The sequence below is a fragment of the Mirounga leonina genome, unplaced genomic scaffold, assembly GCF_011800145.1.
Source record: "Mirounga leonina isolate KUSES-001 unplaced genomic scaffold, KU_Mleo_1.0 Mir_173, whole genome shotgun sequence".
NCBI lineage: Eukaryota > Metazoa > Chordata > Mammalia > Carnivora > Phocidae > Mirounga > Mirounga leonina.
Window position 1 is genome coordinate 43591266 of NW_023270447.1, and position 127317 is coordinate 43718582.

Consider the following 127317-nt stretch of genomic DNA (forward strand, 5'->3'; position numbering starts at 1 on the left):
TCCAAGCTAAAAAGCAAAAAGAATTTTAAAAAAGGAAGATAGTTTAAGGGACCTCTAGAAAAACACCAACCATACTAACTAACATGCATGTTATAGGGGTCCCAAAAGGAGAACAGAGAGTGAAAGGGGAAGAAAACTTATTTGATGAATTAATAGCTGAAAAGTTCCCTAACCTGGGAAAGGAAACAGACATCCAGGTCCAAGAAGTACAGAGAGCTCCAAACAATATGAATGAAAGAAGTCCACACCAGGACACATAATAATTAAAATGTCAAAAATTAAAGAATCTTGGGACGCCTAGGTGGCTCAGTCAGTTAAGCATCTGCCTTCGGCTCAGGTCATGATCCCAGGGTTCTGGGATCGAGTCCCACATCAGGCTCCCTGCTTAGCCTGCCTCTCTCTCCCTGCTTAGCAGGGAGCCTGGTTCTCCCTCTGCCTGCTGCTCCCCCTGCTTGTGCACTCTCTCTCTCTGAAAATAAATAAAATCTTTTTAAAAAAATTAAAGAATCTTAAAAGCAGCAAGAGAAAAGCAACTAGTTATGCAAGGGAATACTCGTAAGACTATGGGCTGATTTTTCTTGGCTGATTTTTCAGCAGAAAATTTGCAGGCCAGAAAAAAGTGGCATGATATATTCAAAGTATTGAAAGAAAAAAACTTACAGCCAAGAATATTCTACCTGGCATGATTATCATTCAGAATTGAAGGAGAAGTAAAGAGTTTCCCAGGCAAACAAAAGTTAAAGGAGTTCATCACTCTAAACCAGATTTATAAGAAATGTGAAAAAGGCCATTAATAGAAGTAAGAAAATTATGAAAGAAGAAAATCTCACTGGTAAAAGCAAACATATAGTAAATGCAGTGGATCAACCACTTGTAAAGTTAATATGAAGATTAGAAAACAAGAGTAGCACCTTTCTACTTGCTAGATGGGATGCTGCCCAATTCATGGATCATCAAATAAAGCCAATTAGATCTTCAAAAAAAAAAAAAAAGACAAAAGTAGTCAAATCAATTACATTTACAATAATTAGTTAAGGGATACAATAAAAAGATATAAAATATGACATACAGAAAACGTAGAAGGGGGTGTGAAAATGTAGTGCTTTTAGAATGTGTTTGACAGTATGGCAGATCCACAAATAGTTAAAAATATAACTACCCTACAGTCCAGCAATTGCACTACTAGGTACTTACTCAAAGGATAGAAAAATATGCATTCTGCCCCTCCCCCCACTCATGCATGCATTCTTGCCTTCTGTCTCTCTAAAACAAGTAAATCTTTAAAAAAAAAAAAAAAAGATGTATCATTAAAAAAATATTCGAAGGAGGGCGCCTGGGTGGCTCAGTTGGTTAAGCGACTGCCTTCGGCTCAGGTCATGATCCTGGAGTCCCTGGATCGAGTCCCGCATCAGGCTCCCTGCTCGACAGGGAGTCTGCTTCTCCCTCTGACCCTCCCGACCTCCCCCCTCTCATGCTCTCTCTCTGTCTCTCTCTCAAATAAATAAATAAAATCTTAAAAAAAAAAATATTCGAAGGGATACATGCCCCCCAATGTTTATAGCAGCATATCAATAATAGCCAAATTATAGAAAGAGTCCAAATGTCCATCAACTGACGAATGGATAAAGATGTGGTGTGTGTGTGTGTATATATATATATATATATATATATACACACACACACACATATACACAATGGAATATTACTCAGCCATAAAAAAGAATGAAATCTTATATTTGCAATGAAGTAGATGGGGCTAAAGAGTGTTATGCTAAGTGAAATAAGTCAGAGAGAGACAAATACCATGTGATTTCACTCATATGTGGAATTTGAGAAACAAAACAGATGAACATGGGGTGGACAGGGAGAGGCAGGCAAACCATAAAACAGACTCTTAACTATAGAGAACAAACTGAAGGTTGCTGGATGGGATGTGGGCAGGGAGATGGGTTGTGTGGGTGATGGGTATTAAGCAGGGCACTTGTGATGAGCACTTGGTGTTGTATGTAAGTGATAAATCACTAAATTCTATACCTGAAACTAATATTACACTATATGTTAAATGACTGGAATTTAAATAAAAACTTGGAGAAAAAAGGAAAAAAACTTGTATTTTAGATATTTATTCTATAATTTTTTAATTCAGTATTTACTCAATACAATTCTGAGATTTTTATATTAAAAAATAGAATGTGTTCAAACTTATATGACCATCAACTTAAAATAGACTGTTGTATACAGTGGATATTATATATGAATCTCATGGTAACCATAAACCAAGACCTATAATAGATCCACAAAAATAAAAAAAAAAGGAATCCAAGCATAACACTAAAGAAAGTCATAAATTATAAGGGAAGAGATCAAGAAAAAAGGAACAGAGAAGAACTACAAAAACAACCAGAAAACAATGAATAAAATAAGTACATACCTATCAATAATTACTTAAATGTAAATGGATAAAATGCTCCAATGAAAAGACACAGGGTGACTAAATGGGTAAAAAAAACAAGACCTATCTATATGCTACCTACAAGTCACTTCAGACCTAAAGACACATACAGACTGAAAATAAAAAGATGGCAAAAGATATTCTATGCAAATGAATAAATTTAAAAAGCTGGAGTAGCACTACTTCTTTCAGACAAAACAGACCTTAAAACAAAGACTGTAACAAGAGAGGGCGCCTGGGTGGCTCAGTCGGTTAAGTGCCCACCTTCAGCTCGGGTCATGATCCCAGGGTCCTGGGATCGAGTCCCGCATCGGGCTCCCTGCTCAGCAGAGAGCCTGCTTCTCCCTCTCTCTCTGCCTGCCTCTCTGCCTACTTGTGCTCTCTATCTCTCTGTCAAATAAATAAAGAAAATCTTTAAAAAAAAAAGACTGTAACAAGAGACAAAGGTATTACATAATGATAAAGGGATCAATCCAATAAGAGGATATAACAATTGTAAATACCAACTTAGGAGCACCTAAATATATAAAGCAAATATTAATAGGCAAAAAAGGAGAAACAGAGTAATATAATAATGGTAGGTGACTTTAAGACCCCATTTGCATCACTGATACTGGCAGAAAATCCATAAGGAAACAGTGACTCTGACACATTAGACAAGATGGGCTTCCCAAATACAGAATATTCCATCCAAAAACAGCAGAATACACATTCTTTTCAAGTGCCCATGGAACATGCTCCAGGATAGATCATGTTGGGCCACAAAACAGTCTCAGTAAATTTAAGATTGAAATCATATCAAGCATCTTTTCCAACCACAATGGTATTAAACTAGAAATTAATTACAAGGAAAAAAACTGGAAAAAATATAAACATATGGAGGCTAAACAACATGCTATTAAACAACCAATAAGTCAACAAAGAAAGCTATGAGGAAATCAAAAATATTTGGAGACAAATGAACATGGAAACACAATGTTCCAAAATTTATGGGTCATGGCAAAAGCAGTTCTAAAAAGGAAGTTTATAGTGATACAGGCCTACCTCAAGAAACAAGAAAAATCTGAAATAAACAATCTAACCGTACAACTAAAGGAACAAGAAAAGAAGAAAAAAAAAAAAAGCCCAAAGTTAGCAGAGGGAAGGAAATAATAAAGATTAGAGTGGAAATAGAGATGGAAGAAGGAAGGAAGGAAAGAGGGAGGGAGGGAAGGAAGGCAGGAAGGAAAGAGGGTAGGAAGGAAAGAGAGAAGGAAAAGAAAAAGAAAATCAACTAAACTAAGAGCTAGTTTTGAAAAGATAAATAAAATTGATAAACCTTAGCCAGATTCATCAGGAGAAAAAAAGGGAGAGGACTTAAAATCAGAAACAAAAAAGTTACAAATGACACCACAGAAATACAAAGGATTATAAGGAACTATTACAAACAACTATATGGCAAGAAACTGGACAACCTACAAGAAATGGATAATGGATAAATTCCTTGAAACATACAATCTTCCAATATTAAATTAGGAAGAAATAGAAAATCTGAACAGACCAATTTACTGGTAATGAAATTGATTTAGTAATCAGCAAACTCCCAGCAAACTGAAGTCCAGGACCAGATGGCCTCAAAGGTGAATTCTACCAAACATTTTTTTAAAGATTTTATTTATTTATTTATTTTATTTATTTATATTTAAGAGAGAGAGAAAGTGAGGAAGGAGGGGCAGAAGGAGAGAATCTCATGCCTACTCCACACTCAGTGTGGAGTCTGACACATGGCTCAATCCACGACCCCAAGATCATGACCTGAGCTGAAATCAAGTCAGATGCTTAACCAACTGAGCCACCCAGGTGCCCCTCTACCAAACATTTAAAGAAGAATTAATACCTATCCTTCTCCAACTATTCAAAAAAAAATTGAAGAGCAAGGAACACTTCCAAATTCATTCTGCAAGATGAGCATTACCCTGATACTAAAGCCAAAGACACACACACACACACATACATACATACATACATACATACATACATATGTACATACATACATTCCAGGCCAACATCCTTCACGAATATAGATGCAAAAATCCTCAACAAAATATTAGCAAACCAAATTCAACAATACTTTATTTTTTTTAAGATTTTTTATTTTTCAGAGAGAGAGAAATAGAAGGAGAGAGAGAGAGCACAAGCAGGAGGAGGGAGCAGCAGGCAGAGGGAGAAGCAGGCTCCCTGCTGAGCAAGGAGCCCAATGTGGGACTCATCCCAAGACCCTGGGATCATGACCTGAGCTAAAGGCAGACACTTAACTGACTGAGCCACCCAGGTGTCCCTCAATAATACTTTAAAAGTATCATACACCATGATTAAGTGAGATTATTCCAGGAATACAAGGATGGTTTAATATCTGCAAATCAATCAATGTGATGCACCACATTAACAAAATGAAGGATAAAAATCATATGATCATCTCAATAGATGCATAAAAAGCATTTGACAAAATCCAACATCCATTTATGATAAAAACTCTCAACAAAGTTGGTAGAGAGGGAACATACCTCAATATAAATAAAGGCTATATGTGACAAACCCACAGCTAACATCATACTCAATGGTGAAAAGCTGAAAGCTTTTCCTAAGATCAGGAACTAGACAAGACTGCCCATTCTTGCCACTTTCATTCAACATAGTACTGGGAGTCTCGGACACAGCATTCAGACAGGAAAAAGAAATAAAAGGCATCCAAGTGGTAAGGAAAAAGTAAAACTGTCACTATTTGCAGATGACATGATACTGTATATGGAAAACCCTAAAGACTTCACCAAAAATACTACTGGAACTAATAAATGAATTCAGCAAAGTTGCAGGATACAAAACTAATATGCAGAAATTTGTTATGTTTCTATACACTAACAACAAACTATCATAAAGAGAAATTAAGAAAACAATCCTATTTATAACTGCATCAAAAAGAATAAAATACCGGGCTCCTGGGTGGCTCAGTCATTAAGCATCTGCCTTTGGCTCAGGTCATGATCCCAGGGTCTTGGGATCGAGCCCCGCATCGGGCTCCCTGCTCAGCGGGAAGCCTGCTTCTCCTGCTCCCACTCCCCCTGCTGTGTTCCCTCTCTCGCTGTGTCTCTCTCTGTCAAATAAATAAATAAAATCTTTAAAAAAAAAAAAAGAATAAAATAACCTAGGAATAAATCTAACCACAGAGGTGAAAGACCTGTACTCTGAAAACTATAAGACATTGATTAAAGAAACAGAAGATCACACAAATAAATGGAAACACATACCATACTCACAGACTGGGAGAATTAACACTGTCCATACTACCCAAAGCAATCTACAGATTCAATGCAATCCCTATCAGTAGCATTTTTCACAGAACTAGAACAAATAATCCTAAAACTTGTATGAAACCACAGAATACCACCCCCATAGCCAAAGCAATCGAGAAAAAACAAAGCAGGAAGTATCACTCTCTCAGATTTCAAACTATACTACAAAGCTATAGTAATCAAAACTGTATGGTACTGGAACAAAACCAGACACAGAACAATGGAACAGAATAGAGAGCCCAGAAATAAACCCACACTTACATGGTCAGTTAATCTATGATAAAGGAGACAAGTATATACAATGGGGAAAAGACGGTCTCTTCAATAAATGGTGCTGGGAAAACCAAACAGCTACATGCAAAAGAATGAAACCAGACCAGTTTTTTTACACCATATACAAAAATAAACTCAAAATGGGTTAAAGACCTAAATGTATGAACTGAAGTCATAAAACTCCTAAAAGAAAACATAGACAATAAGCTCTTGAACATTGGTCCTAGAAATATTTATTTTGGCTCTGTCTCCTCAGGCAATGAGAACAAATGCAAAAATAAATAATTGGGACTACATCAAATTAAAAAGCTTTTGACAATGAAGGAAACAAAATAAATAGGGAACCTACTGAAGAGATGGAAATATTTGCAAATAATAGATCTGATAAAGGGTTAATATCCAAAATTTATAAAGAATTCATATAACTCAACACCAAAAATACAAACAATCCAATTAAAAAATGGGCAGGGGACCTGAACAGACATTTTCCAAGACATATAGGCGGCCAACAGGCATATGAAAAGGTGCCAATATCACTAATCATCAGGGCAATGCAAATAAAAGACACAATGAGATTATTACTTCACACCTGCCAGAATGGCTAGTATCAAAAAGACAAGAAATAACAAGTGTTGGAGAAGACATGGAGAAAAGGGAACCCTCCTACACTGTAAAGTGGTGCAGCCACTATGAAAATTCTTCAAAAAATTAAAAAATAGAAATACCATACCACTTAGCAATTCCACTTCTGGGTATTTATCCAAAGAAAACAAAAACACTAATCCAAAAAGAATAGCAAAATACAGAAGTGTCCATCAATAGATGAATGGATAAAGATGTGATAAATACATATGTGTGTATATATGTCAGAGAAAGACAAATAACATATGGTCTCACTTACATGTGGAATCTAAAAAACAAAATAAATGAATAAAACAGAAACATATTCATAAATACAGAGAACAAACAGGTGGTTGCTGGAGCAAAGGGGGGATGCGGCAAGTGGCAAAATAGGTGAAGAGGATTAAGAGGTACAAACTTCCAGTTGTAACACAAGTCATGTGAATGTGAAGTACAACATAGGGCATGTAGTCAACAATATTGTAATAACTTTGATGACAGATGGTAACTACACTTTTATCATGGTGACCATTTCATAATGTATATAAATGTTGAATCACTATGTTTTGCACCTGAAACTAATATAATATTGTATGTCAACTATACTTCAATATATAAATAAATAAGGGAAGATTGAGTTTCTAAATTTCTGGAGGAATTGGTTACAGAGTAGCATAGTAATTTTCCTGCCTAATAACATACATGTATTCTTCACTTTTAATATATTTTTCTTATTATGAGAGAATAAGTGAAATTTTATAACTAGTTGTGAATGTTTTGGGCCATTGCTTGCCACCAATAATGTTGAGGAGGACTATAAAAATGAAAGAGAAGAAAATGCTAATTCAAAAATGTGTCTGCAGTACTGACTGTAAATATTTTTCAAAGCTTATAGGCAAGGAGAAAGTCTTTATATAACCATGAAAACCACACAAAAATGCTTAAGATTTCTAAACTGAGTTAAGATTCAAACTATAAAATGATATAAAATTTATATTTTGGAAGAGGATGAGATGTTTCTAATTTTTTCTGGTCTAATGTTTCACTTTTTCAAAAATTCAGTATCTCAAAATATTCAGTCTAAATGCTCAACTGAATATAATACACTAAATTGTGGTGATTGGCAGTATTGAGGCTATAATAAATAATGCACAATATTTATTCTCCTAAAATTTTTTAAGGAAATTTACTCTTCTTTTTATAGAAAATAGTAATCCCTTAATCCTTTTCAAGAAATTGCCTCTATCAATATATTTTGGATATTTTAACTAAAAATTCTAGTTTCCTCCTTATGTCTATTTCAGTGGAAATTCATATAGCTATTTAATATTTTCAAAGTGTTTTCTCATTATCTGTTCTTTCTCTTATTTCCTATTTCTGGAAAATTCTTAGAGTGTGCTTTTTTTGGTTATATTTGAATATATAGTCAAAAAAACTTAGGTATACAATGCAAGCCATTGACGGTGATCTGTGATAAAGCATGAAAATAAAACTTTCCCAGTTCCAAAATAATTAGCAGAGAAAAAGGGGGGGGGGGACCTAGATTATATGATTTGACCAGAAATACAGTGCTTTCCAGCCTGCAATGATAGAAAGTAACTAGAGATCTCTAAAAAATTAAGATTTCTGACCTAACACTGGATATATTATATAGATAAATCATTTTTGCTCTTTTATTCCTTTAATTCTTCTAAAAACAAGATGGAATTAACATATATACTTTCAGATATGCTTGCCCTTGGACAATGCTAAGGTTAACAGAACACAAAAGTGACCTAAATTTTTAATCCTATAAAGTTGTCTTCTCAATAATACAGATTTAATGGGGTTAGTTTAATATAAAAACAGAAAAATGAGTACCTCGGGGAAATCCTTTTGGATATACTTGTACTGTAAAGGATCTTTTCATTCACTCATCCAGCAAATGACTCTCAACATTGCCTGCTGGTGGTTAATATATTGACAAAAGGGGATTCAAAGTGTCAAATCTTATGAGGAAGAGAGAAAAGAAACCTTCACCATCAAAAAGTCACATTAAGAATTTTAAAAATTCATTTCTGAAATGTTAATGGTAAAACTAGTATCTTAATATTGATGTCCAAATGCAAGATCCTCCTATAATAATTCTAACAGAACACCCATCTTAGTACCTTGTCTTTTTTTTTTTTTACTTTCCTTTATTCCAGGCTGAAAGAGGTCATCCATAAGCTTTATTGACCAAGTTTACTGGCTGTCAGAACTTGAAATGAAATCTGTGTTCAAAACAAAGTCTGAAACCAGAATATATAGTACCTCTATTCTAAATCTAATGATGTAGTTTTGTTGCTGCCTTTCCAATAAAAGATTAGCACAACTTTTGGCTGGTCCTCAGCTGAAGTTGAATAAACAGGCAAGATAAATCAATCAGCCTATCTCGATTTTCATAAATGCATACATTCATTCATACACAATATTGAATACTTTTTATGTGCATATTATACTGATCATTTCCGATCCTACACATTTATTCTCAGTCATGGGGATAACTGTATTCAAGATTGGTTTGTTTTGTCTGTACAGTATTCTGAGTATTTTCAATGTAATTCAATGTAAAGGAAGTTTCTGCCTCCTCTCACCTCAACTTTGGCCAGATCTAATTATAACCTACTTAAAATGATCCCCAAAGATGGTGAGAAAATAACAGAATGCAATAGTATAAGTCTAAACTTTTATATAGTTCTTATAAGAGAATACTTACAATCAGTTCTGATTCATTTGAAGGTATGGGTACTTTCATTGGATGTGTTTGTTGTAAAATCCTGTGAATATTGCAGGTGTATATAAAGAACAAACTGCAATAATTTAGACGAGACAACTGCAGTGCATAAAATCGGGCATACTACTGGTTTCTTATTCCTATAATGCTTTGACATTCTAGGAAAATTAGTACTGGACTTAATTTGTCTAGATTTTATCTGGAGTAAAGGAAAATTTTAGATTTCAGGCCATTTATATCAATTCAATAAACTGTCCTCATAGGGAAATGCCAAACCTGATTTCTCTCATCAGGCATACTAAAGCAATCTGCCCCCTCTGCTTCAGTTTTGCATGCAACTCTAAACCTAACAAATAGGCTTTCTGATGGAAGAGATCAGTGACTTTAAATGATACACAATTTTATGTCTTTATAAGTCACCTTTCCACACTGAAACATGAAAGCTCCATAAAAGAAGTTAATATTTTGCTTTCAAAGAAACAGTATTACTTGCCTTCATTATAAATAAATAGACTTCATATGAGACAATGATTTTTTTCAAATTAAAGAACTAAAATAATCCTATTAAAACCAAACAAAGGTATTTTATGTTCTCACATCTTTATTAAAGTACAAAATCCTGGCTGAATAATAACTCTTATATTTTTATATCACAAATTTGCCTTTCAGTAACACATAATACACTTAAGGCAGATTTACCTTATAAATAGACTCAACTTCTAAACACCACTACACTGATTTATACAAATAGCAAAAATCACATAGAGGAGCATCTACTGATATCCTTCTTAGTACTTATCTTTAGGTTTAAAAACTCCATAGTAAGCAGAATTCCCATAAAATTCCATTTTTGAGACAGGAAACAAACAACTGCTACTATCTCAAAATTGCCTTTATCTGATTTGATTGGATGAAGTTAATATTAATAACATAACCTTTAAATTTCTGGAGAAAACCAATACTTTATATTCACTCCTCAGAGAAGGCTTGATAGCAAGCAAAATGAGGAGCCATTATAAAATCATATTGCTAAGTATTACATTAACTCACAATTCTACTTATATAATTGTATGCATATCACAGCTAACAATTGCTATTTAATATATCCAGATACATCCATAAGTATCCTTTGGCTGCATTAATAACAGGAGGCTATGCAGCACTCAAGATGCATTCTCTGGTCTTCTGGTTGTTAGTATAAATAGAAGCTTTTGAACCTATTTGGTGATCCCAATTTTGGGGCCTATATCAAAAACCTTCAGGAGACTAGTGGCCTCAGGTGGAAGAATTTGAAGACTGGAAGGCTTATAGTTAAGTTAGAGTTATCGTTAGCAGATCTTAGGGAAATAGGAATGCAGCCAGAATCACTTGATATTTATTAGAAATAAAGATTCATTAAATCATTTCTCCTTCAGAAAAATATCTTTAAAACTTGTATATTTTCAAATGTTCTTTTTTTGAAGAACATATAAAATTAAGATACTTGTGAAAATAAGCCGGTTTCAAGTAAACTTGTTTCTCTTCATTGTTCCCCCTGCAGAAGAGTTCTTCTCAACAAGCACAAATGTACTAATCTTTAGAGCAAGACAAATTCTTCTGTGCTAAATCTTTTTAATCTTTTCTTTTCATCCTCTGAGAAAAGGTCTTCTTCATTGGTTGTAGTAGATGTAAAATCATAGTCTCTGGAATGACCATTTACAAAAGTAAATAAGGGATATCTCTCTTTAGAAGAAATTTTCAGCATCTGTAACAGAAAGTACAGAAAAATCCCTTACTGGATGCAAGAGTGCACAGCAGGACCACATGATGAAGTCTAATGTTTTAGCCCTGAATCTCTCTTGTTAGTTTCTCTCATTTACATTTATCCAGTACCACTGTTACACTGTTCTGGCTAAAAGACAAAAAGTTCATCAGCATTGTAGAGTTTACTTATAGCTAAATACTTGCTTCTCCATTAAGAGTAGACCATCAAAAATTAAGTACATTATCATTCCCATCCTACCCCCCTCAAAGTAAGTCTTCTAATCACCTTCTGACTTAAAGGTTTACTAAAGAACCAAGATTTGTCTTCTTTTGGTAGTAATAGACAATAAAACAAAATGGTATCACTGACTATAGTAAAATATTGTGAAAGACTGGGACCATTACACAGAAGAAAAACCATTAAACTGAGTCAGATGGTTCATTCTAATCTCAATTCTACAACTTACCTTGATGAGACCTTGGACAAAATTACTCTACCTGACTATCAACTACAAAATGCAGCAAAAGATACCCAATCTCCTTACCTCAGAGGATTGTTAAATTGACCAAAAGCAGTAATAAAAATTTATTTTTAAAAATTGAGTCTTTTCAGAGTCACATATTTGAAAAAATATTTCTGCAGTAATTTGGTAAACATGAAAAATAGTGTTCTTATACATAGTAATAATCCATACCTTACATATTACCTTCTTAAAGCTACATAATTCAGAAGTGAAAAAAGTAGTACCTGGAATTTTGTGGGGAGACCAACAACCTTTATAACCTCTATCAATTTCGGATTCGTTAACAATCCAACAACCCATTCTAAACCACCTTAAATCTTTCTGTTAAATAAATTCTATTAAAAAATTAAAAGAATTTTCATTAAAAATGAATAAAATTTTTGAATGACATTTTGATAGAAACAAACTTTTCTATAGATAACAAGGACCTATAAGGATTCTGAAAAGTTTATGTGAATTACAGAGAATGCTGAAAAAATATCAACAGTATTTACACATCATTAATCATGATCAATTAATTATAATTTGTTTCTAAAGGATAATTTCAGGGGTAAAAACTAAATTCTCCCAAATGTCAATATTCAACTGAAGGATCATCAAATTCTTATATATTACATTTATAGATTCTCTTAAAATGTGGCTAAAATAAATATGTAGCCCTAGCATACAGATACAGTGTTAAACTTAAAATATTTCAATGAGACAGTTAATATGAAATACATTTTTTAAATTGAATGAGAATGAACCATTTAAAAACAATCAAGTACTTAGAAAAATTAAATGTAATGAAAATCATAACCGATAATTCATATTGCTCTCCTAAAGTATACATTGCTCAAATTTATTTTATTTACACTCTACAAAATAAAAAAGGGAAGAAAGAAGGAAAAGTGCAGAAAATAAAAATAATGTGATCAAGCCTCTTTCACCTCCAGCCAATGGCTGGAATACAGTTGAAAATTGTTGTCATTTTATGTTCATTTAATGTCACTTGTTAAAGTCCAGTATCTAATGGGCACTGTATCATTTTCAAATCAGCACAATAAAGCTAATATTATCATCTCTTCATCCTTTCTTTCAAGATCAATAAAGAAGTCATTTAGGTTTATTAGTGGGTCATCAACTAAGATTCAAATCTGTGACCCGGGGCAAAATGTCAGAAAGGGGCCCTCTGTCCTTTAATTACAAAATGTACCTACTTTTTGCAAACTCACTCATAGTGTAAGGCCCCCTTATGTGTATTTATTGATTTAGGCTTTGAGAATTACAGTTTTTCTAACTTTTCTTGATTTATTTAAAATATTTTAAAGATTATCAAATGAAAAATATATTAAAGGTTTACTCAAATGAACTGAAACTTATGTCCACACAAAAACTTGCTTTATTCAAAATGGCCAAAACTTGGAAGCAACAAAGATGTCCTTCAGTAGGTGAATGTATAAATAAATTGGTACATCCAGACAATGAAATATTACTCAGCATTAAAAAGAAATGAGCTATCAAGCCATAAAAAACATGGAGGAACCTTAAGTGCCTATCACTAAGTGAAAGAAGACAATTTGAAAAGTCTACAAACTGTAAGATTCCAACAATATGATGTTTGGGAAAAGACAAAATTATGGAGGTAGTAAAAAGACCAGTGGTTACCAGGGGTTAATAGGAAGGGAGAGATAAATAGGTGGAATACAAAAAATTTTTAGGGCAGGAAAACTGTTCTGTATGATATCATAATGGTGTCTACATATCATTATACATCTTTCCAAAATCACAGAATATATAATACCAAGAGTGAACCGTAAGGTAAACTATAGACTTTGGGTGATAATAATGATGTGTCCAATGTAGGTTCATCAGTCATAATACATACTGGGGGGATGTCTAGTGGGGGATGCTGATGGGGAAGGTAATATATGGAAACTTTCTATATTTTTCACTCAATTTTGCTATGAAACTATAACTGCTCTAAAAAATAAAGCCTATTTAAAATATATATATTAAAGGACAAGTGAGTTGGGCAGTAAGGTAAGTAATAACCTATCAGTACATAAATATGATATGGCAGGGAAGAAATAATTTTAGAACAAAGAAATATGGAATGCCAAAGGAAACTTTAGAAATTATTGAGCTTACTCACATTTTATAAATGGGAAAATTGAGCCCCAAAGGATTTAAATTACTTTCCCAAGATGACTTAACAGCAGCAGCAACAATAAAAAGAGAAACTAATAAGGAATTATTTGGGTTATTAGGCCTCAATCACTTATCAACATGCTTTTTAAACACTTTTCCTAGCTCATAAGCACCCTATCAAGAATTTTTGCAGACTTTTTTTTTTAAGAATAACCATTGATTTGAAAATTTGATTCTAAAAACTTTTGTCAAAAGTGAAAACTTTAGTTTTCCTTTCTTATATTACAAGTCAAAACTAAGCTTAAAGTCCCTCCATGATGGATAACATAAAATCTACATGAAAAAAAAAATTCTAAACTAGGTTATCTATATGACATAGGGTATTATCGATTGAAATACTATACAAAATAAAAGATAACAAAAGTTATTTAATAACTTGGGAAATCTATTATATAATGTTAAAAGAAAAAAACAGGATATAAAGCTATATCTAAAATTTAATCTCAATTATGTTCAAATCATTTTAAGTAAGTATTTTCAAAAGACTAGAAAGATATACAATAAAATATCAAGTTATCTATGAATGAAAGACTTAGTGGTGATTTTTTTGTAACACTTCTAATTTCCAAACTTTCTAACATGTATATCTTGGATAGTTAGGAGAAAACCATTTTTAAAAAAATTTAAGATGGGCGCCTGGGTGGCTCAGTTGGTTGGGCGACTGCCTTCGGCTCAGGTCATGATCCTGGAGTCCCTGGATCGAGTCCCGCATTGGGCTCCCTGCTCGGCAGGGAGTCTGCTTCTCCCTCTGACCCTCCTCCCTCTCATGCTCTCTGTCTCTCATTCTCTCTCTCTCAAATAAATAAATAAATACATACATAAATAAATAAAAATTTAAGAAAACTGAGTTTACTATTTCATAGTCGCTTTTCAAAAGGTGATTCAGTGGTTTGCTCAACAATAATTTTAGAATAGGCAAGTCCTCTGTTGTATTTTAATAACATGATAATCAAAGATACACTAAAGCAGCTTTATTATCTAAAAGGCAAATCATTTTTCAGGAGGTCAAATAATTTATCACATTTTTCCTATGTGCTACGTTGACAGGTTTCAAAAATCTACAAAGGAAAAAGCTGGAGGACAGAAGTTAAGCAATTTCTTCCTTCATAATGCTCGAAGGTGTAAGGAAGAACAGAAATAGAACCAGGAGATGACCTCTTCTCCCCAGGTCAAAACCTTTATTTACCTCTAGCCTCTGCCTCCACACATGTAAAATTATACCCAGTACAGAGCAGTCTAGATCTATGTGGTCTATATTCAACATTATGTTCACAGTGGAGCTACTTTTTATGTAGTGGTTAGGTTCTAAAGTCAGCCCATAATGTGAAAATCAAATACAGTCAAAATCAACATAGTCAGAATTATTTTCAAAAGGCCTTTAAATTGTTTAAAGGGTGTTATGTATAGTCTTGTGTGTATAACCCTATTCCGTAACATGTATAAATGTACAACACACTACAGTCTATATTAGAGTATGTAATAAAGAGCACACATGGTTAAATACATGTTTTATTGCAAGAGTTCATGTAGCTGAACTGAAGTAAGTTAAATGTACATGTGATACTCATTCCTGTCTTCTCTCTGCTCAATTACTGTAACCCAACTTTTACCCCTCACTATACTGAAAATACTCTCTTCTGGTCCTGAAATAAAAAAGGCTTTTATTAGTTCCTATTCTCTTGATACTTTTCCAGCAACCAATACTTCCAAGCATTACTTTCTTAAAATATTCACTTCCTTTGATTTCTGTAATTTTGCTTTCCTGTTTCTCCTATTTTCTGAACTATTTCTTCTCTATCTCCTTCATTGACTCCACTTATTCCTACATCCCAAAATGCAGGTATTAATCAATTATTGATCCTTTATCTTCTTTATATATTCTATATTCTCAAAAATATTATCTGGGGCGCCTGTTAAGCATCTGCCTTCGGCTCAGCTCATGATCCCAGGATCCTGGGATCGAGCCCCGCATCGGGCTCCCTGCTCAGCAGAGCCTGCCGCTCCCACTGCCGTGTGCTCTCTCTCTCAAATAAATAAATAAAATCTTTTAATATTATCTACTCTCAGTTTCAGCCATCTCTCTGTTAGGCTTTGTTATTATACATAATTTACAGTTGAGGGGTTAGGTGACTTGTGCAAGTTCACACAGCTAGTAACTCACAGAGCCAGGATTTAAACTTAAGCAGTCTGGTTCTGTTACAACCACTATACTATACCGCTTCCTACAGTAAGTAGAGGCATGCTGCAGTATCTACTCAAACTGATGATCATTTCTGCCTCCCAAAATTAGCTCCCTTCCAGACTTCAGGTTTCTATCATTGATAACATCATCTTTATTAATTAGGAATGGTTTTTGTGCCAACTGACAAAAAGTAAGCTAAAATACAACAATGGCTTTAGGTACCAGGAATTGTTATCACATAACAAAAAGTCTGACATTGCTGGCTTTGGTTAATAGATGTCAAACAGTTCCTACAATTCTCTTGGCCTTTCCCTCATGATCACAAAGTACCACTGAAACCCCTGGTGTTGAGTTCACATTCAAGGCAGGGGCAGGCAGATATAAGGGGACTGACAGAACCACATCTAAATCTACCATTTTATCAGAAGAGCAAAATTTTTCCCAGATACTTCCAGCACACATCCACTTATCTTTCACTGGCCAAGTTGTGCTTAAATACAAAGGAGACCAAGAAAAATGAATATTTGGGTACACTGTCCCCCCAAACAAAAGCAGAATTCTCTTAGCAAAATAACCACAAAAAAGAGGTGGATATAGAACAGGTAACTAATGGTGCTTGCACACCATTCAGAGAGGAGAACCATGATAAAAATAAAACAGGGTAATGTGGTAAGGAAGGACGGGAAGGCTGCTGTAGGTTCTGTGGTCAGAAAAGGCCAAGCTGAGACCCAAATGACAATAAGCAACCACACATTAGAGTTCTAGGAGAAGAGCACTCCAGGTAGGAAAATCAGCTAGTACGAAGGCCTAGGATGCCAGTACACTCAGCATGTTCAAAGAACAGAAAAAAGGCTAGTGTGGCTCAAGGGTAGAAGAAAAAAGGAAGATGGTTGGTACACAAGAGCCAGATCATCCAGGCCCTTGTTAGCCACATTAAACATTCTACTTCATAACATTCAACCATAAACAGTCCATAACATTCTACTGTAATGTTTCTGCTCATGATGTTCCTATCATCTAGCTGCCCTTCATACTTCCTTTCTGATCATACAAACTCAGTCAGTCCTCAAAGCTCCAGCCCACTGCCAAGTACCTCATTCTGAAGTGCTTATAGCTTTCTCCAAAGTCATACAGATCGTCTAGTGTAGCATAAGGATTACAAACATGGACTATGGAACTTAGTCTCTGCTCCGAACCTGGCTAATACCTACAAACTATAGGACCCTGGGCAAGTTACTTAACTAGACTGACTCATTTGCCTTAGGCTGTAAAATGTCAGTATTGATAACATCTATGCCACAAAGTGGTGAGGATTAAATCAATTAATATATGTAAAGTACTCAGAAGATTTCCTGGCCTCTAATATGTTGGCTATTATTGCTGCCATTATTATCACAATGTTAGTATTTACTAAATATATTTTTACAGTCATTTTACTTTAATATCCATTTCATGTCTTCCCAAGTAAACAATAAGTCCCTGAAGACTTTAAAAGAATCAGAGTTCTTATCATTAAATTCCAGAAGTAAAGAAGACCTATGAAAGAAAAATATCCCTCAGATTTCACTTGGAGAATACAGAACTAGGAGGGGAAATATAATCATGAACATAAACCTGACACACTAAGGTGTTTACAAAAAGACATTTACCAAAATAGCAATGGGTATGAGAAATTGCATACCATTGGAGAAAATGGGAATGTTTGTTCTAGAAGAAGTAAACTTATTCTCCTGCTTTGTGCGATGAAGGAGTAAAAGTTACATAGAGAATGATTCCAACTCAATATAAGAAATGCTTTTTTAACAATAAGGGTCTGTCCAAAAATTGAAGACTTCCAAGGAAAATACTTAGCTCACCACTACCTGAACTGAAGACTAGATAGTCAACTGTCTGGACCATGTGGATTGATGGATAAATAGGAGACTGTAGAGAATAGTGCTTACGAGCACATACTCTCAAAGTTAAACTGTCTGAGTTTTGAATCTCAGCACTATCATTTATTAGTTGTGACCTTTATGAAGGTTACTGAACCTCTGTAAGTACAAGATTCCACATGTGTACAAGGGGATAGCAGTACCTACCTCAGAAGGTTTGTGTAGATTAAATGAAATAATGTATATCAAGTGTGTAGCACAATATCAAACATATGGTAAGGACTCCACAAATGTTAGCTTTGGATTGAGTAACCTCTAAGATCTCTTAGATACTAGGATTCAATGGCTGTAATATAAATTTTGTTCTATAGCTAGAGGACAGCTGGCTACTTGTAAATATTTTTTCCTGTGTGGACATCCATAATCAAACAATTTCCTAATACTCACATTTTTATTTGAGATTTTCTGGTCTCAAACATCAGTACTATTAGGCAGTTAAGTTTATCATTAAAAAATAGTATTTTATCTTACAATTATCTTCAGGCTGAGAACAAGTGAAAAAAAAGGAGGAATAGAGGATGTGAGATAAGATAACAATAACCTACATCAGGCCTTTTTCCAAGACAGCAGAGCAGAGGAGATATATATAATCTAAGTTCAGGGATTGGGAAAGAGATGTGTTGGCAGGATACTTATGAAAAGTGAGCAAGTTCACCCTGCAGAACTTGGAGACGAAGAGTATATAAAAGCACAAAAACAGAGGTGAGACACAAAACTGAAAACAAAGAAACTCATTGAAAGCCTAACATACAGACTCAATTCCCAGGTCCCTCCTCACAACCAATACCCTTCTTTGCTCCACACTAGACATCCTACAGACAGAAAAATAAAGATGTATTCTTTGGAAAAACTGAATAAAGATACGGCCTTTAGTACACCAGGCACAGTGATGACTACAAAAGCTAAAGATTTAAGTGAGACTCTAAAAATATTAAACTGGAGGGCCCTTCAGTATCCTTCACTTCTTGGTCCTAAAGCACCAGCAAGCAACTTACATTTCACAGGGAGATGGCAGAACTCCTCCATGAAAAAAAATGGGACAACTCCAGAGAAAAGATTATCACTTACGAACACTTGGAGGTCACCCAATGAAAAGGCATACTCATCACCTGATCATCCTAATATTGAAAATCACCAGCTAAAAAGCCATGCTCAAACACACATAACTTCTACTCACCTCTTTAGTGCCTCATTCTTAAGTATAAACAGACACAGAAGATCACCAGTTATTTGAGGGAAAGCATCCAAGGGAGAACTGGAAGATGAAAGCAAAAACAAAAAAGGATCCAGAAGGAAACAGAAACAGCAAAAAAAAGCAGAAGAAAATTTCAAAATTACTATAATTAATTTCCTTGGGGAGAAGAAATAATATAGCCATTAAAAAAGAAGAAAATACAACAGAAGAAATAGGTGAAAACATACTAGATTTGCTATAATTCAATTACTGAGCTCCTTGCTAATTTATAAGACAAACTTATTACAAAATCTCTTTCATTCCTTCATTCAACAAATATTTATGGATTCCTCCAATGTGACAGGCAGTTCTAGGCACTGGGGAAACAATAATATACAAAACCAACAAATACCCCTTATTGAAATTACATTCCAGTAGAGTAGAAAACTGGTAAATAAATTCAATATACGTAATGTGTTTATATATGATATAACAGAATGTGTGTTTGTGTGTGTACTTAAATGAATATGCTAAGGAGAAAACTAACACAAGGAAAGAATGAAATAACGAATACATAAAGGGTGGCCAGGAAAAGACTAAGAAGGTGACAGGTGAGTAAAGACCTGAAAAAAGTGAAGGAGAGAATCATGAGAATATCTGCAGGAAGAGAATTTCAGGCACAGGAAAACAAGCAGAATCCTTGAAAGAGAAGGGCACCTAGCATTTTCAAGGAAGCTAAGTGTGGCTGGACTTGAGAGAGGAAGGGGATAAGGTCAGGTGGGGGGTGGATAGAGGGAGATTCCATTTATAGAAAGCCTTATAGGTAACTGGAAGAGTAGTGGGCTTTTACTCGGAGTTAAAAAATTACTGTAGAGTTTTGAATTAAAAAGTAACATGATGTTAGTTAACATTTTAACAAGATCATTCAGGCTGCTATACTTAGAAGATATCCTATAGACAGAACAAGGGAGATCAGTTAAGAAGCTACTACAATAATCCCAAGGAAGATATAATGGTGTACCAGGGTAATAATGGTCATGGTGAGAAGTCACCAAATTCTAAATATATTCTAAAGGAGAGATGGTAGACTTTGCTGATGAATTTTGGGCATGGGTTGTGAGATAGAGCAAGGGATCCAGGATGATTCCCAGACTTTTATCTGGACCTTAAGGAAAATGCAACGGATAAATCTTATAAAATTTGTACTCCCCAAATTAAATTATATGTTTCCTATTTTTCTTGTCCATAACACTATATTTTTAAGGAATTTTAAATTTTTGTTATCCACTTGTGGATTTAACGTTCATCTTGTCCACTTAGACATATGTTCATGAAGCTAGGAGTCATAACTTTCTTGCTCACCAGTGCATACCCAGCTCCAGACAGTCATCATTCAACACAGTGAGTACTTACTATGGGCCAGGCACTGTTTTAGATGCTTTGGGATACATCAATGGCCTAAAACAGGCAAAACATTCCTGCCCTTGTGAAGTTTATATTCCACTGGGGAAGACAGATAATAAATATAATAGATAAGTAAATTATATAGTGTATTAGGAAGTAGTAAGTGCTAAGAAAAAAATAAAATGACAAGGTAAGAGGGAATGGTGGGGAACACTGCATCTTTAAATAAGGTGCTCAGATTATGCCTCACTGAGGAGACATCTGAGCCAAGACTTAATTAAAGGAAGCAAGGGAATCCGTCCCACAGATATCTGAGGAAAAAAGCATTCCAGTCCATCGCCATTAGGTTAGACATCTGCAAGGAGGCCAACATGACTCAAGCAGAGTGAAAGAGGGTAGAGTAAGAAGATGAGGGTTTGAGGTGAGGGAATGGGGCATGGAGATACACATCATCTGGGGCCTTGGAGGATATGGTAAGAGTTTTTTTAATTTATAAGTGAACTGAAAAGTCAATGCAGGTTTCTGAGGAAAGGAAGATCAGCGAGGCTGCTAAATCAAGAATAGGTTTGGGGGATGGGGGTTTAGAACCAAATTAGGACATTGCAGACCATAATAGTATCAGTAGAGGTATGAAAAGTGGTCTGATTCTAGATATATATTGAACATCTAATTGGTTATAGGATTTGAGAGAGAGAAAGGAGGTAAGGATAACTCCAAGCTTTTGGCCTTAGCAGATAAATTTGCCCTTAAATGAGATGAGGAAAATTATGAGCAGAAACAGGCTTGAAAAGAAAGATCAGAATTTGATTTTGGAAATGTGCATCAGACATACAAAGGATGCTGAATGGCATTTGGAGATATATAATCTGTAATTGGAAAAAGAGGTTTGAGTTAAAGACATGATCTTGGTTTTAGTTGACTTATAATTGATATTTAAAGCCATAGGACTAGATGAAATCACCAAGATAAAAAAGATGTGAGAACTGAAGACTAAGCCATGGGGTGCTCCAACATTAAAGAGACTGGGGAGAAGAGCAGACAAAGGAGAATTGAGAAGGAAAAACTAGTGAAGAATGGGAAAAACCAAGAGAGTGGTTGTAGAAGCCAAATGAAGAAGATGTATGAAGGTGTAGTGGATGTTCAGCTATGGCAAATATTAAGGTTAGGATAGGTGGGATGAAGACTAAGATATGACCAATGGACTTAGCAATGTGGGGGGCATTAGTGACCCTGAGAGGAGCTTTGGCAGAATGGTAGGGGTGAGAGCACTCAAATCTTGTTGATTACCTGAACTGTCATATTAATGAACTATTAATTTTTTTCTCCTAGACACTCAGATAGATGTACAGCAGACTGTTTTGGGGCTCTCCCTTTCACTTGCCCTCAAGTCCCAGAAACTGCTTGGTCTTATAGATTCTACTTTCACTAACTCTCAAAACAGTTCCTTCCTCTCCCATCCCACAGCTCTGTCCTCATCCAAGTCTTTGAAGAAGGCATTACAAATCAATGAAGAAAGGTTAGGCTTTTTAATAAATAACGCTAGAACAACCAGTTATCCATGTTTCCCCCAAAAAGATGCAGATCTTAAGACATATACAAGTTTTAAATGTGAAACATAAAACTTTTGGAAGAAATGTAGGGAATTTGTTTGTGACTTTGGTTATTACAGATTTCTTTGATAAAAAATTCAAAGACCATAAAGAAAAAGATTTACGAATTTGACTAAAATTAAAGACACCATTAACAAGTGAAAATAGTAGCCTGGGAGAATATGTTTACAACACATTGAGCCAACAAGTGGTAGTATCCAGAATTATAAATTTGATTTGATTTCCTTCAACTCAAATAACCTTACAGAGAATTAGCGAAAGGAAATAAATAAACTCACAAAAGGGGAACCAAAGGACCAATAAACTTTGATAAGATGCTCAATTTCACTATTAATCAGAGAAATATAAATTAAAACTACAAAGAGATACTATGTAGTTATATATATTTATATCCATGAGATTTATATCTATGAGACTGGTTAAAAGTATAAAAGTCTTACAATATCAAGTGTTAATAAGAATGTGAATCATTGGAAATTTTCATATACTGCTTGGTATGACCACTTTGGAGAGCATTTAACAATATCCAGCAAATCTAAAAATATGCATACCCTGTGACCCAGCAATTCCACTCTAGTGTGTATCTAGGGTATCTACTGTAATAATCCCAGTTAATGTAGTACACGTAAATGAAGAGATATAAACAAGAATATTCTTAAAAACATTATTTGTAATTGAAAAACAAGCTAGATGACCATCAACAAAAGACAGTTTAAATAAAAAGTAGTATATTGCAAAATGTACTACTATTCAGTTATGAATAAGCTAGACCAATACGTATAGATCTAATTTCTAAGTCACTATTAAATGAAAAAGCAAATTGCAGGATATATACATTTTCATATAAACATACCATTTATGATAAATTTAATAACATGCAAAGTAATATATGTTGTTTATGATATAATATAAAATATGAGTTTTATATACTAACTTAGGATAATAGTTACCACTGGGAAGGAAGGAAAAGAATAAGATTGGGAAAGGTTAAGATGCTTCAATTATATACGTATTTTTTTTCCTTATGCTCAATGGTAGCACATGGGTATTTATTATGTTATTCTCTATATTTCTGTATGCTTGAAATTAAAAAATAATTTAATAAAATCAACATATTGCTAAATTACAGACCTCTTCAGCTTGGCATTCAAGATTCTCCACAATATTATCCAACTTCCTTTTCTAGCCTCATCCTTTGCTGTTTCCTACAGCAGTGTTTCCCAAGCCTTGGACACATACATGCTTCCTTCATTATTTTTTTATGTACGCCATCTCTGTTACGATTAATGATTATTTTTCTTTCCATAGTTTTTAACTTAAATAGCCTTGTACAAATCACTAACAGGAAATCACATGTTTAATATGCCAGTTATATTTTTCTAATATGAATATAAATAAATATATATAGATTAAAATATGTATGCTGGTGCTACCTAAAAACATCAAGTATCACACTTTGGGTTGCAATCTTCCACCAGTAGTTCTCAAATTTGTTGTACAAGACTACTTGGGAGGCTTGTTAGAACTGCAGACTCCCAAGTCATAGAGGATCCTAATTTAGGCAGTCAGAAGACAGAAATCCTACTCTACATGTACCCTTGGCACCTAACAAATTGGACTAATCGCCATTCTCTAGACATGCTCTACATTTTCCTTTTCCAATACCTTTCCTCTTGTTACTTCCTCTGCTTGAAGTAACCTTCCTTCTCCTTAAGCCTACACTTTAAGGACCAAATTAAATATCACCATCACAATAAAGAACTTTGACTTGGATGTGACATTGCTCTCATTTCAGCATCCTTCCTTCTTCTGTCAATTTTTTTCTATTTCTGTATGGGTGCTTATCATATTCAATGTAATGTATATGTACTTGTCTTATTCCCTCTCCTGGCCTATAAATGCTACTTGAGGGCAGAAGCCTTATAACTGTTCAAAAGTAGGGATTATGGCTTGGTCATTTTATACTTTCAACATGGTAGTTACTCAGATACTTGCTGGGCTGAGTTCTGCTAAACACTAAATTAATTTCACAATTTTTATTAATATTTTAAAAATCATATAGTATAAGGCATTAGAATACTCATCCATATAGCATTACAAATTAAACATGAGAATCTAGGCTACCTAGCTTTATTTTCAAAATGAGACAACTGAAATTATATCCTGTATTGAAACAAGTAATTTAAATTGTTTTAATTTTTAAAGAGAAAAAAGTAAGTTTAACATAAACCTGCCAAGTTCAGTTTTTAAGATGAAAAGGAAAACTATTTAACTTACAACCTTCCAAGCAAAAGTAAATGATCAAGTTATTAATCAACAAAGAGAGTTTTTGATACTGCTATGAAAAGCTATTAACTTAAGAACAACACTATTATTAAATAAAGTTAATTGACTCTGGCAAAATTCTCAGTACTTCCAAATGGTATTTCAATATGGTTTCCCTTTGTTTAAATATTGCATATTACTCTGATGCATCATGAGCAATAATTTCTAAGTATTTTTACCATGTAAAAACCATAATATATATAAATACACACACTTATAAATATATAGGCAATATATTATATATATATACATATATATATAACCCACAAAAACTGTAAGTTTTAATCAGAAAACATCAACATGCAACTCATTTGTTCATCTTGATTCTTCAATTTGGTAATAATTTGATTTGTTTCTATTCCAGGAATAGACTACTTTACTGTTTTAAACACACTTATTTTCACCTAGAGAGAAAATAAACTAGCATAAACAGCAACAGGACTTCAAATGGGAAATGGTCATCAACATCACTCTATATTATAATATCAGCTGGATTTGTGTATTTTAGCACATATTTGACATGATACTTTATAAAGACAGAGTTGCCAAAGAAAAATTAAACAAATGTATATAATAACGTCAAGTAATTGAAAGAGGGGGGGAAACGGAGAAGACACATTTTGTTCAGTTCACTTGGCCCTCTGGGTTAAAAAGGAGAATGAAAAGACGGCAACTATGAGAAATGTAGAATAAGGAAAGGTTCTCACATATCTCATTTTCTCCTCTCATTCATTTTTCTGTCATCTTCCTGTTAAATTTCCTCTTTTGCAGGGCAGGTCAAGTAAACTAAGCTTATATGAAACTTTTTTATTTAACTTTTTCATTCTATTCTTACATTGTAAAAATCAAATTTCAACCCATCAGGTCCATTTTCCAGAAGAAAAATAACTGGAAATTAAAGCAGTAATGAGTACTGTTACACCTGAGCTCAAGTTAAAAATTCCAAAAAATGAGTCTAGTATTGGTTTTACTTACCATAAAATGATAGCCTATAATTATTGATACTAATAAAGACAGCCATCCAGTTATGCTTACTTCCTAAATAAGTAATCCTTTTTATTTTCTAAAGTATTAAATACAGACAGACCTTAAGGTTCTATAAATGTTTTAGCAGTACTCAAGGACCAAAAAAATGCTGAGGTTTAAAGGTAATGAGAGGGAGTTAAATAAACCTATTTCAAAGATCCTATAAGTAGAACAGATCAGATTAGACAAGCTTATTGGAAGGTAACAACACAGCTCATTTTATAAAGCAGTTCTGAGAAATCCAAAAATACCATTTCTCTTTAAAAAAAAATCAAAGAAGCACTTGGACTAACAAGAAATAATGCACAATTTGGCTTGATCAAATACTTCATTAATTTTTTTCTACCCCCTAAGGTATTGCCCTTTTAAAATCCTCTTCAAATAAAATATAACCTAATTGCTTGCACAAGGCTAGTTTGCAAAGGGATTTTTATTTCAACAGTGCCACCTAGTGGAGCAATGGATACTTTCAGCTGGTCACTAGTTGATTTCATTAGTCTCAAAGGCTAGGAGTCCCCAAATAGTTTTATTTTCTGGTTCACAAAATTCCTAATAATATTAACATTCAAGGGGAAATTTTACAAAAGAATAATTTACAGATTTTTGTCCTCTGATAGGTTATCTCTAATAAAATTTAGGTCATTTACAAATATTATAATATTTTAAATAAAATTACCTTAGTGATTTCTTCAGAAGCTCGTTTAAAGTCCTGAACATTTCGACAGTAAAATCCTATTGTACAGCTAGGATCCATTTTTCGAAATGACATCTTTTTGGGAGAAGGACAGTGGAATGTCTGCAATTTTAAAAGTTCTTTAGGATTAATTTAGTTTTATTTGATGGACTTGAATATATACAAGATATTACTTAATTTAAAATTTGCCATCTAGCTTTTCTCATAAATAGGCTTTCAAACAGCGTTTTAGTCTGTCCTATGTAAATGGTCCTTTCCACTCTCCAAAGCTGTAAAACATGACAGCCAACATTGTTTACATTCGATTCACATCTCCACCTTCTGTGGCATTACTGCCATTCTGTAAAAGAAAACACGTGTGTCAAAGTGGTGTCCATTTCGAACACTTGCAGAAGGGAGGGAAAATGTGCCACTGGAAAAGACATACATAAGCTAGTACAAGGTTTAGAATCAAGTTAGTGATTTCTATGAAAATTCAATTAAGCCTGGGGTTTTGGTGGGGTTTTTTGAGATTTTTTTTTAAAGATTTTATTTATTTGAGAGAGAGAGAGAGAGAGAGCAAACACAAGCAGGGTTGGGGGGAGGGCAGAGGGAGAAGCAGATTCCCCGTTGAGCAGGGAGCTCGATCCCAGGACCCTGAGATCATGACCTGAGCCGAAGGCAGACATTTAACCGACTGAGCCGCCCAGGCGCCCCCTTTTTTTTTTTTTTAAGATTTTATTTATTTATTTGAGACAGAGAGAATGAGAGAGAGAGAGAGAGAGCACATGAGAGGGGGGAAGGTCAGAGGGAGAAGCAGACTCCCTGCCGAGCAGGGAGCCCGATGCGGGACTCGATCCAGGGACTCCAGGATCATGACCTGAGCCGAAGGCAGTCGCTTAACCAACTGAGCCACCCAGGCGCCCCTGGGCGCCCCTTTTTTGAGATTTTTTTTTAATGTTTAAAAATCCTTTAATAAGGATACCAAGACTTTATAAACAAATACCCAGATTTATGTAAATGTTCCATTATGATATGAAAAGAGGTCAACTTCAGAGTTTTAGCAGTTGACACAATCAGTACATAATTGCATGTTCTCCCAACCCCCTCTTCTTTTTTTTTTTGGATTTTTTTTTTTTAAGATTTTTTTATTTATTTGCGAGAGAGAGAATGAGAGACAGAGAGCATGAGAGGGAAGAGGGTCAGAGGGAGAAGCAGACTCCCTGCTGAGCAGGGAGCCCGATGTGGGACTCGATCCTGGGACTCCAGGATCATGACCTGAGCCGAAGGCAGACGCTTAACCAACTGAGCCACCCAGGCGCCCCCAACCCCCTCTTCTATGCTTTACTTTAAATTCTTGTTTATTCCCATATGGGACACAGTTCAAAACTGTTCTCTTATGGTCCTTGCTCTCCTCCTTACCAGTCCTGTCCCTTTTAGTTCACTTTTCTCATGTGGTCACAGTGCCACAGATATAAATTGGCTGGGAAAGCTGCGCTAGCCTCTCTGCTCTTGCTAATGGGATATAGTTAACTGGTGGAGTCTGGGATCTTTAGAAAATACAAAAGAGGGACGCCTGGGTGGCTCAGTTGGTTAAGCGTCTGCCTTCAGCTCAGGTCATGATCCCAGGGTCCTGGGATAGAGTCCCGCATCGGGCTCCCTGCTCCGCGGGGAGCCTGCTTCTCCCTCTGCCTCTGTCTCTCTGTCTCTCATGAATAAATAAATAAAATCTTTAAAAAAAAAAGAAAAGGGAAGAATATAAAGCTAATCACTCCAGTCTTTTTTCCTTCACCACCACATTCTGGTGCTTTGCCTAAAAGATTTTTTTTTAACTGCTTGAATGCTCAGATATCTTGTCCTTAAAAATCACTGAGGCTACCAAAGTCTGTTTTTCTGTGTATAAAAAAATGTTTACATGTAAAAAAGGAGGGCCATAAAGATATATATATATATTCATATTTGTTTATGTTTATATAAATGAACTGTAAGGATATACCAAAATTAACAAGTCTAGGGGACAGAGAGAAAACTGGGCAGATGGTAGACAGGTGTGAGAGATTCTTTGTTGTATATTCTGTATTTTTTAATTAAAGAATAAGCTCAATTAAGAAATGATCTGGGGGCACCTGGGTGGCTCAGTCGGTTAAGCAGCCGACTCTTGATTTTGGCTCAGGTAATGATCCCAGGGTTGTGAGATGGAACCCCCATCTGAGTTACGCTGGGGATGGAGCCTGCTTAAGATTCTCCCTCCCCATCCCTCTCCCTCTGCCTCTCCCCTACTTGCTTGTGCACATGTGTTCTCTCTCTCAAAAGAAAAGAAAAGAAAAATGATCTAGGCTGAATTTGAACCCATAAAATTAAAATTTCCCTACATTTAATACCTAAAACTAAGGGATTTTAACTTGAAACTATCTATTAAAATACATAGGCTTTCATAGGCTTTCATATTTATGTTCATGGTAAATCAGTCAAAATCACTCTTTTCTCTCCCCCTATATCCATCCCGGTGATCCAATTAGTGTCCCATGTTATCACAAAAGGATATGCAAAATGCATATATTCAAGCTGCTTTTTTCCCTTGTAGATAGTTCAATCATATATTAGATTCAAATCCACTATCATTGCAGTAAATATAGCCAAACAAATGTGTTTTCAAAACTATGACTTCTATAAAATGCTTAGCCAATACTTACTTTATATAGTGAGATCCAACCTAACTAAACTCGAGTCTCCAAAGTAGGAGTCAACACAAGTATCGTATTAGTTGGACTTTTTTCAACACTGTTTCACCTGCTTTATTTATCTGTTTTATTGAAAACAAATCTAAAAAGGCACAGAAGAGCTACACAAACTTGTTAACAATATACAAGAGTATATTAGTGTATAAGGCACAAAGGCTCTAGGTCATATTTAAAAAATTATTCTAGGGGCGCCTGGGTGGCTCAGTCGGTTAAGCGTCTACCTTCGGCTCAGGTCATGAACCCAGGACCTGGGATGGAGTCCTGTGTCAGGCTCAGCAGGGGATCAGCTTCTACCCCCTCTCCCCCTGCCCCTCCTCCCCACTTGTATTCTCTCTCTTTCTCTCTCTCTCTCTCTCTCTCTCAAATGAATAAATCTTTTTTTAAAAAGTTATTCTACATACATATAAGCTATCTAAAAATAATCACCCTACTCTTTCCAAAGCCAATAATAAGGAATGCTTAGTTTTTACTACTTGGGGATAAGAAAGAAGGGGCAAAGGTTTTTACAGGGTCCAAGAAAGTATTTTTTAAACTCATCTACAAGGATGTCCTACATTATGCCAAATTATGTTTTCATGTAAAAACCAGTAAGACTAAACCAAATAGGCTTAGTGTTGTTTCACTGTTTGCCTCAATGATCACAGATAGTGATGACAAACACTACAGTGTTATTCCTGGTTGTTTTGGTATCTATAAAGATCTTCTTAAATTATTCACAAAAACACAGATATAAATCTCTGATAAATGAAAACTGAAATTACTATTGGGTGTAACTTTATGAGTACTAGGACTCATATTACAAAGAGGCATTTTATACTTTAAAACTAAAAATTATATTTTTTCACTCACCCAAGAAGATTCTGAAGTCAAGCCAACATTAATTGATAATTCAGAATCATTTCTGTTTATTGCAGAACAAGTTAGACTTTAAAATATTTTCCCAAAGGGTGTTACACAGCTATATTTACTTTGTGCTAATGCTTTGAGCTATGTACTTACAATTGCTTTTTTAATTTTTAAAATTCTGAAGATTGGTAAGAGTAGCACCCTCTATAAACACATTTTAGGGAGTATTTACTAGATACACTTCTGTGACAATGAAATATGTTTGTGAAAAAATTAGTCAAGATGAGTTAATTCCCATTTATTTCACTTTTCAATACATTATTTATTCACTGCCTCAACAAATAGTTACTAGGTGCCTACTAAATACCAAGTACTGTCTAGGCTTATTTTTTTGGAATAGTGGATCCTATTACCTAAACATACAAATAATACTAAAACAAATACTTTTAGGTGTAGCTATGCTATTTTGGTGATTTAGATGGAGCTTCCTAAGATAGTTAGAGGATACCCTTACTATAAAGCACCTCCTACTAACTGCAGTTCACATGTGTAATTCATAAAGCGTACATCTTTCACTGATGAATTCACTCATCTAACTATCTAATCACATCACATCATTCTTAAGCTTTAATGTCACTATTCTTTGATTTTACTAGGGCAGATTAAAATAATCACCACTGTGTGGACATCCTAAAATCTGAAACTTGAAACTGGGGGCCCAGGAATCACAACAGACTAACATGTCTATTAATAAGACTTTTCTTGCATTATTAGTAGAATATTAGTATTTAGTAAATCAAATATTGTCTTAATAATAGAAGAGAATTTGGGGGATGGGGGGATGGGTTAGCCCAGTGATGGGTATTAAGGAGGGCACGTACTGAATGGAGCACTGGGTGTTATACACAAACAATGAATCACGGAACACTACATCAAAAACTAATGATGTACTGTATGGTGACTAACATAACAATAAAAAAAATGCAAAAACATAATAGAACACAATTTGTTATTTATAAGAGTTAAAACCGGTCATTCTGAAAGTGTATCATAAATAACATGAAGCAATATTCTCTGGTTTGAGAAATCTTATTAAATACACACATTTCTCCCTCATCCTCTGCCCCTCCCCCAACTTGTGCCCACTGTGTGTCTCTCTCTCAAATAAATAATAAAATCTTTTAAAAAAATAAAGAATACTTGGTCTGATTTGGTTTCAAAATTTTAAAAGTTCAACTCTAAATATGTAGGAATTCACTACCATAAGAACAACAAAAGATGTAATCTGCTAAATCTCCTCTTTAATCTCAAATATTCAGATATCATACTTTCTTAAATTTTCATAATTCTATTAGACTCAAAGCACTCACTAAGTGATTTCTTACATGGAATTGAATAAAAGAGCTAAGATTTTAATTTCTCCATCTATTGACCAAAAACAAGTATTGATCAAAAAAAGTTTCTTTCAAAAATAATTTTGGGTGCCTGGGTGGTTCAGTTGGTTAAGCATCCAACTCTTGATTTCAGCTCAGGTCATGATCTCAGGGTCATGAGATCGAGCCTCATGTCAGGCTCCATGATCAGTATGGAGTCTGCTTGGGATTCTTTCTCTCTCCCTCTCCCCCTCCCCCCCAAATAATTGAATCTTTAAAAAATAATTTTAATCATTGAGGTATAAGTGTGGTTTTAGAATGCTCATATAATTATGCCAATCAATTGCAAATTTTCAATAGCATAAATACACAGAACCTATATAACAAGCCAAGGATGGCTAATAATATAGGGTAGTTAAAATACCTCCAGTTGGAGCATTTTAAGCTTAAAATATGATCAAAAGCAAAAAGTAAAATTTTATTTCTGTAGAAAAGCAACTTGCTATAGTTTTCATATTACACTCTCATAGAAAAATAAATGATACTATTCACTAAATAGCCTAAGATAAATCCCTGAACTAAGAAAAATGAAAAACTGTCCAGAGGAATTACCCAGATAGGTGGAGATACTCTACCAGCATCTCAAAAATATAAATCTAAACCCACTTTCTCAGTGTCCTACTGTATAAGAAATAAATGCTTCTGTGCATTTCAGGAGTTACATAACTTCACCAAACTTTGCAAAGTCTCTTAAAATCATTTCCTCTTTTCCATTCTCATTACCAACACCCAACTGCAAGCTTGTATTGATGCACCTGCCTCCCAATAGTGAGCTACAGCCTTTCTAATATTGCTAGTGCAGACATAACCAGGATAGTCACTCACCTGGTTCCTTTGTAGAATCTTTCAAAATATCAGAAGAATAGTCCTTCTCTACTGGTTAAAACAGTCAACAGTAATAATCTTTTAATTTGCCTATTTTAGATAATATTAGAATGCTATGAATAATTTTCCATCTGAGTTTCAAATATCTACTTTTTTAAGGAGTTAATATGGCACAGTGGAAATGTAATTTAGACACAGGAATCAATGCCACAAGACCACCACGCAGCTGAAAGAAAATTACAACGTGGTTCACATAGCAAAATTCTGTCACGCCTCCCACAGTATCAGTCAACTAGAAATATTTATTAAGGTCTACATGTAAGAAACTATGAAGGAAGAAAACAGAAAGCAAACCTTATCTCTGGCCTTAACATACTTATACTTTTAGTTCAGGTAATAGTTTACAAAGAATGCTAGGATGTTTTATAATGTATCTTTCAGAACCAGATTTTTTTTTTAAGATTGATTTTATTTATTTATTTATTTGTTTGTTTGTTTGACAGAGACAGAGCACAAGAAGGTGGAGCACAGAGGGAGAGGGAGAAGCAGACTCCCCGCTGAGCAGGGAGCCCGATGCGGGGCTCGATCCCAGGACCCTGGGATCATGACCTGAGCCGAAGGCAGACGCTTAACTGAGCCACCCAGGCGCCCCTCAGAACCAGATTTTAATCTTACAGTTTATTTTCATAATCTATCCTTTAAATACTACTAGATATTAATATTAGCTAGGAAGCTATTACCAAGATAAATATTAAACCATACTTCCTTGAGAATTAGTGATCCATGCCACTCAAGTGATTATGATTATTTTAAAAGTCTGTAAAAGCAACAACTGGGAAAACAAGAACCAAAACCATGTAATAATTACATGTCTCACTTACGCACTCTCAAAATTTTCTGAATTAAAATACTGGGTCACTGGGATGCCTGGCTGGCTCAGTCGGTAGAATGTACAACTCTTGATCTCAGGGTTGTGAGTTCAAACCCCACAGTGGGCATAGAGATTACTAAATAAATAAATATTTTTTAAAGTAATATTAGGGGCGCCTGGGTGGCTCACTCGTTAAGCGTCTGCCTTTAGCTCGGGTCATGATCCCAGGGTTCTGGGATCGAGCCCCACATCAGGCTCCCTGCTCCACGGGAAGCCTGCTTCTCCCTCTCCCACTCCCCCTGCTTGTGTTCCCTCTCTCACTGTGTCTGTCTCTGTCAAATAAATAAATAAAATCTTTAAAAAAATAAATAAATAATAAAATTTAAAAATAAAATACTGGATCACAAATGACCCAACATAAAGGAAAACAATATGTTAAGAAATCAGACCTAAAACGGGCACGTGGGCGGCTCAGTCAGCTAGTCTGCCTTCGGCTTGGTTACAATCTCAGAGTCCTGGGATTGAGCCCCACATCCAGCTCCCTTCTCAGCGGGAGTCTGCTTCTCCCTCTCCTTCTGTCCCCAACTTCGTGCTCTCTCTCTCTCTCTCAAATAAATAAATAAAATCTTAAAAAAAAATCAAAGCTGGGGCTCCTGGGTGGCTCAGTTGGTTAAGCATCTGCCTTCGGCTCAGGTCATGATCTCAGGGTCCTGGGATCAAGCCCCACATTGGGCTCCCTGCTTGCAGGGAACCTGCTTCTCCCTCTCCTCCCTGCTTGTGCTCTCTCTCTCTCTCTCTCTCTCTCTCAAATAAAAATCTTAAAAAAAAAAATCAGAGCTAAAACAAATATTAGAAACCCAACTTAGCTCTTGAAAAACTTAACTAGGGGCTAAGACTCAACTATTATACTTAAAATAATTTAGCAGGGGGGCTCCTGGGTGGCTCAGTTGGTTAAGCATCTGCCTTCGGCTCAGGTCATGATCTCAGGGTCCTGGGATCGAGCCCCACATCGGGCTCCTGGCTCAGCCGGGAGTCTGCTTCTCCCTCTCCCTCTGCCTCTCCCACTGCTCATGCTCTCTCTCTCTCTGTATCTCTGTGTCTCAAATGAATAAATTTTAAAAATCTTTAAAAAAATAAAATAAAATAATTCAGCAGGTAGTCTCAAGTCACTTTGTCATTCTAACCCAACTCCATCATCTTTTTCTTCCCCCCCTTTTTCTTTTTATTAAACATGCCTAACATTTTAAATTCTTCAGTAATATTTAGCTGTTTATCTACAAAATAACTTGGAGGCTTGATCATTTATTTTGGTAGGGCTAGGATATCTAACCAGTTAGAGACAAAGATAAATGAAGAAGAAAGTGTGTCATAAATTAAAATTCAGCAACAAATTATTTAACCTTTGACCACTGTGTGGAGTATGGTTTTATAAATCAGTAAAATATTATTAACTTGTAATACCATAAAAGCATAGCTGTCTAGCACATCTCTACATACTTAGAGTTTGCTTCATATGGTAAGAAAACAGTACCAGCTCTTTATCCATAGTACCTCAAGAGGGAAATCCTTTATGCTGACATCTACAAAAGATTGGCAGTAATGAGGATCCATGTAAATCAAACTGTCATCTACAAGGACAAAACAGAAGACAAGTAATTCAAAAAACACCTTATTATTACACTGCTTATAATCCAATTTCTATGTAGAATAGCTGAAAAAAACCTGGGAGTAACAGCTTGCCAGACTGATATTCATTGACTGAAACATAAGTTTGCACAGGACAGATTAACTTTTGCATAATCAAATATGCTTGTATAAGCAGAATTTTTATAAAGTGATGAGACTGTCATTTAATTTTTGGTGATAAAATTACTTTCACAAACACACAATTATATTCTACAGTTTACATATGAAAAATGTATTGCACTACTTTATCCTGACAGGAAGAACATATTGCTTGTCATTTTATCATCAACTAGCACCACTAAAACTGGTAAAAAGTAAATATGTAAATAGTAACTGCCAGAATGTGGCAGCAATGTCTTCTGAAGTTTAGTGAAACCAATAAATTATGCCTGTTTATGCAATAACAGAAATTAAACATACATTTTACAGAATCCAATTATGTTGTGGACCAAATGACAAATGAGTGGCTATGGTAGGACTGATGAATTTATAAGGTACTCATTTTGCTCTGTTAATCATCCTGTTTCCAAATGATCCCAAATTAACTTTCTGACTTATAAAAGAAAACAATAAAGAAATATATTTTACTAAATCACTGACCTTGAAATCCAGCAAAGTAGTATGACTGTTTAGGTTTGCCACCAATAATACCCACACAATATTCAAGGCTTAAAATACCCTACCAAAAGAAATTAAGTCAGAGTTAGAGTCAAGAGGCAAATGGTAATTATTCAAAACAACCAAATCTGTATTAGCAGTAGTAGTATGTATAGTAGTTCCCAAATTTTTCACTGCCAGTTTTACTGTTATTACATACGCCCAAATATTTCAAAATCCTTTTATCTACCACACTATTTTCCATTTTCTTTAAATAACTCAATATTAACATGACTAAATCATCTATTCTGATCAGCATGTCACTCAACAACATTAACAATTACTGTGTGCCAGATACAGAAATAAATAAGGTCACCATATAAAGGCAATAAAACTCCTGCCAGAGCCAAAACACTTGGCCTTTCGGTTAGCTGGTGCAGCCTTATCATAACATAGTATTTTCATCAGGCTTTCTGAAATACTAGAAATAGTCCTTAGACCTTATTACTGTTTTCACTGAATCTTGAGTCTTAGAATCCTAAGCTACAAACCATTTTCTAATCAACAGCATTCACTTGACACATTTTTATGCGATTTCATACATTTATTGGAATAAATATAAAGACGAATGAAAACAATTTAATCCAAGGCAATTAATAATTGTTATTGCACTTAAAGTCAACTTAATTTACTCATCATAAAATATCAGGGATACCTCAATAAATTATTTAGTGTGCCCCTCAGCATCTATTCTAAGCAGAATTCTATTTAAGCGGGCAAATAACTCTAAACCTTTTTTTAAAGATTGTCTTTTTGGGGGCGCCTGGGTGGCTCAGTCATTAAGAGTCTGCCTTCAGCTCAGGTCATGATCCCAGGGTCCTGGGATCGAGCCCTGCATCGGGCTCCCTGCTCAGCGGGAGGCCTGCTTCTCCCTCTCCCTCTCGCCCTGCTTGCATTCCCTCTCTCTCTATGTCTCTCTCTGTCAAATAAATAAATAAATAAATAAAATCTTTAAAGATTGTCTTTTTGTATTGTATTATTTATGTATTTATTTTAGAGGGGAGCAAAGGGGGTAGGGATAGGGAGAGAGAGAATCTGGAGCAGACTCCAAGCTGAGCATGGCGCCAGACGTGGGACTTGATCTCACAACCCCGAGATCATGACCTGAGCTGAAACCAAGAGCCCTACACTTAACCGACTGAGCCACCCAGGTGCCCCAATAATTCTATACCTTTTAAAAAACATGTCCAGTGGAATCATGTAAACTCTTGTCAATAGTTTAGCTTATATTATGCATATATATATATAGCATATGTTATAAAGTTAGAAAACACTTTATAACATCCAATAATGATAAAACCCCAGAAGTATTAAATAATAGTTAAACTTTCCTTCTCTTAAATGACAGAATGTTTTGAAATCTAGAACATATAAAAATAACGAGTACATGGGGTGCCTGGGTGGCTCAGCCGGTTAAGCATCCAACTCTTAGTTTTGGCTCAGGTCGTGATCTCAGGGTTGTGAGATGGGACCCCGCATTGGGCTCCACACTCAGCAGTCAGTATGCTCTAGATTCTCTCTTTCCCTCTCCCTCTGCCCCTCCCACTGCTTTCTCTCTCTTTCAAAATAAATAAATCTTTAAAATAAATTAATAAAAATATAAAGTATATGAACTAATACTTTTTCCCCTTTAACAAGTAATCAAACCATGGAATTTTTTTTTTTTAATTATTTTCTTAAAAATAATATGTGGTTGGGGCGCCTCGGTGGTGCAGTCAGTTGAACGCCTGACTCTTGGTTTCCACTGAGGTCGTGATCTCAGGGTTGTGAAATGGGGCTCCACATAGGGCTTCACACTCAGCATGGAGTCGGCTTGAGATTCTCTCTCCCTCTCCCTCTGCCCCTCCCTGCCACACTCTCTCTCTAAAATCAATCAATCAATCAATCAATCAATCAATCTTTAAAAAATAATAATACCTGGTTGTTATTTTAAAAACACCCATAGGGGCGCCTGGGTGGCTCAGTCGGTTAAGCGACTGCCTTCAGCTCAGGTCATGATCCCAGGGTCCTGGGATCGAGTCCCACATCAGGCTCCCTGCTCTGCGGGGAGCCTGCTTCTCCCTCTCCCACTCCCCCTGCTTGTGTTCTCTCTCTCGCTGTATCTCTCTCTGTCAAATAAATAAATAAAATCTTAAAAAAATAAAAATAAAAATAAATAAATAAATAAAAACACCCATAGAGTATATATTAAAAAGTAAAAATTGGGGGGGCCTGGATGGTTCAGTATGTTAGGCGTTCAACTCTTGATTACAGCTCAGGTTTTGATTGCAAGGTCCTGAATTCAAGCCCCACTTTAGGCTCCATACTTGGCATGGAGCCTACTTAAAAAAAGAAGTAAAAATTTCCTGGGTGCCTGGCTGGCTTAGTCAAAAGAGCATGCAACTCTTGATCTCAGGGTCATAAATTCAAGTCCCATATTGGGTGTTGAGATTACTTAAATAAACTAATTTTTTTTTTTAAAAACTAACAATTTCCCAAAACCCCAACACACAGAGCTCATCATTATTAATATTTGGGGAACACCTTCTTGAACTTGATCTATGTTACATAGAGATCACATAGAGACTTATGAATACGATCTTACATATGTGGCTTCACACTACATATGCTGTTTTAACTTGAGTCACTCATTATGTTGTAAACATCTTTTTCTACCAATAAATATAGATCACTAGTATAATACCTAATGGCTGTAAAATATTCGATTTTATGAAAATAGCACAACATGCTTTAAAATCTCCATCATGAGTATTTGTCTCCAGATCCTCCCTGTTATAAATAACCCTTTAGGGAAAATAACACCTTTGTATATTTTCAGTCATGTGAAAATATCATAGAGGTTTTCTGGAAAGGAGAACTGCAACTAAAAAAGTTAAATAAAACAAAGAAGGCATAGGTTAAAATTTTAGAGCTAACAAATTAAGCTGAAATTATACAGAAAATAATAAAATGTTATTATTCTATTTTTATTATTATTCCATTAATAGTCTCTTGTTCTGTTCTTTTCCCCTCAAATAAAAATCCTTAATTAGAGAGTGCCTTACTTCAACTTGAGGCAGTCTGATCAGCTGACACACAATGTTTCTGACAGAAAGAACCATGAGGAAGTGAAAGTTCTTAGTCCCTCATAGCCAAGAAAAGAAAAAATATATATAGCAAAAATCATCAATGACTCTCCTCAGCAAAAAAGAATGACTCCAAGTAATGGAATAAAGACTTTGGTTCCTGACATCTATATTTCCTTTGCAACAGACTAGAGCAGATTTAGCAATAAACACTTAGAAGCAGATTAGGAACTAGAATGCCATTACATATAAGAGACTGTATCTTTGGAAACCTGAAACACTCTTCAGTTCCTAAAAAAGCTTCTTCACAGTTATCTAGTGGTGAGAATTTATTGAGCTATACCCATGAAGCAATAAATAAGACTGAAGTAATCAGTCAAAAAGAAAAGTCCCAATTTGTCTTGCTGGAGAAGGAGAACACATTAGATTTTCCCCATTCCAGGTCTTTTAAAATATAAATAAATAAACTTCCTGAGCTAAGAGCTGATAAAGCACCACACCAAGTTTCTTTCTCCTCACAGAAAGTAGCAGGGGATGGTACCATCTCTGAAAGATTGGAATTACCCTGATTAATAAATGTGAAAAATAGAACTGAGTGGTGAATTTTAGAGAGTACAAGCGCAATGGTTTGGCAGGAAAAAATACAACTGCTGACAAAGGAGGAGGAGGAAGTGGAGGGGGAGAGGGAGAGGGAGATGGAGTAGGAAGCGTGGAATGGTGGTGGAGATAGAGGTGAAGAAAGAGAAAGGAGAATAGAGGAGGAAGAAGAATTGAAAGAGGAAGAAGATTATTCTTCTTTTAGGACCACCAGACACTCTATTTTTTCAGTTCCAAGTGAATGCCTCTTTACAAGTTATCATTTTGGCTTTTCACCCAACCAACCCCTAAGCAAACATAACACATAGCATATAATCTACTTCACTCAGCCATTTCTGCCATTTTTTACCGATAATTGGAAAAATTTAAATGTATAAAATGTATAAATTAAACTGGTAGAAGCTCAAAGAGTATTACATTTTTAAAAGTCCATATTTTAGGAGCACCTGGGTGGCTCAGTTGGTTGAGCATCCAACTCTTGGTTTTGGCTTAGGTTGTGATCTAAGGGTCCTAAGTCTGCGTCGGGCTCTGTGCTCAGTAGGGAGTCTGCTTAAGATTCTCTCTCCCTCTGCCCCTCTTCCCCACTCATGCTAAATAAATAAATAAATAAAACATGTTTAAAAATAAACGTCCATATTTTAGGGAAAAATATGAAAATTACAAAAATTCTGGTCAGTTACCAGTTTGCTATCTGAACTTAAACTTATGACGTAACATCTGTCTTTTCTGTTTTATAAAGATAAGATAGTTCCTAGCTGTTGTGAAGGCAAAATGAAATATATCTGCATTAAAAGTATTACACAAATATGAGCGTTAACAAGTATTTGTTGAGCAACTCCTATATGTTGGGTACTGAAGATCACTTTAAAAGCTAACTATGGGGTGCCTGGGTGGCTCAGTTGGTTGAGCGACTGCCTTCGGCTCAGGTCATGATCCTGGAGTCCCGGGATCGAGTTCCGCATTGGGCTCCCTGCTCGGCGGGGAGTCTGCTTCTCCCTCTGACCCTCCTCCCTCTCATGCTCTCTGTCTCTCATTCTCTCTGTCTCAAATAAATTAAATCTTAAAAAAAAAAAAAAAATTTAAAAGCTAACTATGGTTTGTTTACTACACTTCAGGCTCTAATAAATCATTCAAGAGCATGAGGCAGTCCTACCATCTGATAAAAAATATTAATACCACCAAGTAGCAAAGCCCTCAGCTAGATGAAACACGCCTTGAAGCCCATCTGCAGCCCATTCCACTAGAAATGGGGGTTTGGCTAAAGGAGTCCGTTCCAAGATTGTCTCAGTTTCTAGTCTTTTCATGGTTATAGAGAAGGCAGAGGGAATCTAGTTCAGACTTGACTACAACCTACTGAGACGTGGCAACATGCCAGAAGTCCCAAAACCCTCAATGAATTTGCTAGATGAAATGGTTCATAACTTCCCACATTCTACCATTAACTTTACTATAGAGCCCACATGTTAGCAATCAAAATCCCACTTCTACCTAGGGGATTCGTATGTTATCGGTATCGTATAGTATTGGTATTATTAGTAACATGTATGCCTGCAGAATTTTAGTAACTATTACGAAAAGCCAATATACCAGCTAGAAAACTTCCGTATCTCATGTATTAAAAATAACTGCTCTAGATTTTTAGAAACAGCGGAGTCTATAGTGAGGATATATGTTCCACCCATATACACATGGACCATGAGGCTTCACACGGGGAACAAACTGTTACTGAAACATAAAAGACAAATTTCAGGATTACTATATGCCATAACACTCCATTCAAAGAGCAAGTCCATCTCTGGCCCTGAAAAGATGAGAAACTTTATTAAAACTATGAAAATAATATAAATGCTATAATCTTAACCAAAACTAAGAATTTCAAAAGTTAAAGTTTTGTGCAAAAAACAGAATCAGATCTATAAATACAGAGAGAAGGGAGGCGGGGGAGATGGGCAAAAATGAGTAAAGAAGAATGGGAGATACAGGCTTCCAGTTGTGGAATGAAAAAGTCACAGTCATAAAAGACAGCATAGGGAATATAGTCAAGGACACTGTAGGAGCATTGTATGGTGACAGATGGGAGCTACCCTTGTGGTGAGCACAGCATAACATACAGAGTTGAGTCACTATGTTGTGCACCTGAAACTAATGTAACATTGTGTGTCAACTATACTGAAATTTTAAAAAATTCTTTTAAGTTAAAGTTGTGTGACAACTGAACGTCTTGGTGCCCAGAACAAGATAATATAATTAGGCAGGTTCATCTGGAAAAAAGAATTATGTGTTCTCAAATAGAACAGATTTTTAACTGGTTAATATAAAGAAAACCAAAATGGAATCTTCCCCCATACTGTCTTCATCATTTCTGTCTATATAAATAAATAGCCATTCTATTTATTGACCTTATGGTGGCACAGGACTCAAGTTAAGAGATAAAACAGCAATAACAGCAAACTCAGTTTGTTTCAATAATTATCTCAAAATAGTTTAATGTGGGTTTTATAAATAAAGGTACATACTTTCAAACAATCACAAATAGGGATAATGGGTACTGTAGACATATTATAGATTATGACTATTGCTGCATCTGTCACCTTGATTAGCTACAAGAAGTTTAAAAGGCTTTTTACTTGATCATAGAACATCATATCCTTCAAATCATATTTGATCTTACAATCTGAAATTTAAAATTTCTAATATCAAGCTTTATAAAATCATCACTACCAATTTCATAGAAAAAAGACTGCAAACCTTCTGTATTTTTCATATTAGCTAGCATTGCCTTAAAAAAATGTTATTTCATACCTTTACAAAATCTAAGTAGTCGGTGTTGGTTCTTTCCCCACCAAGTCTAACAGGGATTAGAATAATAACAGCTTTGTCATCTATATTATCAGAGGCCATGGAAGTGCACTGTTTATCAATTACATCAGAACTGTAAACTGAGAAAAATACAATAAATATGTATTAAATTTTATAAAAATGATTTTCAGAAATATTTTTACTCTAATCCCTCCTCCCCAGTGGCCAGTCATCTAATCTCTGATATCACTATCAAGGTCTCAATGAGTTAAAAAATGTCTACCTCATTTATACATCCAGTAGATACTTACTGAGTAGCTACTATATAGCATTAAGGGTTTTACCAGTGAGCAAAATAGAGGAAAACCCTGTCCTCATAGATCATATACTCTAATATAAGGAAATAGACAGTAAATTAGTAAAATATAAAATATGTCAGATGGTTGGGGCGCCTGGGTGGCTCAGTCATTAAGCATCTGCCTTCGGCTCAGGTCATGATCCCAGGGTCCTGGGATCAAGCCCCACGTCAGTGAGTCTGCTTCTCCCTCTTCCTCTGCCACTCCCTCCCACTTGTGTGTGCTCTCTCTCACTCAAATAAATAAAATCTTAAAAAAAAGATGTCAGATGGTGATGAGTGCTTTGAAGAAAAAGGGAGAAAGATGGCTAGGAAATGTAGGCATGGGGGGTGGGCATGGGGGGTTAAAATAAGGTGGTAAGGAGGGCCTTAGGAAAAACATAACATTTAAGTCAAGACAAAGGAAGAAACCAAAAAATGCCAAAACTTGGGGGAAGAGCATTCCAGGTATAAAGATCAGTCAATGCAAATGCCTTAAGGCAGAATCATAGCCAGCATACTCCAGGAACAAGAGGCCTGTGTTTCTGGAGGGAAGTTGGCAAGGGGTAAAATAATACAAAATAAGGTTAGGAGATAAAGTGAAACACTGGGGGAGAATGAAGACAGATTCTGTGAACTTTTTTTTTTTTTAAGATTTTATCTATTGGGCGCCTGGGTGGCTCAGTTGGTTAAGCAACTGCCTTCGGCTCAGGTCATGATCCTGGAGTCCCGGGATCGAGTCCCGCATCGGGCTCCCTGCTCAGCAGGGAGTCTGCTTCTCCCTCTCCTGCTCCCCCCTCTTGTGCTCTCTCTCTCAAATAAATAAATAAAATCTTAAAAAAATAATAATAATAAAATTTTTTAAAAAAGATTTTATCTATTTATTTGAGAGAGAGCAGAGCAAGAGAGAGAGAGCACGAGCGAGGGTGAGGGGCAGAGGGAGAGAGACAAGCAGACTTCCCGCTGAGCAGGGAGCCCAATGTGGGGCTCAATCCCAGGACCCTGGGATCACGACCTGAGCCGCAGGCAGATGCTTACCCGTCTGAGCCACCCAGGTGCCCCAGATTGCATGAACTCTTAAAGGTCATTTTAAAGACTGCAGTTTTTACTTTGAGTGAGACAGCATGCTATTAAAGAGTTTTTAAGAAAAGGAATGTCCTAATCTGACTTACACTTTACTAGTGTGGTTCCTGTGTTAAGAACAGACTGTAGGGGCAAGGGCTGAAGCACTGAGAACAATTAGAAAATAGGGCGCCTGTGTGGTTCAGTCAGTTAAGCATCCAACTCTGGATTTCAGCTCAGGTCATGATCTATAGGGTCCTGAGATTAAGCCCTGCATCGGGTTCCACACTCAGTGGGAAGTTTGCTTGAGAGTCTCTCTCTGCCTCTGCCTCTGTCCCTCCCCCTCCTCACCACACTCACATGCTCTCTCTCTCTCTCTCAAATAAATAAATCTTAAAAAAAAAAAAAAAGGAAAGAAAGAAAAGAAAGTAGCCACAGTAATCTAACAAGAGATGATAGTAGCTTGAACAAGGGCAGTAATTGTGAAGATAGGGAACAATCATGGGATGGTCATGTGGAGCTGGTTAAAAGTGATCAGTAAGTTAAAGAACTCCTTAATATGTTAAATGCAAGATGGGAGAAGAAAAAAAGGGAGTCATAGGTGATTTGAATGGCTTTGGTATAAGTAAACAGAGTAAGAGACATACCATTTACAAAGACATACTATAGACAACTATAGGAGGGGAAAGAGTAGGAGAATCGGGAATTCAGTTTTAGACATGGTAAGTGTCAGATATCTATTAAACATGCAAGCGGGGAGGATGAGTAGGCAGTTATGGATATAAAAGCCTGGATTTGGTGAGAGGTCCTATAAATTTGGGAGTTGACAGCATATAGATGGTCCTGTAAAGCCATGAGACCAGGTGAATTCAAATCTGTGTACAAGAGAAGAGGTCTAAAGGCCGAGTGCAATTTTAGAGATCAGTGAGATAAGGAAAATCAGCAAAGAACACTGTGAAGGAGTGTACGCTGTAGAAGGAAAACCTGAAAAGTAGCATTCTAGAAATCAAGTAAACAAAACATTACAAGGAGGAAAAAGTGGTCAACTGTGTCAAATGCTGCTAGTAGATTGTATGATGTGAGGACTCTCTGAGAAGTGACCACTGGATTTTTAGCAAGATTAAATTATTGATAAGAGGGGGCGCCTGGGTGGCTCAGTCGTTAAGCATCTGCCTTCAGCTCAGGTCATGATCCCAGGGTCCTGGGATCGAGCCCCGCATCAGGCTCCGTGCTCCGCGGGGAACCTGCTTCTCCCTCTCCCACCCCCTCTGCTTGTGTTCCCTCTCTCACTGTGACTCTCTCTGTCAAATAAATAAAATCTTTAAAAAATAAAAAAAAGTTTAAAAAAAAAAAGATTTTTGTTACTATGTATGGTGACAGATGTTAATCAGACTTACTGTGGTGATCATTTCACAATATATACAAATATTAAGTCATTATAAGGTACACCTGAAACTAATGTCATATGCCAATTAAATCTAAGTAAAAAAGTATAACCAAATAATCAGATAAAAATTAGAATTATATACATTCCTCACCTGTACAGTCTTGTGCAACATAAATAGTTATTCCTTGTAAATCAGGGTGTCTTGCTTCTTCAACTGCTTTTCTAAAAAAACAACATGTATCATCCTTTAAAAGCCTAACATTTCCAGTTAATAATTAAAGATTTAAGGGGAGGGGCGCCTGGGTGATTCAGTCGTTAAGCGTCTGCCTTCGGCTCAGGTCATGAAACCGGGGTCCTGGGATCGAGTCCCACATGGGGCTCCCTGCTCAGCGGGAAGCCTGCTTCTCCCTCTCCCACTCCCCCTGCTTGTGTTCCCTCTCTCGCTGTGTCTCTCTCTGTCAAATAAATAAATAAAATCTTAAAAAAAAATTTTTTTTTAAATAAAGATTTGGGCGCCTGGGTGGCTCAGTTGGTTAAGTGACTGCCTTCGGCTCAGGTCATGATCCTGGAGTCCCGGGATCGAGTCCCGCATCCGGCTCCCTCCTCGGCAGGAAGCCTGCTTCTCCCTCTCCCACTCCCCATTTGTGTTCCCTCTCTCGCTGTGTCTTTCTCTGTCAAATAAATAAATAAAATCTTTAAAAAAATAATAAATAAAATAAATAAATAAATAAATAAAAGATTTAAGGGGAAAGAAAGCCATCTTTTTTTTTTTTTTTTACTTATTTAACCTATAGTGTCTGCTTTCAAAACTATTATCTGAATGGTATCAAAATCTGGTCAATCCTTTCTAAGTAGAGTATTACACTAAATTACTCAAAAAAGGGGTGCCTGGGTGGCTCAGGTCATGATCCCAGGGTCCTGGGATCGAGCCCCACATCGGGCTCCCTGCTCCACGGGAAACCTGCTTCTCCCTCCCCCTCTGCCTGCCGCTCCCCCTGCTTGTGCTTGCTCTCTCTCTCTGTCAAATAAATAAATAAAATCTTTTTAAAAAATAAATTACTCAAAGAACATTAAACTGTAAGTTACAGGGTGGCTGGGTGGCTCAGCTGGTAAAGCCTTGGACTCAATTTCGGCTCAGGTCATGATCTCAGGGTCATGAGATCAAGCCCCAGATGTGCTGCATGTTCAGCGGGGAGTCTGCTGGAGATTTTTTCTCTCTCTCTCTCCCTCTGCCTCTCCCCTCCTCCCGCTCACTCTCGCTCAAATAAATAAATAAATGTTTTAAATAAATAAATAAATAAATGCATGACTTTTTTCCCCCTTCACTCAAAAACCTATGTAACCTGAACAAATGAATTTCCTAATTTTGAGTCGTAGAATTCTATAAGTAAAACTGCAAGTTGAAAAATATTTCTGAATGAATAGAATGTTCTCAATGGTGCAAATGATTTGAAAAAAGTCACAGTATCTGTAAAAAGAAATTACACAAATTAGAGAAGTAGAAATATTTTTATTTAACTGTATCTTTATAATTTTTTAATTTCACATGACTTATTATTTATGTTTGTATGTGTTAATTTAGAAGAGGGATTGGCAAACTATGGCCCATAGGCCAAATACAACCTGTGGCCTATTTTTGTACAACCTGCAAGCTAAGAATGGCTTTTACAGTTTTGAAGGGTTGTAAAACAAAAAAAGAAAAGAAAAATGGTCAACAGAGCTCTTTATAGCCTGTAAAGCCTAAAATATTTACCATGAGGCCTTTTACAGAAAAAGTGTTCTGATCCCTGGGGTATAGAACATAATACCTTGAAGAGTAGAAACTAAGCTTTTATAATTATGCTTTTATAAATATCATACCAAGCAGGACTTGATATTATTATTAACAATCCATTTAATAACATTAGACAAATACATTTCCATTTGTAAGCATCTGGCCTATAAAATATAAAAGCCAGCTAATACGCAAAAAAATTTATAATAATTTCTAATGTATATATTATTTTAAATGGAGTAAACTTACTATAACATACTATATTTGGGTGACATATTAATGATTCCATTTACAACAATGGGACACACAACAAATAAGATAAATTTTTTTTTAAATTAAGCAGTATCCAAATGGCACATAAAAGGCTGAGGGACAGTGAGATTTGACTTTCGACTTTTTTCTAACTACTCTGAATGTCACAGACCCTTTACTTTTACTATGATATAATTATAATATTAATAGTCCCATACATTTACAATTCACAAGAATTTGATGTGTGCAAAGAAATGCTGAAAACATCAATTTTAGCTCTTGACATTTCATTACACTATCAGTACATTACAGCCCCCAGGTTACACTATTAAAAAAAAAAAAAACTATAATGTTATGCATGTTCCAAGGTTGAAAGAGTTGTTAGTTTTTAGAACATTCCAATAAGGTAGTCTAATGAAAATCTGGTTAGAAAGAGACCCTGGATATCTATCCCCATGAACAAAAAAGGAAAAATTTGTCACAGATATATTAAATGTAACTAGAGTTGCAATGTCTTGTTTTTAGCAAATGAATGCTTCCTTATGAATATTCTCAAACAGGAAGACTTTAAAAGTTCCAATTACATATATGCACTGCAAAAATCAGTATCTCTGAGCCTAAGGACCTCTGTCGTAAGATGAAAGATTTTAATACAATTTTACCTTAAAATATGAGCAACCACAGCTGGTCCATACCAATCTCCGGCTTTTTTCCCAGACTTCTTTCCATATTCTATTAGTTGATGTAAACCGAAGAGAGCCAAAGGGGAATCACCAAACCAAGAGATGATTTTCCTGTGATATATTTCATTCCTCATTTCATGATCATCAGAATATCTCCTGATTGTTTTCTTCTGAGAAACTGTTGGGGTTTTGAGTTCTCTTTCCCCTGAAAGTGATGCTTCAAATGATGCAGTAAATTTTTTCACGGTGTTGGAAGTCCATGATTCAGAGTCTGAATTTTCAATGTTCAAAGCATCAGGCCAGGTCCAAGCTACAGTAGTCCCAAAGCAAGGTGTTCAGATCTTTTAACAGATTTTAACAATTCTACTAAGATAAGTAGATAGCATTTAAAGTCATACAGGTTACTAAACTAAAAAAGTAAACTCAGGGCGCCTGGGTGGCTCAGTTGGTTAAGCGACTGCCTTCGGCTCAGGTCATGATCCTGGAGTCCCTGGATCGAGTCCCGCATCGGGCTCCCTGCTCAGCAGGGAGCCTGCTTCTCCCTCTGACCCTCCCCCCTCTCATGTGCTCTCTCTCTCTCATTCTCTCTCTCTCAAATAAATAAATAAAATCTTAAAAAAAAAAAAGTAAACTCAGAAGTAGGCAAATTTACAGAGACAGAAAGTAGATTAATGGTTGCCTATGGCAAGCAGGGTATTGGGAGTGACTGCCAAAGGGTATGAGGTTTCTTTTGGGGATGATGAAAAGGTCCTAAAAGTAGGTGATGGTGATGGTTGCAGAACCCTGGCAACATGCCAAAACCACTGAATTGTTCACTTTAAATGAGTGAATTTATATTATGTAAATTATATCTCAATAAAGCTTTGAGATAAAATTTAAAAAATAATACTGAGAAATAATTTTTTAAAAAAATAGTAAACTCAGGTACAAATAAACAACTCCGGAAAATGCTTTTCTTTCTTTTCTTTTCTTTGACAGTGCTGAAATGGAATGAGGACTTCTATATTCCCTTACCAGTACTATTTATCAGACATCCAATCTTGACTACCCAAACACACAATAAACATATTCACTAACATTAATGAGAGAATAACTTCAGAAAGTAGATTTTGCTCTGATTATATGTTAAAATAGAAGTCTTAACCATGAAAATTTTAAATTTCTTTTCTTTGTTCTTTTCTCAAACAATCCTTTCAAAATAATCATTGTTTAGGGAGTAATATCAATTCTCTAGTAAATGAAAAGTTAATAAATAGAAGTCATTAAAGATCAAAGATACCCCCAAAACCAACTATATTCACTACTTAACAGTTTTTATGACAAGGCAGTTCCAAGCACACATGTAACTTTAACAAAATGAATCATAGATTCAGAGAACTAGTTAGGACTATAAAAAAATCCCAATTCTTAGGGCGCCTGGGTGGCTCAGTCGTTAAGCGTCTGCCTTCGGCTCAAGTCATGATCCCAGGGTCCTGGGATCGAGCCCCGCATCGGGCTCCCTGCTATGCGGGAAGCCTGTTTCTCCCTCTAACTCTCCCCCTGCTTGTGATCCTGCTCTCACTGTGTCTCTCTCTGTCAAATAAATAAATAAAATCTTTAAAAAAAAAAAATCCCAATTCTTGCCCGTGATTGCACAAGACTATAAATAAATCATCCCAGAGAAAGTTTAAAAATTCTTTTTCTTTGTATTATCCATACCACTCTTGAATAAACATTCTCTCTAAATAATCTCATCAATAATCCCTATAGAAAGGTTACCAAATATTTGCCATGCATTGCAGGAAAATTATCTAACACTCTAAAAATATGATAATACTTAGTAATAACCATATATGATAGCCTAAAATACTAAACTAAAATCTTCCTACAAATGTACAAATTATTAAAAATGGTAAGAAAGGTTTTTCTTTTTTAAAAATAGATATATGTAAGAAGTATCAATGACATTTTTGAAAGTCTTAAAAGACTAAGCATGATAACCTTATTAAGAATATGCCTAATCAAGTTAACTGATTATAATCATATTTGTAAAATAAAAACATTTTAAAGTATTATTGATATATAGAGAGAAAATAAAGTGGTTTAAATTTCTTAAGATTTAAATAATATAAAAATATCAGCTATCTGCTCAAAGTCACTGCCATTGACCTGCTCAAGATTTACTGAACTGGAGATAATCCAGATAATTCAATCAAAAAGAACTAAATAATAACAAAAAAAAAAAATCCAAAGGCTACTAAAAACTTATACTTACATGTAAGTCATACCTAGCCTAGTTCAATAAATATGGAATATGCTAGATTAATTACAACTTTTAGAAGACATCAGGAAGCCAAGAAACTAACCATAAGAAATTTTACACAGTTTGCAAGCTGGAGTTCAAATTTAAAAAAACAAGCAGGTTGCCCCTGGGTGGCTCAGTCGGTTAAGCCTCTGACTCTTGATTTTGGCTCAGGTCATGATCTCAGGGTTCTGAGATTGAGCCCCACGTCAGGCTCTGCGCTGGGCATGGAACCTGCTTAAGATTCTCTCTCTCCCTCTCTCTTTGTCCCTGCCTGCCCAAAACAAAGAACAAAACAAAAATCCCCCCCAAAACAGAGATTTGGTTTACCTCTACCAAGGAAGTGTAGTATGAGTCCTTGAGCCAACAGCATCTGGCCAGTTCTTAATGTACAGCCCCAACCACAGTCTGTTGTTAAAGCTGAGCCTTCTATTTGAGGAAATTCTTCCCTGTAGGTCAACCATATTCTTGAAATGAAATCTTTACGAAATTCTTCTACGTTTCCTGCAATTACATGATCTTCTATTGTACATCCTGATCTTGCAGGTAACAGTTTATTTTCATCTACAAAATAAAAATATAAACTATAGTCTAAATATATGCAAAGAAACATCAATAATGGTATTATGTTCCCATTACTGTCCATAAGATATGAAGTATATTACAAGTTTTTCTAACACTTTTTTTCAATTTAAATGAAGATAAATGTTATTCTGCCTAATCAGGCTATTATGAAAATCAAATGAGAATGGATGCTGAAATGTTTTGTACACTCTTGAACTAGCTAATAAAAGGTTTCATCAGTAATACTGTTAATAATAATATCCTATATTCCAAATACAATCAACTCTTTTATGAGGGGATAACATAAAAATACCTTTTCTTTTTGCCTCATTTGGCTCAGGATATACATATTAGTGCTCTCTAAAATGAGGTTTGCAAATAAAATATGATTTGTCAATATGTAAAACTGAATGTAATCACATAAACTAGTTCTAAAAATCAAATAAAATGTGCACATTGTATTTATTGTCATGAATATTTATACTCAAATTATAAAATCAAAACTAAGAAGCTAAAGAGTAAGAATATAAAATTCCTAAATATATAGTTACCCTTTCATCCTGAATACATTTTTTTAAAAACTGCTCCCACCCACATATATCATTTTAAAAAGCTTTTTCAAATTGATTATCTGTAATACAATTTCTGTGTGAAAATTGTGGTCACTGTTTGCCCAATAATTTACAAAATACTGGGGCTCAAATGAACTAACATTCCTTGATTACTCTCTCAAAATGAACGGACATTGCTTGATTACTCCTAGAGAAAATACCTTAGTCACCTTTACAACCTCAGCATATAGCACAGTGCCTAAAACAAGTAGATCCTAATAAATGTTGCTTGGTCTGGGCGGGTGGACAGGTGGATAGATAAATCTGCCTACAACTTTCAATTCCAAGGAGTTCAATTTCCAATGCCCTTCTGCAGGATGTTAAAGCAGTTTTATCATGCTTTTATTCTTTATCCTTGCTGCACCTATCCTTCCTCAAGTTCATTCTGAAAAAATTACAATCACCTAAACTTCATAATATTCAGCTTAATGGAGCTAACTTGTGGCATACAGTTTCAATGACAATAAAAAGAATGACTGCCGAGCCCCCATTATCGATGAATTTCTCTCAATATTTGAAGTTAATTACAAATAAAAATGCCTAGAAATTGAACATGGCCCTACAAATATGTCCAAAATTTCTACTTTAGAGACATTTAAATTTGTTTGAAATTTGATACAATAGTACATAACTCTTGCACCTCATCCTGTGTCTTGCCAAACATATAGTTCCTAATCTCCTACCTTGACAAAGTGATTAATTCTTTATCCTTTTAAGATCTAGCCTCTAAAATTACTCTAAATTTACTCTAAATATTTACTCTAAATTTACTCCAAATATAAAATTTACAGGGACCTGGGTGGCTCAGTTGGTTAAGCCTCTGACTCTTGATTTTGGCTCACGTCATGATCTCGGGGTCAGGAGATGGACCCTGCATCGGGCTCTGGGCTGGGTGTGGAGCCTGCTTAGGATTCTCTCTCTCCCTCTGCCCCTCCCCACCAAAAAAAAATTTACTCTAAATATTATTGGAAAATTGCTAGTACTAAATGGACTTTATTGTCCTCTTGACTTTCCACTATACTAATACTGCCCCTGCTATCCCATTCTTTGACTGACTTTTCTTTTCACAATCTTAATTAATTATATCTATAATATTTATCTACATCTGCCTCCCTTCCAAACTTCAAGTACACTAGAAGAGAGGGAATGTTTTCTTCTGCACCCCTAAAGCTTCAGCACTTAGCACAGAATTCATTCAGTTCATAGTAGATGTGCAATAAACAGTTGTCAGGTGAATGTAAGATAAATGGAACCAAAGGAAGAGGATTTTGAAATTTTTTTTTGCTTTGCTTTTGTTTTTTATGAAGGGAGAAATGTGAGATCAGAGCTTTATGAAGCATGGGAAGTCACAAAGAACCACAACAAAGAATGAAATGAAAGCTGATAAAGGAAACAGAAGAGAACTGCTATTAACATTGAGGGTTCAATCAAGGCTGACTATCACAATTAAACAAGCTAATATGAGAAGTAATTACAAGTAAACAAATTATAAAATGAGCCCTCAAAGACTACGGCTCTTGTAATTATCAGATATTATCAGGATAAAGTAAGTATGCATATGTTTAAAAAATAGAAGGGTACTGAAGGTTAGACAAATAACAAAAAAACAGACTATTAAAACTGACCAGGCACATAGAAAAGAAAACCAAATGGAACTGCTAGAAATGAAAAATATAATAACTAAAATAGAAATTTGGTGTAAGATTGGGTGGGAGGATGGGTTAGCCTGGTGGTGGGTATTGAGGAGGGCGCATTCTGCATGGAGCACTGGGTGTTATGCACAAACAATGAATCATGGAACACTACATCTAAAACTAATGATGTAATAATGTAGGGGATTAACATAAGAATAAAAAAAAATTAAAAAAAAAAAGAAATTTAATGTAAGATTAGACAGAAAATTATACACCACTTAGGAGATAATTTAAAAGCTAAAGTTACTCAGAATACAGCACAGAGAGACAAAGTAATAGAATATGTGAAAAACCAAAGAATTTCAGAGACACGAAAAAAAATCTAACAAAGATTTATCAGAGATGCTGGAAAGAATGGGAAGAATGGGGAATAGATATAAATTAAAAGTGGTTGAAAATATTTCACATTTTAAGAAAGATATGAATTCCAAGTAGAGTAAAATAAAGTTCACACAAAAGACAAAGAAATGATCTGAAAAACAACCAGAGAGGGGCACCTGGGTGGCTCAGTCGTTAAGTATCTGCCTTCAGCTCAGGTCATGGTCCCAGGGTCCTGGGATCGAGCCCCACATTGGGCTCCCTGCTCAGCAGGAAGCCTGCTTCTCCCTCTCCCACTTCCCCTGCTTGTGTTCCCTCTCTCGCTGTGTCTCTCTCTGTCAAATAAATAAATAAAATCTTAAAAAAAAAAAAAACAGCGAGAACAAAGAAATGACAGCTTCAAAATACTAGAGAGAACATCTTGTCCTAAACTAAGCAAGGATTTATTAAACAGAACACAATAGTAGTAACTATTTAAGGAGGTAAAATAGTTAACCAGACTATATTAAAATTAAGAACTACTTTTCTTCCAAAGATAACATTAAATGAATGAAAAAATAATAGATTAGAAGAAGACATTTCCTATAGATAAATTCAAAAAAGGATTCATATCTAGAAAATATAAAGAAAACTTAGGAATGAATAAGAAAAAGATAATCTAATAGAAGATATATCCAAATGGAAAAATGTTTATGAAAATATGCTCATTCCATTGGTTATTAGAGAAATGCAAATTAAAATCAAAATGTAGGGGCGCCTGGGTGGCTCAGTCGTTGAGTGTCTGCCTTCGGCTCAGGTCAGGATCCCAGGGTCCTGCTTGGCGGGAAGCCTGCTTCTCCCCCTCCCGCTCCCCCTGCTTGTGTTCCCTCTCTCGCTGTGTCTCTCTCTGTCAAATAAATAAATAAAATCTTAAAAAACATAAAATCAAATGTAGCTCTAATAAAAAAGAAAAATATCAAGTAATGGTGACATAAGGCAAGTAGAATTATTATAAACACCTAGTAGGAATACCAATTGGCACATCTACTTTATAAAAGTATTCGGTAGTACCTACTGAGGCTGACCATATGAATACCCTATGATCCAGCAATTACATTCCCAGGTATACATACTGAATGAAAATCCATACACATGCTCATTCACCAAAGCACATGTACTAGAATATTCACAGCAGCATTCTTAACAATTGCCAAAAATTGAAAATTACCCAAATACCCCCCAAGAGTAAAACAGATAAAGTTTGGCACATGCACACAATGCAATACTGGAAGGAATACAAAAATATCCAGCACCCAACAAGGCAAATAATACAATGTCTGGCAATCAGTCAAGGATTACTAAGCATGCAAAGTGACAGGAAAACACAAGCCAAAAGGAGAATACTCAATCAATAAAAACTGAACCAGAACTAATACAAATGTTAGAATTGGCAAACAGGGACATTAAAAAAGTTATTACAACTATTTTATATATATTCCAAAAGGTAACTAGAGAAAAGGAAGACAAAAAAAATGGAACTTCTAGATATATAAACTACAATGTCCAAGATGAAAAATATATGACTGGGATTCATGGCAGATTAGACATTGCTAAGGAAAAGACTGAAAGACTGGTGAACTTGAGGACACAGCAATTAAGAACGATCCAGAATAAAACACAGAGAGGAAAAATAATTTTTTATTTTTCTTATTTTTTTTTTTATGGAAAAATAATTTTTTAAAAATAAAGGACCAGCAGGAGCGCCTAGGTGGCTCAGTCAGTTAAGGGTCCAACTCCTGATTTCGGCTCAGGTCATGATCTCAGGGTCATGGGATCAAGTCCCAAGTCGGGCTCTGTGCTCATCGCTGAGTCTGCTTGAGTTTTCTCTCTCCTTCTCCCTCTTCCCCTCCCCCCACTCGCACTCTCTCTCTAAAATAAATAAAATCTTTTTTTAAAAATAAAATAAACAACCATCAGTGAGCTGTGGCAGAATTTCATCCATGAAAATATACGCATAATTGGAAACCCAGGAGAGAGAAGAAAGGGAAGGAAAGAAAAAATATTTGAAGACAAAATGAAAAAATTTCAAATTTGAGGGGCACCTGGGTGGCTCAGTCAGTTAAGCATCTGCTTTCAGCTCAGATCATGATCCTGGGGTCGTGTGATCGAGCCCCACATCAGGCTCCCTGCTCAACGGGGAGTCTGCTTCTCCTGCTTCTCCCTCTGCCACTCCCTTGCTCATTCTCTCTCTCTCTCAAATAAATAAAATCTTAAAAAAAAAAAAAATCAAATAAATAAAATCTTTTTAAAAAAATTCAAATTTGATGAAAACTATGAATCAACAGTTCCAAGAAGTTCAACAAAACCTAAGCACAAGAAACATGAACAAAACTATACCAGTGCATATCATAATCAAATTTTTCCAAACTGGTGATAAAGAAAAAAATCTTAAGTGCTTAGGAAGTAGCAGTTTCATCCTACCAGCCTCTGAGTCATCTACAGTGAATTTATTCATAATGATAAATAAGTATAAGATTCTTTTTTTAAAGATTTCATTGACTTACTTGAAAGAGAGAGCGTGTGAGCACGAGCAGTGGGGAGGGCCAGAGGGAGAGGGAGAAGCAGACTCCTCGCTGAGCAGGGAACCAGATGTGGGGCTCAATCCCAGGACCTCGGGATCATGACCTGAGTCGAAGACAGGAGCTTAACCAACTGAGCTCCCCAGGTGCCACAATAAGTATAAGATTCTTAAACTTGATAATCTGCCTTCTATTATTTTATTTCTACTAATATTAGGACACATTTGCAAAAAATTAGATTATTTTAACCAGGCTAAATCTGGCGTGATCTTTCAAGCTTTTAAATTCATCTTGCTACCTTTCCTGAGCTACAAACTCTTCATTTTATATTACACAATTCTTCCTTCCCAGTGTAAGATACCCTGTTGTGCATTGTTATGTCAATATTTGTAATATAAGGGTTCCTGGGTGGCTTAGATAGATAGATAGATAAATAAAATACACTACCAAAAAATATTTGTAGTATATAAATCCAAATGGTCCTACCAGTTAGTATGATCTTGACGAAATACCAAAATTTAATTTTACAGATTATCTGTGAGAGAAGCAATTAAGGATTTTATTTCATTCTAAGTAAGCTTAATCTTTTCACAGACACCATGCCCCCATCTGGCTAGGATTTTTCTAGGTTTTCTCTTAGATGATTCAGGACATGAAGGGCCCAGAGACTGTTAAGGAAAAAACTTAAATTTGAGGCTATCTCTGGCATACCAGTTCTATCATAAGGGCCAAAATTATTTAACGTAAATTGAACAGAGATGAGGCTCTCTCTTTCCTAATTTTTGGGTTGAGGAGCATCTATAGACAATCTCTAGCCTTAGGGGTGAAAATAGTACATGGAAAAAAGAGAGGGGCACCTGGGTGGCTCAGTCATTAAGTGTCTGCCTTTGGCTCAGGTCATGATCCTGGGGTCCTGGGATCAAGCCCCGCATCAGGCTCCCTGCTCGGCGGGAGGCCTGCTTCTCCCTCTCCCACTCCCCCTGCTTGTGTTCCCTCTCTCACTATGTCTCTATCTGTCAAATAATTAAAATCTTTAAAAAAAAAAAGAAAAAAGGGAAAAAACACTTTTTAAAAAGTAGAGAGGGTAGCACAGAGGCTAGAAAATGATAAAAGCTTTTTCTGACCTGAAGCCATCTCAGAGATGGACTTTTGCCTAGGGATCTCTTTGTGGAACATAAGGAAGGGCATGAAAGTAAGACATCAAGTGGTCTTACTATGTGTGCTGTTGGTTTTTGTACTATGTCTACTGTTTGTAGGGATCTGTGTTGCTCTAGATCTTGCCAGGGTTATGCCCAAATGTATGGAAATAAAATCCCAGAATTCGGAACTTTTTGAATCATAACTTTTACTAAAAAATGGCATGTATGAAGAAATGAGTTATATAGAGGTGTATCACTTAATTTCCAGAAATTTGAACATTTTTTAGATCTCGTTCTATCAGGGCACCTGGGTGGCTCAGTTGGTTAAGCATCTGCCTTTGGCTCTGGTCATGATCTCAGAGTCCTGGGATTGAGCCCCACATCAGACTCCCAGCTCAGCGGGGAATCTGCTTCTCCCTCTTCCTCTCCCTCCCCTCTGCTTGTGCGCACACTCTCTCGCTCTCTCTCTCAAATAAATAAGATCTCATTTTATTATTGATTAATACTGAAAGTATTTTGTCTGACCACAGTGGAGTTGAATTAAAAATCAATAAATGATGCAAGAAAATACTATATACATTTTTATAATGGTGAAAAACTAAAAACAAATGCCCATCAATAATAGAATGAATAATTTGTAGTAATTCATACAGTGGAATATTATGCAGCAATAAAAATAAACTAGAACTACCTGTAACAACATGGATAGTTCTTAAAAACACAACTTTGAAAGCCATAAGCAAGTAACAGAAGCAAAATATAGTTTGATTCCATTTTCAAAAAATCAGAAACAAGAAATACAAAATCATTGGTAACATTGCGATAGCGGGGTTTTTTTGGCATGGGAGGGCTGTAATTGGGTAGAAGAAGCACACAAAGATAAAAAAATTACTCAAATAGCATATGATTTCACTTATATGTGGAATTTAAGAAACAAAACAAATGAACAAAAGATAAAAGAGACAAAAAAACAGATTTAACTATAGACAACAAACTGGTGGTTACCAGAGGGGAGGTGGGTGGGGGGATGGGTGAAACAGACGAAGGGGATCAAGAATACACATATTGAGGGGCACCTGGGTGGCTCAGTCGTTAAGCGTCTGCCTTCGGCTCAGGCCATGATCCCAGGGTCCTGCTCAGCCAGGAGCCTGCTTCTCCCTCTCCCGCTCCCCCAACTTGTGTTTCCTCTCTAGCTGTCTCTCTCTCTATGTCAGATAAATAAATAAAATCTTAAAAAAAAAAAAAATACACATATTGTGATGAGCACTGAGTAATGGATATAATTGTTGAATCATTATATTATATACCTGAAACTAACATACACTGTGTGTTAATTATACTTGAACTAAAAGTTAAATACATAAAAGCAATATTGTATTTTTCTTGTTGAGTACAGTTTTGTTACTCTCAAAAGTATATACACAAGGTTTTTATCTTCTCTATGTGTGAATAATTCATAATATCAAAATTTTAAAGTTTTAATATAAAATTATTAACATAAAAATTCAATATTTGTAATAAAGAAATAATACAAAGAAGAAAAAGTCTTTCTTCCACTGGATTCTGTCATATCAGTCATATATCCTAGCTTGGTGCTGAAATAAACACTTGCTACTTTAAAGAGTGGTAGGTGAAGATAAGGCCAACATGCTGAGATTAGCAGAGTCAGAAGATGAATAGAACACGTGTTCTTGATGTCAGAGAGGCACTGAATTAACCAACCTAGAGCCATCCCTACATAGGACTTCTGCTTGTGTATGTTAATACATCCCCTTAATGTTTAAGCTACTTTGAAATACATCTGTTAGCAACCTTTCCAATTTGGTCTCCTTCTGTAGTTTTATAGCAGCCTATACTTCTGCTTATCACAAATATCATAATAGGATTGATAACTTTTGTACTTATTTGTTTAATGTCTCTCATCTGCTAGACAGTAGGGTCCTTGAGAGTAAGCACTGTGCCTGTCATACTTTCAGTATTAACTCCAGTGCCTGGCACATTATAAGACTCTCAATAAATATTTGTGGAAAAAATGAATAACCTTATTCATCAAATCTCCTACTACTGAATACTTGAGTTGTTTCCAACTTTTTATTTCAATAAAGCTACAATAAACATCCTTGTACACGTGTTCTCCACACATACAGAGAACTTCTCTATGGTAAATACTTAAAGGTCAAATTGCTGGGTCCTAAGTTATGTATATTTTCAATTTTTCTAAGTACTCTCAAATTTTTCATGAAGAGGTTGTACCAATTTACCCTCAAGCAGTGCTTGAGTTCCTATTTCTTCACATCCTTGCTAACATTTGGTATCATGAAACCTTTCAATTTTTGCAAATCTGATGACTAAGAATAATATCTCATTTTAATTTGAACTCCCTTTATTACTAACATAGCCTTTTCCTATATTTGGCCATTCAGATTTCTACTTAAAAAGCACCTGTTCATTATCTTGGCTCATTTTTTCTTGGATTGTTTATGTGCTTCATATTAATTTGTAGTTCATTATTATTTTGGAGACTACCCTTTTGTTTAAGAAGTAGATGGAGAGATAGAAAGATCATCATGTGATACACACACAGATATCTATACACACAAAAAGAGAATCAAAGAGCGTGTGCAAATATTTTCTCTCTCTGGCTTGCTATGAAACTTTGTAGTGTCTTCTGTCATGTAGATATTCTAAATTTGTATTTGGTCAAATTGATCAATATTTTCCTGTATAGGCTGTAATTTTATGTTTTATATAAGAAGTTCTTCTCTGGAGCACCTGGGTGGCTCAGTCAGTTATGCATCTGACCTTGGCTCAAGTCATGATCTCAGGGTCCTGGGATCGAGCCTGGTGTCAGCCTCCCCGCTCAGGGAGTCTGTTTGCCTCTCTCCCTCTGCCCCTACCCCGGCTCATGCTTGCTCAGTCTCTCTCTCTCTCAAATAAATAAATAAAATCTTTTTTAAAAAATAAGAAATTCTTCTCTACCAAATATCATAACCCCCTAGCTCCTTAAAGCAAAACAATGCGGGCGCCTGGGTGGCTCAGTTGGTTAAGCAACTGCCTTTAGCTCAGGTCATGATCCTGGAGTCCCAGGATCGAGTTCCACATTGGGCTCCCAGCTCAGTGGGGAGTCTGCTTCTCCCTCTGACCCTCCCCCCCTCTCATGCTCTCTCTCTCTATCTCATTCTCTCTCTCAAATAAAATCTTTAAAAAAAAAAAAAAACAACAATGCAGAGCGCCTGGGTGGCTCAGTTGGTTAAGCGACTGCCTTCGGCTCAGGTCATGATCCTGGAGTCCCGGGATCGAGTCCTGAATCGGGCTCCCTGCTCGGCGGGGAGTCTGCTTCTCCCCCTCCCGCTCCCCCGTCTTGTGCTCTTTCTCTCTCTCACTCTCTCTCTCAAATAAATAAATAAAATCTTTAAAAAAAAACAAAAAAAAACAATGCATAACACAGACCCACACTCAGTAAATGTAGGTTAGCTACTGTTACTTCTCTATCTTTACTACTCTAGTGAAACTGCTCTCTCAAAAGTCATCAGCAATTTCTCATTAACAAACCCTAGAGCCTCTACTGAGGCTATTTCCTACTCAGCCTCTTTTGAGCATTAGACATTTTGTCCTGAAACTCTCCCTGAAAATCTCTTTCCTTTGGTCTCTATGATAATATACCATTGTGGGTTTTTGTCCTATATATTGCCTATTCCTTCTTAATTTCATTCACTAATTCTTCCTTATCAGGATATCCTTAAAGATGGATGTTCTCTACCTATACTTTCCATCAATATGACCTTACCCTTTGGCCTCAAAGGCCACCTCTGAAAATAAATACAGATCAGTTCTAAACAGCCTACTTCATTCAGACTGTTCATTTCTAAATAGTCTACTTCAAACACTAAATGTACCCTCAAACCCATGCTTCCTTTAGTATATAGCACATTTGGTTACTAATACTACCTATCATCCAAGATAGTAGTTTCTAAGTCTTCTTTATCTCCTGTCTCTCATGTTACTAAATCCAGTCATTTGTTAAATGCTGTTGATACTATTTTAAAATATGTCAAATCCATCCCCTCCTTTCCATTTCCACTACCCTATATCAGAGTCATTGTATCTTGCCTATTAACTGACTTCCAATCATTCTTCTATCAGTTATTCTTCCAAAGCATGTATTTAATTATGGTTATTATGTGCTCCTTCTGGGCAAGATCAATGTCCTAACCAGTATATTCTCAATATATGATTACTGATTACACTGAAATTTGGCATTCTTGTTGCTCAAAAATCTCAGATAATAACAATCATTGCAATTAAGAAGCCAACTTGGGCACCCCACTCTATCTCTCTGAAAACTTAGAAAACCTTGCTTATGCCAAAAATTCTGTGACATGTAGGAGTCCAAAGCTAGCCCCTAAGATTTCTGCTAAGTCTCCATAGCTTAAGCTTTAATGGTCCTCCCTGTGTCCAGGCACTACAATATGAGTTGTCTTCTTCATTCCACATGTCAAATTTATCCCCTTTCCAAAAGAACTCCTCTTAGATCAAGCATTTCATAAGCTTACCTGACTTTACTTAAGATCAGGGGATGTCAACAAGGGAATGTCTCATTAAACACGCAGCCTCTTACCACCTTTCTAGCTCCTCTCCTTTCTCCCTCCAGATCCCCACACCTTTCTCCTTCCCTTTATCACCACTCCTAAACCAAAGCAAAATACAGTTGATCCTTGAACAATGTGGGTTAGGCGCTCCAACCCCAATCCTATAGTCCATGTGTAACTTTTGAGTACCCAAACACTTAAACTACTTATAGCTTATTGTTGACCAGAAGTCTTACCTGATAATGTAGTCAATTAACACATATTTTCTCCAATTTCCTATATCATGACTAATAATACTATTTAAGATGCTCATATGTACCAGGCACATCACTAAACCCTTATGAAACAGTTATCATTAATACTTAGGAAGAATAAATAATTTGCCTAAAGTAACAACTAATTAGTAAAGAGCCAAAATTCAAAGCACTTATGTCTGACCCCAAAGCCCATATTCTCCTCTACCTATAAACAAATGACATAACTTTTTAGTATTGCATTCAAGAAGCCCCTCCATAATTTGATTCTTTTCAGAATTCTCTCCCACCATACCTACACTGGACATCTCTGTTTCTGAAATATACTCTCTAATATCTTGTGCCATTCTATTTACCTAAATTGCATCCCTTCTTTGTCCATCACCTTGCTATTCATCCTTCAAGAATGCTGTGAGGATTTAATCAGTTAAACATGTAAATTAAATGCTGCCTAGCACATAATAAATAATAAATGTTAGCTGTTATTATTACAAGACATTTAAAAGGTTTTAGAAAATTGCTGATAAATGATATGCCAAAATAGGTCAACCAAAAATAAAAGCCTTGATAATGACATACTCTCACATACATTCTCTCCTCTCTCTTACACACATACATACACATTCACACTCATACTCACACTCATACACACAAAATCAAGCAAAGACATATAGTAGAAAAAACACCAGTCGTAAAGTGAGACGTAGTCTTGGTTTAAATTTCAGCTCTGCCTGTGTGACTTTGGACAAATTACTTAACTTCTCTAATCTCCTGTTTCCATACTCATAAGGTAAGGATATTTAAATCAACTTTGTAGGCTTGTTGTAAGAATTAAAGACATTTCACAAAGAGCTTAGCATGATGCCTGACACATAGAAGGCACTCATTAAGTGATATAAGTTATTAAAAGAAAATACATAATAATTATTAAAAGAAAACATATGATAATTATTAAGAGGATGAGTAAATGTGGAAACTTAAAAACATCAAATAAAGTCAATTAATTTCAGAAATTGGAACATCCTTAAGAATTGGAAAATCTAATGGATCGTGGATAACCACATCAAAAACCAATGATGTATTGTGTGGTGACTAACATAACATAATAAAATTTAAAAAAAAAAAAAGAATTGGAAACTCTACCATTATTAGGTTAACTAAGGTGATGCTTTTAATTATTAGCATATACTTCAAAGTTATCAGAGAACTTGATAGACAATATTAAGATATCAATTCAAATAATATTTACTTAGCATTCATACTATTATAAGTCCAAAACTAGGAGGGATATAACAAAAGAGGTCATGATTCTCATCCTCAAGGAGTTTACTAGAAACCCAAACCATATGGCAATATATTTTGTGTTACATAAAATACAGGTTCTTAAAAGAAATACGCCAAAACACAGGCATAAAAAGTAGTATGGTGATGGGCGCCTGGGTGGCTCAGTTGGTTAAGCAACTGCCTTCGGCTCAGGTCATGATCCTGGAGTCCCGGGATCAAGTCCCGCATCAGGCTCTCTGCTCGGCAGGGAGTATGCTTCTCCCTCTGACCCTCCTCCCTCTCATGCTCTCTGTCTCTCATTCTCTCTCTCTCAAATAAATAAATAAATAAAATCTTTAAAAAAAAAAAAAGTAGTATGGTGGTTGCCAGGGGCTGAGGGAAAGAGAAGGTTGGGGAGTTATTGTTTAATGGGTAGAGCTTCAGTTTGACAAGATGAAAAGTTCTGGAGCTAAATGGTGGTAATGTTATTAGCAGAACATTACGAATGTATTTAATACCACCAAACTGTACATTTAAAAATTATTAAGATGGCAGGCGCCTGGGTGGCTCAGTTTGTTAAGCGACTGCCTTCAGCTCAGGTCATGATCCTGGAGTCACAGGATCGAGTCCCGCATCGGGCTCCCTGCTCGGCGAGGAGCCTGCTTCTCCCTCTAACCCTCCCCCCTCTCATGTACTCTCTCTCTCTCATTCTTGCTCTCTCAAATAAATAAATAAATCTAAAAAAAAAAAAAAAGAAAAGAAAATTATTAAGATGGCAAATTTTATGTTATGTGTATTTTACAATAAAAAAGTGTAAGTAAAAAACAAAAAGAAATATGCCAAAAGTAGATTAATCTGGAAATAAACCAATGAAAACAGTTACACAATGAATTTCTACAAAGATTTTTAAATGGGTTACAAATTTAGCACTTACCTTCATATTTAAAATGGTAACATTTTCCAAGCAATAATACAGGGGAATTTCTACTAAAATATGTTTTTGTTTTCAACACCCAACCTAAAGGAGAAAAGAGAAAAGTAGTTTTGCAATTAAAGGATTTCAGACTAAGAGTCTAGCAGCATTCCTTTTTCTTAATTTCAAATCACTAATTCTCAACTATAGACATGCATTTTTTTGCAAGAATAGCAAAATATATGGACAATGAGCTGAAAATACAGGCCATTTATGTGACATTCATTCACACACAGTTAAGTATTTTAAACACATTCTATCCACATAAAGGACATGAGAAAAGAATTTAATTTTAATTTATTTTCCAACACAATGTTCTGATGGTATAAAACTTAAAAGGTACAAATTCTATTCTAGTTTCTCTGACACCAATCTCTTTTCCCAAATGCAACAAATGTTACCAATTTCTTATATTTCCTTCCATCTTAGATAATTAAATATTTAAAGTAATTGAGTATTCCAATGAAGTAATTTAGGGACAAGGTAACACAATACACTAGTGCTTTTGATAAATGTGGATTGAAGTTTCCTAGGGAAATGTTAGACCCCCATCATGTCAGCCACCTGAGGATCTCTGAAAGTAGTGAATAAAGCTTTCAGAGATCCTCATCTCAGTTTTCCACCTCCCAATTCCCAATCCCCAACTGTAGTTGCAAACTCTAATTCTTCCAATTTTCTTCCTACTAAACTGTATGTGTCTAAAAGGTAGTATCCTCGGGGCACCTGGGTGGCTCAGTCGTTAAGCGTCTGCCTTCAGCTCAGGTCACGATCCCAGGGTCCTGGGATCGAGCCCCGCATCGGGCTCCCTGCTCGGCGGGAAGCCTGCTTCTCCCTCTCCCACTCCCCCTGCTTGTGTTCCCTCTCTCGCTGTGTCTCTCTCTGTCAAATAAATAAAAATAAAATATTTTAAAAAAATAAAAAATAAAAGGTAGTATCCTCTTGGTTTTTTTTCCCACGACCCTGAGAGCATGACCTGAGCCAAAACCAAGAGTTGATTGCTCAACCAACTGTGCCACCCAGGTGCCCCTCCTCTTGGTTTTTTATGGTACCATTAATAGTTCTCGATTTCCTGAGAAAAACACTTGTCCATTACATTCCTGAATATTCCCAAGTATATGAAATTCCTGACTGCTAATGGTAGCCTTAAAAGCCACTTCTAAAATGCAAGAGCATATAAACAGAAAGAATCTGAAATTGGGAGTCAACAGATTTAGGTCTACTCTTTTATTTTTCTTTCCTTTTTTGGGCAGCAAAGCAAAGTTTATTGAGTGATAGTAAAGTTTACTGAATGACAGAGTACAAAGCTACCAAAGAGGGAGGGGACCCAAGAGGGTTGCCATTTATATTGAAGAGTTGTTAGAAAATTTAAAATCAGTGATTCTTATGAAAGTGCCCCCCAAAGTGCTATAATACAAATAAATATAAAAAACAAATAAACAAAAATGTGTGTTCATAATAAAGATGATACAAGTATTTGAATTTGCTGGAAAAAAGAATGGAAAATCACACACGAATCAGGCTTTCATGCAGCTTGGATTACTGCAATACTCTGCCATCAGCCTTTCTTCACTCTAGCATATGCCACATGTCACTGCCAAATTAATCTCCTCGTGGCTCAGCTTTGATTGGGTAACTCTTCTGCCCAAAAACCATCCTCAGTGACTCATTACTTAACAGATTTATTATGAACTTCTCAGTGATACTAAAGACTTTCCAAAATATGATACAAATTACCTTTACTGTCATCTTTTCCACTACTTTTCACCTATACTCAAAGTGGGGCTTGCGATCTGGGTCATACTATCAAAATGTCCTCCTCAATATCAGCCTATCTAAATCCTACTTCTTCTTCTGGCTCATGTATGCGTTTCTAAGCCATTTGTTCCTTCTCTCACTGGACTCTCTGATGCTCTTCTCTAAACTCCAATGGGAAGTTAGTATTCACTGGCCACCTACTGTATACCAGGAACTAGGCTAGGCACTTTACAAACATTATGTCTTAGAAATATTATTAGTACTGCACTGGAATGATTCTAATCCCCAAAATAGTAATAACTCCTTCCCGTACAACATCATTTCTAAGGCAAATTTGAAGAACTTCATAAAAACAACCTCAAATAAAAGGAAACAATCTTTAAGGGGGAACTTCTCTCTTTCTCTCTATGCTTTATTACCCTCTGCCTACCCCCTCCTACCAGTCACCAGTCCTTCCTCAAAAAAAAGGGAAGTTGCAAATCTGATTTCTTAGAGCCTGGGCACTGCAAGGATCCACATTTTACATGAGCACAGATTATAGTGCTTTAAAGCTCAACCGTCGTTCATATGGTGCATACTCTCACTTTTGTACTTCCTGTGCAAATCCTGGCAGGACCTAACCCTCATGATAGATTGACTTCCTTTAATACTCCTTGATGCTAGGTACATAAAGAAGACTCAGGACTTCTGATAAGGTCCAGCCATTTTTCTCTTTTTCCACAGGCATGTCAGAGCTGAATTAGACCAGTATGCCAAGCAACTAGTCTGTATTCTTTTTTTTCTTTAAATTATTTAGTTTTAGTTGACCAATTTTCATTTTATCTTTTTAAAAGCATTGTAAGAAATATACCACTATCTCTGCCCTAGCTTGTTGATGCTGAAGCAGGATGTTCTGGCACACAGAGATTGAAAAATGAAGGATGTAAAATCCATAAAGGTATAGGATAACAGAGCCTGGGGCATAGGAAAGAGCCATGAATAAGAAGTATGATTATGAATAAGTGCTTCTGACACATATTGAGAAATATATATTCATCAGAATTCTTAATACTCAAGAATATATTTTTATTTTATTCCTCAATCTCCCCCACTTTTTACCTCTAAATCTCAATTTATAGCAGCAGGGAGGTGGGACAGAGACAAATTAAATGTCATCATGACTTCTAAATAAAAACTAATTAAATAAAACTAAATAAATTAAGAAAGTAAATTTGGCAAAAAAGCCATTAAATAAATTGACCCAGGGCAGTGACTGTCTATGAGGGGTGAGCACTGACCAGAAGGAAGAATGAAGAAACCTTCTGGGGTGAAGGAAATTTTCTATATATTTATTAGATTGTTAGTTTCATAGTTATACTCTGCAAATTGTATACTTATGATCTGTTCATCTCACTTTATGTTACTTTTCTCTCAATTACAAAAAAAAATTAAGAGAGAAACCAGAACACTGTTCCAGTTATTTGTTCCTGTTTAACAAACCACTCTGAAACTTAATAATTTGAAACAACTTTTTTTCTTATATCACACAGTTTTGTGGGTTGACTGGGCTCAATTGAGCAGGTCTCCTGCTGGTCTTGCTTGGAGTCTCTCATGTCGTAAAAATTAGATGGAGAGGCTCAACTGAGACACTGCGTTGGCTGATGCTTTATCTCTAACGTAGTCTCAGGGCCTTTCTTCTTTGTGTGGACTCTCCCTGTGATTTCTCCAGCTGAGTACCTAAGCTGGTTACATAACAGTTCAGAGATCCAAAACAGAGCAAGCAGGCCTAGAATTGACACAGCCTCATTTGTATCTCATTCTATTGGTTAATATAAGGCATAGGCCAGCCCAGATTCAATGAGAAAAGAAACAACACAAGATGTGATTAAAGATCCTTACTAAGGAGCATCTTTGGAGACTAGCTACCATAAACAAAATATTATAAAAAACCTATAGTCCATTAAGTCAGCAACTCGAAAATCACAAGGCTTTAAAAGATGTAAACAAGCCAAAGAACACAGAAATAACAGACGATAATGATTTTCTGGAGGATCAGAAATATACAGAAGGATGGTTTACTTACTATTTTAAAAAGGAAGTCAAGTTTACATGCCTCATAAAGTCATGAGGAGGGGAGAAGAAAGCAAAAATGAAATAGTTTTATAAGAAAGTAAGGTCCACAGTCTTTTAAATCTTAAGTGCTAAGCCATTTCGAGTTCCTTCATCATTTCATAATATTGACATTGATAAAAGTAATCCTAAATTATGTTCACTGTTTCCAGAAAACAGCCAGACTGAGGAGCAAGACAGGCTGGGTTTGAATACCAGTTTGTTTGGTTTTTTTTAGAGATTTTATTTATTTATTTGAGACAGAGAGAATGAGAGACAGAGAGTATGAGAGGGAGGAGGGTCAGAGAGAGAAGCAGGCTCCCCGCAGAGCAGGGAGCCCGATGCAGGACCCGATCCCGGGACTCCAGGATCATGACCTGAGCCGAAGGCAGTCGCTTAACCAACTGAGCCACCCAGGCCCCCTGAATACCAGTTTTAAGAGTTATTACCTAGATATGTGACTATGAATATGTCGCTGAATCTCAGTTTTCTAATTAAAAAAAAAAAAAAAACACCTCAGAAAGATATCTGTCTCAGAAAGATATGAGATTTGGTGCACCTGGGCAGCTCAGATGGTTAAGCGACTGCCTTCAGCTCGGGTCATGGTCCCGGAGTCCAGGGATCGAGTCCCACATCGGGCTCCTGGCTTAGCAGGGAGCCTGCTTCTCCCTCTGACCCTCTCCCCTCTCATGCTGTTTCTCACTCTCTCTCTCTCAAATAAATAAATAAAATCTTAAAAAAAAAAAAAAAAGAAAGAAAGAAAAGATATGAGATTTAAATAAGAAGATACATAAATGATCTACAAAATGTTAATGCACTATGGGTGTTCAATCAATGTTAGTCCTTCCTACACCACCCATACTACACAAACCCTAAGCAAGGAAAGTACATAAAACATTTTAGAATGATTTTCACCAATAAAATCAAACAAAAAATAACTATTTTGTAACTTGAAGCTATCTAGAACACTTAGTTACCCTGGACAATCTGTTCTTTAGAGATTAGAGATTACCATAATTTTACTATAGACACTTAAATATCTAGATAAGGAAAACAACACATATGTAAATAATAGGTTAAGTAACAATTCCTAGGATACTACTAAAATGTGTTATCTAGTACCTATATGACAATTTTCAACTTACAAATGAAATCTTCATCACATAACCTATTCACCAGATTAAAAAGAGCATAAGCTTAAAAGGAGCATAAGCTTAAAAAGAGCATAAGCCTCTATTTGCAGATGAACATGATCTTACAGACAGAAAACCCTAAGGAATCCACAAAAAACTGTTAGAGCTAATAAAATAGAACACCAAGCTTACAAGACACAGGATCAAATTACAAAAAACAACTGAATTTCTATATACCAGCAACAAACAAACAAAAATAAAATTAAGAAAACAATTCATTTTAAAATAGCTTAAAAAAGAATACTTAGGAATAACTTTAACAAAAAAGTACACCACAAAACCACAAAACATCATTGGAAAAAATTATAAGCCTAAATATAAGGAAAGACATCCCATGTCCATGGATTGGAAGACTTAATATGGCAATACTCTGCTAAGATGGCAATACTCTGCAAGTGGATCTTCAGATTCTATATCAAACCTATATCAAAATCCCAGCTGGATTTCTTATAGAAATTGATAAGATGATCAAAAATCTTGGAAGCCAAAGCAATCTTGGAAAAGAAGAACAAAGTTGGAGGAATCACACTTCCCAATTTTAAATTTTACAGAAAGCTAAAGTAATCAAGAGAGTGTGGTACTGGCACATGGACAGATGTGTAGATAAATGGAACTGAATTGCAAGTCCAGAAATAAATCTCTACATCTATGGTCAACTGATTTTAGACAAGGGTGTCAAGACCATTCAAAGGAGAAAGAATATTCTTTTCAAAAAATTGTACTGGGACAACTAAATACCACATACAAAAATGAAGTTGGACTTCTACGTCACATCACATGCAAAAATTAACTCAAAATGGATCAAAGACCTAAATATAAGAGCTAAAATAATAAAATTCTTAAAAAGAAACATAGGTACAAATCTTCATGATCTTGATATAGACAACAGTTTCTTAAATATGATATCAAAAGCACAAACAACCAAAGAAAAAAATAAATAAATTGGATTTCATCAAAAAGTGAAAGTTTTGTGCTTCAATGGACACTATCAAGAAAGTGAAAAGACAATCCCCAAATGGGAGAAAATATTTGCAAATCATACATTTGCTAAGGGATTTGTATCTAGAATATATAAAGAACTCTTACAACTCAATAATAAAAGGCAATCCAATTAAAAAAGGCACAAAGGATTTACTTTTTTTTTGTAACTGTCAGCAGTAACAAACCTGGTAACTTTTTTTTTTTTAATTAACATATAATGTATTTGTTTCAAGGGTACAGGTCTGTGATTCATTAGTCTTACACAATTCACAGTGCTCACCATAGCACATACCCTCCCCAATGTCCATCACCCAGCCACCCCATCCCTCCCACCCCCTTCCACTCCAGCAACCCTGTTTGCTTCCTGAGATTAAGAGTCTCTCATTGTTTGTCTCCCTCTCTGGTTTCATCTTGTTTCATTTTTCCCTCCCTTCCCCTATGATCCTCTGTCTTGTTTTTCAAATTCCTCATATCAATGAGATCATATGTAATCGTCTTTCTCTGGTTGACTTATTTCACGTAGCATAATACCCTCCAGTTCCATCCACGTCATTGCAAATGGCAAGATTTCATTTTTTGATGGCTGCATAATATTCCTGTGTGTGTGTGTGTGTGTGTGTGTATCACATCTTCTTTATCCATTCATCTTTTGATGGACATCTAGGCTCTTTCCATAGTTTGGCTATTGTAGACATTGCTGCTATAAACATTGGGGTGCAGGTGCCCCTTCGGATCACTACATTTGTATCTTTGGGGTAAATACCCAGTAGTACAATTGCTGGGTCATAGGGTAGCTCTATTTTTAACTAGGCATAAAGGATTTAAATAGACATTTCTCCAAAGAATATATAAAAATAGCCAATAAGTATATGGAAAGATGCTTAACATCATTATTCATCAAGGAAATGCAAATCAAACTCAGCGAGATACTTCACACCCACTGGAATGGCTCGAATAAAAAAGATGGACAGGGCACCTGGGTGGCTCAGTCAGTTGAGCATCCTATTCTTGGTTTCGGCTGGGGACATGTGAAATCAAGCCCCATGTCAGGCTCCGTGCTCAGCACAGAGTCTGCTGGAGATTCTCTCTCCCTCACCCTCTGCCTCTCCCACTCATGCTCTCTCTCTCTAAAATAAATAAATCTTTAAAAAAATTTTTTTTAAAACATGGACAACATAGGGCACCTGGCTGGCTCAGTCAGAAAAGCATGCAACTCTTGATCTCTGGGTTGTGAGTTCAAGCCCCACATTGGATTTAGAGATTACTTAAATAAATAAAAAACTTAACAAAAAAAAAAAAGGATGGACAATAAAAAGTGTCGGTGAGGATATAGAGAAATTCAGACCTTCAAACATTGCTGATGGGAATGTAAAATGGTGCAGCCACCTTGAGAAACAGCTTGGTAGTTCCTCAGAAAGTTAAACTTAAGAGTTAACATATGGGGCGCCTGGGTGGTTCAGTCGTTAAGCGTCTGCCTTCGGCTCAGGTCATGATCCCAGGGTCCTGGGATCGAGCCCCACATCGGGCTCCCTGCTCTGTGGGAAGCCTGCTTCTCCCTCTCCCACTCCCCCTGCTTGTGTTCCCTCTCTCGCTGTGTCTCTCTCTGTCAAATAAATAAATAAAATCTTTAAAAAAAAAAAAAGAGTTAGCATATGATCCAGCAATTCTACTAATAGGTATATACCCAAGAGAACCGAAAAGATATAGTCACACAAAAACTGGTACATAATGTTCATAGCAGCACTATTTGTATTAGCCAAAAAGTCAAAAACAACCCAAATGTCCATCAACTAATAAATGAGTAAAGAAAATGCGGTATGGCCATACAATAAAATATTATTCAGTCACATAAAGGAATGAAGTGGTGATAAATACATGCTATAATATGGATGAATTTCAAAAACATTATGCTAAATGAAAGGAGTCAGACACAAAAGGCCACAAGTTGTACAATTCCATTTATATGAAATGTCTACAATAGTCAAACCCATAGAAACAGAAAACAGACTGGTGGTTGCCAGGGGCTGGAGAGATGTGGGGAGGAATGGGGAGTAGCTGCTAATGGGTCCGGGCTTGCTTTTACGGGTGATAAAATTGTTCTGGAATTAGACAGTGATGAAGGTGTACAATCTTATAAATATACTAAAAACCCCTGAATCATAAAAGGGTAAATTTTTTAGTATGTAAATTATATCTCAATTTTTCAAAAAATCAATGTCCATAGTTTTCAAAATGAAATATTTCATTGTTATCAAGTTATAACTATCTAAATAGCTAGCTGGCCATGCCTTCCAGTGAACCAGGAGCCAACTGTCAATTGTGTTTTACCCAAATTTGCATTATGAAGGGGTTTTGCTAAATGTTATCATTCCTATTTTATGGATATGAACCTCTTCCTGTTTCAACTGGTTCTGCTAAGTATTTCTCCATTTTTGAAAGTTTCTTCATCTCTAATTTGTTTCTAGTCCAAGGTGGGTTTCAAAACCACCATATGATCCTTATTGGATTTGTTTGCAAACCAAGAATAAGTAAGTTAAAAATAAAGGTCAAAGGGTACTCCTAAGAGAAATTCATAGGTATCAGTATGGAAACATTATACTGTCTGCTTTGTGTGTTCAAAGGTCTATTTTGCTTGCTTCCTGGTTGCCTGAAACTGAGTCTGAAAAACTGAGGTATTATCCTCACTTAAATAAATTCTGCTTCTGAATGTTCAAAGAAAAAAGGACCACATAGTATGCCTGAATTTCTAGACAATGTTTATGATGATATGTGGTTCTTTCTTAAGGATACAGGCTTATCCACATTCCTTACAGAAATATTTCATTCAAAGAGAAACTTAAGCAATTGTGAGTGACTTAATAAGGCAGATGATATTTGTCTTCAAATATTTCTTTAGATGTATACAATTTTTAAATGATACTTACTATATTTCATGTTGTTCCAAGCAGATACAAATTTAGTTTTTAGCTTGTCAACTTCATCTGTTCCTGTGGCCTCCATATTCAAATTCTAAAGAAAAAGCCATAACTTGATTGCATTCTTCTGTAAAGTTAAATCTTTAGTACTAAAAGAAAAAAAATTAAAGAAAAATAAGTAATGAGTATATATTATATGGTACAATACTGCTAAAGTTTTACTTATGATTAAATACAATTTGCAAATGAGCAAACCAATTTCTCATTTTACATAACAGAATATAATATATTCTATAAATACTTTAATTACAAAAAACATTAAATACCAAATATACAATAAAAATTATCACACAAAACCAAACAATAATCTCCTCCAAGTACTCACAATTAAGAACAATAAATTAGGGCATCTGAGTGGCTCAACTGGTTGAGTGACTGCCTTCTGCTCAGGTCATGATCCTGGAGTCCCAGGATCGAGTCCTGCATCGGGCTTCCTGCTCATCAGGGAGTCTGCTTCTCCCTCTAACCCTCCCCCATCTCATGCTCTCTCTCTCTCTCATTCTCTCTCTCTCAAATAAATAAAATCTTTAAAAAAAAAAACAATAAATTAACTTAGTGAAACAACTCCACTTCAGTGCTTGTGAGACTATTCAAGATTTGCTTTATTTGTAATGAGAGAAGGTGGTTTTAAATCTTATAAGAAATGACAACTATCTGGCGCCTAGGTGGCTCGGTTGGTTGAGCGTCTGTCTTCAGCTCAGGTTGTAGTCCCCGGGTCCTGGGATCGAGTCTGCTTCTCCCTCTCCTTCTACCCCACCCCCTGCTTGTGCACTCTCTCTCTCATAAAAATAAATAAATAAAATATTTAAAAAAAAAAAAAAGAAAAAGAAATGACAACTATCTTTAGAATGGAGGATTCCACTTAAACTGATTAAGACACTACTTTCATATAAAACCTAATTGTTGGGATGCCTGGGTGGCTCAGTCTGTTAAAGCGACTGCCTTCGGCTCAGGTCATGATCCCAGGGTCCTGGGATCGAGCCCCACATCGGGCTCCCTGCTCTGTAGGAAGCCTGCTTCTCCCTCTCCCACTTCCCCTGCTTGTGTTATCTTTTAAAAAAAAAAAAAAAATAGAATGGCTTAGGGGCACGTGGGTAGCTCAGTCAGTTAGGCGTGGGACTCTTGATTTCAGCTCAGGCCATGATCTCCGGGTCCTGAGAGCGAGCCCCACATGGGACTTTGCACTCAGTGGAGAGTCTGCTGGAGATTCTCTCTCTTTCTCTCTCCCACTACCCCTCCCTTTCCCACTCCCCCGCCCCGCTCACACATGCAGTCTCTCTCTCTCAAATAAATAAATCTTATTAAAAAAATAGAATGGCTTAAATCTACAACAGAAGATGTTTTCTTACTTTAAAATAAAAATAAATGTAGCTTACAGATATTTGTTTTATAACTGACTTGAGGGAAAATTGAGATGTGCAATATAATCTGAAAAAGGAACAAATTATACCTTAAAATGCTTGTGCTTATTTGCAATAATTCAGATAGTTTACTTATCAAGAAAAGAATGCTGCACAGAAAAAAAAGAATGCTGCACAGAACACTGCTCTTTTAGGGTTATAAATATCTACTCAAAAGTACTGATACATTTATTTCTCTAACAATAGACATTCCATTTTATAATATGTACTAAAAGCTACTTATGATACAGTACAGTTGAGGCAGGAGAAAGCATGGTCCATTGGAAAAATTTTAAAAGTCAGTATGACTAGAGCACAAAAAAATCCAAAAAGGGGGCTTGAGATGTGGCTATAGGTTTGACATGGGCCAGAGCACACACGGCCTTGTACACCATGCTAAGAATCTTGTTGTTTGTCCTAAGAACAATTGGTTTCAAACAGGAATATTAGAATCTGATTCTGTGGGTCTGACTCCCAGAGCAGCACAAAGAATAGATTGCAAAGGAGAAGAGTACATGATTATAGAGTTTACCAGTACTTTACAGGACTAGAAGAGAGATGATAATACCTTGGAATGGAGCAACAGAGAGGGAGATAAATAGACATTATAAGGAAATGTGTCAAAAATTCAATGTCTTGGTGATTAAATGAATATAGAAGGCAAGAAAGATAGATATGCCAAAGATACACCCATGTTCCTGGCTTGTGAAACTAAATAAAAGGTGCCAACCATTGAAATAGGGAGCATCAGAAGAGATTCAGGTTAGAGAAGGAAGATCATGAATTTAATTTATATATAGTTTGAGATGTCTCTGAGAGATATATTAAAGAATCATCCATTTATTTAATTATTCAATAAGTTATTGCCAGGCACTGTTCAAGGCAATGCAGATACAGCTTAGGACAAAAGCAGTGAAATACTTCCTCTCATGGAGCTTAGAATCTAGATATATTCTAGAGAGGCCAACTAGGCAGTTGGATATATAGATCTGGAGCTTAAAGGTGAGGTCTGAGCGGGAGCTATTAATTTGAGAACTGCTGATGTATAAATGAGAATTAGAGCTACAAACATGTTCTTCAAGGACTTTGCCTTATGTTTACACCTTCAGCCTTGAGAATATTCAAGGCCCTTCAAGAAATTACATCTGGGGGGCGCCTGGGTGGCTCAGTTGGTTAAGCGACTGCCTTCGGCTCAGGTCATGATCCTGGAGTCCTGGGATCGAGTCCCGCATCGGGCTCCCTGCTCGGCAGGGAGTCTGCTTCTCCCTCTGACCCTCCTCCCTCTCATGCTCTCTGTCTCTCATTCTCTCTCTCTCAAATAAATAAATAAAATCTTTAAAAAAAAAAAAAGAAATTACATCTGGGGCGCCTGGGTGGCTCAGATGGTTAAGCGTCTGCCTTCGGCTCAGGTCATGATCCCAGGGTCCTGGGATCAAGTCCCGCATCGGGCTCCCTGCTAGGCGGGGAGCCTGCTTCTCCCTCTGCTTCTGCCTCTGCCTCTGCCTCTGCCTCTCTCTGACTCTCATGAATAAATAAATAAAACATTAAAAAAAAAAAAAAGAAATTACATCTGCCCTTTTACTTAGCTTCCTCTCTTGCCACTCCCTTACTGCACCATTCACCGAAGCCATTTTTAATATTAATATTAAAGCTTCCTAAACTGGACATGCTTCCATGTCTTTGCATGTGCCATTCCCTCAACCTAAAAGGCCTTCCTGCTCACCCTCACTTTTTGACTACCTTATTATCATGAGTCTCTAAGACCCAGCTTGTTTCACCTCCTCTGGTCAGACTTGTAAGATTCTACCCACCTCCATACCTCAAACTAAAAGAGATGTCCCGCTCTTAACTCCCATAGGATCCTATGTCCTCCTCTATCATGGCATTCATCATACTGTACTGTAATTACTTCTTACCTCTTAAACTAGATGGTCAACTTTTTGAGTGTCCTTGAGTTCTGCCTGGCATGTGATTAGTTCTCAAATTATGTTTATTAAATGAATCAGTGAATAGATAAATAAAGTATATCACTAGTAGCACTTTTACAAGCTGTAAAAGTCTATCAATTGAAAATTTTGTCACTGACAACTAGAAATTTTCCTCCAGAAAATTGCATAATTTAACAAAATTTGGAGAAGTACGGAGAAAGGTTTATAAAATGTACATCCACATGATTGATTACATATCCATTAAAAATGTCTCCAAAGGGGTGCCTGGGTGGCTCAGTTGGTTAAGTGTCTGACTCTTGATTTCAGCTCAGGTCATGATCTTGGAGTCATCAGATCGAGCCCCACATCAGGCTCCACACTCAGCAAGAGTCTGCTTGAGATTCTCTCTCTCCCTCTTCTTCTGCTCCTCCCCCTGCTGTGTGCACTCACTCTCTCTTGCTCTCTCTAATAAATAAATGGGTTATTTTAAAGATTTGATTTATTTATTTGTCAGACAGAGACAGAGCACAAGTAGGGGGAATGGCAGACAGAGGGAGAAGCAGCCTCCCTGCTGAGCAAGCAGCCCAATGCGGGACTCAATTCCAGGACCCTGGGATCATGATCTGAGCCAAAGGCAGTTGCTTAACCGACTGAGCCACCCAGGCATCCCAAGAAATAAATGTTTTTTTAAAAATGTCTCCAGGGGCACCTGGGTGGCTCAGTCAGTTAAGCATCTGCCTTTGGCTCAGATCATGATCTCCAAGTCCTGGGATCGAGCCCTGCATCAGGCTCCCTGCTCAGAGGGGAGTCTGCTTCTTTCTCTCCCTCTGCCCCTTCCCCCTGCTTGTGCTCACTCTTTCTCTCTCTCAAATAAATAAAATCTTTTTAAAACATAATTAATTACAAATAAATAAAGTCTCCAGGAAGTTTGTGATAATGGGGAAACACTGCAAAATCTAAAATTCTATGCATCATATGATACTAGCTGGAGAAGTGGCAGGGGAAGAGTTAGAAAGAAATCAAAAATTGACAAGTTTCTCTGGATACAAAATTGTGTGTGGTTATTTTTATACCACTATTGCCCACCTTTTCCAAATCTTATACAAAGAACAGATGTAATTTTTAGAATTTAAAATTTTTGTTGGGGCAGCTGGGTGGCTCAGTTGGTTAAGCGACTGCTTCGGCTCAGGTCTTGATCCTGGAGTCCCGGGACTGAGTCCTGCATTGGGCTCCCTGCTCAACAGGGAGTCTGCTTCTCCCTCTGACCCTCCTCCCTCTCATGCTCTCTGTCTCTTTCTCTCTCTCTCAAATAAATAAATAAAATCTTAAATAAATAAATACATAAAATTTTTATTGTTAAAAAGCCACCAACTGGGCACCTGGGTGGCTCAGTTGGTTAAGCGACTGCCTTTGGCTCAGGTCATGATCCTGGAGTTCCGGGATCGAGTTCCGCATCGGGCTCCCTGCTCAGCAGGGAGTCTGCTTCTCCCTCTCCCGCTCCCCCCTCTTGTGCTCTTTCTCTCTCTCTCACTCTCTCTCTCAAATAAATAAATAAAATCTTTAAAAAAAAAAAAAAGCCACCAACCAGGGTGCCTGGGTGGCTCAGTTGGTTGAGCATCTGACTCCTGGTTTTGGCTCAGGTCATGATCTCAAGGTCATGGGAATGAGTCCCACATAAGGCTCTGCACTCAGATGGGAGTCTGCTTGAGATGCTCTCTCTCCCTCTCCCTTTGCCCCTCCTCTTGCTTTCTCTCTCTCTCTCTCAAATAAATAAATCTTAAAAAAAAAAAAGCCCCCAAAAAGTCACCAACCACGAGTCTTTTAAATTTAAAATATTTAAAATAAGAGAATATACACACGTGTATTTTCTTTTTTTTTTTTTATTTTATTTATTTATTTGAGAGAGAGAGAGCAAGAACGAGGAGGAGAGGCAAAGGGAGAGGGAGAAACAGACTCCCCACAGAGCAGGGAGCCCGACACAGGGCTCAATCCCAGGACTCTGGGATCATGACCTGAGCCGAAGGCAGACGCCTAACCAACTGAGCCACCCAGGTGCCCCCTTGTATTTTCTTTCTAAGTCAGAAAGAAAGTAGGTAATGGGGAATACTTTGGTTCAAACAGTTTGCAACATTGGTTACCAGGAATACCCTAGACAGTCCTTAGGAAGAATGTAAAAATGATCCCTTAAAGTGGGTGGGAAGAACATAAAGACAAAGTAAGATATTTTGTATGGGGAAAGTCTGTACCTTAGAAAATGGCTCCTAAATAAATAAATAAATAAATAGCCAAGGTAAGATGCTGTGACAGATTCAGAAATTAATGAGAAAATTTTCTAACCTCAAGGAACTTAGAGTAGAATAAATTGTTAGGTTACTCTTTTATTATTATCATTTTTCCTCAAAATTCCTGCTTATTGACTATTTACTCAGAATAACTATACCCCCAAATATGAAACATTTAAAATGTTTTTGTAACATATCCTTGACTATGCTCTAAGAATACTTTTATTGCCATTGTACCTAGGGTAGATCAGAATAATAAAATTATTATTATAAGGTCAAACTAGTTAAGCTGTTGCTAGTTTAATAATTCATATACAGTTGACCCCTGAATAATGCACAATGCAGGGTTTGGGGCACTGACCCCCTGTTTAGTGAAAACCCATGTGTAACTTTTGACTCCCCCAAAACTGAACTGAATGTCTCTAATATACGAAGAGCTCCTATAAATCAATAAGGGAAAAAACATCCAAATAGGAAAAAAATCCAGGCACTCTAAAAGAAAAAGACCAATAAACATAGGAAAATATTTTCAAACTTATTAAATCTAAGTAATGCACATTAAATGAATTTCATACTTTTTTCATCATAAGAGATGAAATTAATGATCCTGAAGAAACAAGCATTTTACATAATAATTTCTCAAATAAAAAAGTCCATGAGTACAGAGAATATGTCTCATTCACTACTGTATCCTTATACCTGGCACACTGGTGTGCTAATAGACACAAATATCTGCTGATGACAAAATTATGGTATATACATATTATGACATAGATCTATATTTATTACCATAAAAAGATATCCAGAGAGCATCAAAATATTTGAGGCAAAACTTGCTAAAACTGCGAGAAGAAACAGATGATTCCTCTATTAAGGTTGGAGGCTTTCATACCCCTCTAACAGAAAGAAATACAAGGCCAGCAGGCAGAAAATCAGTAAAGACAGTGTTGAATTAAATAGCACCACCTATCAACTGGACATAATTGACAGAGTACTTCACTCAACAAAAACAGATTACACATTATTCTCAAGTTCACATGAAATATTCACCAAGATGGACAAGATTCTGGGCCATAAAACACCTCTTAACAAATTTTAAAGAACAGAAATCATATAATATTTGTTCTCACTGAAATGGAATTAAACAAGAAATCAGTAACAGAAAGTTAGCTGGATATTTTCCAAATACTGGGACATTAAACAAAATACTTCAAATAACACAGAGCCAAATAAGAAACCTCAAGAGAAATTAAGAAATGTTTTCACCTGAATGAAAATAAGAATACAATTTAAAATTTGTGAGATGCAGAAAATTCCCTTAAAAGTTACATATATTAGAAAAGAAGAAAGATCTAAAATCAATAATTTAAGCTTCCACCTTAGGAAACTAGAAAAAGAAGAACAAATTAGGGGCGCCTGGGTGGCTCAGTTGGTTAAGCGACTGCCTTCGGCTCAGGTCATGATCCTGGAGTCCTGGGATCGAGTCCCGCATCGGGGTCCCTGCTCAGCAAGGAGTCTGCTTCTCCCTCTGACCCTCCCCCTCTCATGCTCTCTCTCTCTCTCATTCTCTCTCTCAAATAAACAAAATCTTTAAAAAAAAAAAAAGAACAAATTAAATCTAAAGTAAGCAGAAAAAAAAGAAATAATAAAAATTAAGGCAGAAAGAAAGAAATCAGTAGAGAAAATCAACAAAACCAAAGCTGATTCTTTGAAAAGATCAGTGAAATCTATAAGCCTCTGGCCAGGCTAACTAAGAAAAAGAGAGGATACAAATGACTAACATCAGAAATGAAACAGGGGACATCACCACAGATCCCATGGACATTAAAAGGAGGATAAAGGAGTATTATGAACAATTCTATGCTTGCAAATTTGGTAATTTAGATGAAATGAAGCAATTCCTTTAAAGACATAGTTTGCCAAAACTCACACAAGAAATAGACAATTTAATTCGGCCTATATCTATTAAAGAAATTGAATCAATAATTAATAAACGTCCAAAAAAGAAAGCATCAGACTCAGATGATTTCACTCTTGAATTCTACCAAACATTTAAGAAAGAATTTATACCAATTCTCTACAATCTCTCCCGAAAGATAAAAGCAAATAGAATACTTCCTAACTCATTCCATGAGGTCAGCATTACCCTAATACTAAAATCAGACAAAGCCATTATTGGTAGTGGCAAAGGAGTAGACAAATAGATTGATGGAACAGAATAGAGAGCCCAGAAATAGACGCACATAAATATAGTCAACTGATCTTTGACAAAGAAGCAAAGGCAATACAACAGAGCAAAGACAGTCTTTTCAATAAATGGTGCTGGAAAACTGGACATACACATGCAAAAAAACAAACAAAAAAAAGGAGGTAGAATAGATCATACACCCTTCACAAAAATTAATTCAAAATGGATCGTAGACCTAAATGTAGAACACAAAACTATAAATGTCCTAGAAGATAACATGGAAGAAAACCTAAATGACCTATAGTATGGCAATGACTTTTTAGATACAGCACCAAAGGCACAATCCCTGAAAGAAATAACTGGTAAGCTGGACTTCATTAAAATTAAAAACTTCTCTGTGAAAGACAATGTCAAGAGAATGAAAGGACAAGCCACAGACTGGGAGAAAGTATTTGCAAAAGACACATCTGCTAAAGGACTGCTATCCAAAATATACAAAGAACATTTAAAACTCAACAATAAGAAAATGAACAGGGGCGCCTGGGTGGCTCAGTCGTTAAGTGTCTGCCTTCGGCTCAGGTCGTGATCCCAGAGTCCTGGGATCAAGCCCCGCATCAGGCTCCCTGCTCAGCAGGAAGCCTGCTTCCCCCTCTCCCACTTCCCCTGTTTGTGTTCCCTCTCTCGCTGTGTGTGTCTCTCTCTCAAAAAAATAAATAAAATCTTAAAAAAAAAAAGAAAAGAAAATGAACAACCTAATTTTGAAATGGGCCAAAGACCTTAACAGATTCACTTCACCAAAGATATAGAAATGGGCAAATAAGCATACAAACATATGCTCCACATATGTTATCAGGAAAATCAAATTAAAACAATGAGATACCACTACACACCTATTAAAATGCACAAAATCCAAAACACTGATAATACCAAATGCTGGTAAGGATGTCAAGCAGTAAGTACTCTCATTCATTGCTGATAGGAATGCAAGATCTTATAGCTACTTGGAAGACAGTTCGGCAGCTTCTTACAAAACTAAACATACTCTTAGCATATGATTCAGCAATTGTGGTCCTTGGTATTTACCCAAATGAAATAAAAACAATCCACACAAAAACCTGCACAGATGTTTATAGCGGTTTTATTCCTAATTACCAAAACTTGGAAGCAACTAAGATGTCCTTCAGTAGGTGAATGAATAAATAAACTGTAATACATCCAGACAGTAGACTATTACTCAGGCACTTAAAAGAAATGAGCTATCAAGCCATAAAAAGATATTAAGGAAAACTAAATGTATATTACAAAGTAAAAGAAGCCAAACTTAAAAGACCACTGTATATCAAACTGTATGATTCCAACAGTACGATATTCTGGAAAGGCAAAACTACAGAAATAGTAAAATGATCAGTGTTTGTGAGGGATGGGGGCAAGAGGGGTAAAGAATGAGTAGAAAGAACACAGAGGATTTTTAGGCAATAAAACTATTCTCTATAGTACTACAGTTGTAGATACAGGTCATTATACATTTATTTACACCAAAAGTGAACCCTAATGTAAACCATGGACCTGGAGTGATAACAATGTGTCAGTGTAGGTTCAACGGTAACAAATGTACCACTCTGGTGCGAGATGTTGATAGTGGGGAAAGTTCTACATTTTGTTAGGAGGTATATAGAACTCTGTCTGCTCAGTCTTGCTATGGACCTAAAATTGCTCTAAAAAAGTAAAGTTTAGGGGTGCCTGGGTGGCTCAGATGGTTAAGCATCTGCCTTCAGTTCAGGTCATGATCTCTGGGTCCTGGGATGGAGCCCCACCTCGGGCGCCTGGCCCATCGGGGAGTCTGCTTCTCCCTCTCCCTCTGCCTCTCCCCCTGCTCATGCTCTCTCTCTCTCTCTCTGTAACTCTCTCAAATGAATAAATAAAATCCTTTTATAAATAAATAAAATAAAAAATAAAAAAGTTTACCTAACTTTATAGAGGGTGAGGAAAAGGAAGAGAGAATAACATGAATATAATTTACACATCTATATGCATATATACTCTACATGTATATAGAGTTGCACACATACACACAAATATGCAAAAACAATGTCCAGAAGTCCATGCTAAAAGAGGAACTAAGAGATGAAATATCATCTTTTCTTTATTTTTTGTACTTTTCTTTATTTAAATTGTTTACATTGAATGTTTACATTAAAATAATATTCAAAAATAAATTGCTGAATTAAAAACTGAATACAGGAAATTACAAATGCACCTGAAACTGCTTGACTAAGAAACCTACAGAGAAGACATTCTATTACAAAATCCTAAGCGGCTTCTAAGAAAGATAAAATGCTGAGACAGTGCTTTTTCCTTTTTAAGATAAACAATTTTATTCTTCCGGTTCTTAAAGACATCAGATTCAGCTATTTAGTCATGTAGAAAATGTAACTTCCTCAATGCAATCCCCTAGGGCAGCTCTGGCTGAATAAAATGACTTGGAGGATATCCCTAGTTAATTTATAATTTTTTTTCTCCTTAAAATAGTAGTTAAGATTTAGAAAGAGGAAAAGGAATAAATTAATAATTGAGTCCATTCAGTCTATTAAAATGTCTTTTTTATACTTGGTGAGATAAGCCAAGGAAAGGCAAGAAAACAGTACTTTTAGTTTAACTACAAATGAGTAAAAAACACAAATGAAACCACAATGAACTTTAAGGGCAGTAGTACCATTAAAAATTCTAAACTATCCTCACCCACAAATTCCCTTTCCAAAAGCTTTCCTGATTTTTAAAAAATTAGAAAAGAATTAAAATTCATTCTATCAGGTATAAAGTGATGATTTACCCATTACCTAGTATATTTCAATCTCTTGTTATCTAAAATACCTGGTTTCGGGGCACCTGGGTGGCTCGGTCGGTTAAGCGGCTGCCTTTGGCTCAGGTCATGATCCCAGAGTCCTGGGATAGAGCCCCACGTCGGGCTCCCTGCTCAGCAGGAAGCCTGCTTCTCCCTCTCCCACTACCCCTGCTTGTGTTCCCTCTCTCGCTGTGTCTCTGTCAGATAAATAAATAAAATCTTTAAAAATAATAATAAAATTTAAAAATACCTGGTTTCACTGCTGCAGTGATCAAACTGACAGGCCAAAATTCTTGTTTAGTTTATGTAATGTCAGAGCCTTAGTCTGGAAAACCATCAAAATAACATTCTTCACAATTTCCATACACCTTTTTTTAAGACTGTATTTATTCATTTGACACACAGAGAGAGAGGCAGGCAGAGGGAGAAGCAGGCTCCCGCTGAGCAAGGAGCCCAATGCGGGGCTCCATCCCAGGACCCTGGGATCATGACCTGAGCTGAAGGCAGACGCTCAACCAACTGAGCCACCCAGGCATCCCTCCAAACACTTTTAAGAAGGGATTTATGGTTAAAAAAATGGGGGGGGGGGATTTATGGTTTTTTCTTTTTTTTTTTTTAAGAAGGGATTTACGGTTATTTCCTAAACTTCAGAGAAATTAGTAACTTTTTTCAAGTAGACTTTCTTTATTAATGCATACTACAATAAATCTTACCATCCACCATTCCCATATTTCTGTTCACTGCTTACCTTCTGACAAATCCATTTTAATTAAAAAATAGCAGTAAAGAGGAGAAATCTCTATTTTATTTTATCTTAGTAAACATAAAGCTACCAGATGAGGTTTATTCCTAAACTTTACTGTTAATGATGTGAAAAATAGAATGAACATTAAGCAGAGTTCTTTTGGAACGCAAAGCTGCAACACTTGATATGAAAATCATCGATTGAGACCCAGATGTCATTTTTAGAGAGTCACTTTTCTAACCATAACCATGCATTAAGACAGTCGATAAATTATAAACTGATAAATGTAAAGGGTACTCAAATCAATGTCCTTGAAGGGCAGATGAAGGTAATCAGCCTCTCCCATAGGGCAATAGATAGAAGAATATTTTATCCACTGAGAATTTAAAGCCAAGAAAAAGCTCCTGACAGAACTTTAGGGACTGACTCTACAGAATATATCTCAGTCACATAGTACAACCGACAAAAACACTGCAGACTTACAGGATTTGCGTATGCTTGGGCATCTTCCCCAAATGGTATTCTGCAGCAAGATGAAATATAGATATTGATTTAGAATTTTTTATGTGCTTTTAGCTATACCATCAAATAAAATGAACTGTGAGGTCCATTCTAAGTTTTCACCCACTGTAACCTTTTCTACCTGCTTGCATTTTTAGTAACAAATATTAATCCCTTGTCTGACCTTGAATGTCTCTCAGTATGTTGGCGTGTCATCTGTGCTCTCTTAATTTCTCTTCATCTCAGTTCTTTGCAGAAACATCAATTACCGTATCCATTTCTTTTTCCCTCTTTTCCTATATTTGCCAATCTCCTATCTTCATACATTGAACGTGTAGTCTAAAAATGTTGTTTGTAAACCCAGCATGTTTATTTCTTTTAAAAAGTCACATATATGGGGGCGCCTGGGTGGCTCACTCAGTTAAGCGTCTGCCTTTGGCTCAGGTCGTCATCCCGGGGTCCTGGGATCGAGCCCCACATCGGGCTCCCTGCTCAGCGGAGAGCCTGCTTCTCCTTCTCCCTCTCCCTCTGCCTGCCGCTCTGCCTACTTGTGCTCTCTCTCTCTGTCAAATAAATAAATAAAATCTTTTTTTAAAAAGTCACAAATATGAAGAAAGAGAGAACACTGGTAGTATTTATTTGGATTGTCTTCTTTCAGAGCTAGGGGTTTGGCAAAGTAGATGGCAGTAAGAAGTAAAGATAAAAAGATTGAGCAAAGGAACAGCAATATAATAACGGCAGGACTCACATAATCAGAAACTGGCCTTTTTTTTTTTTTTTTTAAGATTTTATTTATTTGACAGAGAGAGAGACAGCGAGAGAGGGAACACAGGCAGGGGGAGTGGGAGGGGGAGAAGCAGGCTTTCCCGCTAAGCAGAGAGCCCAATGCGGGGCTCGATCCCAGGACCCTGGGATCATGACCTGAGCCGAAGGCAGGCGCTTAACGACTGAGCCACCCAGGTGCCCCAGAAACTGGCTTTTAAAAGAGGGATAAGGGGCACCTGGGTGGCTCAGTTGGTTAAGCGGCTGCCTTTGGCTCAGGTCATGATCCCAAGGTCCTGGGATTGAGCCTCACATCAGGCTCCCTGCTCATTGGGGAGCCTGCTTCTCCCTCTCCACCCCCCACTCATTCTCTCTCTCTCTCTCTCTCTCTCGCTACCTCTCTCTCAAATAAATAAATAAAATCTTAAAAAAATAATAATAACAAAAGAGGGATAAAAGAGCTGATAGCAAAAAGATTAATAAGGGACTAATAAGATAGTTTTGCCTCAAGGATACAGCTTATAAACATTCTTACAACTCCTCAGGAATACACCCTCCAGTTAAAAACACTAAATCAATGCACAGCTACTTTACAATGACAACTCAAATAAAATGTACTACTTATGCATTATTCTCTGAAATCTAAAAATTAAAAAGAAGAAACTAAGTACTGAGCGTTCATTTACCCTCACACGTGACTTGTACCAAGGTCCTACAATCAAAAACCTCCATTTGAGGGACGCCAGGGTGGCTCAGTCAGTTAAGCATCTGCCTTCGGCTCAGGTCATGATCCCAGGGTGCTGGGTTGAGCCCCGCATCAGGCTCCCTGCTCAGCAGGGAGCCTGCTTCTCCCTCTCCCACTCCTCCTGCTTGTGCTCTCTCTGTCAAAATAAATAAATAAAATATTAAAAAAAAAAAACTCCGTTTGTGCAGCACGGAATATTACACATTCACAGACTATAAAGTTGGTCATCATAACAATCTAAATGGGATATAAGCAGTTTAAATGACTTCAATCACTTACTTAAAATTATAGTAAGAAGTATTAATGAAATCTGGGCTGTTTTAAGCATTCCTTGATCTCCTTGATCTTATCTCTAGGAAGCATATAATATTTACTCTAGTTTGATAACTAAATTTTAATTATGTCAGGTAACCTCTGACAGGTCCAAGGTAACTATGAATGGTTGGAGCCTCCATACTTTAAAATGCAACTTTGCAAGTGGTGAAATAAGCAGTCTGCATAAGAAGCAACATACAGGGTCAAATTATTTCATCATTAACAAAATTAACCTAACCTCTACAAGAACTGAGGGATGTCAGAATCTCAGGACTGAAAGGGAATTTACAAAGTACTTAGTTAACCAGTAAGAAGTAATATTAATAACAGGTCTTAACCATTTTCCCATATATTTCCCATACATTCCAATCTATCCCTAATCTCCCTTAACCTGTGAACAGTGAAAGAAAGCAGCGAAAGAAAATGTTTAAACTTAAAAGATTGAAAAAAATATCACTCCCATCCCAGGAATCTAATCTGCTATCCGGTTCAAACTCACTCACTAATCATTAATTGGCTTCAACCACCCATACAATAGCAAGATCTCCTTTACAACATCCTAGCCAAGTGCATTCACCCAGCCTCTGAGTGAACGCCTCCAAAACAGAGTTCAGTGCTTAATGAGTTCTGTACTGAGCTAAAAATTCAGCTGTAAGTTTAAAAGCCTGATACTATTTTTTTTAAACTATTTTTCTTTACTAACATAACTGTTCTAGAGTATCCACATAACTATATTATTCCAGCTAATTTTAAACAATTTCACTTGCTTGAAAGACATTTGGAACCAAAAGTCCTGTGACCTTATAATTTCCACCAACTGGTTCTGGTTGGGGTCCTTCTGAAACTAATATGTCTTCCATTTGATAACCCATCAGATATCTAAAGACCTCCAGGGGCGCCTGGGTGGCTCAGTGAGTTAAGCATCTGCCTTCAGCTGGGGTCATAATCCCAGGGTCCTGAGATTGGTCTCCTTGCTCAGTGGGGAGTCTGCTTCTCCCTCTCTCTTTGCCCCTCCCCCTACTCAAGCGCAAGCACGCGCTCTCTCTCTCTCTCTCTCTCTCTTGCGCGCGCGCGCGCACATGTGTGTGTGCTCTCCCTCTCAAATGAATGAATAAAATCTTTTTTAAAAAACGTAAAAAAAATAAAGACTGCATCATCTCTTCTCCACATTAAATACACTCAATTCCTTCAATTAGTCAGAAGACTGCTATATGAGTGGTAATGAGGACCTCAAACAGGATACTGATCAGGGGATAAGAAATGACATATAGGGGCGCCTGGGTGGCTCAGTCGTTAAGCATCTGCCTTCAGCTCAGGTCATGATCCCAGAGTCCTGGGATCAGGCCCCGCATTGGGCTCCCTGCTCCGCGGGAAGCCTGCTTTTCCCTCTCCCACTCCCCCTGCTTGTGTTCCCTCTCTCGCTATGTCTCTCTCTGTCAAATAAATAAATAAAATCTTCAAAAAAAAAAAAATGAGATATAAATAGCAAGCTGAATTGTAGAACTAGCAACATCAATTCAGTTTGGGACACACTGATTTTGAGGTTTGTTTAACAAGTAAATATGGACAAGATCTTTTCCAAGTCCCATTCCACTAGTTACTTCTGCTACAAAAAGGTGCATCCATATTATTGAGACTAGTAATTATACCTCATTTATTTTTTTTTTTTTTTAAAGATTTTATTTATTTATTTGACAGGGAGAGACACAGCGAGAGTGGGAACACAAGCAGGGGGAGTGGGAGAGGGAGAAGCAGGCTTCCCACAGAGCAGGGAGCCCGATGTGGGACTCGATCCCAGGACCCTGGGATCATGACCTGAGCCGAAGGCAGACGCTTAACGACTGAGCCACCCAGGCGCCCAATTATACCTCATTTAAACACAAAATATCACATTTATTCATTCATCGAGTACTTGAGTGGTTACTTTTGTAAGGTACTATGGGAGATACAATGAGCCATGAAACCCAGTTCCTGTCCCCATAAAATTTACATTCTAGGGACGCCTGGGTAGCTCAGTTGGTTAAGTGTCTGCCTTCAGCTCAGGTCATGATCCCAGGGTCCTGGGATCGAGTCCCACATCGGGCTCCTTGCTCACTGGGGAGCCTGCTTCTCCCTCTCCCTGCCGCTCGCCCTGCTTGTGCTCTTTCTCTCTCTGACAAATAAATAAATAAGTAAATAAAATTTACATTCTAAAATGCAAGATGTTTATAACTAACCAGAACTTAAGATGTAATATGGTTATGTCCCACAGTAGAAATGAAATATAAAATGTTACAATTATTGAGAAATATTTTTCCCCTTTCCAATGAGAATATTCACACAAGAAAAATATCACATACAGTCACAACTGGGATTCTTCAAATACAAAGACCAAGAACACACAAATAATATAAATCTTACTATTTTGGGTGTAAATAAGGATAACACTAGACATACTTCTTAGGAAGGAGTTAAAGTACCCTCAACAATTATGTCTATTGTTAAAGATTAATGCTTGAATTGTATCATCAGTCAAAAGAGCATTGTTTAAAATGTTCACACACACAACTGTTTTGGCTTACAAATGGAACTGTTGAATGTCCTTTTCCCATTTCTAATTTTAAACAACCGTATATCAATTTGAAAATAAAGCTAAGGGTTTAAAACTTTACAAAGATAAAAAAAAAATGCATATTTTCTACCTGATATAACTGTTCTAGAGTTCCCTATAACAATACACATATTATGATAAAGTTTGAAGTTATTATGGCTACTTTAGTCATTTTACCAGATAACTTATTTTACAGAAAGAGTCTATTAAAATGTAGTTTAGTAGGAACTTTATATTTTAAGCTGATAACATAATCACACAGAAAATATAATACAAATAACTTTGAACACATAATTTGACTATAGGTCTTTAGCAGGATATAGTCTAAGGACATAAAATGGCAAAGAAATCTTTAATTGGTAAATCTGTTGTTGGAAAGAATATCAGTATAGTAATACCAAAACTATCTTAAGTGTTTTACAGGAGATTAGATGAGTAAATATACTGATATGGTTTTGAATCAAAATTTTCCCTGTAGGAAAAAGGAGATACAAATATGAACTGCCAGAAGGTGAAGATGAATTTTGTGGTTCTGAATTTGAATTGAAGGTATCCTATAAGTGTGTGTGTGTGCATGTGTGTATCCATTTAAAGGACCTAAAAGCAATGATACTCCAGGGGCGCCTGGGTGGTTCAGTTGGTTAAGCGACTGCCTTCGGCTCAGGTCATGATCCTAGAGTCCCGGGATCGAGTCCCACATTGGGGTCCCTGCTCAGCAAGGAGTCTGCTTCTCCCTCTGACCCTCCTCTCTCTCATGCTCTCTGTCTCTCATTCTCTCTCTCTCAAATAAATAAAATCTTAAAAAAAAAAAAAATTTTTAAAGCAATGATATTCCAGTAGCGATGAGTATATTCAATGCCCAAATCTTGGTTTCTGAGTACCATTTGCAACTAAATTGAATCAGGACTCCGTGGTAGAATGACTAATCCAGGTCTAGGCAGGGAATATACAAGGTGAGCCTAGAACATCTTATTGTACAAAAAAATAATAATGTGCCCAAATACCAAGGTGAACATATGCAAAGGCCACAGCAACTGGCTTGAAGTTGACTAATCAAATTTGAGATAATTTAATCATCAAAAAGAATAATGGTGGGGCATGTGGCTGGCTTAGTCGGTGGAGCATAAGACTCTTGATCTCAGGGTCATGAGTTCAAGCCTCACACTGGGTGTGGAGCCTACTTCAAAAAAAAAAAGAAAGAAAAGAAGGGGCACCTGGGTGGCTGAGTCAGTTAAGTATCTGCCTTCAGCTCGGGTCATGATCCCAGGGTCCTGGAATTGAGTCCTGCATTAGGCTCCCTGCTCCACGGGAAGCCTGCTTCTCCCTCTACCAGTCCCCCTGCTTGTGTTCCCTCTCTCGCTATGTCTCTGTTCAATAAATAAATAAAATCTTTAAAAAATAAATAAATAAATAAATCTTAGAAGAGGAAGAAAAGGGAAGAAGAAGAATGGTACAGATTTATAACCGATAAATTTTTTTTTAAAGAATTCTTGGGTACATAGTTATACTAAAATAATAGAAGAGAGGAAGAATAGCTCTTCTTTAGATAGTCAACAAACATGTAGGATTAAGAGAACTGGAAAACCACTATCTGGCAACCACCAATGCAATGATTGATTCAGGTAAGGAAGATCCATGGCTACTAAAACCAAGGATAGAAAAAAAAATTGTTGGAAAACAGAATATCCAACAATCTCAAAGTATTTCCCCCATAGATTAATTATTAAGTTCAAAAGGGAAAAGATAACATTAGGATGTAGAAATCTGGCTAACGTAAATAACTGATCTTAACATTACCAATAATGGGACAAACTGCCATTATATTCTTCCTGAAGTGGTGAAATGGAAAGTTTACAATATCTCCTATGTAACAGTCTTTAAAAAAATATTTAACCTGAAATTGTGGGAAAACAATCAGACAAATTCATTTTGTGAGACATTCTACAAAACAAAATGGCCTGGACTCTTCAACAAAACTGTCAGTCTTGAAAGACCAAAAAACAAAAACAAAAACAAAAAAAAGGAAGGAGGAAAAAGAAAAGGTGGGAATTGCTCTAGATAAAAGAAAACAGGCATAACAACTAAGAAAATTCATAATCTCTGATTGGAAGGATTTTTTTAAAAGATTTATTTATTTATTTGAGAGTGAGAGTGCAAGTGGGGGGGGAGCAGAGGGAGAGGGACAAGCAGACGCTGCACTGAGCACAGAGCCCAATGCGGGGCTTAAGCCCAGGACCCTGAGATGATGACCTGAGCAGAAATCAAGAGTTGGATGCTTACCGACTGAGCCACCCAGGTGCCCCAATAGGAAGTATTTTTTTTTTTTTTAAAGATTTTATTTATTTATTTAACACAGAGAGAGAGAGACAGCGAGAGAGGGAACACAAGCAGGGGGAGTGGGAGAGGGAGAAGCAGGCTTCCCGCCGAGCAGGGAGCCCGATGTGGGACTCGATCCCAGAATCCTGGGATCATGACCCGGGCCGAAGGCAGACGCTTAACGACTGAGCCACCCAGGTGCCCCTAGGAAGTATTTTTTAAGTATTTTTTTAAAGCTTTAAGGGACATTACTGATAAACATCTGGGTAAATTCAAATTTTTAATATGGCCTATACATTAGATAGTATTATCAATCAGGGTTAAATTACTTGGGTGTGCACACAGCATTACAGCTACGTAGGTGAATGTCCTGGTTCATAGAAGATATATGATGAAGAACTTAGGAGTGAAGTGTCAGGATGACTCCACCTTAGTTTCCAATGGTTCAGCAAGAAAAACAAAGCATGCGATGTGTATGTATTTAGAGAGAGAGAAAGCAAAATGAGGTATAATGTTAACAACTACTGAATCTAAACAGAAGATATACAGGTACTCGCTGTACTATTCTTTCAGGTTTTTTATAGGTTTGAAACTTTCTTTTTTTTTAAGATTTTTTTTTTTTTCAAGAGAGAGCGAGCAAGAGAGTGTGCACAAGTGGGGGGGTAGGGGCAGAAGGAGAAGCAGGCTCCCCACTGAGCAGGGACTCAGATCCCAGGACACCAGGATCGTGACCTAAGCTGAAGGCAGACGTTTAACTGACTGAGCCACCGAGGCGCCCTAGGTTTGAAACTTTCAAAAGAAAAATGTTGGGAGAAAAAAGTAGGGTGGAAATTAAATTGACTGATCAGACTTTATTAAGTCTAACTACTTTTTTATCCTTTCCATAAGCACTAAAAGCAAGTATGAGGTTTAGAAAGGTTTGGCTAAAAATAAAAGTAATAATCCTAACAAATAATAAGTAATTACAAACCAAGCCACCATTAGTTTCCTATTATAGCTGTAGACTAAACATAATCTCTAATGAAAATACTTAAAAGAGGACATGTGTTAACTCATCTAGGACAATTATGTATCAGTAAAACTATCTTACATAATATTTACTCCAAATTCAAATATGACTAACCAAGCAAATTTTTTCTCCAATTGAGATCTTTTAGTTATAAGGATCTCTATAATGAAAATGTTGTTACAGACACACAGATAATTTCAGACCACATATCTGTAACAATAATAAACACAAACTCTGTACCAGGAATTTTGTTAACCTATGCACATATATCATCTCATTTAATCCTTACAGCCACTCTATAATGCATATACTATTATTATCCTCATTTTATAGAATAAGGGGGAAAAAGGCTTGGAAAGACTAAATAACTTCTACAAGGTCATATTGCTGGTAAATAGCAAAACACACCTTGAATCTAGACAGTCTGACTCCAGAGGCCATGCTCTCTGCTCTACACATTCTACTGCTTTACTATGAAACATAAAATTTAAAAAATAAACTGACTGTATTGATTCAACATCTATCAAAAGTTACACAAAGGAGACATTTCAAGGAAAAATCAAGAGCATGTCTTTCTTCCCTAATACACATTTAAATTTACATATACACTAATTGAATGAAGTTAGAATTTAACCAGATGCCCAATTTATTGCCCATAATCCCACGTGAAAATAAAGATCATATACCTATTCATATATATGGTTGAATATGTTACATATAAATTCAGAACAAATACCAACATATTTCCAAATGCTTTCATCTAGAACTTTATCCCTGCTCACTCAAGAAAAAAAAAAAACACTGAAAAAATTTATTTCAGGTACACCATTCCTCAAGTATACTTAATTCAAACAATGACATAAAAGAAAAAAACAAGAAATTAACCTTGAAAACTGATGCCACCATAAAAAAATATTAACAAACAAACCATGTCCCCCCAAACCTGGTCATCTTATAGTGTTCTCTCAATGAACTGTACCACTATCCATCCAGTTACATAAGCCAAAAAGCTAGGCACCACCTTCCTCTCCCTCATTCCTCACATCCAGTCTATCACCTAGTTCCACCTCCTAAATATCTCTAAATCCACCCACTTCCATCTTCACCACCATCTTGCCCAGGATATTTTCATCTTTTCATCTGGCCTCTCCCCATCCACACTGCTGTCCCTCTTGTAAGCAGTTTTTCCTCTGTATAACATCAAGTCCTTTCTTATAGCACTTAAATAACTGCAAACTTTAAATTTCTTTGAACATTTGATTTATGTCTGCCTCCTCAGTTATACAATATGTTCTATGCGGGTAGAAATTGTATTTACTCACCATTTCATCATTGTGACCTAGGAGACTGCCCAGTTAGTAAATGCTAAATGATTGAATGCATGTCAAAGATTGCAAGTTTATTTATAAACAGAAATAAATTAGTTATAAGGTCCACCAACCATAAGGAGTACTTTATTTCATCATTTCTAGATCATACGTTTACATTCTAACTCTGAAAATGAATACATCTTATAGTTGACGATCTTTGTTACATTGGCAATATTTTTTTCTTTCATACTGGTTCATAAAACAAAGGTGCATCTTGGAATTTTTTTTTTAATCTCATGATTTGATGAAATAAGTAAATCAATAACACACCTGGTCCACTCAGTTCAAACTTGGTAATCTAGCCTCCCTTTCTCCTTTGGCCACCACGCTACTCCCAACTGAATATTAACAGAACCTACTGGTTCTTTCACCAACAGCTATCAAATCTATTCCTTTCTCCCAGTCCCATTAAAATAACACTAGATCTATCTAATTCCTCCTTGCTATATATCTGAACTCTTGTCATAGCTTCATTCATTTAAACATTTGTTTCAAATTCAACCAAAACTGTGCACTTGTGTGTGCAAGGAACTAAAGATACAAAGCAGTCCAGTTATTTGTCCGTCCCTCTTTTATCTCTCCCCTACAATTCAGAATTTTCTTCTTTTTATGCCTCAAGCTAGAATCACTTTCCTCCCCATTTCTACCTACCAGATCTACAGTCACTACTTTAGTTCTAGATTAAATCTCATCTTCTTCGTTAAATCATTCCTAGTTAATCTCTCTTTTCAACTTTAACATTTTTTTTAAATGTTTTATTTATTTATTCATGAGAATCAGAGAGAGAGAGAGAGAGAGGCAGAGGCAGAGGGAGAAGCAGGCTCCCCACTGAGCAGGGGGCCCGATGCGGGACTCGATCCCAGGACCCTAGGATCATGACCTGAGCTGAAGGCAGACGCTTAACCATCTGAGCCACTTAGGCGCCCCTCAACTTTAACATTCTAAAACACATAAAATCTAATACAGCATATTGGTTGTACTTGCTGCTTCTTGAAGGCAAGGTTTACATCCCATACAGTCTGCTATAATGTAAGTTCCTCAAGAGCAGGGACTTTTGTCTCTTTTGTTCACTGTTATATCTCCAGCAACAGATAACATATATCATGTACCAAATAACAGCTGCTTCAAAAACTACTTATTGAATTAATGTTCCTTATATATTCCAGGATAGAGAACACATCTTTGCAGCTGTGGTATAGTGGGAAGAGTCAAAACGAACTGGACTAACTAAATGACTTGAACTGTTTGAGCTTCAGTTTCTTCATCTGCTAAATGTAAATAATGTTCACCAGCTCACTGAGTTGTTATATTGATTAAATCCAATAATGCTTTAACAGCATCTAGTACAGAGCTGAGGACAAGAGGATGCTCTCAATAAATGTTTTGATGATTTTTTTTTCTTTTAAAGATTTTATTTATTTGAGAGAGAGCACAAGCAGGGGGAGCAGCAGAGGGATAGGGAGAAGCAGACCCTGCTAAGCAGGGAGCCCAATGCGGGACTCGATCCCAGGACCCTGAGATCATGACCTGAGCGGAAGGCAGATGCTTAACGACTGAGCCACCCAGGCGCCCTTGGTGATTTTTCTGACAATAGTTAAATAGCAAGACATATTCAATAAATGCTTACAAAATGAATAAAATCTCAGGAAAAATATCAAAAGTTCGCATAATATCTAGCCTCTTAATTGTTTATCCAATCAAGAATTCTATGAGTGAATTAAATCTGAAATATATATTTAGCTCCAAATCATAAGCATGGCTGAAAGCATTTCTGACTAATTAGGAATAATCCAATTTGACAGGGTACAAGTATTTATATTTTACTGACATGTATAGATTATATTTGACTGCTCAAAGAAGAACAAAAGTTTTACTATTAGGATTTCCATAGTGCAATAATCAGAAGAAAAGAAAAACTGCAAACTTATTTGAGTTACACAGTCCCCATAAAGCCAGGAAGTACAAAAATTTCTGTCTACAAAGTATTAGTGAAGAGTATACAATGCTGTTTTACCAGCTGTATCAAAATATATAAAAATACACCATGGGGCGCCTGGGTGGCTCAGTCAGTTAAGTGTCTGCTTTCAGCTCAGGTCATCATCCCAGAGTCCTGGGATCAAGCCCCACATTGTGCTTCCTGCTGGGCGGGGAGCCTGCTTTTCCCCTCTTCCCCATGCTTGTGCTCTCTTGCTATCATCTCTCTCTCTCCCTCTCAAACAAATAAAATCTTTTTTTTAATACTTTATTTATTTATTTGATAGAGATAGACACAGCAAGAGAGGGAACACAAGCAGGGGGAATGGGAGAGAGAGAAGCAGGCTTCCCATGGAGCAGGGAACCCAGTGCGGGGCTCAATCCCTGGACCCTGGGATCATGACCCGAGCAGAAGGCAGGTGCTTAACGACTGAGCCACCCAGGCACCCCTAAATAAATAAAATCTTAAAAATATATATACCACAAATAATTACAACAAATAAATTTTTCAACATATTTGCATTCCATTTTAGAGAAAAAGAGCATTAGTTAAATGGTTTTTAAACCTTTTTTACTCCATTATCAATTCCTTATATTGGCTAATTTTTAACTTTAAACCGTTCCCAAAATTTTACAGAGAATGAACTGATAAATCAATATAGCATCAGATTATTGTACCAATTAGAAACTCTTCCTTCAGGAAAGAAGCTTTATTAATTTGTAAACTGGAACATACATACACTTTACCTTTTAAAGCTTTTCCAATCCCTCTGGGTACTTTCAATGACTCATTATCTAATTAAGAGATCACAAGCAAGCAAGAAGGAAAGAGCATTCCCTTGTGTCTATCTGCTATTAACTGACACAAAATCATTGCAAATTCCACAGGGGATATATGTCCCGACTAAGAATAGAGGGGGGAAATATCCCACCTAAGTAATTCAGATTCAAAGAGCTGTCGGACAAGGTATTCTCCTCTAACTGTAGAGTAGCAGCAAACCCCTTGTGGGAAAATAATCAACACAAAACGAAAATGGAAGCCAAAGAAATCTTAAATAAATAGAAACTCTATAAGCAGAGATATGGCGAGTTGACCACTGACGTCTCTCAGATTCACCAGTCATCCTAAGAATGTATTCGAACTTCCAACCTATAAAGCCCTTAGATGGGATGGAGGTGGAAGCGTTGAGGATGCGTGAGAACCAGATAAAGGGAGTGAACGTTAATGTCTGGATGGAAAGGCATTAAGATATTCAAGCGAGGGGCACCTGGGTGGCTCAGTCGGTTAAGCGACTGCCTTCGGCTCAGGTCATGATCCCGGAGTCCCGGGATCGAGTCCCGCATCGGGCTCCCTGCTCGGCGGGGAGTCCGCTTCTCCCTCTGACCCTCCCCCTCTCTCATGCTCTCTATCTCATTCTCTCTCAAATAAATAATAAAATCTTAAAAAAAAAAAAAAAAGATATTCAAGCGAGTGTGTTAAGGTCTGCAGAAGTAACAAAGGCCAAAAAGGAGGAAAGGTATTAGGAATGAGAAGATTGAGACCTTCAGAATCTAAGTTTTGGTTCTGATTTTCATTTCTCTCTCTCGTTTGTTGTTTTTTTTTTTTTTTTTAATGGGAAAAAGTTAAACGGATGCGATAGCTTAGGGGACAAGAGGTCGTATCTGGAATACCAAGAAAAGCTACAAGGAGAGGGGAACAGCTGCCTACAGGAAGGCTTACGGTTTGTTAGGTTTGGAGCCCAGGAAGGGCCAGGGGTCAGAAGACAAATTACACTAGAAAGTAGATGAGGGAGGCGCCAAAATCCTCAAAGAGAGCCTAAACAGTTGGCCACAGGATCTCCACAGAGGGCAGGGTCCCCCAAAAACCCGGTCATTTGGGGACCAGAAACACCAAGTCCCAACCTTCTCCTGACTCCGCTAGGCTCAAATCGCCCCTCACCGAAACAGAACTGGAGAAGTGTAAAAAATGTGCAGGAGCCACCAACCCGGGAAATGTTCCAGCTCTAGCAGAAGCCGCCCCAAAAGCAGCCAGTACACACGCAGACGCTCCGACCTCAGCGCCGCAGCCACAGACACTCGAGCTCCCCGGCCACCGTAGTGAGAGGAAAGGCCTCCCCCTTCGATCCCAGTAGGTCAGCCACTTCCGGGGCACTAAATCCTTTTGATTAGTCGTAGCAACATCAACGGCCCACAGAGCCATGCTCCTCCACTTCATCCTTTTTCCCCACTGTCCGCCACCCCAGCCCCTAGATCACCAATACAGCAAGCGCAGAGCCAAGGGAAAGTATCTATCTGTAATTGGTGTCTCTGATAGACAATCCACATTACGCCTGCTTGGAGTTCCCGCGAGACAATTGGACTTCAACTCCCAGCGTGCCACGCCACGCCACGCCCTCTCCTTTGGCACCAGAACTACAAGACCCAGTATGCACTGCGCCCCCTCATTCTTTGCCCTCCTCCTGACAGCCGCAGACCCGAGATGTGATTTCAGAGGAGTCACTAAATTCCTTGGGAAAATGTAGACCCATTTTGATAAAAATGCCGCTATTCTGTGCTATCCTGTTTGTGAAGGTTCTCTAAGCCAAGCTATAGTTGAGACGGTAGGTAAATACTTATAAAATATTAAGGAATGTGTGCATTTTCCACATTCCGATTATTTTCAAGGATTGAAACTTAAGAGAGTATAAACGCTTTTTATGAAATGGAAATTTTTATCCACACTCATAAGGAGTATGATACTAAATTATTGCGAAGTGTAATCCTAGGTCGTTTTGCAGTACTGAAAGATTGTGTTGGAACAAGGACTGCCACACATGCTCCTGAATTGCGTAAGAAATTATAGTAAGAGCTGGGAGTGAAAAATTAACAATCTGTACTGCCGGACTGTGCACCCACATGGCAAAGGAAATCTTTCAGAATGCCGAGTTGAAAGTTCAAAATTAAATTTTAAAATTTTTTCACTTTTTTAACGGGTTAATGGTTTGGATTATTTTCATTATAACTAGAACTATTTATTTTCTATTATGTGGTAAGGCAACCAAGTAACCAGTCACACAAAGGATATAGCAAGATCATAAATGTAACATTTATTAGAGTGAACAAAACAAAATAACTGTTTTCTTGCCTCATTAAATAGCCTGTGGTTCCATATTTTAAAATAACAGAACTTTGTTTTGATTTCTTAGGACAGATAGCATGTATCAAACAAGCTGTCTGGATGCCTTTTTGTTACTTTCATAAAGATTTAGATTACCAAGAATGAATTTTTTTTTTAATTTTATTTATTTATTTGACAGAAAGAGAGACAGCGAGAGAGGGAACACAAGTAGGGGGAGTGGGAGAGGGAGAAGCAGGCTTCCCGCTGAGCAGGGAGCCCGATGCGGGGCTCGATCCCAGGACCCTGGGATCATGACCTGAGCTGAAGGCAGAGGCCTAACAACTGAGCCACCCAGGCGCCCCTGAATAAATATATTTTATTTTATTTTTTTTTAAAGATTTTATTTATTTATTTGAGAGAGAGAATGAGAGGCAGAGAGCACGAGAGGGAAGAGGGTCAGAGGGAGGAGCAGACACCTCGCTGAGCAGGGAGCCCGATGCGGGACTCGATGCGGGACTCGATCCCGGGACTCCAGGATCTTGACCCGAGCCGAAGGCAGTCGCTCAACCAACTGAGCCACCCAGGCGCCCTGAATATATTTTATTTTTGATATTGTGCACTAGTAGCCCATGAGAAACAATGCTTGAATTCTTAAACTATATGGTAATTACACAAAATAAAATTGATATATACCATAAACATTGGTTTTCTATGGATTTACAGCTAAACAGATTTTAATTGGTTAGAAAAACGAAGTAGAATACTTTCCATTTTTACAACCTCACACAGAAGTCACAGAGGGAAACTGTATTCTGTAACACCGACAAGGCATCCACTACCATACAAACTGCTTTCCAACTACAGTGTGCTGAATTATGCAGCACTAGCGAGTAAATATTTAAAATCTATGATCACAGAAAACAATCTGCTGCTTTCCATACTCATGCACCAACAATATGAATGCAGTAAGAGAAACCTTTCCATTGGAATGATTAGAGGTAATGATAAACTATAATTAGGTTATCTGTTATTCATAACTGTTTGCAGTAAATAAATACATAATTGCATCCACTTATTAAAGATGTTATTAAGGAAGCTTTTAAAATATGCTAAATAATTGATATGCATATTCTAAAGTAATTTCAATGATCAATTGTGTAAATGAACATGGAAGAGGGTTTAAAGAGTACATAATTTATGTAACAGACTTTAGGTTTTAAAAGGAGATTCTTGGCAGCTGCAATACTCAGCAATATTCGGTCCTCACTTTTAAACGTGTCTTTGACTTTCCAATTCAGCCAATTGCCAAGCATAGGAGAGTTAAAGCTGGACAAGATATTCATTTCAGTGCAACAAATACACAATTAGTGCTGCTAAGGACAAAGCACTTTATTCAGCCACTACAGTCCATTTCTGAAGCACAGAGAATTTTGATAGTTGGGAAAGATTTAAAAGGGAAATGATAAGAGAGCCTTATCAGAATAGAAAACGGAAAGTAAAATATATGTAACATAATCTACTAATAATCACTTATGCATTTGGTTAATTGGAACTCTATACTAGCTAATATACCTTCTAAGAGGCAGGAGCCACATCTTAAATATTTGTGTCCCTCTCAGCTCTAACATAGTACTTTGTTCAGAGTAATTTGCTCTCCATAAGTGTTTGTGGGAGTTCAGAGTGATGTCTGAAGCCCTGACACTCCCTTCTTACTCATACTATGTAGTTTGTTTTTTTAATATTTAATTAATTAATTTATTTGACAGAGAGAGGGAACACAAGCAGGGGGAGTGGGAGAGGGAGAAGCAGACTCCCCATGGAGCAGGGGGCCCGATGCGGTGCTCGATCCCAGGACCCTGGGATCATGACCTGAGCCGAAGGCAGATGCGTAACGACTGAGCCACCCAGGCGCCACCATACTATGTAGTTTTAATATAAGCTATTTTTAACATCTGAGCTTCATTTTCTTAATTAGTAATTCAGATTATATAATAAAACAGGTATTAAAACCAGAATATTTCATTAATCAGAATGCACTCAAAAACATGAAAGAACATTTATTGCTGTGTGTGTATGTATATATATATATAAAATATATATATGTATGTGTATGTGTATGTATATAAATATATATATAAAATATATATATATATATATATATATAACAACATCTATTTTAAGTGTCAAGACCTTTCTAAAATGTCATCATATCCCAGGCATATACTTTGAAACCATACCAGCCATCCTAGTAGCATTGATTGTGATACAACTCAAGATTTTTTTTTTTTAAGGATTTTTTTTTTTAAAGATTTTATTTATTTATTTGAGAGAGAGAGAATGAGAGACAGAGAGCATGAGAAGGAGGAGGGTCAGAGGGAGAAGCAGACTCCCTGCCGAGCAGGGAGCCCGATGCGGGACTCGATCCCGGGACTCGATCCCGGGACTCCAGGATCATGACCTGAGCCGAAGGCAGTCGCTTAACCAGCTGAGCCACCCAGGCGCCCCAAGATTTTTTTTTTTTAAGATTTTATTTATTTATTTGAGAGAGAGAGACAGAGAGAGAGCATGAGAAGGGGGAGGGTCGGGAGGGTCAGAGGGAGAAGCAGACTCCCTGCTGAGCAGGGAGCCCAATGCGGGACTCGATCCAGGGACTCCAGGATCATGACCTGAGCCGAAGGCAGTCGCTTAACCAACTGAGCCACTCAGGCGCCCACAACTCAAGATTTTTTAGTAAACTTTTAATCCTTAACTTCTACCAAGAATACTTCTTTATCCATTTCCCTTCTGAACCCAAGGAGAGATGAAAGGTCTGTTTAATAAGTAAATGTGTAACATGAATCCCTGGTCAAGAATATTATCTTGAGATAAATTGAGCCCAGCCTTTGATGAGACCAATAACTTGTAGGCCTTCAAAAGCTAAAAAAAATATTTTGAGGAAAACTTAAAACCTTTCCTCCTTTCCAAGTGACCTTATTTCCATCACCTCTCCTACATCTTCAATCTTTTTCTATTTCTCCACTGCCTTCTGTACCTCAACCTAGCTACAGAATCCTCATAATTTTGAAAGTGAGTTCAGTGGATTCAGCTTCCCTCCTAAATGCAATATTATTCCATCCTCCTTTTCATTACATAGCCACATTCAGCAAGTGCTGCAAAGTAAACCTTAGTCTTGAAATGCCACACACGATCTAGCCACAGCTTATATCTACCAAACACCCAGCACTGTGCTAAATCCTGGAAATATGAAGAGAATTCAGATAGGAAAATTATGGTCCCACAATACAGTGTGATAAACATTATGATAGAGATATGGACAAGGTATTAAGAGAACAAGGAGTGTCAGTTACTCTCAAATTGAGGGACCTTAGAGGAGAAAGTCCTGAGATAACTTAAATGGCAAAAATAATTCACCAACTGCAGAAGAGGGAGGCTCAACCAATGTAGAATAAATTCATTACAGCTGGAACATGAGAGTGAGGGAGTGGTAGGATACAAAACTGGAAAGACAGACTGGGGCTATTTCCTAAAGGGGTCTTGTGTACTATGTTAAAAATCTTGGACTTTAACCTGGTTATATAGGGAACCATTTAGGGAATGACATAATTAGATTGCATTTTAGGCTGCAGTGTTATGGAGAATGTTTTGGGCTGAAAAGAACAGTTAAGATATTGTTTTCATAATTCATATTTAAAAATGGGAAATCTGAAGTAAATAGTGATTTTAAAAAAACAAAAGAATTGGTCAGAGATATTAGAATAATAGAATCAAAAGGAGGTATGAGGGGGAGAAGGAATCAAGAAAGACCCCCAGGTTTCTGCTTTTCCAATTTTCCATATGTTGAGTTAGGAATGGTTGGGGCACCTGGCTGGCTCAATCAGAAGAGCTTGCGGCCCTTGATCTCAGAGTTGTGAGTTTGAGCCCCAAATTGGGTGTAGAAATTACTTGAAAATAAAACCTTTTTTTTTTAATCTTTAAAAAAAAAAAAAGAAATGCTTAAAGAATTGCCAGATGGCTATATCCAGGAGGCAGTTAGATATGAAGTTTAAGAGAAAGATTTGAGCTCACTATATACCTTTGGGAGTTATCAACTTTAGATGATGGTTGAAAAAATGGGCATGGATAAGATTTTTTTTGTTTGAAGATTTTATTTATTTATTTGTCAGAGAGAAAGAGAGAGAGGGTGAGCAGCAGGTAGAGGGAGAAGCAGGCTCCCCACTGAGCAGGGAGCCCAATGCAGGACCCGATCCCAAGACCCTGGGATCATGACCTGAGCCGAAAGCTGATGCCCAACTGACTGAGCCACCAGGTGTCCTTGGACATGGATAAGATTGTGAGCTAGGTAGATAGGGATGTAAGCTCATAACCCAGGAATGAGGCAAGGTAGAGAATGGTATATACAAATGTCTCAAAATCCTTCATGGAACAGGATTTTTACATAAAATCAGAGGATTACAGAATGAGGGAGAGAGCTGAACTCATCTCTGAACCTGGTGTGCATGAATAAATGAGAACAAAAAGACAAAAATAAAAACACATAAATTCAAGAAAGTTGCAGAGAGACCAAATCCAGAGAAAAGTCAGCATTCAATAAGACCAGGAGGTGAGGGGCACCTGGGTAGCTCAGTCGGTTAAGCATCTGCCTTAGGCTGGGGTCATGATCCCAGGTTCCTGGGATAGAGCCCCAGTTGTCCACGGGCTCCTTGCTCACCTGCTCAGCAGGGAGTCTGCTTCTCTCTCTCCCTCTGCTGCCCCCCCTCCCTCTGTGCCCTCCCCACCCCCATCCCTGCTCCTACTCTCTTTCTCTCAAATAAATAAATAAAATATTATTTTTTAAAAAGTCCAGGAAGTGAATTCTGTGAGGAGAATCATGTTGTAGCAAATTAGAGCATGAGAGAAGGAATGGAAAGATTTCTAAGGGAGAAAAGTAGTAAGAGGATTGGGTCAGGGGAAAGGGAAGCACAGGTGAGAGCACAAAAAGAAAGATGATGACCAAGGATGACAGGAATATGAGGTATATTCACCAGCCTCAAGGTTTCAAAGCAGAAATTCTATATAAATCTGAGGTTCACCCTAACTGTGTGTAGCTTTCAGGACTCTTGGCAGCAGAAGGTGCAAACTGACTTACACTCACATCCTTGTTTTATAATGGATTCCACATCCTCCTTACAGCCCAGAGCTTCTGGGCAGAGATATTCCTTCCCCAAAGCCTACAGGTTAAATTATGATTTGCCTATAGTTTAGACTCTAACCAAACAATGTGGCCCATTTCTTTTGGTTTAGGCTATGAACATGTGGCACAATTCCAGGCAATGAGATGTGAAGGAAAATTTGCTAGGGAGCTTCTGGGAAAGGTTTTTGCTAACAAAAAGCAGTTCATGCTGTACACCCTGGTCATAGCAGCATTATTCACAATAGCTAAAGGTGGAAGATGCCCAAGGGTTCATCAACAAGTGAATGAATAAGCAAAATGTATATAGACACACAATGTAATATTATTCAGCCTTTAAAAAGTAAGAAATTGTGATACATGATACAACATGAATGAACCCTGAGGACATTATACTGAGTGAAATAATCCAGTCACAAAAAGACAAATACTGTGTGGTTCTACTTACATGAGCTACCCAGAGTAGTCACATTCAGAGATAGAAAGTAGAATGGTGATTGCCAGGGGCTGGGGGGAGGGGGGAATGAAGAATTATTATTTAACGGGTATAGCGTTTCAGTTTTGAAAGATGAAATGAGTTCTAGAGATAGATGGCGGTGATGGCAGCACCACAATGTGAATGTACTTAATGCTACTGAACAGTGCACTTAAAAATGGTTAAAATAGTAAACTTTAGTTATGTATATTTTGCCACAATGAAAAAAAATTAGAGGGAGAAAAAAGCAATACATGCCAAGGCCATTTAGTGGCAAAAGAATAGTCTCTTCAACAAATAGTGGTGGGACAACTGGATTTCCACATGCAAAAGAATAAATTTGGGGGGCGCCTGGGTGGCTCAGTTGGTTAAGCGACTGCCTTCAGCTCAGGTCATGATCCTGGAGTCCCGGGATCGAGTCCCGCATCGGGCTACCTGCTCAGCAGGGAGTCTGCTTCTCCCTCTCCCGCTCCCCCCTCTTGTGCTCTTTCTCTCTCTCACTCTTTCTCTCTCAAATAAGTAAATAAAATCTTTAAAAAAATAAATAAAATAAATAAATAAATCTTAAAAAAAAAAAAAAGAATAAATTTGGATCCCTAACCATATGATATTCCCATGCCATATTTAAAAATTAGCTCCAAATGGATCAAAGATCTAAATATAAAGGTTAAAATAATAAAACTCTTAGAAGAAAACATACAGGTAAACTTTCATAACCTGGATTTAGCCATGGCTTCTTAGATGTGACACCAAAGCACAAAAAAGAAAAAGATAAGTGGACTTCATCAAAATTTAAAAGCTTTCATGCATCAAAGGACACTGTGAAGGAGGTGAAAAGATAATCCACAGAATGGAAAAAATATTTGCAAGCCATTTATCTGATAAAGGTTTAATATCCAGAATGTACGAAGAACTAACAGATCAGAAACAAAAAGACAACAACCCAATTAAAAGATGAGCAAAGGACTTGAATAGATACTTCTCCAATAGATATATACAGATAGTCAATAGCACATGAAAAAATGCTCAACATCACTAATTATATTTTTATGATAAATAAAATGTTTTTTATGTTTAAGCCTATATATATGTATATATACATATATATATACACACACTTAAGAGTAATATATAATGTTTAAAACTGCAAAATCTGGGGGCACCTGGGTGGCTCAGTCATTGGGCGTCTGCCTTCGGCTCGGGTCATGATCCCACAGTCCTGGCATCGAGCCCCGGGTCAGGCTCCCTGCTCCACGGGAAGCCTGCTTCTCCCTCTCCCACTACCCCTGCTTGTATTCCTTCTCTTGCTGTGTCTCTCTGCCAAATAAATAAATAAATAAAATCTTTAAAAAAAAAACAAAACTGCAAAATCTGGGCGCCTGGGTGGCTCAGTTGGTTAAACATCCAGCTCTTGATTTCAGCTAAGGTCATGAGATCCAGCCCCACACTGGGCTCTGCATTGAACGTGGAGCCTGCTTAAGATTCTCTCTCTCCACGGGCGCCTGGGTGGCTCAGTTGGTTAAGCGACTGCCTTCGGCTCAGGTCATGATCCTGGAGTCCCTGGATCGAGTCCCGCATCGGGCTCCCTGCTCGGCAGGGAGTCTGCTTCTCCCTCTGACCCTCCCCCCTCTCATGTGCTCTCTCTCATTCTCTCTCTCTCAAATAAATAAATAAAATCTTTAAAAAAAAAAAGATTCTCTCTCTCCTAAGACAATTATCATATGATCTCACTGATACTTGGAATTTAAGAAACAAAACAAGGATTATCCGAGAAGAGAGAAAAAAATAAAACAAGACAAAACCAGAGAGGGAGACAAACCATAAGAGACTCTTAATCATAGGAAAAACTGAGGGTTGCTGGAGGGGACGTGGGGAGAGGGATGGGGTAACTGGGTGATGGACATTAAGGAGGGCATGTGATGTAATGATCACTGGGTATTATATAAGACTGATGAATCACAGACCTGTACCTCTGAAACCAATAATACATTATATGTTAATAAATTGAAAAAAAAATTCTCTCTTTCCCTCTGCCCTTTCCCCCATTCACACACTCTCTCTCAAAAAAATAAGAAAAAAGAAACTGCAAAATGTTACACCAATCACTGCATTAGTTATGTGTTCTGTATAATAAATTACCCATTTCTTAGTGGTTTTGTTTTTGGCTTTTTAAGTAGGCTCCAGGCCCAACGTGGAGCCCAACATGGGGCTTGAACTCACAACCCTGAGATCAAGACCTGAGCTAAGATCAAGAGTTGGACTTTCGGGGTGCCTGCGTGGCTCAGCCATTTAGCGTCTGCCTTCGGCTCAGGTCATGATCCCAGGGTCCTGGGATCGAGCCCCACATCGGGCTCCTTGCTCGGCAGGGAAGCCTGCTGCTCCCTCTCCCACTCCCCCTGCTTGTGTTCCCTCTCTCGCTGTGTCTCTCTCTGTCAAATAAATAAAAAATCTTTAAAAAAAAAAAAAAAAGAGTTGGACTCTGAACCAACTGAGTCACCTAAGTGCCCCCATCTCTTAGTGGTTTTATTTTATTTTATTTTTTTAAGATTTTTATTTATTTGTGAGAGAGAGAATGAGAGACAGAGAGCATGAGAGGGAGGAGGGTCAGAGGGAGAAGCAGACTCCCCGCTGAGCAGGGAGCCCGATGTGAGACTCGATCCTGGGACTCCAGGATCATGACCTGAGCCAAAGGCAGTCGCTCAACCAACTGAGCCACCCAGGCACCCCTCTTAGTGGTTTTAAAGAACAACATTTATTATTTCACAATTTGGCGGGATTAGGAATCTGGGCATGACTTAGCTGGGTCCTCTGCTTTCTGGTTTCTATCAAGGTTGTAATCAAGATTATGGCCAAGGTCTGTGGACCCATCTGAAAGCATGACTGGGGAAGAATGTGCTTCCAAGTTCAATCAGTGGTTGTTGACAGGATTCAGTTCTTTGTTGAACTGAAGGCCGTAGTTCCTCACTGGCTATTGGTCATAGCCACTCTCATTTCTTTGCCTCAATATCATCCTGTTTCTTTAAAGCACATGAGCCAAGAAGGCAATAGAGTCTGCTAGCCAAATGGATGTCATTGTCTTTTAAAATCCAATCATAGAAATAACATCTCGTCACTTTTGTTGTATTCTACATATTAGAAACAATGTACTGTCTCTAGCCCACACGCAGGGAGAGGTGATTACAAAAAGGCATACAGTGGTGCCTGGCTGGCTCAGTCGGTGGAGCGTGAGACCCTTGATCTCAAGGTTGTGAGTTCAAGCCCCACACTGGGTGTAGAGATTACTTAAAAATAAAATCTTAAAAAAAAAAAAAAAAACTGAAAACAAAACAAAGGGGCATACATACAAGGAGGTGGGGATCATTGGAAGCCATTTTAAAAATACCTACCACAGTCACCTTATACAATTGTTGCAAATACCATGCTAATTCGTAAGTACCTTGCAAGGAGGCACAAAATGGAATAGGAACAGAAGCAACAAAGTGAACGACTAGCTTTATGGTGAAAGGATTCCTTGCTATTCAAGAATCTAGTGCATTGGGGCGCCTGGGTGGCTCAGTCGGTTGAGCGACTGCCTTCGGCTCAGGTCATGATCCCAGGGTCCTGGGATCGAGCCCAACATCGGGCTCCCTGCTCTGCGGGGAGCCTGCTTCTCCCTCTCCCACTCCCCCTGCTTGTGTTCCCTCTCTCGCTGTGTCTCTCTCTGTCAAATAAATAAATAAAATCTTAAAAAAAAAAAAAAAAGAATCTAGTGCATTCATGGTTTCTGAGAGAAAGGATTTGACAAGGTAATTGTCTTTTGTTTTTCTTACCTAAGCATTTTACCACTCAAATCCTCTCCATGCTCCGAAGCAATGTTTATCTTTGATATTGCCACCAACAAAACCCAAAACCACTACCTTTGAACACAGTTGCATTACGTAGAGCTAAGGATGTAAGAATCATTTCTTTGAGGGCTGAACATTATTAGTAATAAGAACAAATATTTTGGGTGAGAGGTTGTACTGGGTTAGTACTGAGAACCTGCAAGAGAATGATAAAGATGCTCTTGTGTTTTTAGTATAATATGCAACCCTCTAAGGCATGGGGACATAGGACAGTGATTCCTCTTTCTTGGGGCTAGTGGCATAACTGATGTGTTTCAGGCACCTGGAACCTGGTAGGCAGTAAATAGTCTACTCCTTGGCTAGTCTAACATTTCTCAACTTTTAGATGATTTGAACTCTGGTCAGTATGACTTCAAAATTCACAGTTTTCTTTCTCTCTTTCCTTCTTTTAATCCCTTCTATTCTTGTGAAAGTTAACCATTTTTCCAATTATTTTTTAAAAACTTATGCTCTTCCTTCTACCTTACACTGCTCTCCAGGGAAGAACAGCAAGTTAAATACTGCTCATAAACATTACTTCTGTTAGACTAAATCTTAGCCTGACTCAATTTCAGGTTCTTCTGAATCTAAATATAGTTTCTCTCTCTCTCTTTCTTTGTTGATAGAAAATTATTAACTATTTTGGGTGTTAGGAGACTCAGAAATTCAGTGAGCCAGGAGAAAAAGGAAAGAGTCTAATACTGGCAATTTGTCACTTGAACCAAAAACCAAATCTCAAACTTTGAATTGGGTGAAGATTGAAATAGTAATGTTTATCAATAGTTCATAATAACATGGAAATGTGCTTTATATTTTAATTGCAAATGAAAAAAGCTGGATAAAAAATTATGCTTGTGGGCGCCTGGGTGGCTCAGTTGGTGAAGCGACTGCCTTCGGCTCAGGTCATGATCCTGGAGTCCCGGGATCGAGTCCCGCATCGGGCTCCCTGCTCGGCGGGGAGTCTGCTTCTCCCTCTGACCCTCCTCCCTCTCATGCTCTCTGTCTCTCACTCTCTCTCTCTCAAATAAATAAAATCTTTAAAAAAAAAAAAAATTTTAAAGAATAACTTCTTTTTTTTTTTTTTTTTAAGATTTTATTTATTTATTCATGAGAGACAGAAAGAGAGAGGCAGAGGGAGAAGCAGGCTCCCAAGGAGCAGAGAGCCCGATGCGGGACTCGATCCCAGGACCCTGGGATCATGACCTGAGCCGAAGGCAGACGCTTAACCATCTGAGCCACCCAGGCGCCCTAAAGAATAACTTCTAAACATGGGTATCTGTGTTTCAGGTTATAACTATTATATTAAAGATATCCTCCTTCATACAAAGAATAGCATGAAAGTTGGTCACATTAAATGTATCCAAGAAAGTGTATCATAGTATTACTTACGAAGTACATTCAGCATAAAAACCTAGTGAGTTAAACAGATTTCAATGACCTGCCAGTAGATGGCTCTCTTAATTTGCTGTTTTGTTTTCAGTTCAAATTTGTGCTTTTCCCAGGCAAGTCACAACCATCAAAAAACCCCAGTAACAGGGTAGAAATGGTTCCCCAGAAATTAATCCATTTGTCTATTTTCTAGAAGGACTTAAAATTCACAGTTGTATTCATTTGCAGAGGTACCTCTTCAGAGGATAGTTGTGGGGGTTTGTTGTTGTTTATTTTTTTTTTAAGATTTATTTTTATTTATTTGAGCGAGAGCGCAAGAGCGGGGCGCAGAGGGAGAGTCTCAAGCAGACTCCATGCTAAACTCAAAGCCTGTCACAGGGTTCAGTCTCACAACCCCGAGATCAGGACCTGAGCTGAAACCAAGAGTCTGATGCCCAACAAACTGCTTCACCCAGGTGCCCCGTTTGTTGTTGTTTAATGAATAAAACCTCAGGGAACACTTTGGGTAATGTTTTAATCAGAGACAAAAATTTTGATTATTTTTACATGTAATGATATATGGATGAACCTAATTTATTTTTTAAAATTTTCTTGGAAAATGAACTTTTAATTTTTCTTGCTATCTCATTTTTTTATAACAAAGTCAAGTAATGACGTATAAAAATCCATCTTTTCTAGGAACATCTGGGTGACTCAAGGCAAGCGCCTGCTTTTGGCTCAGGGGATTGGTCCTGGGATCGGTCCTGGGATTGAGTCCCACATTGGGCTCCTTGCTCAGTGAGGAACCTGTTTCTCCCTTTGCCTGCCACTCCCCCTGCTTGTGCTCTCCTGCTCTCTCTCAGACAAATAAATAAGTAAAATCTTTTTTAAAAATCCATCTTGGATTTTGGTGAAGATCTTTCTATTTCTATGAAATTTTATCTTTCTTTTACTGTGATTGGTGGCATTTATTAGTTTTGCTATTAGTTCCTTGAATATTTAGAAAATAAAGCTATATTTTATTCTACAAGATATTTGTTGCTATGACAGATATATCCAGATATTCACTAGTTAAACCTTTTAACATATAGAGTTTATAGCTCTACCCAATGTCTCTGCAAAGTTCTAGAACATAAGTTCTAGATTATCTTCGGATTATATCTCTAAACTCCTAAATATACCTGTGCTCTACAGTTGCCATCCTAAGCAAGTCCAGGGGGAAGCCCAGTCTCTTCATTGCTTTCACAAAAGACCCACTTACATGGAAGCACTTGATGAAGATCTGCAGAATCCTAAAGAGAAGTCACAGGGCAAGGCTCTTGGTCTTTAATTAGGACAATCTTTTGATCTTACTTCATATTTCCTCCTCTTTACTTCTCTCCATTTCTTCCTATATAACCAGAATTTAATAATAAATTCAACCCTGTTATTCATAGGTCTGCCAAGTGTCAGACCTTCTCAAGTTCTTCAGACCCTTCAGCTGACCCCATGGGTAGCTCTAAAGCTGAGATGGCCCTTCAGACATGTCTTGAATCAAGGCAAGAGGCCAGGGCTTGGAACCCCTCATTGATCAGTGTGGAGGCAAGTTATTCCCAGAAAGGAGGCATAACCTGGAATGAGGTGCCTCCCTTTGTCTAAGGGTAATTCACAGAGAAAGACTCAGCTTTGAGCCATCAGCAGCCAACACTCCCAAAAAGCAGGGAGAAATCAGTGCTTCCATCCTAAAGGTGGCAACTGGGCAGTGCACCACAACAATCTACCTCAGAGTCCATCTTCAGAAAAAGAAAATGAGGCCTAAACAGCAAGACATAAACCCAGAAAGAAATGGAGAGACCCAACAATATTATTTGAGTAGCTCAGCTTAGCTCTCTCCCTGGAATTCCTAGTTACAAGAGTCAATAGATTCCATTTTCTGCTTAAGCCATTTGATATTGGGTTTCTGTCACTTGCAACTGAAAGACCCTGACTAATAATACCATATGTTTAAAGAGAGCAATAATCATTAATTTCTTCTTTCAGCACTTACCACAATGTTATATTATAATTTATTTGTTTACACATCTATCTTTCTAATTAGACTGTAAATTCCCTATACGATCACATTTTATTCATCCATCTCTAGCATCTATAGCAATGCATAAAGGAGATAGTGAATAAATATTAATTGAATTAATGAGTAAGAAAATACCAAAATGATAGACAATGCACAAGCATAGACATGGATGAGTTCACAGAGCTCATTAAGGAAAGTGTAGTCAAAACTTTGAGGGTCACCCAGCTGGCTCAGTCAGAAAAATATACAACTCTTGATCTCAGGGTTGTGAGTTCAAGCCCCTCGTTGGGTGTAGAGATTACTAAGAAAAATAAATAAGCATGGGGCACCTGGGTGGCTCAGTTGGTTGAGTGTCTGACTCTTGATCTCAGCTAAGGTCTTAATCTCACAGTTATGAGTTCGAGCCCCACAATGGACTCCACACTGGGCATGGAGCCTACTTATACCGAACTAACTAACTAACTAAATAAACAAACAAGCAAACTTAAAAAAAAAGTTTATTTGAAAGGCATAATATTTGTCCTCTCTGATTTCACATTTCCTCTCTTGGTTCAGTCTAAACTGGAATTTAACCCAAAATACTCAGATTCTTTAACATCAGGTAGCTTTAGGTTGATGTTTAAACTAGGTTTGGTAGAGGGTGCCTGGGTGGCTCAGTCGTTAAGCGTCTCCCTTCAGATCAGGTCATGATCCCAGGGTCCTGGAATCAAGCCCCGCATCAGGCTCCCTGCTCAGCTGGGAGCCTGCTTCTCCCTCTCCCACTCCCCCTGCTTGTGTTCCCCCTCTAGCTGTGTCTCTCTGTCAAATAAATAAAATCTTAAAATAAATAAATAAACTAGGTTTGGTAGAATGCTCATTTCTTCTTAAAATACAATTTTTTGCCTTCTCTCTGATTCTGGGTTCCATGTTCATTCTTGGTCTATGGATTTGTTCACTGTGTATTTGGTCTCAGGCGCTGTGCTGGACTCTGGGAATATAGCAATGAGTATGATAGAAAGCCCTGCATCCAGGAACTGTATATTCTTAAAAAGGAAAGCAGATTGTAAACAATTGCAAATGTATTTGTATTACGGGAGTGTATAACAAGGGAGGATAACCTAAATTGTGAGATTAGGGAAATTGTCCCTGAGAAAATGACATTTCTACAGCGATTCAAAGGAAGAATATATAAGTTAGCTCCCAGAAGTCCCCAACATTTTACTGTGTCTCATTGGCCTAAGGTAATCAGTATGATCAGAAGAATAGATGAATTCACTAATCAATAAGTGAATCAGTAATTTTATTAATTCAATAGAAATTCACTAAGTAGGGACGCCTGGGTGGCTCAGTCGGTTAAGCGTCTGCCTTCGGCTCAGGTCATGATCCCAGGGTCCTGGGATCGAGTCCCACATCGGGCTCCTTGCTGAGCAAGAAGCCTGCTTCTCCCTCTGCCTGCCTCTGTCTCTCGCTCTCTGATAAATAAATAAAATCTTTAAAAAAAAAGAAAAAAAGAAAAAAGAAATTCACTAAGTAGCTAAGCTCACAAGAATCCACTTCTGGAACTGAAGGGTAAGATTAATCTCTCCAAAATTATATGGTTAAGAGTAAGAGAGGAATTTTCCCCAAAAGGAGATTTTTGGGTGCAGCTACAGAGAAGAAGTGGAAATGGATGTTGGGCAGTAAGCACAAGCATCCCATCATAGGCAGCAAGACTTGATTCAGAAAGCCAGCTAGAAGACCTTTGCAGTAATCCAAGCGAGAGATGACTTAAATAAGGAGAGGCCAAAGAGGGTTGAGAGAATGGATAGGACTTGATAATTAATTGGCTGAGAGAATAATAAGTGGAGAGACTATTCAAAGATGACTCAAAGATTAAAGTTTTTTCTTGCCCAGCTTTGACATAGTTAGCCTAGATGTCTTAAGAATTTCCTGGGTGGGTCCAAGAATGAGAAAAGATTTCCCTACCTTATCATAAAGTTCTTTTTGGATGTTTTCTGAACTATCTTTATAAATGTTTCCCTTTAGAAACCCTTTAGAGTTCTTGGTTCTTCTTCTGGACCCTCATATGATTTTCTATAGTGTATTGCTTTTCTGAACCATATTCATTATTCAAACGTTAAGCCTCCTTCTACCTTAGCTTCTTTATGCACTGTATCAAGCAAGCATCTGACCCCTTAATACTAACCATTGGCAAATGTGTTGAAGTTGGACATTATGTTTTTAAGATTTTATTTATTTGTCAGAGAGAGAGAGAGGAAGAGGGAACACAAGCGGGGGGAACAGCAGGCAGAGGGAGAAGCAGGCTCCCCAGAGAGCAAGGAGCCTGACGTGGGACTTGATCCCAGGACTCTGGGATCATGACCTGAGCCTAAGGCTTAACCGACTGAGCCACCTGGGCATTGCAGAAATTACTTTAAAGTAGTTTTTTTTTAAATAAAAAAAGATAGTATACCCACTAGGGTGCTTAGGTGGCTTAGTCAGTTAAATGTGCAGACTCCTGATTTGGCTCAGGTCATGATCTCAGAATTGTGGGATCAAGCCCTGTGACCAGTTCATTGCTCAGCACAGAGTTTGCTTGATATTCTCTCTCTCTAAAATAAATAAATAAAATCTTTAAAAAAATTAGTATACCCAAAATTGTAAACATAAATTGTGATGGCTACTCATCTGATGATTCCCCTGTGACTCGATTTTGTAAGAGATTCCAGATCCCTGGTCACAAATGTAAACACATGATCTGGACTGGGTCAGCTTAAGTTCCTTACTTCCCTAGCCACAATGACTCATCCAAGGGATGGGCTTATTTTTCCTTCCTAGAGATTTTTTATACTGAAGCTGAGAAAAAGATATTCACCTTTTTCTAAAATAACTAAGCTTGAAAGAATACAATTTTTTAATTTTTTTTAAAGATTTTTTTTATTCATTTGATGGTGAGAGAGGGAACACAAGCAGGGGGAGTGGGAGAGGGAGAAGCAGGCTTCCCGCTGAGCAGGGAGCCCGATGCGGAACTTGATCCTGGGACTCAAGGATCATGACCTGAGCTGAGGGCACTTAACGACTGAGCCACCCAGCACCCTGGAAGAATACAATTTCAAGTCTCTTTGCCTGTGTACTCTTCATAAATTCAGATCATCTAAAGAAGGAAAAATTGACAGCAGTGTGCAAAAAGATAGAGACACAAGATATGGAAAGAGACAGAGAAAGAAACAGAAGTAGAGAGACAGAGATCTTAAAACCAGGTAGCATTTATATCCCTGGATGCTGCTGTCCATTGAGCCAGCTCAAATTCTGACCTTTCTGTAGCTTGCTCATATGTTCTAGCAGGGATCCCAAGTGCTGGCACATGACAGGCACTCTAAAAATGTTGAGATAGAGACTTTACTTTGGACCAAGATGAAGTAACAGGGACCACATTCACCCTTTCTTCCAAAACAATGAAAAAAGCAGACAAAATATAAGAAAAATGGTTTTTAGACATTGGACATCAGGCAATACAGGACAGTATGATTTCAGGGTACCTGGCTGGCTCAGTTGGTAGAGCATACAACTCTTGATCTCAGGTCATGAGTTCAAGCCCCATGTTGGGGGTAGAGCTTACTTTAAAAAAAAAAGGGGGGGGGTGCCTGGGTCCTTCATTCTTTTGGGCATCTGACTTTTGATTTCCACTCAGGTCATGATCTCCAAGTCGTGAGATTGAGCCATGTCATGCTCCGTGCTCAGTGGGGAGTCTGCTTGAAATCCTCTACCTCTCCTTCTCCCTCTGCTTTTTCCCCCTTCTTTCTCTTTCTCTCCAAAATAAATAAATAATTTTTTTAAAAAGATTTTATTTATTTATTTGACAAAGAGAGCAAAAGAGCACAGCAAGGGGAGCTGCAGAAGGAGAGAGAGAAGCAGGCTCCCTGCTGAGCACGGAGCTCTATGTGAGAGGCTCTATCCCAGGACCCTGGGATCATGACCTGAGCCGAAGGCAGGCGCTTAACCATCTGAGCCACCCAGACGCCCTAAAATAAATAAATAAATCTTAAAAACAACAACAAAAAAACAGTATGATTTCTAAAGGGAGGAAACAAACAAAGTGAGCCCTATGAATACCCCTACTTACTGTCTGGAGAGAGTTTCCATACTGCACTGCACAGAGGGGGAGCCCAGGTGGAGTCTATGGTCTCTCTGAGTTGAGAAGATAGAGGTGGGGTCATGAGAGGACAAGACAGCTAGAGTTTTCAGGGCAGCATACCAGAGAGGAGATTGCTGCACAGAGAGTGTGCTGGGATGATCTGCAAAGGGTCTGCCTCTATTGCTTAGCTGAGTATTGATCAGAGTATGGATATAAGGAACTAAGGTGGAAACTAAGAAAAAAAAAATCTTTTAATTTTCTTTGAGCAATCTGTATTCCAACTTGAGAAATAAATGACAAATGAATCCTTATAGTTTCCAATGAACAAAACCTCTAATGGCTTTTAAACAATTATTGGATGAATGTGAATCAGTCAATTCTTCCCTGTTCCTTAAGCTAGTTGTGGCCAGATTTCTCTTCCTTACAACCAAAGAATCTTAACCAATACACCTTATAATTCCACTTCCCGGAGTTTATCTTTAGGAACCAACAAAGGATTCGAAAGATTTTGGTTATAAGAATGTCTATCAGGGCGCCTGGGTGGCTCAGTTGGTTAAGTGACTGCCTTTGGCTCAGGTCATGATCCTGGAGTCCCGGGATCGAGTCCCGCATCGGGCTCCCTGCTCAGCAGGGAGTCTGCTTCTCCCTCTGACCCTCTCCCCTCTCATGTGCTCTCTCTCTCTCATTCTCTCTCTCAAATAAATAAATAAACAAATAAATAAATCTAAAAAAAGTGTCTATCATTTTATTTTATTTTTTTAAAGATTTTATTTATTGATTTGAGAGAGAGAGTGAGTGAGAGAGAGAGAGAAGGAGCAGGGGGAGAGGCAGAGGGAGAAGCAGACTCCCCACTGAGCAGGGAGCCCAACATGGGGCTCGATCCCAGGACTCCAGGATCATGACCGGAGCCGAAGGCAGTCGCTTAACTGACTGAGCCATGCAGGTGCCCCAAGAATGTCTACCATTTAAAAAAAAATTAAAGAATGTCTATCATTTTAATGTCTATAAATCTCAGAAATGAGGAGTGCCTGGGTGGCTCAGTCGGTTAAATATCCAACTCTTGATTTTGGCTCATGTCATGATCTCAGGGTCATGAGATCAAGCCCCATGTGGGGCTCCATGCTCAGCAGGGAGTCTGCTCAAGATTCTCTTTCTCTCTCCCTCCGCCTCTGCTCCTCCCTCCACTCCCTCTCTCTTTCTCTCTTGAATAAATAAATAAAATCTTTTGCGGCTCCTGGGTGGCTCAGTCATTAAGCGTCTGCCTTTGGCTCAGGTCATGATCCCAGGGTCCTGGGACCGAGCCCCACATCGGGCACCCTGCTGCGCAGGAAGCCTGCTTCTCCCTCTCCCACTTCCTCTGCTTGTGTTCCCTCTCTTGCTGTGTGTCTCTCTCTCTCTGTCAAATAAATAAATAAAAGTCTTTAAAAAATACAATTCAAAATATTAAAAAAGTAAATAAATAAAATCTTTTAAAAATATAAATAAATAGGGCGCCTGGGTGGCTCAGTTGGTTAGGTGACTGCCTTTGGCTCAGGTCATGGTCCTGGAGTCCCGGGATCAAGTCCCACATCGGGGTCCCTGCTCAGCAGGGAGTCTGCTTCTCCCTCTGACCCTCCTCCCTCTCATGCTCTCTGTCTCTCATTCTCTCTGTCTCAAATAAATAAATAAAATCTTAAAAAAATATATATATATAAATAAATAAATCTCAAAAATGAGAAACGAAACAAAGATTTTTTTATGCAAATTTTGGTAAAATAGTCTAATAAAATACTACGTAGTAACTAACATAACATAACTTATTTGACATAGAAATATGTTTATGGGGCGCCTGGGTGGCTCAGTTGGTTAAGCGACTGCCTTCGGCTCAGGTCATGATCCTGGAGTCCCAGGATCGAGTCCCATATTGGGCTCCTTGCTCAGCAGGGGGTCTGCTTCTCCCTCTGACCCTCCCCCCTCTCATGTGCTTTCTCTCTCTCATTCTCTCTCTCAAATAAATAAATAAAATCTTTAAAAAAAAAAAAAGAAATATGTTTATGATATATTGATGAATTTTAAAAGGCAAGTTATAAACCAGCATGTATAGCTTTTTATTGTACGTATGTATATATACATATAAAGTGTGGATTTATCTTAAAATGTTAATAATTCTTATCTCTGGCTGTTAGAGCTCAGGTAGTTTTTATTTTCTCTTTTTTTTAAAGTATCTGTACAGGGGGCACCAGGGTAACTCAGTCAGTTAAGCATCCGACTCTTGGTTCTGGCTCAGGTCATGATCTCAGGGTCATGGGATTGAGCCTGTCCCACTCCATGCTCAGTGCAGAGTCTGCTTGAGGTTCTCTCTCCCTCTCCCCCTGCTCTCACTCTCTCTCTAAAATAAAATAAATAAATCTCTTTTAAAAAAGTATCTGTATAGGGGCGCCTGGGTGGCTCAGTCGTTAAGTGTCTGCCTTCAGCTCAGGTCATGATCTCAGGGTCCTGGGATCGAGCCCCACATCGGACTCCCTGCTCGGCAGGAAGCCTGCTTCTCCCTCTCCCCCTCCCCCTGCTTGTGTTCCCTCTCTCGCTGTGTCTCTCTCTGTCAAATAAATAAATAAAATCTTAAAAAAAAAAAAAGTATCTGTATATTCTGATTATTCTACAACAAATTTGTTTCAACTATTAGTTTTTAATACCCGTCTCCTTAGTTGACCCCAGAGTTTTTGGTTTTGATCTAAAGTTTACCTCTGAGTTCCAGTTTATTTGCAAAGCAGAGGAGATTGACACACTTTTAGCCAGTTAAATAAGTCCTTTCCTGCTCAGATTACAAATTCCTCCTCTATCTCCAACTCCTTTTCCAGAGCTCTAATCATTGCATTTGTACAACATAACAGCTCTACACAAGGTACACACACTGCAGGCACAATAAAAACTGTTAAGTAGATGGTTATTCTCTCAATAATATCCTAAGAGAGAGATGTTGTACAGTCAAAGGTATATGTTTAATAAAATGGGGCCAGAGAGGTTTTAAACTTCTACCAAAACGCACTGAAGCAGCTCAGTTATTAAAGCTTACAAATGTTTCCCAGTGCCTGGCTGATCTAATGCTTTGGCAAATATTGAAAGTGACCTATATCCCTAGGGGGAAGCATATTACACCTAATAATTTGATGTCCCAGATTTTCCAGAAAAGACCTGATTTCTTCCTTTCTTTTGTTTTTCCACAACAAAGGTCATTCCTTCATTGGATTTTAGCTTTCATGTCTCTGGAAGATTTTTCCTATAAATGAATTCATGCATTTATTTTTTTTTAAAGATTTTATTTATTTGACAGAGAGAAACACAGCGAGAGAGGGAACACAAGCAGAGGGAGTGGGAGAGGGAGAAGCAGGCTTCCCGCCGAGCAGGGGGCCCATGTGGGGCTCGATCCCAGCACCCTGGGATCATGACCTGAGCTGAAGGCAGACGCTTAACGACTGAGCTGCCCAGGCGCCCATGAATTCATGCATTTAAATTTAAAAAATCTTTTGCTAGTTTACAAACCCAATTATTAATTTTAAAAAAATTACCAAAGCATCAGAGTTGAAACAACTGCTTCTCAGGTAGGATAATGTGGTATTGATTACCCCAGCAGGATCGGGGAGAGATATGAATATTGTGGATATTAAAAATCTGTTCACACTTTGGTAACCACAAGAAACTACCACGTGAATTCCCAATTTGCACCATAACTACTTCTGCCCTAAATTATAATCCCAGATATAAAGCTAACTAGCTGTATAAAAGAGGCTCAGTCAAAATTTTGTTGCTTTCATATCCTCATCTCTCAAGTAGAATTTTAAAAAATGAGGTATCAGCCTTGCTGGGTTGTTTTGAGGATTAAATGAAATACTCAATGCACAAGTGATCTGAAAAACATTGTTTTTGCCAAGGAGTCCTTTGTTAAAATCTTACTATGGACGTTAAGAAATAAAACACAGAAAAGTTGAGTTGCCCTGGTTGAAGAGGATATGAAGGACAGAAGCCCATCATACAAATGTAAAATGTTACTGTTGCTCCTCGCCATGTTTACTAGGGAAAAATAAGAATAAGGAAAAAAAAAAAAGAGTAAGAATCACAATTCCACCACATAGAGAACTGTGGATGGACAATATTTTTCCAAACCCTAAAGATTAACTTCAAACAAACTTGAGCAGGTGACTGGTTGAACAGAATGAAGTCTTTTGCCATGGTTCCCTGGGGCTGGGCTAAGTGAGATTCCAGGCCACGGTTCAATCTAAGGAAGGCAGATTTCATCATCAAGTCCAGGAGGCAATGAAACATATGGCCAGAAAGAGGAGACAAAGGCCAGAAGCTGCTGAAGAAGGAATCTGAATGAAGAGCCAGACTGAAGTAAGACTAGAGAGCCCTGGATAATAGTTGGAAACATGGCTAGAGTTCCTTTAGCTTGTCTTTAATTGCCTAGCAGCTGTAACTTCTTAGTTCAATCAGACTAGTATAAAGAATCCGTGTTACCAACGGAATTAAACTTAAGAATGTGGCCATTTTGTTAAACTTAACAAAACTGGCACTGAATTTTTGGTTAAAGGTTACAATAGGGGCAACTGGGTGGCTCAGTCCTTTGAGGGTGGAACTCTTGGTTGCAGCTCAGGTCATGATTTCAGGGTCATGAGATGGAGCACTGGGTTGGGTTCCTGTGCTGAGCCTGGAGCCTGCTTAAGATTCTCTCTCTTCCTCTGCTCACAGGCACTGTCTCTCTCTCTCTCTGTCAAAAAAAACAAAAAACACGTTATTTTGAATATACTTTGAATTATAAAGGTAAAAGAAAGATAATTTTTTGTATATTTTTTCATTTAATTGGGATGATTTTCAAGTATCTGCAATTATGGTAACTGTAAATTAAGGCATTAAGAATTTATTGGAGGGGCGCCTGGGTGGCTCAGTCTGTTGGCCGTCCGCCTTCAGCTCGGATCATCATCCCAGGGTCCTTCCTGCTCCGCGGGAAGCCTGCTTCTCTCTCTCCCACTCCCCCTGCTTGTGTTCCCTCTCTCACTGTGTCTCTCTGTGTCAAATAAATAAATAAAATCTTTAAAATATATATATATATTGGGAAAAAAAGAAAAAAATTTATTGGCAAGTAATGTATATATCCCCACTCCAAGAAATATGATGAGTGAATGAGGTTAAAATAAATGTTTTAAGGTTAAAAAAAAAAAAAAGAGTAGGATTAGGGTGAATATTTCCAAATACCCCTGCCTTCTCCTACTTTCTTATAGCTCCAGGGCAAGAGAAGGAATATAACTTGAAAGAACTATGGTAATGCCCAAATAAATTAAGGCTTTTCTATACCAGTTGTTTATAAATATTACTATTATTTGATCTATTTTTCCCTCTTTACCAAATCTATAAAGAGATATTAAAATATTAAAACCATTTATGAATCTGATTATCAGGTTAAAACATTTGTCTAGAATCTTTCAACTTATGTATGCAAAGGTTCAAAACCTTTCAGAAACATTTGATGATTGCTCCATATCTTTCATTACCCTCCTGCACATCTTTAGCCATTCTTTACTCTAGGAAGTCCCTGACATATTCGGACTGGGCTAAATGCCCTTCTATGTGCTCTAAGTCCCTCTATGTATACTTCTATCATTTCTTTTTTTTTTTTTTTTTTTAAAGATTTTATTTATTTATTTGAGAGAGAGAGAATGAGAGAGCACATGAGAGGGGGGAGGGTCAGAGGGAGAAGCAGGCTCCCCGCCGAGCAGGGAGCCCGATGCGGGACTCGATCCCGGGACTCCAGGATCATGACCTGAGCCGAAGGCAGTCGCTTAACCAACTGAGCCACCCAGGCGCCCCACTTCTATCATTTCTACTTACCACCTGTGTTGAAATTATCTGCTTATAATCTGTCTCTTTGGCTCAGTTGTAAGCTTGTATGGAAATCCTCCACAAACCCTAGAGTAGATTGAGTACCCCTATTATAAGGCTCCACAATTCCCCCTGGGTTTTTTCTTCTTTTCTTTTTTCTTTCTTTTAAGAAATACTAGTACATCATAAATGTTTCATAATTTTTAAAGATGTATTTATTTTAGAGGGGGAGGGGCAGAGGGAGAGGGAGAGGGAGAGTCTTTTTTTTTTTTTTTTTAAAGATTTTATCTATTTATTTGTCAGAGAGTACAAGCAGGGGGAGTGGCAGGCAGAGGGAGAAGCAGGCTCCCCGCTGAGTAGAGAGTCTGAGGCGGGACTCGATCCCTGACCACGAGATCATGTCCTGAGCCAAAGGAAGACGCTTAACCAACTGAGCCACCCACGCGCCCCTGGCAGAGAGAGTCTTAAGCAGACTTGGAGCTGAGCACAGAGCCCAATGCAGGACTCAATCTCATTACCCTAAGATCACAACCTGAGCCGAAACCAGGAGTCAGGCGCTTAACCAGCTGCACCACCCAGGCAACCCCCTCTGGTTTTTCTTTGTAACACTTAAGGGTGTGATTATTTTTGTTAACAGGGGTGGTAATTATCACTCTCCAGTACTCCATAACCATTATGGTTGAAGCTTTCCCTTACCACTATCACTTTCCTCACTGTATTCTATTTTCAAAAGATTATTTGAAAAAAACAAAAAGAAGAAAGTTGGGTGCTTCTTGCTTCTTTATTTAAAACAATAATTTATCAGCATTCCTGGATGTCTCAGTCAGTTAAGTGCCTTCTGCTCAGGTCATCCAGGGTCCTGGGATGGAGCCCCGCATCAGACTCCCTGCTCAGTCGGGAGTCTGCTTCTCCTTCTGCCCTTCTCCCTGCTTATGCTCTCTCTCTCTCTCAAATAAATAAATTAAATTAAACCTAAAAAATAAAATAAAAAATGAAACAATAGTTTATCTTTGTACAGAGCTTTAAAAGTCAAATACTACTATAATACTTACAATGAAAAAAGCACTACATTGTTCCTCCTTCTCTACTCCCAATTCCCACTTTTCAAACACAATATTTTTTCCATTATGTTAGCTAAATATTCTTCTGGTACTTGCTTCCATCTTTCCTAAATGACATCCATGATTGCTGCTATTTCAAGATTGCTCAGTTTCACATCTCTAGGTTTCCTGCTACAGAAGATGAAGATTAGGATTTCTTACAACACTGCCCACCCCATGCCATATCACACACACATTCACGTACACTCTTTTCCTCCTTCGTTTCTCCCCATATTATAACTTTTGGTTACCTCAACATGACTGTTGCAGTATACAATGATTGTACTTCCTTTCTTGTACAATTTTTTTCTTTTGGAGTTAATAATAATTGTCTTCATTGTTTGCTCAGTTTTCTATGTTCCTATAACTAATTCATCCTCAAACATTCCTCCAGAATTATAAATTTCCTCTCATAATGTTCAAATACATTAGGCTTGTTTTTTTTATTTATTTATTTATCTCATGGCAACATCCCTTGTGAAGCCCTCTGCTCTCCTGCCCTGACGTGAATAGATTGTTCCCTAGCGATATTATCCAAATATGGCTCTGGGATCTCCATACCTATCCTGAGGATTCTCTTCTCCCTGTGTTGGATCTCCTATTTTCTAGGTACCATATCTTTCTTCCTTATTTTGCTCCCTTGTTTTGTGGAGCACATTCTCCAGTGTACATGTTAGATACAATCTTTAAGAATGTGAACAACGGGCACCTGGGTGGCTCAGTTGGTTGAGCAACTGCCTTCAGCTCAGGTCGTGATCCTGGAGTCCCGGGATCAAGTCCTGCATTGGGCTCCCTGCTCAGTGGGGAGTCTGCTTCTGCCTCTGACCCTCCCCCCTCTCATGTGCTCTCTCTCATTCTCTCTGTCTCAAATAAATAAATAAAAATCTTAAAAAAAAAAAAAAGAATGTGAACAACTACAAATGTCTTTATTCTAGCCTCACACTCAAATGAAAGTTTGGCTGAGTATAGAATTCTAGGTTGAAACTATCTTCCTTGGAATTCTGAAGACATTGATTCATTGCCTTCTTGTATGAAGCATTGCTGTAAAGAGCCAATTCCTTTCTAATTCTAGCTGTTTGTGGCCTCCCTTTTCCCTCTTTAGAAATGCTCAGGAACTTCTTTTTGTCCCTCGTAAATGAAAATTCACATGAGATGCCTTGGTGTGAGTGTTTCTAAATCTATTGTGCTAAGCATTTAATGAGCTCTCCTACTTTGGAAACTCATGTCTTTCAATTATGGGAATTGCTCTTGAATTACTACTTTGATAATCTCCCCTCTGTTTCTCTATTCTTCCTTTCTGAAAGTTTTATTATTCAGATGCTGAACTCTCTATACTTTTCTTCTCTTTTCCATTTTTCATTTATTTTTTATTTTTGGTTGTACTTTCTCAGAGATTTCCTTCAATTTTATCTTCCAGTTCCTGAGCTTTTGGGATTCCACAGCCATGAATCGCTTTGCTGTTATTACCTTTTCCTCTGTAAGTTCAGATTTTAGCTTTCTTTAGACTGGAATATTCATTCTCACTTATTCATCTACTTCCATGCTTCAAATTTTGTTATATTTTATCCTTTCCCACTCTCTTGGCTCTTCTTGGTTTATGCCTTCATAGGGATTTCAAAAGAAACCTGTGGTGAACACATGTGTTCAATCTACCATGTATAATAAGGACCTTTGTCTCTTGCTCACTAAAATAGCCATGCTTCTTCTTAAGGCATCATGGCCAGCTCTGAGTTACAGGGAAAAGATCAAGTACAAGAAAGTATAGAAAAGAAAAAACACAGATATGAATATTTCAAGATATTACCTCATAACATTTCCAAGACTGCTGGAGCTAGCATATACTAGCTCAAAAGAATAGATGGTTTTATTTTCAGAAATTTTGTGAGCAAGTTGTTCCACACCATTATTAAAAATTAAATTAAATAAATTTATAATACTTATTATAACCACAACTTATAATGAAATAAATTATATTTAAAAAGATAATAAAGATAAGAAAGGAAACAAAGAAAATATTCAAAACTCATAACTTCCTATTTTAGTGAATTTTACTACTATTTATGTTTTTGAAGTTATTTACATCCATCCTATCTATATGGTGGAAATAATATATAATCTCTTTCCAACTCCATATTTAAGAAAATCATATTAGTAACTTACTCAAAAGTGGCAATACTGGCAGTATTTTTTTTTTTTAAAGATTTTATTTATTTATTTGAGACAGAGAGCATGAGAGGGAGGGGCGTCAGAGGGAGAAGCAGACTCCCCGCCGAGCAGGGAGCCCGACGCGGGACTCAATCCCGGGACCCCAGGATCATGACCTGAGCCAAAGGCAGTCGCTTAACCAACTGAGCCACCCAGGCGCCCAATACTGGCAGTATTTTTATCACAGAAATAAAAAAATGCTACAATAAGGGTTAATATTGTTCTTTTCCTTATTTAGACTTAAGAAAGTGATAAAGAGGGGTGCCAGGGTGGCTCAGTCGGTTAAGCATCCAACTTTTGGTTTCAACTCAGGTCATGATCTCAGGGTTGTGAGACTGAGACCAGCATCAGGCTCTGCACTGGGCATGGAGCCTGCTTATGATTCTCTCTCTCTCTCTCTCTTTTTTTTTTTTTTGAAGATTTTATTTATTTATTTGACAGAGAGAGACACAGCGAGAGAAGGAACACAAGCAGGGGGAGTGGGAAAGGGAGAAGCAGGCTTCCCGCTGAGCAGGGAGCCCGATGCGGGGCTCGATCCCAGGACCCTGGGATCATGACCTGAGCTGAAGGCAGATGCTTAACTGACTTAGCCACCCAGGCACCCCATTTTAATTTGTATTATTGATATTTTTCTTTATCACTTTATATATATGTAAGTATATATATATATATTTGTTTGTTTGTTAGAAAGACCGAGAGCGGGACGCCTGGGTAGCTCAGTCGTTAAGCATCTGCCTTCAGCCCGGGTCATGATCCCAGGGTCCTGGGATCGGGCTCCCTGCTCAGTGGTGAGTCTGCTCCTCCCTTTCCTTCTGCTTCTCCCCCGCTTGTGCTCTACTCACTCTCTCTCTCAAATAAATAAATAAAATCTTTTAAAAATAATAATACAAATTAAAATTAAAAGTGTGTTTTGTCTGTAGCAGTTAGATTGTGAATAGCACCAAAAATTTTTTGTAATTTTTGAAATTTTTGAAAACTATTATCTCATTGAAGAAGAAATCACTTAGTCATTGAGAAACAAGTGAAGTTTTGACATTCTTCTTCCTTGTTTCACTTCATCTTAATCTTTAACTTAAAATATCAACCAACATTCAGGTGGAACCACACTCATTTGTCGATTACAACCATAGGTCTGCCATGGATTTAAGAGTTCTGCAAAAATCAACAAAATCGTTTAGTGAGAACCAACTGGGTATAATGACTTCCAATAAAGTGTATATTATTATTTATAAATTCTGGCTACACATTCTTTATCTTAATAAAATTTAATACACACACACTTTTTTGATTTATTTTGTAGAGAGCTAGTTCTTAAACATGTATTAATACATCACTGTCTATAACTTTCTCTAGATTATAAATTCTATCAGTGCAGTAACTCTTTTTTTTTATTCCCCAGGCCTTATAAGGTTTCTGTTCCCTGCTAGGTACTCCATAAACATTTACTGAATGAATGGATGAAAGCTCAAGAATCTTGCCTTATTCATTCTTTTTTTTTTTTTTTAAGATTTTTATTTATTTATTTGAGACAGAGAGAATGAGAGAGACAGAGAGCACATGAGAGGGGAGAGGGTCAGAGGGAGAAGCAGACTCCCCACCGAGCAGGGAGCCCGATGTGGGACTCGATCCCAGGACTCCAGGATCATGACCTGAGCCGAAGGCAGTCACTTAACCAACTGAGCCACCCAGGCGCCCCTTGCCTTATTCATTCTTATATCCAAGAGCGAGCACAGTGGCTGACACAGATCAAATCCTGAAAAAAAAGTTTACTGACCTGAACTGAACTTGAGTCATATTCTCCTAATTCTGAAAACAATCCCATGGCAATCAAACATCAAGAAAAAGAGTGAGATGGTTTATTTTTTCAGGCACAAGGCTTGTTTTCATAGTTGCTTTGTAAGTTAAGTCACTGGCTGCAGTAAGTCCAGGATGAAAGCCAGATCTCCTGATTCCTGAAACAGTGCCCTATTCATTAGGTTCCCTGTTTCTCAGGGGCACCAGTATTTTCTGACACTAATATTGGGCAGGAGAGCTGGTTACTTGCTTTGTGGCTACAAGATTTTTACTTAAGATAAATGACAGAGTCAGGAGGAATCAGATAAAGATGTCTACCATTTAATGAGTACACACTATGCTCACTATAAAACTCTGCTTTAAATCTAGTAGCTGGGGGCGCCTGGGTGGCTCAGTCGTTAAGCGTCTGCCCTCGACTCAGATCATGATCCCAGGGTCCTGGGTTTGAGCCCCACATCAGGCTCCCTGCTCCACGTGGCGCCTGCTTCTCCCTCTTGCACTCTCCCTACTTAGTTCCCTCTCTCGCTGTGTCTCTCTCTGTCAAATAAATAAATAAAATCTTAAAAAATAAAAAAAATTTAAAAAAATAATAATAAATCTAGTAGCTGGGGGCGCCTGGGTGGCTCAGTCGTTAAGTGTCTGCCTTCAGCTCAGGTCATGGTCCCAGGGTCCTGGGATCAATCCCGAATGGGGCTCCCTGCTCAGTGGGAAGCCTGCTTCTCCCTCTCCCCCTCCCCCTGCTTGTATTTCCTCTCTCGCTGTGTTGCTCTCTGTCAAATAAATAAATAAATAAATAAATAAATAAATAAATAAATAAATAAA

General features: G+C 37.3%; 1 protein-coding gene across 6 annotated transcripts; it reads right to left on the reverse strand.

The window, feature by feature from the left end:
• Positions 1-10011: 10011 nt before the first annotated feature.
• ATG4C (autophagy related 4C cysteine peptidase) lies at positions 10012-97659 on the reverse strand. Of its 6 annotated transcripts, XM_035018388.1 has the most exons (12): positions 97416-97659; positions 72413-72552; positions 63433-63516; positions 49839-50072; positions 47207-47537; positions 44670-44740; positions 41739-41875; positions 35218-35296; positions 34483-34559; positions 26219-26338; positions 19181-19258; positions 11091-11174 (listed from the first exon to the last, which is right to left on the reverse strand). In XM_035018388.1, exons 2-11 carry the CDS (start codon positions 72486-72488, stop codon positions 19223-19225), a joined length of 1245 nt encoding a protein of 414 aa, XP_034874279.1. In that variant the 5' UTR covers positions 72489-72552; positions 97416-97659; the 3' UTR covers positions 11091-11174; positions 19181-19222. The 6 variants fall into 6 exon arrangements, with proteins under 6 accessions (XP_034874275.1, XP_034874278.1, XP_034874276.1 ...); XM_035018384.1 differs by lacking the exon at positions 19181-19258 and having other exon boundaries at positions 10012-11174; positions 97416-97658; XM_035018387.1 differs by lacking the exons at positions 19181-19258; positions 97416-97659 and adding an exon at positions 97370-97388 and having other exon boundaries at positions 10961-11174.
• Positions 97660-127317: the final 29658 nt, after the last annotated feature.

What these genes read in the sequence shown, in the direction of transcription:
- ATG4C (XM_035018384.1), bottom strand. Translation starts at nt 72,488, where the DNA reads ATGGAGGCCACAGGAACAGATGAAGTTGACAAGCTAAAAACTAAATTT. An exon ending in GTGGTTGCTCATATTTTAAG is followed by an intron (nt 44,741 to 47,206) that starts GTAAAATTGTAT and finishes TTGTTTTTTTAG; the next exon opens with AAAAGCAGTTGAAGAAGCAA. An exon ending in CTTCTGAAGAAATCACTAAG is followed by an intron (nt 11,175 to 26,218) that starts GTAATTTTATTT and finishes TTTCTGTTACAG; the next exon opens with ATGCTGAAAATTTCTTCTAA.